Source organism: Rhinopithecus roxellana, chromosome 2, assembly GCF_007565055.1.
Source record: "Rhinopithecus roxellana isolate Shanxi Qingling chromosome 2, ASM756505v1, whole genome shotgun sequence".
NCBI lineage: Eukaryota > Metazoa > Chordata > Mammalia > Primates > Cercopithecidae > Rhinopithecus > Rhinopithecus roxellana.
Window position 1 is genome coordinate 181,926,885 of NC_044550.1, and position 131,955 is coordinate 182,058,839.

Consider the following 131,955-nt stretch of genomic DNA (forward strand, 5'->3'; position numbering starts at 1 on the left):
GGTGTAAAGAAAGGTCAAGTTTCAATCTTCTGGATGTGACTAGCCAGTTATCCCAGCACCATTTATTGAATAGCAGGTCTTTTCCTTATTGCTTGTTTTTGTTGACTTTGGTGATTATCAGGTGGTTGCAGGTGTACCCCTTTATTTCAGGGCTCTGCATTCTGTTCCATTGGTCTATATGTCTGTAAAGTACCAGTACTCTGCTGTTTTGGTTACTGTTGCCTTGTAGTAGGTACTGTTTCTTCAGATTCCTTGGATTAGGTTTTCATTTTCTCTTCCATCTTAATGATTTTCATTTCTATCCATATTTTAAGTCATATGTCTGAGATTGTAGCCATTTCAGCTTGGCTAAGAAGCATAGCTGGGGAACTAGTGCAGTCATTTGGAGATAAGAGGACACTTTGACTTTTTGAGTTGCTAGCATTCTTGTGCTGGTTCTTTCTCATCTGTGTGGGGTGATATTCCACCAGTCTTTGAAGTTGATTTCCTTTTTGCTTTTATCTTCTTTTATGCCCTTAGGGTTTTGATTATGGTATAAAGTGGGTTCTATAGACTGACTTTGATTCCTGGAAGATTTTAGGGTGCCAGGTGCTTGACTCAGCACTCCTGGGCTGCATATTTTAACTCTGGGACTCTGGTACCCAGCCCCCTTGACTTTGTTCTCTGGCTCCTCAATATTTGGAACTTGCTGTGCTGGAGGGGCTGAGACATTCCTGGGCTGCTGGCCACAACACTCTGATGGGAGGTGGTGGCCAAAGTGCTTCTCATGGCAGTGGGATTTGAATCCATGCTCACTCATGTGTGCCAGTAGCCACAGTATCGCAGCAGGGTGCACGTGCATTAGCTGGGATAGGGTGCTGGAGGCAGGTAGCCTTTGCCTTAGTTTTCACAGGTTCTGTATAATGGCAGAATATTTTGATGGTGTATTTTGGGCTGTGATCCAATAGGTGGCGCCTGAGAGTGTTAGCCAGCACTTAGATGGCTAACACTTTCAAGTGCCACCTACTGGATAGGTCTTTTGTATTTTGGCTCAGCTGGCAGTAGTGTTCTGTGATGAGGGGCTGAGATAAGACCCCCTCACCTAATTCACCCCTGGGTCAAAATTTAAATACAACTTTTATGACAACTGATACTGGAACTGTTAAGTGTGTTTTTTAGACTCTGACAACGTTGGGATAAATTAATGATAAAGTATTTCAAAACTTAAGTTTTAGTACATCTACAGCTGATGATTTTTACAGAAAAATTTTTCTAAAAACATATAACTCTTCATATAAATCAGTTTTCTGTTAGTCTGAAATCAATTTTACATATATATTTACACAGTGGTGTTGTAATGTTTCTTCTGACATTTCCTGAAACTTATGGAAATAATATAAGAAATTGAAAGAGGCTTCATGATTTGCATATAATTTAAAGTACCTATACAATAAAAAAATTAAATTTGAAATTATTTCTCCTTAATAATTGGTTCATCTAAAGCCTCATATGAAAATAGTGTTATTTTCCATTAAATGTGATCATGGGGGAGAATGCTAAGATGGCTGACTAGAGATAGTTAGGAAGAACTTCTCCAACCCAGACAGACCAAAATATTGAGTAAATTGGAATATTCTGAAAAGAGCATCTGAGAGAATACACTGAGAGAAGTTAGAGTTGACTAAGATGCCAGACTGAATGAGGAGGAAGCTGAGAACCCTTCATAGGGTTGTTGAGCACTAGGATGTGTTCCAGGCCCTGAACAGTTCCTAAAGAAGGGGTACCTTCTGCCTCTGGTGCTCCCCACCATCCCCTGTGGAGTGCTGTTCTCAGTTGTCTGAGAGCACCTCAGCCCCTCCAGCCCTGCCAAGGCTTGACCTCAAGGGACTAGAGGACAAAGTCACAGATTCAGTCCCAGTCCCCCAGGATTAGAATACATAGCCCATGAGTGCAGAGCTGAGCCTTCCCCTTAAAAGCATCCAGAAAAGAAGATATTCAACTATATCCAACTGGTACCACTATTAAAACCTCAAGGGCAATAAAGATCTTTAAAAACAAAAAGTCCCATCCAGAGGACAACAACTTCAAAGGAAAAAGGAACCTCAGCCTTCACAGATGAGAAAGAAACAGCACAAGAACTCTGGTACCTCTAAAATCCAGAATGTCTTCTTATCTCCAAATGATCACAGTAGCTCCCTAGCAATGGATCCTAATCAGATTGAAATGGTTGAGATATCAGACTTAGAATTCAGAATCAGGATGGCAAGGAAGCTCATTGAGATACAAGAGAAGGCTGAAACACAATCCAAGGAAAAACATTAAAATGATCCAAGAGTTGAAAGACAGCATAATGATTTTAAGAAAGAACCCAAATGAACTTCTGGAAGTGAAAAATTCACTATAGGAATTTCAGAATTTGGAATCACTAACAACAGAATAGACCAAGCTGAGAAAAGATCTCAGAACTTAAAGATCACCACTTTGAAGCAACACGGGGAGACAAAAATAAAGAAAAAAGATTTTTTAGAACTGAACAAAACCTCTGAAAAAAAAGGATTTTGTAAAGAGACCAAATCCACGAATTGTTGACATGCCAGAAAGAGGAGAGAGACATCAAACAACTTAGAAAACATATTTGAGCATACAGTCCATGAAAATTTTCCCAGTCTCACTAGGGAGGTCAACATGAAAATTCAGAAAATTCAGAGAACTCCTGTGAGATACTAATGCAAGATGACCATTCCCACGACACACAGTCGTTATATTCTTCAAAGTCAACATGAAAGAAAAAAATATTAAAGGCAGCTAGAGAGAAGGAGAAGGTCACTTGAAAAGGGAATGTTATTGGGCTTAACAATAGATCTTTCAGCAGAAACCATACAAGCCAGAAGGGATTGGGGACCAAACTTCATTATCCTTTAGTAAAAGAAATTCCAACTGAGCATTTCATACCCTGCTGAACTAAAGTTCAGAAGAGAAGGAGAAATGAAATCCTTTTCAGACAAAAGCTTAGTGAATTTATTACCAGATACGTAAGGCCCGTCTTACAAAGGTGCCTACAGGGAGCACTAAACATGGAAATTCAAGAATGATACCTGCCACCGTAAAAACACACTTAAGCACATACCCCATAGACATTACAAAGCAACTATATAATCAAATCTACATAACAATCAGCTAATAGTACAATGACAATATTGACCCTAATTGTAAATAAGCTAAGTGCCCCACTTAAAAGGCATAGAGTGGCAAGTTAGATTAGACGCAAGACCCAACTATCTTCTGTCTTCAATAGAGCCGTCTTAAGAGTGATGACATCCATAAGCTCAAAACAAAGAACTGGAGAAAGATCTATTCAGGCAAATGGAAAACTAAAAACAGCAGAAGTAGTTATGCTTATACCAGTTCAAAGAGACTTTAAACTAACAATGATCAAAAAGAACAAAAAGGGGTGTTACATGATGATAATGGATCAATATAGCAAGAAGACTTAACTATCTTAAATATGTACATACCCATCACTGGAGCATGTGGATTCATAAAGCAAGTTTTTAGATATCTATGAAGAGATTTAGATAACCACATAATACTGGGGGCCTTCAACTCTCCTCTGATAGTATTAGATCAATCACTGAGGCTGAGAACTAACAGATATCATGGTCTTAAACTCGTCACTTGACCAATTAAACCCCATAAATATGTAGAGAATCCTCCACCCAGTGATAACAGAATATACATTTTTCTCATCTGCACATGGCACATAGTCTAAGATCAACTACATGCTTGGCCATAAAGCTCATCTCAACAAATTAAACAAAAATAGAAATCATACCTACCACACTCTCAGATTGTAGGGCAAAAAATTAGACATGATGCCAAGAAGATCTATCAAAACTATCCAATGGCATGGAAGTTAAACAATGTGCTTTTCAATGACTTTAGAGTAAATAATGAAATTTGGGCAGAAATTTAAAATAATTCTTTGAAACTAATGAAAACAGAGACACAATATACCAAAATCACACAGATAAAGTAGTTTTAAGATGAAAGTTTATAGTGCTGAATGCCTACATCAACAAGTTAGTAAAATCTCAAATTAACATTCTAACGTCACGCCTAGAGGAACTAGAAAAACAAGAGCAAACCAACCCCAAAGCAATCAGAAGAAAAGAAATAACTGAAATTGGAGCTGAATGGAATGAAATTGGGATACAAAAATCCATACAAAAGACAAATGAAGCCAAAAGTTTGTTTTTCAAAAGATTGAACAACATTGATATACTGCTAGCTGTATTAGTTAAAAAAAAAAAAAAAAAAAAAAAAAAAAAAAGAGAGAGAGAGAGAGAGAGAGGATCCAAATAAATACAATTAGAAATGGCAAAGGTGATATGAATGACAACCAACCCCACAGAAATACAAAAAATCCTGAGAGACGATGGTGAACACCTCTATGCACACAAACTAGAAAACTTAGAAGAAATGGATACATTCCTGGAAACACAAGCCTCTGAAGATTAAACCAGGAAGAAATTAAAATCTTGAGCACACCAGTAACAAATTCTGAAATGGACTTGTTAATAAGAAGCCTACCAACTAAAAAAAAGTCCTGGACCAAATGGATTTATAGCCAAATTCTACCAGATGTATAAAGAACTGGTCTCACTCCTATTGGAATTATTTCAAAAATCTAGGAGGAGGGACTCCTCCGTAACTCATTCTACAAAGTCAGTATTATTCTGACACCAAAGCCTGGTAGAGATACAATGAAAAATGGTAACTTTAGGCCAATATCTCTGAGAACATAACAGCAAAAATCATCAACAAAATACCAGCAAACTGAATCCAGCAACACATCAAAAAGTTAATTCACTATATTGAGATGGGCTTTATTTCTGGGATGCAAGGTTGGTTTAACATATGCAAATCAATAAATGTCATTCACTACATAAACAGAATTAACAATAAAATGACATGATCATCCAATAGACACAGAAAAAGTCTCTGACAAAATTCAGTGTCCCTTCCTGTTAAAAATCCTCAGCAAATTAGGCATCAAAGGTACCTAAAATAAGAGCCATTTATGACAAACCAACAGCCAACATCATATTGAATGGGCAAGAACTGGAAGCATTTCTCTTGAGAATTTGAATATGACAGGTAAATTCACTCTTGTCACTCCTATTCATCATAGTACTGAAAGTCCTATGCAGAGCAATTAGGGAAGAGAAGGAAATAAAAGGCATCCAAATCGGAAGTCAAACTATCTCTGTTTGCAGAAAGTATGATTCTGTACCTAGAAAATCCTATAGTCTCTGCCAAAAGGCATCTAGAAGTGAAAAATGACTTCAGTAAAGTTTGAGGATACAAAATCAATGTAGAAAAGTTGTCATTTCTATACACCAATAACGTCCAAGCTCAGAGCCAAATCACAAATGTAATTTCATTTACAATAGCCACAAAAAGTATTAAATACCAAAGAATACAGCTTATCAAGGAGGTAAAAGACCTCTGCAATGGGAATTACAAAACATGGCTGAAAAAAGTCAGAGATAACACAAACAATAAAAAACATTTCATGTTCATGGATAGGCGGAATCAGTATTGTTAAAATGGCCATACTGCTCAAAGCAATTTACAGATTTAATGCTATTCTAATTGTTATAGCAGTTATTAAGAAATTATTTTAGGCAGATAGGATAAGGAGTCTTTGGGAAGTTATTTTATTTATTTATTTATTTATTTATTTATTTATTTATTTATTTATTTTTAAAGCAGTTCCAGAAAATTTTCTTGCATAACAGAAAAGCCCAGGCTGGGCCAGCAAGCTTCCATATGCAAAGGCCTGCCATTAGAAACTGGATCCACCCAAACATGGCGATTCCGGCCAATTCTTCAGGTCCCCACGTGCCTGGCAACATGGCTGCCCCCACATGTCCCCACGTGTGTAGAACATCATGGCGCCCTGTATTTGCATGTTAAAAGGCCAGGGTGGGAGGGCCAGTTTTTTTTGCCGGGCTACTTGAATGACATAGCTGGTCAAACCAATCCCTTGGGTCCTATGCAAATCAGACATTGCCTCCTCATATAACTGACTGTTTTCCGCCACACCTGGGGTTTCCTCTTTTGGGTTGGAGGTCCCCTCCCTCTGTCTCTGTAGGGGGGTTGCCTCTTCCTTCTTTCTTGCCTATTATGTTGCCTCTACTCAAATGCAAGTTCAAATATAAAATTGTTAAGAATTTAAAGATGGCAAGAATAAAACTTCAAATCTAGCAAGGGCCATTCTAGTGGGTGGTGCTCTATAAGACTACACAAGTTGCACTATCCTGAAGCTATCCCTGGGATAAGTATTCTTATTTTCTCTATCAAAAAATTTGCAAATTAAGGTTGAAATATCACCTCCACAATGTTATGTAACTAGTAAACAGCAGAGCTGAAAAATCCAAATATATCTAATTCAGTTGTGATGCTCTGCCATATCAAAAAAATCACTTCTAAAAGTTTTCTTAAACTTCCAATCAGTCACAGGAACTGCTAATGACTTACTCATTCTATTGAAGAAGTAGCTTAATTTTTCTATGGGAAATATCTTGTTCCTAGTTCCAAAGCCAAAAAAAAAAAAAAAAAAAAAGAAAAAAAGAAAAAAAAAAGAGGTCTGTGGTTTTGACATTGTTAGTAGGTTAAATGTTATAATGAATGAATGAATGAGTGAATGGCTCCAAATAAAGTTCAGTCTCTGAATTATAGCCTGGGCATGGTCTTTCAGCTCACACTCCAGAGCACTACTGCTCAGATTTGAATCCCAGCTGGGACACTTATTTACTGAGTAATTTTGGGAATGTTGCTTAATTTCTTTGTGCCTTATTCATTGTTCTCTCATGGGTAAAACAGTAGTGACAAGAATAGGGGATTCTCACTGAGATTATAATGAATTAATCCACGTAAAGCTCTTAATACATTGCCTGGCATATATTAAGTCTGCAATAAATGTTAGCATTTATGTAGCTCTTAACATTTCATAACAGTTTTGTATTTGTGGATATAAGGAGTGAAGAGTTAAGAAAACCCAAAATTTTAACAGTGATTATCTCCAGGTGATGGAATTATGAATGTTATAAAATTTTAACAGTGATTATCTCCAGGTGATGGAATTATGAATGTTATAACTTTATATTCTTATTTGTTTTCTAAATTTTGTATATACTAATACAATAAAAGTATTTTAGTAATGTGAAGAATATATTTGTTATCCCTCATCCAAAGTCATCTAAATTTTTTCTCTCTGTTTGTCTCTCTCTCAGTCTCTCTTCCACCCCCATCACCCCCATACACATGGACACATACGCACACACACACACATGCTGAGACGCATGATAATATAAATTTAGAAAAATATATGCATAGATCAATCATGTACTTTGGAATAAAGTTGTCAGATTTTATAATAAAAGTACAAGGCACCCAGTTAAATTTGAATTTTAGCAAACAACAATAATTTTTAGAATAAATATGTCCTAAATATTGCTTGTCCTAGAAAATAAGTGGCAGCCTTAAGACCTGGGCAGTACAGTTTTGGGGTGTAGGAGTATGTAAAATATTGCACGCACCATACACTACAAAATTTATTTTTATCTGAAATTCAAATTCAGTTGGGCATCTTGTATCTGGTGACTCTACTTTTTATCTCTGTTGGCAGATTAATGCCAATATTCCCTGTCCCTATTTCTAGCCTGATCTATATATAACAAATAAAGGAATTGACATACAAAAAAGCTGTATGTATTTAATGTATGCATCTTGATGAGTTTGAAGATAAGTATACACCCATGAAACCATTACGATAATGCCATAGACTTAGACATTGATATCGCAGTACTCCTCCACAAAACAAAATGCTTAAAACACTCAAGCATGTAATTTTTGCTCCCCTCCCAAGTTCTTGTTCTATTACACACACGCACACACACACACAGCCACACATGCAGGAACATATCTTCTCTTTTCTCTAACACATCCCCCTTCTTGCTGTCATAATGACCCACTGTCTCCATTCCTGTTGTCTATAACATTGTTTTTTAAAGGAGTGAGAGAGCAGAACTAAAAAGTTAAACTAAAGCGGTAAGGTAAAATAGTTTGAATCAGAGTAACACATTCTGTTCTTGTCCCCTCATATCTGGGATGTGTCTTTCCAGTCACTGTGTGAGTCATGAGTCATGGTCTTTCCTTTGCTGTGTTCAATCACAGGTAGTCTTTGTGAAAATGCTCTGGTATTAGTTTTTTTTTTCAGAGATAAATTAGCCTTAGCTGAATCATCCATTCGTCTGCTGCTTTCTTCTTTGCTTACTATTTTCTTTGGTTTCTTTTTAGCTGAGGGCTTAGCTTTTTGGGGGTATCAGGGATTGTGTCTGGCTCCTGCTGTCTATTTATCTTGGTTGTATTTCCTTTTAGGTTGCTTAATAGATATTTGACATTTGGGCTTCTACTCTGACTCTTTCTTAATCCCATCTCTCTGTGATATCACCTCTTTTCAGACAAGAGAGTCATTTGAATTTTTAAAAAATCACCTTTCAGAAAAAGGTAGTGAGGCCAAGAATGAGTTAACTCTGTCAGGAAGTCAGTCATATAGATCCTAAGAGGCCTCATATCTATTGTCTGGGATTCAACAGCCCTTACATTTGTGGAATTAGAGAACGAGGTGAGAGATATTGGCAGTGTCTGTTAATTCACAGCTTTTGCTTAAATTTTGGAGAGGAAGCATGCAGAAAATTTTAGTACAGAGAAGAGACCGACATATATCAACATTTTCCCCTAGATTAATAGCTGACATAGTATAGTAGAAAAAGTCAATCTCTGCAAGCTAAAATCTTGGCCCCACTCCTTACGAGCTGTGTGACTTAGATTTGGTCATTAACCTCTCTGAGTATTGATTTCTTCATATGTTAAAGGGGGATAGTAATACCTCAAGTACTCTAATGTGGATTAAACATGATATGATGAGGCATATGGCACATGATAGAACATCAGTGGTTTTTTATCTCCATTGCTATGCTTTCATAATTGGAAATTTAAGGTTGAAATCATTAAAATACCTTCGTATATAAGTAAAGATACCATTGCATCTATGAATTTCAACTTTCCTCATGATTTGAATGTGTATATCATAGTTGTTCTGTGAGAAAATGAGAGGAACAATGTGCCCTTTAGCTATTTCTGATTGGACTGTAAGTCATAAGCAATTTCAACACAAGAGAACTTAAAAAACACACCCAAGAAACTTGAGATCCTAGTTAGGGAACAACCCAAAGGTATTTTAAATGTCAACCTTGCTTTGTTTTCTTATCCTATTCTTACCTGTAGCCTAACAAAGACACACACTAAACACATTCCTATTATGATGCACATCTCATACTGTAATTGTTTAAAGACACTTTCTATGTACATGATTTTGAATGGGTATATATTTTATAAATCTAATAATGTATTCTATGTTATTGCCTTTAAGAGAGAAAAGCAAAGGAGAGTTAAATGATTTAAGAAAAAATCCTGAGAGTTCCAGAATGCAAGATCTTTATACTGGGATACGCTACTTTCTATAAATTTCTTAACTGGAAGTTCCCTGTAACTATACTGATATGTTAAAGGATAAACCATAGTTAAATATGGAAGCCTAAATTCACGCAAGTCTAAAGGGGAGATGTTCAGCTGAAGTTCCACACGGAGTAGGGAAAATTAAAAAAAAAAGAGAAGAAAATGAGCGACTAGAATATCTAGTGACTTCCATACTTAAGGAAAAATGGGAGATAGTATTACTGTCAGAAGATTCCATTCATTATGTTCTCTATGAAAAGCACAGTATTGTGGGAAATAAAGGATGACAAGTATATGTAATAAGGTAATATTTTAAAAATTACATCATTGTGCTTTTCTCTTTTGCATTTTTTCATGCATGAACAACCCCCCATCATGCCGAGGATATCCATTTGCCTTGGGTTGGGAATTTTACAATGAATATTTTGTAAGAGAAAGATACAACTTTTGAAATCCAAAGTCAAATTTATTCATAGTTGAAGGAAAGCTATAATTTGAAAGCTAAGCTTTGTCATGAAAAAAAAAAAAGTATTTTCTAAATCCTACTAGCTCCAATGATCATTTCTAGAGCCAAGCCAGGACAAGATTGTTAACATTCCTTCCATAGTGTAGAAAGGATATTCCTTCCTTATTTAAAACTAAATTCTGAGGATTACTGCCTCAAGGAAGAAAGTTATGATAAGGTAAGTCCATGCTGGAGAAAAAAAAAAAAGAACTTTTCTTATTGGGTAAATTATGAAGAGAATGAAAAAGACTTGGGGAAGGGAGGTTAGATGCACATTTACTCATGCTCCCACTTGAAGTGGAACTCCCGGGGATGGAGAGGCAAGTTAAAATAGAATCCACTGCTGCCAGTGGATTGGGGAGGGATGGCATCGGTGATTCAGGACTGTCTTTTCTGCCCTCTTCTAGTGCTTCTTTTAGTGATACGAAGTTAAAACCAGGTACTGTGAATAGTCACCTGATTTTTGGTTCTTATAAAGGTGATTTTTTTAGTGTAGATGGTTGTTAAATTGGTGTCCTTGTTGGATGACAATCAGTGGAGCTTCTGTTTGACAATCATGTTCTGCCCCTCTCTTGCTGCTATTTAAACTGCAGCCTGTGCGAGATTAAAGTTAAAAAAATATTTGAAGAACCATGATCACAGAACATTCTAAAATTTATACCTAAAGGAACATTTGAATATTGTAATCCCCAGAATTTCCTATGTTTTCTTCTTTCTTTCTTTTATTTGTTTTACTGTTTGCCACCCATTTTTTTCTCTATCCTGCTGAAAACCTCTACTTGTTCCCTTCTCTACTCTTCCTCTTCCACATCCTGATACCTAATATGAAATTTCATACTTAAAACTGTTACACTTTTTAAACAATTTTATATTGCCAGTGTTTATACATAAAAATCACATTTTGTCTTGTAAAAGTATTTTTCTTTTGTAATATTTTTCTGCATATCTTTGTAGTATCTTTAAAATGCATGCTATTGGGGGAGAGGCCAAGATGGCTGACTAGAAACAACTGTGGTCAGAGGCTCCCACCGAGAAGAATGAAAATGGTGAGTGAATCCTGCACCAACTACTGAGGTATCCAGGTTCTCTCACTGAGACTGTAGGAAGTTGGCATGACCCACAGAGAGCAAGGAAAAGCAGGGTGGTGTGATGGCCCACCATGGGGCAAGGGGAGCTCCCATACCAAGCCAAAGGAGGCAGTGAGTGATCGTGCTACCCTGCCCAGGAAACCATGCTCTTTCCATGGATCTGTCTAGCCTGCAGATCAGGAGATCCCTCTTGTGAGCCCATGCCACTGAGGCCTTGGGTCCCAAGCACAAAACTGTGCAGATTCTCAGTGGCCACTTGACTGGAGACCACCTAAGACTATAGAGTTCCCCAGGGAAAGGGGCAGCCATCTTCACTCTGGTTGCCTGCTGCCTAAGACACCTGAACTCCCAGGGGGAGGGGAGGCCACCATCCCTGCAGCTGCCTGCTGCCTAAGATGACTGAGCTCCCAGTGGTAGGGACAGCTGCCATCACTGCAGCTCCAGTCTGTGGTTTTTCCCCCTGCCAGTACTGGGGATGAAACAGGAGTTAAAAGAAATTAAAGAATGTCTAAACAAAAACTCAGCTGTATGTAAGAAAACCCAGTTATCCCGGAGGAAGAGAAAGAGCCAAAGTCCTTTAAAAATTAACTGCCTGTTTTTCTGTGGCTAATGAGTCTTGTCTCTCCCTTTCCAAGGCATCATGAAGACTGTTTCTCTAGCTGTGCAGCTGCAATGTCACTAGACAGATAATCTCAAGTTGTAAAATATGTTTTTCCTTGGAAAGTAAGAAATGATGTAATGCATGTCTCAGTTGAATAACTGTTGTTTCTTGCTTCTGTAATATGCTTCCCCCTGCACAGATCTCCCCCTTGCCCCACAAAATGCTTAAAAGGTAACCAGACTCTATGTTCGGGACTCAGTCTTTTTGGATGTTAATCTGACTGGGCTGGTGCACCTAAATAATAAATAATAAGTATCCTTCTCAACCCCTCGGTCTCTCTGATTCCTAAATTATCCCACTGCAGGGAGACTGGATGGTTTGGGCCCAGGAGGAATTCTCCACAGCACAGCACAGTGGCTGTGGCAGATGGTGGCCAGACTTTCTCTTTAGGCCAGACCCTGACCTATCCCTCCTTACTGGATGGGGCCTCCCTGCAGGAACTCCCTGCAACTCCAGCTAGGGGTTTAGGGACAGAACTCTGATCTCCCTGGACTGAGCCCCTGGGGAGAGTGGTGTCCATGGTCTCTGTGGATCAGCAGACTTAGTCTTTCTCTCTGCTGGCTCTGGGGAATGTGGGCAGTTCAGACAAGTGGGACCCCCCCCCCCCCCAGCACAGCACACTCCCTCTGCCAAGGGGCAGCCAGAGTGCTTTGTTAAGTGGGTACCAGATCCCATGCCTCCTGACTGGGTAAGAACCCCCTCCAACAGGGGTTGCCAGACACCTTATACAGGAATATTTCTGCTGGCATCAGGCTGGTGCCCCTCTGGGACAGAGATCCCAGAGGAAGGAACATCTTTGCTGTTTTGCAGTCTCCACTGGTGATAATCCAGGTGTGGGAGGGACCCAGGCGAATAGTTTCTGGAGTGGACGCCCAGCAAACTGCAGCAGCCCTACAGAGATAGGCCTCAGGATTAAAAGAAAAACAAACAGAAAGCAAAAACAACAGCAGCATCAACAAAAGTCCCATGTAAACTCCATCCAAAGTTCAGCAGCCTCAAAGATTGAAGCTAGATAAACTCATAAGATAAGAAAGAATCAATGAAAAAAATGCCAAAAACTAAAAAAGCCAGAGTACCTCTTCTCCCCCATTTGATTGCAACACCTCTCCAGCAAAGGCATAGATCTGGGCAGAGCATGAGGTGGATGAATTGACAGAAGTAGACTTCAGAAGGTGGGTAATAACGAACTTCACTGAGCTAAAGGAGCATGTTCTAATCCAATGCAAAGTCGCTAAGAATCATGATAAAACACTACAGGAGCTGTTAACCAGAATAACCAGTTTAGAGAGGAATATAAATGAACTGATGGAGCTGAAAAACACGACATGAGAACTTCACAATGCAACACAAGTATCAATAACCAAATAGATCAAGCAGAGGAAAGAATTTTAGAGCTTGAAGACTATCTTGCTGAAATAAGACAGACAGACAAGATTAGAGAAAAAAGAATGAAAAGAAACAAAACCTTTGAGAACTGTGAGATTGTGTAAAAAGACTGAACCTGTGACTGAACCTATACCTAAAATGGGGATAATGTAACCAAGTTGGAAAACATACTTCAGGATATCATCCATGAGAACTTCTCCAACCTAACAAGACAGGCCAACATTCAAATTCAAGAAATCCAGAGAACCCCAGTAAGGTACATAATCATCAGATTCTCCAAGGTTGAAATGAAAATGTTAAGGGCAACCAGAGACAAAGGCCAGGTAACCCACAAAGGAAAGCCCGTTAGACTAACAGTGGATCTCTCAGCAGAAACCATAGAAGCCAGAAGAGATTGGGGACCATATTCAACATTCTTAAAGAAAATAGTTTCTAATCCAGAGTTTTATATCCAGCCAAACTAAGCTTCATAAGTGAAGGGGAAATAAGATCTTTTTCAGATGCTGAGCAAGTGCTGAGGGAATTTGTCACCACCAGAGCTCCTGAAGGAAGTAATAAATATAGAAAGGAAAAAATGTTACTAGCCACTGCAAAAACACACTTGTATCCTTAATAAGGATACTTATTAAGTACAAAGACCAATGACAAAATGAAATAACGACATCAACAATTCTGCAAAATAATGAGCTAGCATCATAATGACAGGATCAGATTCCCACATAATAATATTAACCTTAAATGTAAATGGGTTAAATGCCCCAATTAAGAGATGCAGAATGGCAAGCTGGATAAAAAGTCAAGACCCATTGATGTGCTCGATTCAAGAGACCCATCTCATGTGCTGAGACATAGGCTCAAAATACAGGGATAGAGGAACATTTTCCAGGCAAACGGAAATCATATAAAGCAGGGGTTGCAATCCTAGTTTCTGACAAAACAGACTTTAAACCAACAAAGATGAAAAAAGACAAAGAAGAGCATTACATAATAGTAAAGAAATCAATTCAGCAAGAAGAGCTAACTATCCTAAACATATGTTCACTTATTACAAGAACACCCACGTTCATAAAACAAACTCTTAGAGATCTACAAAGAGACTTAGATTCTCATAATAGTGGGAGACTATAACACCCCACTGTCAATATTAGACAAATTATTGAGACAGAAAGTTAACAAGAATATTCAGGACTTGAACTCAGCTCGCAATCAAGTGGACCTGACAGATATCTACAGAACTCTCCACCCAGAACAATAGAATGTACTTTTTTGGCACCACGTGGCACTTACTCTAAAACTGATCACATAATTGGAAGTAAAACAATCCTCAGCAAATGCAAAAGACCTGAACTCATAACGAGCAGTCTCTCGGAACACAGCACAATCAAATTAGAACTCAGGATTAAGAAACTCACTCAGAACTACATGACTACATGAAAATTGAACAATCTGCTCCAGAATGACTCCTGGGTAAATAATGAAATTAAAGCAGAAATCAGGAAGTTCTTTGAAACCAGTGAGAACAAAGAGATCACGTACCAGGATCTCTGGGACGCAGTGAAAGCAGTGTTAAAAGGGACATTTATAGCATGAAATACCCACATCACAACGCTAGAAACATCTCAAATCAACACCCTAACATCACAACCAAAAGAACTAGAGAAACTAGAGCTAAAAGCTAGCAGAAGACAGGAAATAACCAAGATCAGAGCAGAACTGAAGGAGACAGAGACACAAAAAATCCTTTAAAAAAATCAATGAATTCAGGAGCTGTTTTTTTTTTTTTTGGGGAAAAATTAGTAAAATAGATAGACCAGTAGCTAGACTAATAAAGAAGAAAAGAGAGAAGAATCAAGTAGATGCAATAAAAAATGGTAAAAGGGATATGACCACTGACCCCACAGATATACAAACAACCATCAGAGAATATTATAAACACCTCTATGCAAATAAACTAGAAAATCTAGAAGAAATGATCGAATTCCGGGAACACATACACCCTCCCACGACTGGACCAGGAAGAAGTTGAATCCCTGAATAGACTTATAATGAGTTCTGAAATTGAGGCAGTAATAAATAACCTACCAACCAAAAAAAAGCCCAGGACCAGACAGATTTACAGCTGAATTCTTCCAGAAGTACAAAGAAGAGCTGGCACCATTTATTCTGAAACTGTTCCAAACAATTGTAAAGGAGACGCTACTCTCTAACTCACTTTATGAGGCCAGCATCATCCCGATATTGAAACCCAGTAGAGATACAGCCAAAAACAAAAATTTCAGGCCAATATCCCTGATGAGCATTGATGCAAAAGTCCTCAATAAAATACTATCAAAACAAATCCAGCAGCCCATCAAAAAGCTTATCTACCATGATTAAGTCAGCTTCATCCCCGGGATACAATGCTGGTCCAACATATGCAAATCAATTTAATTCATCCCATAAACAGAACTAATGACCAAAACCACATGATTATCTCAATAGACACACAAAAGGCCTTTGATAAAATTCAACATCCCTTCATGTTAAAAACTCTCAATAAACTAGGTATTGATGGAACATGCCTCAAAATGACAAGAACCATTTATGACAAACCCACAGCCAATATCATATTGAATGGGCAAAACCCGGAAACAGTCCCCTTGAAAACTGGCACAAAACAAGGATGCTCTCTCTCACCACTTCTATTCAACATAGTGTTGGTAATTCTGGCCAAGGCAATCAGGCAAGAGAAGGAAATAAAGGTTATTCACATAGGGAGAGAGGAAGTCAAATTATCTTGTTTGCAGATGACATGATCCTATGTCTTGAAAACCCCATCATCTCAGCCCAAACGCTCCTTAAGCTGATAAGCAACTTCGGCAAAGTCTCAGGATACAAAATCAATGTGCAAAAATCACAAGCATTCCTGTACACCAGGAGTAGACGAGCAGAGCCAAATCATGCATGAACTACCATTCACAATTGCTACAAAGAGAATAAAATACCTAGGAATACAGCTAACAAGGGAAGTGAAGGACCTCTTCAAGGAGAACTACAAACCACTCTCCAAGGAAATCAGAGAGGACACAAACAAATGGAAAAACATTCCATGCTCATAGATAGGAAGAATCAATATTGTAAAAATGGCCATACCACCCAAAATAATTTATAAATTCAATGTTATTCCCATTAAACTACCATTGATATTCTTCACAGAATTAGAAAAAAATACTGTAAAATTCATATGGAATCAGAAAACAGCCCCATAGCCAAGGCAATCCTAAGCAAAAAGAATAAAACTGGAAACATCATACTACCTGACTCCAAACGATACTAGAAGGCTGCAGTAACCAAAACAGCATGGTACTGGTACAAAGTCAGACACATAGACCAATGGAACAGAATAGAGAACTCAGAAATAAGACCGCACATATGCAACCGTCTGATCTTTGACAGACCTGACAAAAACAAGCAATGGGGAAAGGATTCTGTATTTAATAAATGGTGCTGGGAGAACTGGCTAGCCATATGTGTGGAAAATTGAAACTGGACCCTTTCCTTACACCTTTTACAAAAATTTACTCAAGATAGATTAAACACTTAAATGTAAAACCCAAAACTATAAAAAATGTAGAAGAAAATTTAGGCAATACCATTCAGGACATAGGCACTGGCAAAGATTTCATGATGAAAATGTCAAAGCAATCACAATAAAAGCAAAAATTGACAAACGGGATGTAATTAAGCTAAAGAGCTGCACGGCAAAATAAACTATCATCAGATTTAACAGACAGCCTACAGAATGGGAGAAATTTTTTTCAATCTATCCACCTGAGAAAGGTCTAATATCCAGAGTCTATGAGAAACTGAAACAAATTTGCAAGAAAAATACAAATGATCTCATTAAAAATTGGGCAAAGGACATGAGTAGATACTTCTCAAAAGAAGACATTTACATGCCCAAGAAATACATGAAATAAAGCTCAACATCACTGATCATTAGAGAAATGCAAATCCAAACCACAATGAAATAGCATCTCATGCCAGTCAGATGGCAATTATTAAAAAGTCAAGAAACAACAGATGCTGGCAAGGCTGTGGAGAAATAGGAACACTTTTATACTATTGGTAGTAATGTAAATTAGCTCAACCATTGTGGAACACAGTGTGGTGATTCCTCAAAGACCTAGAACCAGAAATACCATTTGACCCTGCAATCCCATTACTGGGCATATACCCAAAGGGATATAAATCATTCTATTATAAAGATTCATGCATGCATATGTTCGTTGGGGCACTATTCACAATAACAAAGACATGGAGTCAACACCAATGCCCATCGATAGAGTGGTTAAAGAAAATGTGGTACATATGCAACATGGAATACTATGCAAGTATAAAAAGGAATGAGATTATGTCCTTTTTAGGGACGTGGATGGAACTGGAAGCCATTATCCTCAGCAAACTAACACAGGAACAGAAAACCAAATACCACATGTTCTCACTTATAAGTGGGAGCTGAACCATGAGAACATATGGACACGTGGAGGTGAACAACACACACTGGAGCCTGTCAGGGAGCGTGGGGGGAGTGAAAGCATTAGGATAAATAGCTAATGCATGTGAGGCTTAATACCTAGGTGATAGGTTGACAGGTGCAGCAAACCACCATAGCACACGTTTACCTGTGTAACAAACCTGCACATCCTGCTCATGTATCCCAGAATGTAAACTAAATTTAAGTTAAATTTAAAAAATGTATATGACTTTTTTTTACATGAGTTCTCCACATTTTAAAAGGTTATTATTATCTTGTATGATTTTTGGTCTTGTGAATGAAATGATTTTTTAATTATTTACAGTTGGCTGATAGTGTTAAAGTTACTTAATTTGGTATATTTATTTTTTGTATTAAGTTACTGTGAAATTCTTTTATTAGTTCAGTTTTCCTCTTAATTAGCTTGGAATTTCTATGTAGAAAATCACATTTTTGCAAAAAGTGTTTTTACCTGCAAGGCGTTAAATGTTCTTGTATAATTTCCTGCTATATTATTATTATCATGAGCATACAGAGAACTGTTGATAGTATTTATATCCTTAATTTTTAACAATTAGAGAAACCATGGCTTAGAGGGAATAAAAGCCCATATTAACACCAGCTAGTCAATGAAAGTATGCATATTAATCTATAATGAATCCCTACAATCCCTACTGAAACAGATTTATGTCATCTTTTTAGTTGATGTGAAGTAACTGTATGGCCCTTGGTGTAGAACTAAAAATACATCATCCTCTTTTCAATATTTACCGAGGGCTTTTCGATAAAATTTTCATTGTTTAAATAGATTTCTGGAAATTGTATAATAATGATTAAGTCTCTGTTTACAACTGTTCTCTTTCCTAAACCAAAGAGTAGGTAAGAAGGAATAATTTGTAATATTTGAAATGTATCATTAAGCCTAAACTTCCAATCTTACTGTTAATTAGACTTCTAACAATAGCTTTCATGAGGAAATCCTAACCAGCCAATATTGCATCATGACTGGTTTCATTCATGAATTACGGGCATAAAGTAATTTCTCCAGTGACAGGTACTTGATTTACGGATAGATAGTAAGAGAGATAACTAACGAGTTAGTACGCTCACTGGAGATGAATGAAACAGAACACATGGTCTAGAAAGGCATGGACATTGATGAGCTTCAGTGTTCTGTGAATTTGGAATGGAATACAAATTTGGCTAGAATTCAGTAAGAGTAATAAGCATATTTTAGATGAGGAATAGAAATGGAGGAGAAATTGAGAGATGGTTAGGGCCACACTTGGGAATAAAAATTCCAAAGAGCAAAGTTGGGGAGTCCGTCATACTCGCCCCTGAGCCTGAGGATCAGCTTCAGTATACAGTTATCTCTTGTTTATGCCTATTAGTATACAAGGCCCAAGAAAATAAATCAACTCCTTTATTTCTGTTTTCTACCCCTCAGTATCGGAAGTCTAGTTTGTTTCAGTGCTGAAATATATCGAGTTCACAGGACCCCAGGGAAACTACCTAATTCATTTTAGAAAAGATTCTTGGTAGTTCTAATTTGAATTGCTAAGGATCAAATTAAAGCAATGTATTTTTTTCAAAATCAGTGCCATGACCTTTTAGTAGTCACATGACTCCTGTGAAACATGTATGTGTATCTATGTGTGTATTGTGCTGTAATTTAAAATATATTTTTACTGTGGAACATAGTAAAAATTTTGAAAAATAATGCTGCACTCAGAAGTGTCAGAAACCCCAATATTGACCAGGAAAAAATCTAATTCCTGCAAGGGTAATGTTAGAGCAGTGATTTAGGAGGAAGAGAGGGGGTAGGGTGTCAGTGGGTAGTAGTCTACCCCCAGCATGGAGGTATATTTTATCAGTGATGCTTGTTTAAAATTGTTGGTGAGAGGTGATCATCATAATAACCACACCAACTTTGTTTTAAAATTCTTCATAGATAATGTACTCGCTTATTTCCTACTTGAAGAATAGACTGCTTCTGTTAACGCTGGACTCCAGCTTTGGTTTGTCATGGCTTTGTAACAGCCATGGAAGTTCCAATAGCAGACACTGGAAGGCATCTAAGAACAAAAAGATTGAGTTTCTAGAGTGTTTAGGATTTTTAATGTACTTGAAGAGACAAAACTAGAGTAATACATAAGACAATAGCAAATAACACAAACCCACATATAGTTAAGGGCTAAATTATATGTCATGGATTATAAGTGATAGAAATCTATCACTTGTAGAGGAGAGGCTAAGAGTTATGGAATAGTACTGCTACTGTTACTAAACTGTTGTTATTGTTGACGATCATGTAATATTTATTATGTGATTTCTGTTTCTTTTTTTCCTTTATTTTTTTCTTTTTGAGATGGAGTCTCACTCTGTTGCCCAGGCTGGAGTGCAGTGGTGCGATCTTGGTTCACTGCAACCTCCACCTCCCAGGTTCAAGCAGTTCTCTGCCTCAGCCTCCCGAGTAGCTAGGATTACAAGCGCCACCACCATGCCTGGCTAATTTTTGTATTTTCAGTAGAGACAGGGTTTCACCATCTTGACCAGGATGGTCTTGAACTCCTGACCTCGTGATCCACCCGCCTCGGCCTCCTAAAGTGCTGGGAATACAGGAATGAGCCACCGTGCCTGGCTTATTAAGTGATTTCTTACATAGTGTTCCAAGAAATCTATCACATATAGAGTACAGGCTAAGAGTTAATGGAATAGTATGCTACTACTACTAAACTGTTGTCATTGTTGATAATGATGTAATATTTATTTAGTGATTTATTAGCGTTCCAATTCATCTACATTCATTATTTCATTTGCTACTCAGAACTATTCTAAAAGATAAATGCTATTTTCATATTTCTTTTGCAGATGAAGAAATGGAGGCACAGAAAAAGTGATTTAACCAAAGTCAAAAAGTTCATAGCAGAACAAAGAATTGAGTCCAAGCAGTCTATATACAGGAACTGCACTTTAAACTGCTGTCCTAATCTCACGGAGATTTCATTAAGGAGGTGTTAATTAGACTGAGCTTTTTCAAAGTGTCATATTTAAGTGAGAGAAAAGAATGTAGAGAATACTCCAGTGGGAAGGAGGCTGTGATAATAGAAGATAAATTACAAAGTTAGAATGAGAATTACATGTTTTAAAAATGACAAAGCTTAGTTAGATTTAAAGTTCATAATGTGACCTATTATGAGAAATGAAATTGGGATAGATTTAATTCTTAGAAAATTTTGAAGGTCGACTATATTCTTGATGAGGTAGAAAACAGAGAGCCAAAAGATTTTTTAAAAATATGCATATGATGAAAATGCTTTTTATGGGCAATTACAGTCTTTAGTGAGCATAAATGTGTGTTGGAAGGAGAAAGAAACAAATGATGGAGTTCAGCTAGAAATCTATTGGAAAATAGAAACCCCCAAAACTATGAAGAGACCAAAGAATGCTGTGTAAGTCAGTTCCTGCAGTTTCACTGTACTGCTTAAAACTGATAAAATTGTTTTAAGTACTATTACACATACTTATCAGCAAGGACACCATTTCACACTTGACCTTTGAGTGATAATAGAGTATGTATACCTTTGAATATGGTTATAATGAAGTAATTAACTTATATATTGATAATTCAAATGTGACCTTTTTCTCTTAGGTGTAAAATATATGTTTTGCTTAAAAATAAAGTTTTCTAAAAGAAACAATTAAGATCTGACAAAAAATTATTGACTTGAACATTGATGTGTTCCAAGACACACTTTTTGAGTTAAAATGCTTATATATTGTTTCTCTTAGTTCCAGAATTTAATGAGCAAATGGAAGTGATCCATAGAAATGAATAGATTTTATCATGAGTTTCTCCAATTTTTATTGTCTTAGTTTTTTGAGACAAATCATATCAATTCTTTATAATAAAGGCCACCCAATTTGGTCTGCCTTTCCTCAGGCCTGTGATTCATTCATTCTAATTCATGGGACTCTCTGTGTCCGTTATAGGTGGCCTCTTCTTTCCAAGATTGCATCTTCTGGATGCTCATCTTTTGGATCTGATTGCTCATACTTGGAAAGGTGCGATTCTGCACTAAATTCCCTTATGTTCTTTCTTCAGTGGAAGAAATAGTACATTGATTGCATCACAAGCACAAGGCAAAACTTAAGGCCAACCTTTAGGTTATTAGTAGGTATAAATTAAATTATTTGCTAATGACTCATTTATTAAGTTAAACATTTAATTAATGTATTTTAAAGTCAAAAATTACAGGGAAGGGCACAGAATCCTTTAAGAAAGCCTATTCTAAATGTTGAGGTTTTAAAAAAAATTTCTTTGATTTTGAAGAAACATGATCAATTTGGCAGTATCTTAACTCTCCCCTTGACATCCTGGTATAATGTCATTTTATCATTGACTTTTCCTTATCGATGTATTGCATCAAACATGCATTGTCTTTTGACTGATAATAAATCATCCAACAGTGCAGCAATAGAAACCAGTGTGGGCTGGGCGTGGTGGCTCATGACTGTAATCCCAGAACTTTGGGAAGCCGAGGCCGGTGGATCACTTGAGGTCAGGAATTTGTGACCAGTCTGGCCAATAAGGTGAAACCCCATCTCTACTAAAGATACAAAAATTAGCTCGGTGTGGTGGTGCCCACCTGTAATCCCAGCTACTGGAAGGACTGAGGCAGGAGAATTGCTTGAACCCAGAAGGCAGAGGTAGCAGTGAGGCAAGACCATGACACTGCACTCCAGCCTGGGTGACAGAGCGAGAATCTGTCTCGAAAAAAACCCCAAAAACAAAAAACAACAACAATAAAAAAACACAGTGTGGTATTGGCCCACATGTGGCAACACGTGTCTAACTAAGGGTGCTGAATGCTAATGAAAGAAAATTCACGTGTAGTAATTTCACTTTTATAGTATAAATTACTAATGCCTGTCAACCCTCAGAATTTGTTTTATGAAGGCTTGTAAAGCTGTATGAAGATTACTCTTTTTAAAATCCTCACATGCTACATGAACTAGGACCTAATAGTTCAATGTTTTAATCATGTATCACATTTTGGTTTTTAATATACTATATTCTTTCAGAGTAGTTTTAAGTTTATCATGAAATTGAACAGAAGGTTCAAGGAATTCCCATGTACCTTCCTCACCCCTCCCACACACAAACTGTTACCCTGCTTTTTGTAGATAAATAATATTTTACATATTTATGCAATACATATGAGTGCTTTCTACATGCATAGAATGTGTAATGATTACATCAGGGTATTTGGGAATATCCGTAACATTTCAAGTCTTCTAGCTACCTTGAAATATACAATATGTTGTTGAAAACTATAGTTGCCCTAGTCTACTATCAGATATTAGAATTCATTTCTTCTATCTAAGTTTGTACCCATTCACCAACCTCTCTTCATTGGACCTTCCTACACTCACTCCCTTCACAGCCGTGGGTATCTATCACTTTATTCTCTATCTGCATGGGAACATGTGGAATTTGTCTTTCTCCACCTGGCTTATTTAATTTAACACAGTGACCTCCAGTTCCATCCATGTTGCTGCAAATGATATAACTATTCTTTTTTATGACCTAATAGTATTCCATTGCTTATATATGCCACATTTTCTTTATCCATTTGTCTGTTCATGAACACTTAGTTTGACTCAATACCTTTACCATTGTGAATAGTGCTGCAATAAACATGCAAGTGCAGGTGTCCTTTTGATACACTGATTTATTTTCTTCTGTATAGACACCCAGTAGTGGGATTATTGGGTTGTATGGCAGTTCTACTTTTAGTTTTTTGAGAACTCTTCATACTGTATTCCATAGTGGTTATACTAACTTACATTCCCACTCACAGTGTGTAAGAGTTTCATTTTCTCTGTATCCTCTCTAGCATCTGTTATTTATTTACTTTTAAATAACAGCCATTCTAACTGGGGTAAGATGACATCACAGTGTGATTTTGATTTGCATTTCCCTGATGCTTAGCAATGTTGAGGATTTTTAAATATACCTGTTTGCCTTTTATCTTCCTTCCTTCCTTCCTTCCTTCCTTCCTTCCTTCCTTCCTTCCTTCCTTCCTTCCTTCCTTCCTTCCTTCCTTCCTTCCTCCCTCCCTCCCTCTCTCTCTCTCTTTCTCTCTCTCTTTCTCTCTTTCTCTCTCTCTTTCTTTCTTTCTTTCTTTTCTTTCTTTCTTTTCTTTTTTTGATGGAGTTTTGCTTTTGTTGTCCAAGCTGGAGTGTAGTGGCATGATCTTGGCTCACTGCAACCTCCGCCTTCTGGTTTCAAGCGATTCTCCTGCCTCAGCCTCCCGAGTAGCTGGGATTATAGATGCCCACCATTATGCCCGGCTAATTTTTGTGTTTTTAGTAGTGACAGAGCCAGGCTGGTCTCGAACTCCTGACCTCATCATCCACCCGCCTCGGCCTCCCAAAGTACTGGGATTACAGGTGTGAGCCACCACGCCCAGCACATATATCTTCTTTTGAGAATTACCTGTTCATATCCTTTGCTCCATTTTGTTTTTGGTTACTGTTTTTGTTTTTCTTAGAGACAGGGTCTCACTTTGTCACCCAGGCTGGAGTGCAGTGGCACAATCAAAGCTCACTGTAACCTCAAACTCCTGGGCTGAGACAACCCCATTGACTCAGACCCCCAAGTAGCTAGGACTACAGGCATGTGCTACCACACCAAGCTAATTTTTACTTTATTTTATTTTTTGTAGAGATGGGGTATCACTATGCTGCCCAAGCTGGTCTTGAACTCCTGCCTTTGCCCACTTTTTAATGTGCTTATTTGTTGTTGTTCAGTTGCTTGAGTTCCTTGTGAATTCTGCGTATTAGTCTCTTGTCAGATGAATATTTTGCACATATTTTGTCCCATTTAACAGGTTGCCTCCTCACTGTAATGATGGTTTCCTTTGCAGTACAGAGGCTTTTTAATCTAATATATTCCCAGGTGTCTATTTCTGTTTTAGTTCTCAATGCTTTTAAGGTCTTAGCCATAAAGTTTTTTTCCAGATCAATGTCACAAAATGTTTTCCCAATGTTTTCTTTTGGTAGTTTTATAGTTTTGGGTTTTATGTTTAAGTCTTTAATCCATTTTGAGTTAATTTTTGTATATGGTGAAGGATGGCATCCAGTTTTATTCCTTTGCATATGGATATCTAATTTTTCCAGCACCATTTATTGAAGAGGGTGCCCTTTCACCAGTGTATGTTCTTGGCACCATTTTTGAAAATCAGTTGGCTCTAAACATGTGGTTTTATTTCTGTGTGCTCTATTCTGTTCCATTGGCATGTCTGTTTTCATACCAATGTTATGCTATTTTAGTTAATATAGCCTTGTAATATGTTTTCATGTCAGGTTGTGTCATTCCTCCAGTTTGCTCTTTATATTCAGGATTGCTTTGTCTATTCAGGCTCTTATTTGTTCCATAATGTTTTAGGATTCTTTTTTCTATTTCTGTGAAAAATGATGTTAGTATTTTGACAGAGATCATATTGAATCTGTAGCTTGCTTTAGGCAGTATGGTAATTTTAAAGATATTAATTCTTCCAGTCCATGAGAATAGAATGTCTTTCGGTTTGTTTGTGTCCTCTTTGAGTTCTCTCATCGGTATTTTGTAGTTTTTCTTATAAAGATCTTTCCATTCCTCAGTTAAATTTATTTCTATGTATTCTATTTTCTTGTAGTTGCTGTAAATTGGATTGTGTTCTTCTTTTCTTTTTTGGCTCTTTCATTATTGGTGTATAGAAACACTTCTGATTTTGGTATGTTGACTTTGTATCCTGCAACTTCATTGAATTTGCATGTCAGATCTAAGAGCTTTTTGGTAAAGACTTTTGTTTTTTCTAAATATAAGATCATGTCATCTGCAATGAGGGACAATTTGACTTCCTTTTTTCCAATTTGAATATCTTTTCTTTCTTTCTTTTTTCTGATTGCTCTGGCTAGGACTTCCATTACTGTGCTGAATAGGAGCAGTAAAAGTGGACCCTCTTGTCTTGTTTGAGTTCTCAGAGGAAAGACTTTCAACTTTTTTTCCATTCAATATAATGTTAGCTGTCAGCTTGTCATATATGGCCTTTATTATTTTGAGGTATGTTCCTTTTAAGCCTAGTTTGTTGAGAGCTTTTATCATGAAGGGGTGTTGAATTGTATCAAATGCTTTTACTGTGTCTATTGAGACTGATAATATGGTTTTGGTTTTTGTTCTTCTGTTGATGTGATGAATCTGTTTATTTTCTGTTGATGTGATATATTATATTTATTGATTTATGTATTTTAAACCATTCTTGTATCCCTTGGATCAATCCCACTTTATGAATATGGGTGCTCCAGTGTTGGGCACATATATATTTAGAATTGCTAAATCCTCTCCCTGGATTTAGCACTTTATCAGTTTGTCAGAGGTAGAATGTGTTTCTTATAAGCAGCATGTATTTGGGTCATGGGTTTTTATCTGTTGCCTGTATCTTTGAAAATTTAATTTATTTATTTACATTCAAGGCTATCATTGATATGTCTGCTTTTGTTTAAGTCATAGTGTTGTTTTCAGGTTGTTTTGTGTATTTTTTTATTCCTCTCTTTTTCTCCTATTGTCCTTTTAATACCTTTGCAGAGCATTATAATGAAAGTGTTACAATTAGATGCACATTGCATTTTTAGCATTTTAGATGAAGATATTCCATACAGTGAAAATACAAATTTATCATTTTTCTTTAATATCTTTTGACTCTGAGCCTTAGTAGCTCTTAAAATTGTAATTTCTATTTTGCAACTTTTCTAATCTTTATAAGAAGTTCATGTATTTATACTGAATTCTCTACAGATACATGAAAGTATTTAAAGGGATGGTTTGTAAATACTGGGGAATTCATACCACTAAGATGGACAAAGTTATTCCTAATAATAAGAAAGAAGAAAAGAAAATACATTTTTGCTTTTGTTATTAACCTTCCTTTTGGGTAAATGAATTGTTTCAATACATTTTATTATATTTAGAGCTAAAATGGACAATATTAAGAAAAGCTGATACAGTCCCTGCCATTTTCCTCAGGAGGAAAGTAAATGCCAATAAGCTGAATAATGGCTGAGACAGGTGCCCTGGTTTGTAACTTAGGTCTTCTCTGCTCCACTACACCTTGTTATTCCCTCAAAGGGAAGAGACAGAACATTTCTAATGAACAAATTAGTGCTATCAGTGTGCTCTAGTGTGCTTTGTTTTGTCTTTTTTTTTGAAAGCAAACTGGGGCCACACCTCAATGCTTATCATACTTCCCCAACTGGAAAAGTGTGGTCTTCTGAATCATCACAAGTTGCACATTCTGAGCCCTCTACTACTTGGAGCTTCTCTATGCGGATATTGACAATTACTTCCCTGTGTAGAGCCAGTTGGCACAAAATTGATCATGTTCTTGTTCTTATCAGGCTAGAAGACTGCATACCTCACTCAGTAAACCTGTCAAACTTGTTTCCTTTCTTGTTGCCAGTGACTGTCATTATTTTGCAGCCTCCCAGTCCTAACCTGCTGATACAGATCAGTCAGATGGTGACTGAATAGAAGCTGCCCCAGTCCTGGGTTCATGATGTACGCGTAAGTATTCAGCTTTTCTCAGTGAAGGTTATCAGTGGGGGCAGAGGTTTACAATTCCTGAGACAGGTAGTACAAATGTTGGCTGGTGGAGATTGATTTAAACATTAGAGTTTTAATGTGTGTTATTGTATTTCATATTAAAGTTCTATTGTTGTTGTTTTCAAATATCAGAATTTTTTTGAACAACAGAGGCCAGTGTGGTGTTTTTTTGTTTCTAAATAAAAGAAATAGAAGTGATATGAGGTAATAAGTTAATTATATTAATATTTAAAACATTTAGAAAAACCTATACTTCAAAGAATAAAGTGTTTAATATAGCCCATTTAGTTACTTTTCCATGTTCCATAGCATGATATACATTTTTATCATATGTGGCTTATTGAAGTATATTCTGGGAAAATTAAATACAAATTTAAGAGGAAGGTCTATTAAAATTTTTATTTGTTTAACTCTAGTAGAAAGTATGATAGCAGTGAGGTTATTGTATATATCATGAGTGAAATGATTAAAATTAAAATACTCATATGTAAAAAATTATCAAATTAACAAAATCTAGACTCTGTGTCATAATTGAACTCCAAAATAATTGATCAATTATTGAATTTAAGGTGAATAAATTTGTATTATATATTTATGTTACGTAATATTCAGGCTATAGTTTTATAGACTTCAAAAGGAATAATTGATATTTGATGAAGGATTTCATTCAAACTGTGCTAAGTCTAGCCTTGTTTCTTAAAAAGGTTCTTGATCTTTCTACAGACACAAATTTCCTACATGTTCTGCACTGACTGACGTTTCCAACTTAATCATGATTTTGTGATAATTTTAATTGTTCAGTCATTTGATTTTGTCTTCAATTAACCTAAATACTTAAAGCCTGTAGGCTCTGGCACTCTCAAATGATGAGTGTTCCTGCCCTCCCTAATTTACTTTCAAATGACAGCATGAGCCTGAGGAAGATTGTCCATTTCATGCATAAATCTCCCATATAGACCCCGTCATGATAGCATGATATAGCATATTATCTGTACTTCTTACTAAATACAACAAACTATATTTTTTATTTATCAAGATAAAGACAGAATAAGATAAAATGTACAGTAGAAAAACTTTTGGAAATCACTAATTGCTTATGTCACTCTTATCTAGAGTATATTCAATTGATATCATTTTGATATTGATATCAATGATATTGGTTATCATGTTGTATTATGCTTACAGAGTGGGTGAGCTGCTACACGTATTTGTTATTTATTGGCCAAATTAAAAAAAAATGATGGTTTGATAAGCATCTTAGTTCATTTAGAATCTCTTCCCATTTCATATTCTTTTATACATCTTTCCATCCATTTGTTTCACAGATGTTTATTGAGCGTTTGTTATATGTATGGCATAGAGCAGTAAGCAATATAAACATCACACCCTCCTCATACCTGTTTATAATTTTGTGCCAGGTACTGTAAATGATACAAAATCGGAATTATGTGTGGTTTCTGTTCTGAGAAACCTTATAATTTAGTTAAAGTAATTGCCCTGATTGTTACCTGTTGGTCGTAAAATCTTGGGCAAGTAACTCACCGTCTGCTTTTTCTTCTTTAATATGCGGAGGCTAGTTCCTGTGTGTTTGTAGGATTGTTATGAAGCTCTTTCAATACAAATGCAAGATTCTCTATTAAAAAAAAAGAAAAACTTTTATATTTAACTATCATTCATATAAATATGATATGCTCAAAATTTCTGTAAAAAATTAGCAAACATTTTGAAGTTCTCTTATTCTAATTTATTTCAGAATTCTTCAGTATGTGTTTTCTATCAGCCTGGTTCTCCTCTTCCCAACTTATGGCATCATCTCTAAACACTCACTTTTCCACCCTGAAAATATCATTACAACATGAAATTTCTATATTGAAGCCTCATCAGCTTTGATCCAGAGTTTATTAGAGTTCTGAGGATTTTTTTGTTTTATTTTTAAGTTGACATATAATAATTCTACATATTTGTGGGCTACATAGTGCTATTTCAATACCTGTAATACATAGTAATCAGATCAGAGTAATTAGCATATTCATCATCTCAAACATTTATTATTCTGAGGCTTTAAAATATTCTTGCTAAATTAGATTTCAAATCAGATCTGCTTTTAAAACAAATATTCTGTCAAAAAATATAGATTGTGTATAAAGATAAGAAGCTTAGACAGTGGGTTTATTGAATTCATTAGTAAAGGTATTTTGCCCAAGGGATCTAGTCTCAAAGAATGAATTAGTCAGATAGACTATAGCTTCTTAGCAAAAGCCCTGTCTTTCTCATTTTGGTGAAGTAGAAAGAGTACCAGCGTTTAGACGTGTTCAAGATCCACCTTTGGACTCACTTGTCTGGTACTTCTCAAGACTTCACTTTTATCTGTGAAATGTGGGGAAGGTTTATAAGTAAATGAATGAGGGGAGGGGTTGTCACCATTAATGGGATTTGAAGTAATATTTGCGGATAGCTAAAAGCAATTTTTGGTTTATTGGTTTATTCTTTGGTTTATTTTGGTGTTATTCATTTGTTGTTGATATATTTAAACTGTAATAAAATAAGATTTGTATTAATTTTGTTATTTTTTTCTATATCTTAAGTATTAGTGTAAATATTATATTATGGATATGATTCACATTCAGATTCAGATTCAGATATATGAGTATGTGCACCACACCATGATGTTGAAGATTTCTAACTGTGGGTTATCGTCAAAAATATTTTTTAAAACACTGCGTTAGATAGCCCTGAAGTCTTTTTGAATGCTTAATTCCATGATTTCAAAGAGTTAATAGCTAGTTAATATGGAGAACACATTAGCATTCTTAAGGCACTAGAGAACTGTTTAAATTATCCCACATTGTAGGTTATTTAAGTTTTTTTCATGGGTCCCTGTAAGTGAGGCAAAGATAAGAGAGATGCTTATCTTTGTGATGAGGCAAATCAATAAGCCACATTCTGATGGCACATTGTGATCAATGGGAAAAAACAAATACTGACATGCTGCTATAGGGGTGCACTTTCAATTTCATAAAAGCTTCTTTGAATACATAATAACTGTGTTTAGTTTTTAAAAGCAAGCAGAATTAGTAGTAGGAGAAAGACGGTTTTCTGGGTTGAGAGAACATAGCCCTTGCAAGGGTCATGAGACTTGAGATACACTCACAAATAGATGTTGGAAGTTGTCAGATAAAGCTGAAGTGATCATTCTGACTATGAAGGGCCTTTTGCACCAGGTTAAATTTCCATACTACATAATAAAAGTTGATTTAAGCAAGAGGAAAAAATGATAACGCAATTTAGAACCATTGGAGTGTACCAGTGCAGCTTGGTGGTGCTATTGTCACTTTTTGCAGAACTAAATGAAGGGCGTGGCAGAGAGACTGCCTATATATTTGTTGTTTCCTCTGCCTAAAATGAATGTTCCTCCTGACATTTAGTGAGACCCCATGGTCTTCCTTCAAGATATAACAAAGTTACTGTGAAATTTTTCTCCTACCTTCACATCTTAATTGTTCCTGAAGTACAGCTGCCCTCTCTTCAAACATATGTAACACATCGCGTATACTTCTATTGGCACTCCTCTATTTGTATGCTAATTTGTTTTCATTTATATGTCTCTGCTTAAACAGAGAGCTCCATCACTTTATTGCTAGTGCCAAACACATTGCCTGTCACACTGTAGACTCTCAACATTTGTACATTGACTAATGATTACATATGGCTAAAACCAAAGAACAGATGCTGAGGAAAGAAGAAAGGTTAGGAGTAAACGAAAATTTCAAGTTTTACTGTTTTATGTGTCTATGTATGCACATATCTTACATATTTTCTCAAAGAAGGCCTGTGAGATATTTGAGATTCAGTAATTCAGAAAGTAAGTACAAAGCTGAAAATTAGAGAGAGTGTACTTTAAGTAAACTTAAGTTGTGGTGCTGATGGAGATTTATTGTTGAAGAGATAAAAACATCAGATAGATACTTATAGACTAGATTTTAAGGTTTCATTTATTCATTAATACAACAAATACTTAATTTAGCTTATAGTATACTAGTAGCACATTATACACATATGTATATATCTATATATATTATATGTAGACATATGTGTTGTGTGTATATATCCTGTGTGTATATACACATATAAGATGCATTTAAACACACACACATACACACATTAAATACACACATGCACACATATATGAATAAAACAAACAGAATCTACTTTTATGATGTTTATAACACCATAGGAGGAAGAGGAGGAAACATGATAAATAATTAAGCAAATATATATGAATTATGACTTTGATAAGTATGAGGTAAACATTTTGTACTTTTTCCAAAAAATGTTGCTAATTCACTTTATTTCTTTAATGGCTAGCTTTTTAAAAAGTAGATTTCCAGTTTATATAACATTTTACTGCTTATTTTTGTTTATCTGCAGGAGAATGAAAGCTAAATTTCTGAGATCCATTTTGAAAACATTAAATACTGGCATAGCTTCCCATTGCACTTAAAGAAGTCTTGGGAAGATCTAAGTAGGACCTCTTAACACTATAAAACAAATGTAGGAAAACGGCATCAAAACCAGATCTTGACCAAGAAGATAAGTCTGTGTTCCTTTAAGCAGTTGTTTGCAGTAGTCTTTAAAAAAGGATATTGTGTCTTTGGAGTGTGGGACTGGGTGTGTTAGGGTAGTGAATGGATATTTAGGGACAAATAGCAAGAAAGTTTTTATACGCTTGGATCAAACAAGCATTATAAGGGTTCAATATTTACTATGAAGCATTGTCAACTTAGCATTTCAGGAACATTCATATTCAAAATCCAGGTGCAAAACTCGATTCAAAGACCAATCAGAGATATTTGCATGTGCTATTTCAGATTCTGTGTATTATATTTTCTTCCAGTATCATGTATGACTAAACTTTGACTCTTAACTAATTTTCTGTAGTTGGCCATTATTTAAAATGTATTATTGACTTGTCTTTAATTTTTTTGCAAAGTTTAGAAAATTTTATAATTAATTGATTACTGCTTAAAATTTTAATGTAGAGTATTTTGAAGAATTCAACGATTTATATAGCATTATTATCAGGTGATGGGAGCAGCCCACATACTCAGTACTTTATATAAAATAAAAATAAAATATAACTATAAAAATATACAGTATAATCTACAAGTGGGAGCCATATAAAATTGCCCCATTTGTAGGTTAAAAAAAAACATTGAATACAGGCAATTTCATATGGTTCACATTTATGAAGTCTTTTCCTGGTCTTGATTATTTTTTGTAGAATATAATATATGGAATGATCAATGCAGCATTCAGAATGCATGATTTTCAAACTAAGTATCAAGGATTGAAAAGTCTTTTGTACTAGGTTAAAAAAAAAAAAGCTGGTTTAGATACTTAGAATGACAAACTACTTTGAAATACATTCCAACAGGTGAGATAAGATAGAAGCAAGTTGGCAAGCATTCACTTCTGAAAATAGAAAAAAAACAACCCAGTGCAAAACAGAGTGTAGGGTGTGTCTAGATACTATTGTAAGCAAAAAGAAAAAAAACAAAATCTAGTTAATCGTTTGATCTACAAGGTGCCAAACAATTGCCTTAACTCTTATATCTACTACTCTTATGCCCACTGACGGACTGTTGTATTTGCTTTGCACTGCTTCTTTTTATAATTAGGCAAATAAACCTGAACAGGCAGAAGGACCCAAATGAATGAAGCCTTTAGTGTAATACATTGATGTCAAATAACAAGAGAATCAATGAATCAATACAAACTAAAATAACCTACAGCTTCATATTTTTCTTTAAGACTGCAGTTTCCACTCAGTTGCCCGAGTTTTGCTCTGTCATGATCGCTGCTCACTACAACCTCTGCCTCCCAGGCTCAAACGATAATTCTCCCACTTCAGCTTCTGGAGTAGCTGGGACCACAGGCGCACACCACCACGCACAGCTAATTTTTTGTATTTTTGGTAGAGATGGGGTTTTCTTGATCTCCTGAGCTCAGAAGTGCTAGGATTATAGGTGTGAGGCACCATGCCCTTGGCCCCTACAGTTTTATCTTGATAAAGGTTTTTGTTTTTGTTTTTTGTTTTTTTTTGAGACAGAGTCTCACTCTGTCGCCCAGGCTGGAATGCAGTGGTGCAATCTCAGCTCATTGCAACCTCTGCCACTTGGGTTCAAGTGATTCTCCTGCTTTAGACTCTTGAATAGCTGGGATTACAGGCGTGCACCACCACGCCTGGCTAATTTTTGTATTTTTAGTAGAGATGGAGTTTCGACATATTGGCCATGCTGGTCTCGAACTCCTGACCTCAGGTTATCTGCCTGCCTCGGCCTCCCAAAGTGCTAGGATTACAGGGATGAGCCACTATGCCTGACCTTGATAAAGGTTTTAAAAAATAGATTAAATATAAGTTATTTATGATACTCCTATCTTTAACACTGAATTCATTTCAGTCATATGTATAGACTTGAATAGATTGTAGAGGCTTGTTAAGGATTGAGTTTGCCATATTAGCATAGACACCACCTTGAAACCACGTCAACAGTATCATCTATCTCTCCTCTCTAGCAAATCAGTGAGACATTTCCTGTCCTATTGTGGCCCTACTGCCTACCTTCCCCTCCCTTTTATCATTCATTCTTCCATAATCATCTTGCTTTGTGGTGGTTAGTAGGCCCAGATTATGCTTTAATTTCCAATCTCAGACTTCAGTTGCTTTGGATGGTACTTGGCCATGATTTCTGCTGGGTAAAGGAAAGATCAATGTATTTTGTTTCACAGCTTGTATATCATATCACTTTAAAAAATATTAACTCATGGGATGTTGTGGTTGGGCTCTTGGGATATTATCAGGTAAAAATGGTTGATACAAGTACTTTCACTTTTTCACACAATGAGCAGAATCTTTTTCAGTAAAGTTAACTCAAGAAATGTGTCCTCTTTAGATGACATAGACTTAGATTTCTTGACTTTCATGATTTATTCTTTTTGGGCAACTATTTCTTGCTTAGGACTGCTCTTGTGTTCTTTACTTTTTGATCTAATAAGAGCAGCAAGAATTTAGTCAGTGTGTACTACTTCTTAAATATTGCCCAAACCGTTAATTTCTTCTCATTTTAATTCATTTAGCTGCTTAGTTACCATATTTCTCCTACTGACAACACCTTTTAGAAGAACGTGAAACATTACTTACAACGAAACTGTGGCAACACAGAAGATAATGGATTATTAGCTGCTCTCTTCTTTTGTATTGTGGGGATTTATTTACCCTGACTCTCTTAGGGCATTATCTGGAAATCTGAATGGTCTCAGAAAGGCTTGCAGTTCATTATCAAGGAACAGAGTAAAGGCAACTGTGACTATGTTCTTATCTCACTACCCAACTTGAACAAACTGAAGTAGGTATTATTTCTGATAATGGTAAGTCAGAGTTCAGACTAAAGTGTCATTCTAACATTCCCTCAAAAACATTTTTTTAAAGTGGATTAGGAATTCAGGCAGCATTAATGTGCATATGTCTAAACCAATAAAAATAAAGTGTTTTATATCCATGATTGCCTTTCTGGAAGTAATTTAATAAATGTTAAGTAAGATGAAGTTTTTCATTCAACAGGCATGTATTAGGAGTTGTTCTAGATAGATGCCTGGTAGTGGTTTATCTGCTTGAATTATGTGTTATCTGTGCATTAGAATAAATGACATAAACATTATTTAGAATGGAATCTACCTATTAGAATTGCATTTTCTTTGATTCATATGCTAATATTGAGAAAACTATTTTTTCATTTATAATGTTTAACTGCTTAGGAGAAAATACATGAAAGCTAGATTCCAAATCCCTCTGTATACTTAATGAAATATTGGTATTATCATTCATACAGCTATGAAATAAGCTTTTTTTTTCTGGCTGTAATTATTTTTCAGTATTTTATCTGTAGCCAGATACAGTACTATAATAAATTAATGGATTTTCATGCAAATAGAGAAGTAAATTTCTATTGATCTACTTATGGAAATAAAAGTAAGGTCTATCAGAATATGAAATTCAATAATAGAATTTTAGGTATTCTTACACAGACAAAGCTTAATACTTACATTGTTTTAACTATACACACGGTTTGTAAGTTATTTTTCATTTAAAGCTCAACAGTTAAAATATAATTATTCTGTGTTATCCTATACTATATCTTATATCTTTTAAAACATCTTGAGAATTAGGTGACTTTATAATAACAATTAGGTCTTAACGAATCACTTAATATATACTCAAATTTTCAAAAATAAAAAAAGGGGTTATTTAAAAATTATAAATCCTAAGAAATAGCATTTGGGTTGTTTTTTAAGTTAATTGGGCAATGATAAGGCCACTTGGCATTAGAGGGGAACATTCCAAGAATGAGAAGCTCTCAAGGTCTTCGTATGCAGCACTCTAACATACTCATTACCTCTTTCACACATGGCCGTTTAGAAATGTGACAGGCAAATTCTGGGACATGTTAATTTTGTTTATTTAATATGCAGATTATATTAGCTGTGAACATTGCTGATCACATCTCTCTAAGACAATTATATCTTAATCATAGCTCCTCCCCCTGAACTGGATTGCAAAATACCACTGAAATACAAATATCTAAATCAATCATACAGGAAGCTAAGTGAAGAACACTGGCTGCTTATTGAAAACAACTGTGTTTTAAAATGTATTTTTATGTATTTAGTTACTTATTTTGCCAGAAAATGCATAGCCATAGCACATTATGTTTAGCCTCCATAATATATATATATAAGATAAAATAAAACTGGTGTTTATTATAAATTGAAATGTATTATTAATGTAACTTCGAATAGGAAACAAACTATTGAATTATTTCTAGGAATAGCATACCAAAAATATTCAACATCAACAAGTAATATAACATATTTTTCAGAAGAGAGTGTACTGGACAATTTATGAATTCTTTTTTTTGTTTTTTTATTTTTTATTTTTTATTTTTTTGAGACAGAGTCTCGCTCTGTCGCCCAGGCTGGAGTGCAGTGGCGTGATCTCGGCTCACTGCAAGCTCCGCCCGCAGGGTTCACGCCATTCTCCTGCCTCAGTCTCCCATGTAGCTGGGACTACAGGTGCCCACCACCAAGCCCAGCTAATTTTTTTTTGTATTTTTAATAGAGACGGGGTTTCACCATGTTAGCCAGGATGGTCTTGATCTCCTGACCTCGTGATCCACCCGTTCTTTTTCAGTCACAATTTTAATTCTGCTTTTGTCTCCTTAGATGTTTTCTCATACTCAGTCACAAGTAACAGAATTTGATTCCTCAAGAAACATTTTAAGGGCTGTTAGATGTGTGTGGTTAAAATTATCTTGGTTGAAACAATTCAAATTGAGTTTTAAAAAACACAATTAATTGAGAGGCCATTGAAATATCTCATAGAGCTAAAAAAAGAATAGACCTAAGAAGTATGGATCCAGCCAACTGGGTGGAGCATATAGAAGGGGAGGTGAGACTTAATACATGCACACCCTGAAGATATTGCAGTTTCTGTTCCAGACCACTGCAATAAATATGACAATAGTGAGTGCCACAAATTTTTTACATATCCCAGTGCATTTAAAAGTTATGTTTACACTATACTGTGGTCTGTTAAATGTGCAAAAACATTATATCTAAAAGAAGCACATACCTTAATGAAAAATACTTTATTGATGAAAAAAATGCTAACAATCATTGGAGCCTTCAGTGAGTCGTAATCTTTATGCAGGTGAGGATCTTGCCTTAGTATTCATGGCTGCTAACTAGTCATGGTGGTGATTGCTGAAAGTTGATATGCTGTGACAATTTCTTAAAATAAGACAATGAAACTTGTTTCATCAGTTGACTCTTTCTTTCCATAAAAATTTCTCTGTAGCATGTGATGCTGTTTGATAGCATTTTGCTCAGAGTAGAACTTTTTTCAAAGCTGGAGTCAATTCTCTGGAATTCTGCCACTGCTTTATCAACTAAGCATATGTATTATTCTAAATTCTTTCTTTTCATATCAGCAGTGTTCACAACATTTCACCAGGAATAGTTTCTATCTCAAAAAACCACTTTCTTTGTTCATCCATAAGAAGCAACTCTTCGTCTGTTCAAGTTTTATCATGAGATTGCAGCATTTGAGTCATGTCTTCGGGTTCCACTTCTAAATCTAATTATCTTGCTTTATCCATTACATCTGCAGTTACTTCCTCCACTAAAGTTTTGAACCCCTCAAAATTATCCATGAGGGTTGGAATCAATTTCTTCCAAATTCCTGTTAATTTTGATATTTTGACCTTCCCTCCATGAATCACAGATGTTCTTAGTGGCATCTAGAATGGTAAATCCTTTGCAGAAAGGTTTCAGTTACTGCTGTGAGAGCTATAATCAATGTATTTCTTAAATAACAATACTTGAAAGTCATAATTCCTCCTTGATCCATGGGCTGCAGAATAGACTGCTGTTAGCAGGCATGAAAACAACATTGATCTCCTTCAGAGCTCTGGGATGACCAGATATGCATCGTCTATGATCAGTAATATTTTGAAAGGAATCTCTCTTTTTTTGGAGCAATAGGTCTCAACAGTGAGCTTAAAATATTTGGTAAACCATGCTGTAAACAGATGTTCTGTCATCAGGCTTTGTTCTTCCATCTATAGAGCACAGGCAAAGTGGATTTATCATAATTTTTAAGGGCCCTAGAATTTTTGGAATGGAAATGAGTGTCGGCTTCAACCTCAAGTCAACAACTGTATTAGCTCCTAACAAGAGAGTCAGCCTGTATTTGAAGCTAGGCATTGACTTCTCCCCTCTAGCTATGAAGGTTGCCTACATTGAAAATCTATTATTTAGTTTACCCACCTTTATCAGGGATCTTAAGTAATCTTCTGGATAACTTGCTGAAGATACTACATCAACACTTACTGCTTTGCCTTGCACTCTTACGTTATGAAAATGGTTTATTTCCTTAAGTCTCATGAACTAACTTCTGCTTGCTTCAGAATTTTTGTCTGCAGCTTCCTCACCTCTCTCAGCCTTTATAGAATGAAAGAATTAGAGTTAGGGCTTTGCTTTGGATTAGACTTTGGTCTTAACACATGTTATGTGTGGCTGGTTTGATCTTCTCTTTAGCCCACAAAACTTACTCCGTATCAATAATAAGCCTGTTCTACTTTCTTATCATTTGTTTATTCACTGAAATAACCCTTTTCATTTACTCAAAACTGTTTCTTTGCATAACTTGGCTGTTTGGTACAAGAGGCCTAGATTTCAGCCTTTCTTACCTTTCAATGTGACTTTTTCATTAAGCTTAATTATTTTTAGCTTTTGATTTAAAGTGTGAGATGTGCAACTCATCCTTTTACTTTCACCCTAATTAGATGATCCTTCAGGTATTCATTTAATGTTCTCAGAAAAACCTTCCCTGACCCCTCACTCTAGATAATATTTCCTTGTTACAGACATATAAGAGCACCTTTCATTTCTGTTACCATTTTTTATTATGTTAATTGTTTACACATACATTTTTTAATATTTGTATTCCCCCAGCCTATAAACTCCTTGAGTATCTATGATTAACCATTTCACCTTCAGCCAGCAAAAAATTTCAGTAAGTATTTTTTGAATGAATTAAGAAATCTCAGAATTACTTACCAAGCATATGACTAAAGACCTGTTTTCAAAGAATTGCTAGAAATGTATTGTAATTAGTATATCAAGCATATGTAATGGGTGCTTTAAATTGCATAAAATATACAGGAAGTGTCTCTCTTCGGTGGGTTATAGTATTTTTTAAAAAATGTTTTTGTATACGTATAATAGAATTCCTTGTTTGAACTATCAAAAATTGTGTTATAATAGAGTTTGAATTAAAACCTTTCTTGAAGTTTCAGATAAAAAGCCTTCCATATTTTTGGAAGATTCTTGAGGCTATGGGAATTAATGTTTAAGTATGTGTATTCATTTGGGTGTTTTCAATTGCAATTAATTAAAACTTCAGCCCCACGCTGGTTGGTGTTAACAATATGAAAAATTATTATTTAATATACTAGTAATACCAAAAGCTGGGCTGTTCTCAGTGACATTTGATCCAACCCCTCAAATGTGTGATATGAGACCCTGGTTACTTCTGTCTTTCTACTTTGGTATTATTTGTGAGTCCACATTCTCCTCAGGTTAGTTTCTCTTATCGCTTGCTTCTCATAGAGTTATAGCAGTCTCAGATGTCACATCAGGACACAACAATATTCAGAGAAAACAATAAGGAGTTATCTCTCAGTTTGACTTATTTTAGAAGAAAAGAAGTCTTTCTCAACAATTTCCCAACTGTCCCTCACATATCACTGGCTAGAGTTGAATTGCATGTCCATTTTTGAACAGACCTTAGCCACAGAGATGCAATTATCATGATTGAGACTAACTACCTGGGTGTGAAATATATGCAGGAATGTGTTTTAAGGGGATTTTGCCAAAGAATCAGTGGTAATTAATAGTTATTTTTATAATTCAGTGAGTTGACAGTTGAGAACTTGGAGTCAACCCTTGCCCAAAGTGTTTCTCAGTGGAGACACCCAACTTTCTATTCAACCTAACAACCATCCTAACAGATGTGAGGTGATATCTCATTGTTGTTTTGACTTGAATTTTCCTGATGATTAGGAATGTTGTTCACCTTCTCATAAACCTGTTGTCCATTTGCATGTCTTCTTTGATGGAATGTCTATTCAAGTCATTTGTCCATTTTTAAACTAGATTATTTGGTCTTTTGCTATTGAGTTTTTGGAGTTCCTTACAAACTTTGGATATTAACTTTTTATCAGATACATGGTTTGCAAATATTTTCTCCCATTTCGTAGACCACCTTTTAATTTTTTAATTGATTCCTTGACTGTGCAGAAGCTTTTTAGTTTGATGTAATCCCCTTGTCTGTTTTTGCTTTTGATGCCTTTGCTTTTGTTGTTGTGTCATATCCAATAAATCATTGCCAAGTCTAATATTTAGAAGCTTGGTCCCTGTGTTTTCTTCTAAGAGTTTTAATGTTTCAGTTTTATATTTAAGTTTTCAATCCATTTCAAGTTGATTTTTATGAATGGAGTGAAATAGGGCCCAATTTTATTTTTCTGCATGTGGATGTTTAGTTTCCCTAATACTCTTTATTGAGGACACTATCTTTTATCCACTGTGTATTCTTGGTACCCTTGGAAAATATCAGTTGGCATAGATGCATCAGTTTATTTCTGGGTTCTCTCTTCTGTTGCATTGGTCTATATGTGTGATTTTATGCCAATACCATATTGTTTTGCTTACTATACCTTTGTAGTATACTATGAAATCAGGGAGAGTGGTACCTCTAGCATCGTTGTTCTTGTTCAAAATTACATTGCCTATTTGGGGTCTTTCGTGAGTCCAGATGAATTTTAGGACTTTTTTTTTTTTCTGTGAAAAACGCCATTGAGATTTTCACAGGATTGCATCGAATCTGTAGATTCCTTTGGGTAGTATGGGCATTTTAACAATACTCGTTTTTTCAATCTATGAACATGGAATGTCCTTCCATTTATCTGTGCATTTTTTAATGTTTAACTTCATTTCTCCCAAACCAGTTTCTAAAGTGGAGGTACCATTTTGCATTCCCAACACCAACATATGAATATTCTAGTTATTTTCCCTTAGGAAAAAAACAAAAACTTCAGCCATTGTAATAGGTGTGTATTTCCTATCTACAAAATATTTTCTACTTCGAGAACAAAAATATTTTCTTTTCTATTTTCTAAGTTTTATAACTGTAGGATTTTTTCTTTTTTTGAGAAAAAATTCTAAAGTTGATATTTAAGAACAAATGACCTAGAAAAGCCAAAATAATTTTGAGAAACAATAAAAAGCTGAAGGACTCACATTTTGTGATTGATAGTTGATTCTTGCTGAGAATATATAGTTAAACTTGGAAAGAATTGTCAAATTAACAAGATTAACTTTTCTAATTAAGCATAATATATCTTTATCAATTTTTAAGGTTTTATTTGATTTTTCATAAATACTTTAAATTTTTTTTCCATTTAAATATTTTACAAATTTTGTTAGATTCACAGATAATTATTTCATAGTTTTCAGTGCTATTGTATATGTTACTGCTTTTACATTTTCAGTACCTATTTGTTCAGTGCTTATATATGGAAATAGTTTGATTTTTATGTATGACCTTTCACTCTGTGATTTTTGTAAACATACATATTAGTTAGTCTCTTTATGGCAGATTCTCAAGAATTTTCTTTATAGTATGTTAATAAAAGCAATTTATTCCTTGCCATTTTGTGTGTTTTATATTTCTTTTCTTTTTTTTTTTTTTTTTTTTTTTTTTTTTTTTGCTTTATTGCAGTGGCTAGGACTTCCAATACAAATAGGAGTAATGAGAGCAGACATCCTTGCTCTGTTCCGAGCTTTAAAAGAAAGCATTCAGTCTCACCACTGTATATATTAGCTATAGGATTTCCTTAGAAGAGCTTTATATACTTGGGAAACTTTTCTTCTATCCCTAGCTTGTCGAAAGCTTTCCTCCTCCTCCTCCTCCTCCTCCTCCTCCTCCTCCTCCTCCTCCTCCTCCTCTTCTTCTTCTTCTTCTTCTTTCTTCTTCCTCTTCCTCTTCTTCTTATTCTTCTTCCTCCTCCTCTTCCTCCTCTTCTTCTTCTCTTCTTCTCCTTCTTCTCCTCCTTCTCCTCCTCCTCCTCCTTCTCCTCCTTCTTTTTTTTAATAATGAAATAAGGTTAAGTTTTTTTCAGATGCTTTCTCTGAATATATTGAGATGATCATATAGGAGTGTTTTTGTTTCTGTTTTGTTTTTTGGTCTGTAAATACTATGAGTTATACTGATTGGTTTCCAAATTTTGAGCTAACTTTGTAGTTCTAAGATAAACCTCACTTGTTTTTATATAATATCGGTTTTAGGTACTCTTGAATTCCATTTTTTAAAGATTTTTAATTCTTGTTTTGAGGGACTTTTGTCTGATTTTTTTTTTTTTCCAGTTCACTTTAGGAAACTCTAACTTGTCCGATTTTTAAAAATAATGTCTTTGGTTTTGTTATCAGCATATGCTGGATTCATTACAAAAAATTTGGGAACATTTCCTTTTTTTCTATTTTCTGGCAGAATCTGTTATTTTCTGGCAAAATCTGTTTAAATTGATGTTATTATTTTTAGATATGTACTTTTCAGACATTTGTATCTTCTTGAATAAGCTTTGAAAGTTTTTGTATTTCAAAAAGATTTATCCATTTTATCTACATGAGCAAATTTATTGGCATAATGTTATTCATAGCATTTATTTATCTTTTTTTTATGTTTAATAGGTCTGTGGTAATATCTTCCTTCTCATTCCTAGTGTTGCAAATTTGTGCCTTCTTTTTTCTGAATAATTCTATAGGGCTTACCAATTTTTACATATCTTTATAATGAACTGACTTGTTTCTATTGACTTCTCTACTGTTTGCAATTTCATTAGTTTCTTTATTATTTCCTTTTTTCTGCTTTTATTTGGTTTACTTTGCTTAGCTTTTTCCCAATGTCTTAAGGTAGGGCTGATTATCGTTTTCTTGTTTCCTTATTTTCTAATTAAGAATTTAAATCTATAAATTTTTCCCAATTATTGCCTTATGTGCATCTCACCAATTTTTTAATGTTTTCATTTATAACAAAATATTTTTAAGTTTTTTGTACTTCTTTTTAATTCCTAGGTCATTTAGAAGCTTGTTGTTTAATTTCATAATATTTGGGGATTTTCCAGATATCTTTCTGTTATCAACTTGTGGTTCAATTCTTTCAAAATCGAAGAACATACTTTATAAGATTTATTTTTAAAAATTTGTTGAGGTGTGTTTATGAACCAAATTGTGCTCTTTTTTTGATTAATTTTGTATATGCAGTGGCAGATAATGTGTATTATGCTGTTGTTGGGTGGAGTGTTCTATAAATATCAAGTAGGTCAAGATGATTGATAATGTTGCTAATAGATATATTTCCTTATCAATTTTTGTCTACTTTGTCAGTTACTGAGAGAAGAGTGTTGATGTCTTAAACCGTAATGTGGATTTGTGTACTTTTCCTCTTCATTATAACAGTATTTGCTTCAAGTACTTTGCAGCTCTGTGGTTAGTTGCATACACATTTACGGATTGTTTTAACATTTGTTATGTTGATGAATTGACCCCTTTTTAATTACGTATCATCTTTCTTTAGTTCTTGGCAAAACCCTTGATTAAAGTTGATTTTGTGTGATATTAATACAGACATACTTCTTTTTATTGTGATTCACTTTGCTGCACTTCACGGATATTGCATTTTTTTCTTTACATTTTTCATTTTACAGTAGGCAGTCAACAAAAGCTAAGCCATATCTTCAGCAGTTCACACAGATATTTCCTTGGCCAATATCCAATTTCATCACTCAGGTTCTACCTTCCACAAAACACTAGGACACAAAAACAATTCAGCCAAATTCTTTGCCACTTTATTACAAGAATAGACTTTTCTCCATTGTCCAATAACATGTCCCTCATTTCTATCTGAGACTTCACCAGAATCACCTTTTATGGGGCGATTTAATTTTTCTATAATCAAAGAACATACTTTATAAGATTTAGTTTGTTTTAATTTGCTGAGGCATGTTTATGAACCAGATTATGCCCTTTTTTGATGAATTTTGCATATGCAGTGTAAGAGAATGTGTATTATATTGCTGCTGGGTGGAGTGTTCTACAAATGTCACCTAGGTCAATATTTGTATAATATTAGAAAAATAAATATTTTAGAATTTTACTTTCTATGGAGCAAATTTTGCAGAGGAAAGATTTATTAATATTTTTAATCACATATTTAGGAACTCCGGAAAAGATATAGAGAAGAATGCTATATATTCTGCCCTTTAGGAAATTATAAACTAAGAGAAAGTATAATTATTAGCATAAAAGAATATTGAATGAGGTAGATTGTAATGTCTATATTATTAACTCAATAATGTTTATTAAACACTACTAAGGTTCAGGTACTATGCTAGACACTGGAGTTACAGCAACGAACAAAATAAGTACTATTCATACTCTATGGAGTTTACTGTCTAGCTGGGTAAAAAAGATATTAGAATCAATACAAATAATATTTGATTATTGATTGATGTATTATTAGTAGTTTTTTTTAGAGGCAGGAGTCTCACTACATAGGCTGTACCATAACTCCTGGGCTCAATCAAATTATATTTTTATTATTAATTTAAGGTTGGAAAAGTATTGGGCATGATAGGAATATAAGCTTAGCAGAGAGAGCACAACAAATAACAGAAAACTATTAGCCCCAAATAGGTTTGGCATTAGTAAAATGACATCACTTTTAACTAGGGATTCAGAAAGGGTCCATGGAGATGTAACAATTAAGCTGGATCTTGAAGGGTGAATAGGATTTGAGTGTAGGGAAGTAGGAAAAAAACAGTGCCAATGGGGGGCCACTTCTTGAGCAGGATCAGTTAAGTGTGGAGGCATGTTCAAAGGCTCAAGAAAGTTCAGTAGGGAAGCTAGATTCACTGAGCTTGAAACGCCAATGAAAATAATAAATGCTTAACTGAAAAGGTATGAGTTCATGCTATGGAGTGTGGGCTTGATTCAGTAGACAGTAGGTAGAAGAAGACATCTGAGCAGAAGAGACAGTATCAAAGGCTTTCCAAAATATTTGAAATCACAGAGTGTCTGATGGATTGCTGTGGAGAAGTGTGGAAATAGGAAGAAGGGCTAAGACTCCATTGTGATAATTAAGTAAGTACATAATGAGATAGAACTTAGCCAAATTGTTGGTTTTAGCTATCTATGGGTTAAATATCAAAGGAAGATTTATAGAGTACAGAAATAATTGAGAATTGGGAATCATAGTACTGAGTCAAAATCTTGGTTCCATTACTTGCCAAATTTATCTTGCCTAAATTAGTCTCTCTAAGCCTTACTTAACTAATCATTAAATGAGGCTATTAAATAACTACTAAAAAGAATTGGGTAAATTTGAGATAAAATGTATCAACTGCCCACCAGTTTTTCTGCTGGCAGAAAAATATTGAAATAACACAAATTCCATTTCCCCCTCAAGGTGGCATTTGGGGAGTTTCATTGAAATAATTATAGTTTCAAGTTGATGAATAATAATAATTATAATAGTTTCCTTTCATAGCCTATTACCTGTCAGACATAGTGCTAAGCACTTAATTTATATTATCCCTAAACCTCACTACAGTCCAGAAATTTAAGGCCATTATCACCATTTTTCAGATGAAGACACTGAAGGGTATAAAGAGCATATACAGTTAGTAAGTGATAAAATCAGCTGCTGTCTACAAGTATTGGGCCATCTGTTTCATGTTTTTTTTTGTTTGTTTGTTTGTTTGTTTGTTTGTTTTAATACAGCAGGCTAAGATGTCTGAGTTGTCATAGGAGTAGTCAAGTTTTAGAAAGACTGTTTATTAAGAGATTCAGTGCATGAGAAAGAATCATTTTGGAAATATAAAACTGAGATGGGTGAAGATTGTGAAAGTAGATGTATAAGCTCCAACTGGGAATAGTAGACTAGACAAGTCACATAAAAAAGGGAACGGTACTGAAATTTAGTTATGTTACATCATCATGCTTAATGCTATATGGAATTTGTATAAAAACAGCCTTTAATTGGTGGACTTCAGTCCAAATAAGGCATAAAAGAAAATGAGATTGAAATTTATCATGGCCTTGTTTATTTTGAAAGTACTTAGTACCATGGTTCTGAAGAATGGTTAAGAGTTGTACTGTCCATTCCCATCCTTGAAATTTTATTTTTAAAGACTGGAAAGTTAAGAAAGCAGAGAAACATTTCACTAAAGTGAGAACAAAAATAAAGTGGTCATACTGAAGAGGAACGAAGACATTTGGATTTGAGTATTCCTAGGCATTTAGTGTTTTAAAATAAAAATCAGTGAGCAGATAGCATTTTAATAATAGCAATAACATTTATAGCATTTTTGACATGTTAAATATATGATCTCATTTTATTTTCACAAGAAATGTATCAAGTAGATACCATTATACCCATTTTGCAGATGAAAAAACTGAGATACAAAAGGGTTCAGTATCTTGCCTAAAATCATAGAACTCATAAATGTCAGAGTTGGAACTTAAAATAGAGCAGCTGGACTCCAGAATCTGTGCTTCTAACTAGTATGTTATACTATCTCTCAACTTAAATTTCTCAAAACAAACTTTATACCTTTTAACTGCCCATGGAGCAGGCCATAATTAAAGGCAGTCCAGTTTTGGTGATTTAATTTTACTCTGCCACATATCCATGGCTAAACACTGGAGAGGAAGAGGTCTGAGTCTGTGAATTTTGCTGAGGTTCGCAGTTTCCTTTGTGCATCTAAAATAGCATTTAAAATAAATATTGTATTTGTTCTCTATTCCTACTTCTCACCATTGACATGTGAGTCTCATTCTGTGTATCTGTGTGTATATATGTATAGTAAGTAAGGTCATTAACCTTAGTTAACCCATGTCATTAAGGAGATGTTATTAACCACAAGTATTCCCAGAAATGAAGGCTTTTTGGCAAGAAGTAGAGAAGACTGCGCCCAAACAGAATATCTAATATGTATCTATGCTTCAGGTTGAATACAAATATGTTAAGACATGTGTAAGACATAAAAAGAATTTCCCCCCAAGGCTACTGCTGTGAGAATACTTGATCAGCGCATAAATATTTATGCTGCACATAGAAGAGTGTACTGCATTTAATTTAATGTTTTGTTGTTTACATTTCTTTAGTAGCAAGTATAATCAGATTTTTAAATCTTCATCTTGATGTCATCAGTTATCTTATGGATTCACTTCACCAACTTCAAATTAATTGCCCAGTGTTTTCCTGTTTTAATGATGTTAAAAACAATCACAGAAATAAGCCCAATGGAGGGTCATGTAGGATGATCATAAACATTTGAATAATACTGGTCATATGTTATTAAAGAATGTTTATATAGTCCTCACAAATAACTTCTCTTTTGTACTTAAACCCTTGGCCAACTCATCCTTCTTTTCTTTGTGTTACTAAGTTGAATATATAAACTTATTCAACATAAACTATTGGCTCTTTGTTTCAAATTTTGAGACACATTATTTAGGTGGTTGATTTAGAACAAAGCTAAGCATTAAAGTCTGAATGAAAAAAGCAGACTTATAAAATTTTTAGGGAGCTGTACTTTCATCATTATATCCACCTGGTATATAATTCCTATTCATATTTCTTAATTTATAAAAAATATGTGGCAAATGCTTTCTCAGCATGACCCTAATTTTTCACCAAGGCAATAAGGGGATTTAACCCTCTGGTTTGGCCAATAGGTGGGAGGAACTGTAAATGTATAAATGATTTTACTTCTGTTACTGGAGTACTGGACCTTCTTTTGTTCACTAGAGAATACCCAGAGCCTAGAATAGTGTTAGGTTACATAGTAGGTGCTCAATTAGAACTTGTTGACTGAATTAGATGTGACATATGGATTATATCCATTTTGAATGTTCTTAAGAAAATAGTTAGTGTAGGAGATGAAAACTTTGGGAATGCATGCCTAAAAAGCATCTTCAGACTAAGTAAAGGTGAGGGGAGTTTTCTCAGGAAGTTAGAAGGAAAGGTTTTAAGAATAGGCCAGACAACATTATGGTAGGGTTCTGATAAAGTGGATGTTAGTATTGGTGAATCAAGTGGAATAATTGTAAGTTAACTGTAAATTCTGTGATTCTGTCAGGTCCTGGGTAAAATAAAAAAAGAAATCCTTCAAATCCCTACCCCCCTACTTACAAATACATTTGTACTACAGCTAGTCTCAGAGGAAGCAGGTCCCTTTATTGAAGACTAACTTCTCTAGATCACAGCCTTTTGTACCTCTTCTGAAGCAATAATCTCTTCTGAGGACAGAGAGGAAATAAAAGGCATACTGGTTCCTTATTTACAAGTCAAAGCCTACCCAGGAGTTTTATATGTTGCAAAGATTTTATAGAGGTGACATTAGAAAAATGAAGGTGTGCTCATTGGGTACATGGCAGGTAAAGGCTGGAGAACGGAATGCAAGAGACATCAATAGGGACTGGGTGACACCATACTGCCCAGGGCTCCATCGTGGAGGATCTTCAGGATTTTGCTGAAGCGATTGTAGTCAGTGTGAAATTCAGCAATTAATTCTTGCAAATATGTCTCAGGGGTCCCTTCCTGTGGGGAGATTACATACTGGCAGACTTCTGTACACCTTCTCTATCCCAGAACATCTTTGCTTTAAGTCTGTGTTATACACTAGAGTTCCATATAAGCATTAATTTGAGAACGATGCCACTACTTTCAAATGTTTCATATCCACTGGATTATCATTTTTCTCTGCACAGACTAAAGACCTTGACATCCTCTGTAACTCTTCTCTTTCTCTCATGTTCTACAACCAATTCATCAGCAAATTCTGTCAGCTATAACTTCACAATGTATTCTGAATCCAGTTATATGTTCTGATTTCCTTGTTGCTAGCATCCTACTCCAAGCAGCCATCATCTCAGACCAGAACTATTTCAAGGGTTCCCTAATCAGTTTCACTGCTTCCACTTTTCACACCTTCGCTGCTGCCTTCCACCCAGTGTATTCTCCACAGGGTGATCCTTTTAAAAAGATCAGTCCCATCCACAGGGATGAAAACTCCAAAATCATTCTTTTTTTTTTTTTTTTTTTTCTTTGAGATAGAGTCTCACTTTGTCTCCAGACTGGAGTGCAGTGGCACAATCTCAGTTCACTGCAGCCTCTGCCTCTCAGGTTCAAGCAATTCTTCTGCCTCAGCCTCCTAAGTAGTTGGGACTACAGGCAAGTGCTACCACACCCAGCTAATTTTTGTATTTTTAGTAGAGATGGGGCTTCACCATGTTGGCCAGGATGGTCTTGATCTCTTGACCTCATGATCCGCCCGCCTTGGCCTTTTAAAGTGCTGGGACCAAAATGGTTGTTATTGTGGCCTGCTGGGTTATGATGTGGTCTATAATGATCTCTGATCCCATCATCTTTCCTCTTCCACTTGCACACTGCCTACTGGCCACACTGACTTTCTGCTCTTCTGCAAATTCACCAAGTCTGCTCCTACCTCAGGGCCCTTGCAATGACTATTTCTTTTGCTGTAGCATTTTCCCCTCAGATAGTTGCACAGCTCCGTCTTTCACCTTATTCATGTCTCCAGTTAGATATCACCTTTGCAGAGTGATCTCCCCTGATCACATTAATCCTACCACCTCCCTCACTGTACCCTCATTATTCTCTGTCCTCTTACTTGATACCTGACATTTATGTATAGATTTGCTTATTGCACAAACTGGCTTTTCCATTGGGACACATAAAGGCAGTCTATATCCTTAGTACGGCCATAACCATATAACTAAATTAGTGTCTGGAACATAGTAGATATCCAATGAACATGTACTAATTGAACATGAGCTAAATGAATGAATGAAATTTATTTTTATTAATATTATACTTAGCAGTTAAACTATAAAGTCTTCTTGAGGTAGAAAATGTGACCATTCTAATATAAGAAAATTGCATAAATGCTCCTTGTATTTGTATGAATGAAATTAAGTGACTAAGTATTGTTACTTGTGTAGCTGCTATCAGAGGTATATATGACCTTGCTGATACTGTAGCATGAGAGTAGTGCTTCCAAGATGGTAATAATGATTTTGAAAGTCAGCTATAAAGAGAGATAGATCTTTTACTGAATCTAGAACTCAAAGGTCTAAAAAATGTTTTCAAAGAAAATTTCAGAAAACTCATGAAATTATTATAACCAGTTTCTTTAAATGTCTTATATGTTTTACATTATATTCTATTCTGTAAATAAGATTTAATATTTTCCCCCATGTACAGAGCTATTACACAGTCCAATAAAGGAGCAGGGTGCTATGCAATTTCTGCCCACACTCTACAATTTCATTCTTCTTCATTGAGTCTTTTGTCAAACCAGTCATTTCTAGCTGATAGGAAACTAATTTTGATAACTAACTCATAGTTGTAACTGCCCCACCACCCCAGTTTCTCCCCACTTTGCCAGTTCTTGATGCTTCTTAAGTCACTTATCATAATGACATTTATAGAATATGCCCTTGTATGTCTTTTGAGAAAACCAATGACATTTTTTTGCAGTCCTCTGATTAGTGTTTCTTATCTTTGGAATTTTTATTGAGTCCAAAGCAAATTTTGCCTCATCATGAAAATACCAGTGTCATCACGACTTAGATGGCTGTATCATTTTAAGTGCTGCAACAACACAATTAGCTCCTCCTTTTTACTATCTGTCTCCCGTTGCCAGTGTTTCTGACTCATGCTTTCCAGTATTGCCAATAGACCTACCACAGAAAGAGATCTCCCAAAGGGAATCCCACTGCCATCCACAGAACTAAATTGGACTGTTTTGACGTGTACTCCATTCCTGTGACTGTTCAAGTTTTCTTTCTATTTAAATTACCAAAAGGCTTTAGTTACTGTGTTCTGTTTATTTGAATAGATTTTTTAAATGATATGGACAAAGATGCTAGTTATTTTATCTCATTACAACATTAATGTGACGTCACAACAATGTCATTTTATTTGATGTCCACATTGAATTATTAATGGATAAAGCATTATCCCACAAGTTTTTTTTTAACAGATGTATCAGTTTTATTTTAAATATTCTGTGTTTGTTACCTTCAGTCTGTAGATCAAGATTTTATTTAATTCTGCTGAGTGGTTAATATCTTAAAGCAGTTAAAATAGAAAATTTTGGCAGTAAATATTGACAGGTTTATATTCTTTATGTTTATGCTTCTAGACATCATTTTGTTCAGTTTGCAAGAAATTCAGAAACATTTATTTTTATAAATTTTAAAGAAAAAAATATTAATGAGTAACTTTAACAGTAATTATAGAGATTACTCTGGAGAAAATACAGAAATGTTATTAACTATAAACTGTCAGGTCATCTGAAGAATTATATTTAAAGAAAAGACCAAAAACAGAACAAAACAAGGCCCTTTGCTTTAGGGATTGAAAGAAACAGGACTATCCACCAATTATTTACTGGTATTTTTTATTTGTATTATTTTGGATTCTGACAAAGCCATGAAAGACTTTGATTCTTCATTTTACAGATGAGGAGATGGAAGTACAGAATTTAACTAGCTTGCTGATAGTAGCAAAGCCAGAATTAAACCCAGTCAACTTGTATTTATGTCAATCATAAAAACCCATCACTAGTTTAGAGGATATGCAGACATTTCTGCTTAACTTTTAAAAAATTTACTTACATGGAAGATTAGGTTTGAGTTATGTATTTCTCGTTTTTATTCCCATTTTACTTTAACATGAAGAAAGAAAATACAGCAAAACAAACATTTCCACCTTCAAAAGAACTAAAGAACAAACATAATTTTATCTTTTATGATAGAAGCAATACAAAGTATGATAAAGGTTGTCACTTTCCAACAAAGAAAAGCCCAGGACCAGATGGCTTCACAGCTGAATTCTGCCAAATATTTAAAGAATTGATACCAGTACTTCCTAAACTCTTGCAAAAAAAAAAAAAAAAAAAAAAAAAAAAAAAAAACCTAGAGGGAATGATTTCCAACACATTTTACAAGGCCAGCATCACCTTGATACCTAAGAAGACAAAGACATCACAAGAAAAACAAAAAAAGCTACAGGCAACTTTCTTAGATAAACATTGATGCAAAAACGCTCAATAAAATATATTGAATACAGCAACACATCAAAAATATTATACATCATGATCGAGTGGGATTTAACTTTGGCATGCAAGACTGGTTTAACATACATACATCAATCAATGTGATGCATCACATTGGTAGAATGATAGATAAAAGCCTCATGATTATCTTAATATAAAATATCTCTGACAAAGTTCAACATTATTTCTTGATGAAAATTCTCAACAGTTTCGGAATAGAAGGAGTATTAGTCCATTCTCACACTGCTATGAAGAAATACCTGAGACTGAGTAATTTATAAAGGAAAGAGGTGTAATTGACTCACAGTTCTGCAGGGCTGGGGAGCCCTCAGGAAACAAGCTTACAATCATGGCGGAAGCTGAAGCAAACTCGTCCTTCTTCGCATGGCAATGGCAAGGAGAAGTGCAGCGTGAAGGCAGGGAAAAGCCCCTTATAAAACCATTAGATCTTGTAAGAACTCACTCACTTTCATGAGAACAGCACAGGGTAACCACCCCCATGATTCAGTTACCTCCCACCAGGTCCCTCCCATGACATGTAGGGATAATGACAACTACAATTCAAGATGAGATTTGGATGGGGACACAGCCAAACCACATCAGAAGGGAAATTCTTCAACCCAATAAATGCCATTTATGAAAAACCTACAACCAATATTGTAATCAGTGGGGAAAAACTGAATGTATTTCCACCAACATCTGTAAAAAGCAAGAATTCCCACTCTTGCCACTTCTGTTCACCATAGTACTGGAACTACTGGTAAGAGCAGTCAGATAAGGAAAAGAAATAAATGGTATCTGAATCAGAAAGGAAGAAGTAAAATTATTTTGACATGATCTTAAATGTATAAATCCCAAAGATGCCACAAAACACTATTAGAACTAATAAGTGAATTTTATAAAGTTGCAAGATACAAAATCAACATACAAATCAGTATTATTTCAATACACAATAACAACCTAATTGAAAAATAAATGAAGAAAGCAATTATATTTCCAATAGTATCAAAAATTTAAAAAGTAATATACCTAGGACAAATTTAACCAAGGAAGTGAAAGATCTGTATGCCAAAACTATAAAATATGAAAGAAATAAAGACAATACCAATAAATGGAAAGATATCCTATGTTCTGAATCAGAAGAATTACTATTGTTAAAACGTCCATACCAGTCAAAGAAATACATAGATCTAACACAATCCCTATCAAAATCTCAATGGTATTCTTCATAGAAATAGAAACAAAATCTCCCAAAGTTTGTATGGAGCCATAAAAGACCTTGACTAGCCAAAATAATTCTGAGAAAGAAAAAGTTTGAGACATCGCACTTTCTGATTCAAAATTGTATTACAAAGCTATGTTAATCAAAACAGTGTGGTGCTGGCATAAAGACAAACACTTAGGCCGGTGAAACATAGTAGAGAGCTTAGAAATGGATTCAAACACATATGATCAACTAATGTTTTTATTTTGAAACACGGTCTCATTCTGTCACCCAAGCTGAAGTGCAGTGGCATGATCACAGCTCACTGCTCCTTTGACCTCCCAGGGCTCAGGTTATCCTCCCACCTCAGCCTCTTGAGTAGCTGGGACTACAGGCGTGTGCCACCACACCTGACTATTTTTTTAAATATTTTTTTTTGTAGAGAGAGTTTTGCCATGTTGCCCAGGCTGGCCTGAATCTCCTGGACTCAAGTGATCCACCCACCTTGGCCTTTCAAACTGTTGGGATTGTAGGCATGAGTCACTGTGCCTGACCGTGGTCAACTAATTTTTGACAAGGGAACAATAAGGAAAGGATAGTCTCTGAATAAGTGGTACCTGTACCAATAAATGGTACTGGTATGGTAAATTAAACAAGATTTCCACATGCAAAAGAATGCAATTAAAACTTTATCTTACACCTTACAAAAAAAGTCAACCCAAAATTGGATAAAAGACCTAAATAGAAGACCAGGAACCACAAAACTTTCAGAAGAGAACATAGGGTAAAAGCTCCTGGGCATTGGCCTTGGCAATGATTTTTTTGGGTATTACACCAAAAGCTCAACCCACAAAAGCAAAAATAAACAGAACAGCATTAAACTTAAAAAGCTTCTACACAGGGAAGGAAACAATTGATAAAATGAAAAGGCAGCTCACAGACTGGAAAAAGGATTTGCAACCGTATATCTGATAAAGGGTTAATATCTACGACTTATAAACAACTCATACAACCCAAGAGTGGGGAAAAAATAAACTGATTTAAAAATGTGCAGAAGACCTGAATAGACATTTCTCTAAAGAAGACACAAAAATGGTCAACAGTATATGAAAAGGTTCTCGACATCATTAATCACCAAAAAATGTAAATTAAAACTAACATGAGATCCCACCTCACACTCCTTAGGGTGGCCATTACCAAAAAGTCAAAAGGTAACAAATGTTGACCACGGTATGGAGAAAAGGGAACCTAGGACAATGTTGCTGAGAATGTGGATTGGTATAGACATTATAAAAAACAGTATGGAGATTTCTAAAAAATTACAAATATAGCTACCATACGACGCAGCAATCTCTCTTCTGGGCTTATACCCAAAGGAAATGAAATCTTCATCTGGTGAAGATATCTGCACTCCCACGTCCATTGCTGCATTATTCACAATAGCTGAGATACGGAAACAACCTAAGTGCCCATTGACAGATGGATGGATAAGGAAGCTGTGGTAAATACATACAATGGAATTTTCCTGAGCCCAGAAAAAAACAAGATCCTGCCATTTGCCATGCATGGATGAGCCTGGAGGATATTAGCTAAGTGACATAAGCCAGAAACAGAGAGAAAAATATTGCATTTTCTCTCAGATGTGTAATATTTTTTAAAAATACAAAATACAGAGATGCAAACATAATGGTGGTTACAGGGGCAATTAAATGGGGAGATGTCAGCCAGAGGATACAAAGTAGCAGATATGTAGGATGGAAAGCCTGGAGATCTAATGTACAACATGAGGACTATAGGTAATAAAATTGTATTCTATGTAGGATTCATGCTAAATGAGTAGATTTTAGTTGTTGTTGCCCTCAAAACAAACAAAAAACTGTTACTAGGTGAGATAAAGGATAAGTGAATTTGTTTCACTATAATAACCTTTTTACTATCTATATGTATCCCTTAACATCATGTTATATACTTTAAATATACACAATAAAATTTATTTTTCTAAAAAAAATGCTGTTGAAATGTTCCATTTAGCATCCAACTCATTCAGGTTTAAATGAACAAAAAATTGTGATGTACAAATCAGGAGAAACATACAGGAATTCTAAAGGCATTAGGGAATTTAAATGTCATCTAAATAATCTTTTTCAAAGCTTAAACCATTTATACATCTAACAAATATATCTAAACTATAGTCAAAAGCTCAAAGTTTCTTGCATAATTAAGAATGCCCTGAATATATTTTGTTTTATTTATTATGCTTATTACAAGCTTTTCACAACAGCCTAACCTAACACATTTCTTAACAATTTTCTGAACGCTTTGTTATTTTATTATGACCTTATTTTCTGCAATTAGGGTAAACATCACTTCCTTTGCACTTGGCTGGTGTCTGCGTACTGTACCTGCCAGCTACACTTCAAAACACATAAATGGCATTTGGTAAAACTTATTTCAACTTCCACATTAGACAGAAGGCAACATTCCAGTTACAATCAGACTGAAAATAGCTAATCACTAGGCAGAAGAAACTTATTTTAAAATCAAATGTGAGCTATGATTTTTTAAAAAGTCCCTTTACAATGATGCAGTGTTACCATGATGTGATATTTGGCTATCAACCCCTTACATTTTATTAAACTTGATTCTTGTTATTTCATGCTTCTTGAAGGGAACAGAGTACAGTAGTGAAACCCACAAAACTAAGGGGGGAAAAGGAATGGGAATAATAAAATAATTACAGCAGCTATAATATTCACAAGCTACATACTCAAAATATCTATTGCCATAGATTTTGGAAGTGCAGGCTTCGATTATGGGTTAGAAGAATGGTATTTCACATGAGTACACAGTAACTTTTTCATTTTTTCTCTAGGTTATATAATTCTAACCTTAACATTTGCTTTATTAGAATCATATAAACAGATATTAGTGATACAACTAAAATAAAGTGAGTCAAAGAGAAAGACCGTAAAACAGATACTTTTCATTTGATTCAGACCCAGACCCAAGTCTAAGGACAGCAAATTGCTCTTTGTTAACTATATTGATGTCTTTATTGGAAACACTATTCTCCTTTAATATTCCTCATCTTGCCTGGAGTCACAGTCATTTACCTGGACATCCAAACAAGTGGGCCATTAATCCTTTTCTTGCCTCACAGATGAAGTTCAACAACTACAGCTAAATCCATCTCTTCCTCTCCACCCCGTTCCATAGCGTCAGTTCAGGTCCTCACAATCTCCTTCCTGGACCTTCAATATGACCTCTAAACTGGTCTGCCTGTCTGCATTCTTGCCCTAATCCCCATCCTCATTCACATCTGTGTGACTTTTCTAAATCTTCAGAACTCTTCAATCTAATTAAAATTTTTTATTGGCTTTCCACCTCCTTCAAAGTAAATTTCCAGGTGTTTACTTTGGGTTATGAGACTCCCAGCCCACCAGCTCTACCATATCCTCTTCCCAGAATTGCAGTCTTGTGAAAGACTTGCAATCTTGAACATATATTGAGACAATAAATTCTTAGAGGACAAAAGTCATGTTTTATTTATATTTTTATCCCCTATTAGTAATGAATGCTGTTTCACATTTCTACCTTCCCCCCCGCACCACCCACAGTGGTATTTTCTCTGTCCTTTTTTTTGGAACTGGTGAGGTTTAATTCCTCAAAATTGTAATCATGTCACTTTCTTAATAAAATCTCCTGACACAACCCTTTAAAAAGTTTAGTGTTCTCTCTTCTGGTACAAATCTATTTTGGCACAGTTCACACTATATAATAACTACTTGTTTCCATGTCTGTCTCCCCTTTTAAAGTGTGGGCATCCCAAAGACAAATAGTTTGTCTTAAAATCTGTATACATTTAGGGATCTAGAACAGTTTCTGAAACATAATTTTAATGTGGTAGGTACTATTCTAAGGACTTTTTCATGATCTCATTTAACAAAATAAATTCACAATAAATATTGATTAAGTAAAGTTAAAAGCATAAAGACATTTACAGAAAAATTTCACTTGAAAGATATCACAATATTGAATCTTATTTAAGAATTCAGACAGTAAAGTAAATAAACAGCAACTTTCAAGTTGGAAAAAGATAAATGGTGTAAGATATTTTTGAGTAATGGAAGTAATGCACCAGTAGGGTCATGTGAATCAAATGTAAGTGAAGGATGCTCATGGGTGGTGGAATCTTACTAAGTGCAATTCACCGTTTTTGATTTCATTGGGAGGTGCTAGTAAATGAAAAGAGCCACAATCAGGTCTTCAAAAGTAATGTTGCTACTTTTACAATGTGCCATTAAGAAATTGTTAAGGTTACTTAAAAAGTAGTTATATTAAAATCTAAAAGCCAGTCTTTGTGTTTCACTACCAAAGTTTTAAATTGCCAATAAGCCGATAAAACACAGTGGGAAGATATGCTCACTTGAATGTCAACATCAGCAGAACTTCATCTAAAACTCATTCTGTGATTAGGGTTTTAGGGGGATATACAAATTAAAACCTACTGTTCTTTTCAGGGTCTAAGTTGCTCACTGTTATTTAGCAGTATAAACTATTTTTGTAGAGGAACATAGTAAGTAAACATAAAGTTGAACTATAATGAATTTTTATTGTCTCTATTTTCTTTCTATTATCACAGACCTGTTGAATTCTCAGAAGCTGAATTCTCACAACTTGAATATCAAAGAAAACAGCAATTTTGGGACTCAGTACGTCTAGCTCTTTTCACATTGGCAATTGTAGCAATCATAGGAATTGCAATTGGTATTGTTACTCATTTTGTTGTTGAGGGTAAGTATCCAGGTCATAGTTCCATTGCCTAAGTACTCCATGACTTCGTATCTTGAAATTTTCTATTGTATAAAAAGTGACATTTGCATGATATTAACATTTTAATTACCAGTCTTTTACTGATGTTAAATTATAGTTTGCCTCTGTATTGAGCTCTGTGTTACATATTTCCACCCAGTTAACTTTGTAATAAGCATTGCATTGATAGCCATATCTAAAAGAAACACATAAAAAAGAGAAAGAAGAATTAAAAGATCATCTTTAGCATAAAGATAAATTACATAATATGCTGAGAGTTTAGTATACTCTTCTCAGAATCAGTATATTAATGAGTCGCCTCAAGAAAAGCTCAGGATATAAGAAGAGTTATCTGAAAAATACTTTTAAAGGGCTGAAGATCAAGCATTATTTTTGAAAAAAAAAAAAAACCTTTTTATGACTGGGAAGAAGGAAAATCTCAGAATTAATTCCTAATTATATATGCAAAAATGGAGAGTCAGTATCATAGTTGAGCCAAATGACAATCAACTAAGATTCATTTACCTTCCTCTTTGGATTCTGTATTTTCCTCTCTATTTTTTTTTTTTTTTTTTTTTTGAGACAGATTCTTGCGTTATCACCCAGGCTGGAGTACAGTCCCATGATCCTGGCTCATTGCAACCTCCACCTCCCAGGTTCAAGATATTCTCATACCTCAGCCTCCTGAGTAGCTGGGATTATAGGTGCCTGCCACTACACTCGGTTAATTTTTGTATTTTTAGTAGAGTTGGAGTTTCACCATGTTGGCCAGGCTGGTCTTGAACTTGCAACCTCAGGAGATCTGCTTGACTTGGCCTCTGAAAGTGCTGGGATTACAGGCAGCACTTTGGCTGTAATGCAAAAAATTGTATTTTTTGTATTTTTGTAATGCAAAAAATGCAGAAATCGGCTACCATGCCCTGCCAATTTCTGCATTTTTAATCACGGGTGATTGAGACTTAAAATTTTAGGCACTCATATCAGTCATGGCAATAAAACCACATTTGAATGATCCGAAGAAGAAATGAAATATTGTCCAACATGCCCAGTTTACCTTCCTACCCTCATTATTGGGGGATTGATAATATCCATTCCTCAGACTCTCATAAAATGAAAGCATAAGCCAAGTTACCCTATACAGTTTTATCTTTTGTTAGTATTTTCTTTGGGTTAAGAGGTAATGAAATAGTTTTGTTTTTAAAATGCCTTTCACTCCCAATGCTTAAAAGAGAAAAAAATGAAGGGATAGTAAAAATAATGACAAAAAAAGCATTTAGCCATTAAAAAATCTTAGAGGTTGTCATAGGCTGAATAATGCCCCATTCCCATGCAAAGATGTCCATGTCCTAATTGTTAGAATCTGTGAATTTTACCTTATGTAGCAAAAAGGCCTTTCCAGATGTCATTAAACTAATAATTTTGAGATGGGACATTATCCTGGTTATTTTGGATAGGTCCTAAATATAACTGCAAGGGTCCTAATAAAAGGGCGGAAAGAAGGTCAAAGGAGGAAGAATGACAAAAGCAAGAGGAGGATGGGATGATGTAAAATGGGACCATCAGCAAAGGAATGAGGGTAGACTCTAGAAAAAGGCAAAAATTAAATTCTCCCCTTACAGCCTCTAGAAGGAACCAGCTCTGCCAACTTTTTGATTTTAGCTTTGTAAAACTCACATATGATACATGACCTCCAGAACTGTAAGAGTATAATTTTGTGTTGTTTTAAGTCACCAAACCTACAGTAATTTGTTATAGCAGCAGTAGACAACTAATACAGAGGCTAACACCCAAGGATTTGAGTGTTCTATCTCCAAGACTTTCCTGACTGCAGATAATTGAAAAGTTGCCTGACTGCAGATGCACATTTAGGAAAAGAGGGGAGAAGGTAGACCATGACAAAAGTTAAACAAGTAGAATGGGATAAAATAGAAGTACATAAGATGATGCGGTTTTTAAAAGGACCATACCTATTTTTATAACAGAAGGAATTCAGTGAAGGAAATTACATTCTAGTAACCAGGGTAACAACAGAAGACAAATTATTTCTAAAATACTACTTTTATAGATTCTACATTAATAGATCTGAAAGACAGTGGAGTAAAAATTATCAATAATTGTGAAATAATCACAATAGAAATAAGGATTTTAGCAGACATAGTGGTAAAAGTCACATCACCAGGATGGAAGTGTATTTGATGGAGTTATTTTTATTCTAAAGATCTCAGTAATTACGAATGATCGGCTTTCACCGTATTATAATTCTGACCAATTATCCACTGTTTTTAAAAATGGGCAATTTTAAAATAAGAATTAATAAAATCAGTGACTTTTAAATATGGTTGATTTATCAGTGCCCTTCAGCCAGAGATCATAGGAATACATCTTCAGATATATACAGGGGAAAAAGAACGTATGCCATGGAGAACCACAGACTGCATAGTAAAAGATTGTTTAAACAAATGCACTATAAGATTTTGGCTTATCTTAGGTGATTCAGGGGGAGGGTTGAAGGAACTGGATCTTTTCTCTGAACTGGATTTTATCTGATTGCTGTCAGAAACCTGAAATAATGCTATGATTGAGTATCTTACTAACTCCTATTTAGAAGGTTAACAGTGAAGTGAGGCTAAAGCTGTAATTTGGTAGAGAAACAGTAGTCACTCCTATTGGCTAAAATAGGGAGATGTTCCATTTTTGTTTTGTTTTATTGTTTTAGATAGTGTTCTTGTCTTTGTCTGAGTTCAGACATAATATGGAATTTTTTTTTTTTTTTTTTTTTTTTTTTTTTTTTTTTTGGTCTTCATTGATTATGGTCACAGAATGGCTTTGTCTGATGTTGATGTTCAAAGGAAATACTAAAACTCAGCTCATGGATATCAGGAACTACCTTTTCCTTCTCAGGTTTTATATTTACAACTCCATAAAATTTTTCAATGCTACTTGAGTATCATTTTAAAAAACAATTACTGTGTTATTAATTCACTATTAAATGCTTGATAGAATTCATGTCTCTATTTATTACTTGACATGATGAAAAGACTTTTAGATTAATGTGTGCTTATTATCCTCAGGATTTCCATTTGGATTCTTATTGGTTATTTCCTCAGGGAAAGAAAATGTCTTAAAATCAAATCCTATTTGAATATTAAATGAATATAACAGCATTGTACATTTTTTTTGAGACTTGCATCTCCTCAACATTGTTGCAAGCATCATCTGCCTTGTTGAAGGTAGCTTTAGTCTGTTTTCCTTTTTAATTACTGACTGATATTCATTATCTTAAATATTCCATAATTTACTTGTCATTCAAATACTTAGACATTTGGGTTGTTCCAGGTTTTAGTCATTAAAGCAATATTGCTGTAAATCTTTTTATACATAGATCTTGTTACACATCCAAGAGTTTGTCTAGGAACTATGCAGATACAGAATCACTGGGTCATTGGATATATGCTTTTTTTTTTTTTTGAAATGGAATTGTGCTCTGTCACCCAGGCTGTCCTGCAGTGGTGCAGTCTAGGCTTACCGCAACCTCTGCCTCCCAGGTTCAAACAATTCTTCTGCCTCAGTCTCCTGAGTAGCTGGGATTACAGGCACCCTCCACTATGCCCAGATAATTTTTGTGTTTTTAGTACAGACAGGGTTTCACCATGTTCGTGAGGCTGGTCTCAAACTCCTGACCTCGTGATCTGCCCGCCTTGGCCTCCCAAATTGCTGGGATTACAAGAGTGAGCCACCGCTCCTGGCCAGGGCACGTGCTTTTTATCATCATGGATAATACCAAACTGTTTTCTAACAGCACTGCATCTCAGTTCCCATTGCTCCATATCCTCACCAACATTTACTGTTGCCATAGCTTTTTATATTTGCTAATTTGGTGTAGGTTATAGCATTATCATCGTAATCTTAATTTGCATTTGTCTGTTCTACAATGATGTTGAGGATCTGTCTCTGTCTCAGTCGGTCATTTGGATTTTTTGCTATTGTGAAGTGCCTTTTTAAGTCGTTTTCCCATTTTGTATTGAATCATCTGTTTTTTTTTTATTGATTTCAAATAGCTCTCTCTGGATGTATATATTCATTGTCAGTTGTATGTATTAGAAATATCCTTTGCCAGTGAAAAAATTATACACACACATGTATATACACAAATCTTATATATAATACATATTATGTGTTACACATATTATATACACATATTTTTATGTATTATAAAGATGTATATATATAATACTGCCTTCATAACTGTGTAAAGCTCTTTTGAGATTAATGAATAACATTCACTACCATTCACATGAAATATGACACTAACTAAAAAAATTCAAACACTGAATTTGCCAGTTGTCTCAGGATTTTCTGTGTTTGTTGTTATTTTGTTATTTAGTTACTGGAATTATATAGTAAATTATATTTTCAACAAGCATTTTCATGTCCCAGATACATTTTTTCAGGATTTTTTAGAATCAATTATTATACCACTTGTTATGGGGTAAAAACAAATATGCTTTATAGAGGTGCATGAAATATTTTAAAGATTTTAGTATTTAGAATTATGTTTTAACAAAATCCAGAAACCCAATTATCTAAAGCTGTTTTTTAAGTTTGGTTTCTTGAAAACCTAAAGAGTAAAATTTGCATTGAGATAGCATCACTTGTCTTCCTGTTCTGTAGAACTGGATCCACTTCCAGGAATGTAGGGATTTTGTTTTCCCATAAAATGTTATTCTCCCATGAAATCCCAAGAGCCAAGCACACCTTGGTTTTAATCTCAGGTTCACCATAAATTAGTTAGGTGATCTTTAGCAAACTTTTTTTCTACTTCACTAAGCTTCAGTACTCTTATGTAAAGCAGTTTACTATTATTTTTAATTCAGAAAATTGTGATGATTAAACTAGATTTGTGTTGTCACACAGTGCATGGTATATAGTAATTTCTCACAAATATTTGCCATTATTAAATTGGATTTCTACAGTGGCTTCCTAATTGATCTTTTATAAAAACTTATTTAATGTTGAATTTCTTCACTGGTGAAATGAGCTGAGCATATAATATTCAATAAATGGCAAATATCATGTTCTCTGCACTATAATGACAATTCAGTAAAGGAAAGGTATTATTATTTATTGATACAAAAGTTCAACATTAACATAAAAGCTATAGTGTAGTGACTAATATAGTTATGCTTCACATATAACATATTTTTAGCACTTTTAAAAGCACTTAAAGTATATATTAAAATCACTTTTACTTCTACGTGATTCCAGAATATGCTTTTGCCTAACAGGGAAATTCTTAAAGACAATAGAGGGATATGTGTATGATAATGAGTAAAATAGCTCTGTCACTCTGAGATCAATCTTCATTTTAATCTTTTTTTTTGTAATAAAACTTTAATTGTGAAATCTTTTCAAGAAGTGCCTTGAGAGGTAGCTTGAGTTCATTAAATTTAATAAGATAATATATGTGAGAGCTGATTAGACAGAGTTTAGTGTATGTTAGGAACTTGGTAAATATTGATTAATTCATCCACTCATCCATCAGTAAAAATAAAGAAGTAAAAATTGTCAGCAAAATAGATTGTAAACTGTTGTGGTAAAATGTCACCCTGATTCATATTTCTTGACATCTCATTTTGAATGAATAAAATGTACTTTTTTAAAGAAGATAATGCTTAGAATAAATTTTGTAAGTGGAACAAAAAAGATACAAAATTGTGGTGATAAGCTATCTCAGTCAAGTAAAACAATTATTTTAACAGAATAAATAAAAGCCAAAATTATAACATCAATTACTTCTAGATATTACAGTTACAGATTTTTATTCTCTTGTATATAATTTTCTGGTCATTCCAGATTTTCTGATATAGCATTTATGATCTAAAAAATGTTTTTAAATGAATGTTTGTTTTTGACATTTAAAAAACTTTAAATGAATATTTAAATGTTTTAAACATTTAAAAAATGTTTTAAAATGAACGTTTAAAATGCAGTAAGAAATTGGAGATTTGGCCGGGTGTGGTGGCTCACACCTGTATTCCCAGCACTTTGGAAGGCTGAGGCTGGTGGATCACTTGAGGTCAGGAGTTCGAGACCAGCCTGGCCAACATGGTGAAATTGTTCTCTACTAAAAATACAAAAATTAGCTGGGCGTGGTGGCATGCCCCTGTAATCCCAGCTACTCAGGAAACTGAGGCAAGAGAATCACTTGAACCTAGGAGGTGGAGGTTGCAGTGAGCTGGAATTGTGCCACTGCACTCCAGCCTGGGCAACAGAGTGAGACTCCATCTCCAAAAAGAAAAAAAAAAGAGAGAGAGAGAGAGAGATTAGAGATTAAATGGGTTATAGCTACAGGATTTAAAGACTGAAAAATTAATTGGATATTGGAAATCAGGATGAAACCAAGCCTTGGGTAACCATATGGATGTTAGAGCTGTTCACAAAGATATAAAATATAGGAAGTAGAGGAGGTTTAAGTAAACAAGGAAGTAAATGATTATTTCACTTTGGAAATATATTAGAAGTGCCTATTTAATGTGCAGTAAACAGTCTCCTAAAGTCAGTTGATAGCAAACTGAAACTCATGACAAAGATTTGGTCTGAAGATAAAGAATTTGAGTTATCAATAATTAGCTGGTGGGTAAGGCCATCCCAGTTAAGATTACCAAAAAGTACTTAATATGACCAGGTCAAAGATAGAATCTTTGAATGCCAACGAGAAGGGTGGAAATAAAGAGCTCACCAAGATAACTGAGATGTGTGGCCAGGGAGGAAGGAAGAAAACTAGAAGATGGCTTCATAAAACCAAAGATAGGTTTTCAGGGAACATGATGAAGGCTACAAGGAAATGAAGGAGTAAAACAAACAAACAAAACCATGAAAGGCATTACAATGGTTGTCCTTGACAAAGACAGCTTTAGTGATGTGGTAGGAACAGATTGCAGAGAATTAGGGAGTGAATGGGAAAAAAAGAAGGTGAAAACAATAAATATGGACTTCTACTTAAGTAAGCTTAGCAACAGCATAAAAAAGTTTGACAGCTTGTTCAGTGTATCTTCATAATACAGCTTATGTCTGATATACCTGTTAGCAATTCCTTGAGGGAACTGAGGACATTTACATGACTTTCAGCAATTGCTTTCGCTATTATCTTTCCACTGTATGTTGCATGTCCAATTTTATGAATATTTTGATATGCATAAATATCTATAAATGGAGTGTTCTGTATGAGTACTTTGGGATCAGAATTTTTCATTTTAACCAGCGGTAGTTGTGAAATTACAAAATACTTGAGAAGTGTCTGCAAGAATTTTTGCACTAAGTAGAAATAATATATATTATAGTAGCCTATCTATCAGATGTGGGCAAGCCATAGGGGACAAAACAACTTACTACCTTTAACCATGAGACTTTTACTTGTTTTATCTTTTAGATGATAAGTCTTTCTATTACCTTGCCTCTTTTAAAGTCACAAATATCAAATACAAAGAAAATTATGGCATGAGATCTTCAAGAGAGTTTATAGAAAGGAGTCATCAGATTGAAAGGATGGTAAGCTCAGTAGAAATTTTAAATGTTTATTAATGTGTCTTTTGCATCACTTTGAATGTGGGTGTTATATAGGAACTTAGTCCCAATTTCTTCTTTTGTAAAATGGAGATAATATAGTATGTAAGTCATGTAGTTGTAAAGATTAAATTACTTAATATGTGTAAAATATTCAGTATACTGTGTGCACCATCAAATGTATATAGTAGATTAGAGTAGGCAACTAATTAACTCCTGAGAAATTGTTGGTTGAAGCAAATGTTTCCCTGTTTTTAACTCTTGATTTTATATTTTTCGATTTGTTTTCTTTATTCTTTTTTAACATAAGAATATAGAGTTGCCACAATCAGCTTACCAATTTGTTTATTTTGAAAGCACTTAAAAATTATATAATATTTTTTAATTATATAATTTTTGATATTAATCTTAAATCTGGTTATGACTGACATATTTTGTTTTATTATAGCTTATGTATTTATCAAGTTATTTCTAATTTTTTAAGTATATTGGGTGAGCCATCTCCTTAACTGTCATAGCAGAAAGTCAAAGAGAATAGTCTTCCATTTTTTGTCCCATGAAAAGCATGGTTATGGAGACCATAGATTTGTTTAGCAAAATTCAGTATATTAGCTTGGATTGTAGTCTTTTAAACTTATAAGAGTTATTCTAGAACCAAGAATTAATGGCCAAATAGGAAGAGCACTATGTTAATATGATTCTTTATGATTATTAGCTTTAGACACTAATCTCCTTTAATAAAAGATGAGAACTTTGGCATTCCCATTCTTCCCTCACTATACTATCCTCTCTCTGTATTACTCATCATGTGAGAAAATATTTACAGTTTATCCTGTTATTTACATAAGTTGATTCTAAATGTTGAAAAGCAATAAGAGCATTTCCCTTTCCATAGCTTTTTAAATAGCATTTTTGTTTTTTACAATTATTACCACAGTTCTTATGCCATTCAAATAATGTTCCCAGAATTAAGTATGAATATATTTTCTCTCTCTTTCATGTGTGTGTAACCCCTCTACCATTTTACTGTATTATCAGACATTTCCAAGGTCTTGGTATTTCTTTAAATCTTCTTTTCTAAAACTTTGTGTTTCCTCCTCAATTTCAACTAGTTGTGCTGTAGGTCCACTTCACAAAGGTAAACCTAACCAGGACAGGACTGCACTGTTTTGTGAGATCCATTACTTCTTGCATCCCATGTTTTCATTGATATAGTAAGACATGTCCTCAAGTACCTTTTCGAAGAAAAAGTTCATGGGATGTAAAATTTATGAATTATTTTATGCTGAAAAAAATCCTGTATTCTATATTTCACTCAGTTGAAAGTTTGGATGCACAACTTTAAATTGAAAGTCATTTCCCTAAAAGTGCATTCAATGTGATGCCTCTGCCTTTTTTCTTTTTGCTTATGATTACTTTGGTGATTTGGGCCCTTTTTGGTTCTCTATAAGTTTCAGAATCTTTTTTTTTCTAATTCTGTAAAAAGTGATCTTGGTACTTTGATAGAAATAGTGTTAAATCTCTAAATTGCTTTTGGCAGTATGGTCATTTTAATGGGATTGATTCTTCCAATCTATGATCATGTCTATGAGACATTTGTTTTGTCTCTGTTTTCTTTCAGCAGTGTTTTGTATTTCTCCTTGTAGAGATCATATACCTCTTTAATTAGACATATTACGAGGTATTTTATTCTTTTTGTGGCTATTGTAGATGGGATTGCATCTTGATTTTGCTGTCAGCTTGAACATTATTGGTGTTTTCCAATGCTAGTAATTGTTTTATGTTGATTTTTTGTATCCTGAAACTTTAATGAAGTTTATCAATTCTGGGAGCTTTATTTGTGAAGTCTTTGTTTTCTATACATAGAATCATATCATTTGTGAAGAGAGATTGTTTAACTACTTCTTTTTCTATTTGGATGCCTTTTACTTTTTTCTCTTGCCTCATTACTCTGCGTAGGACTTCTAGTACTATGTTGAATAGAAGTGGAGAGGGTGGGCATCCTTGTTGTGTTCCAGTTCTCAAGGGGAATGGTTCCAGCTTTTGCCCATTCAGTGTGATGTTGGCTGTGGGTTTGTCATAGATGGATCTTATTATTTTAACATATGTTCCTTCAATGCCTAGTTTGTTGAGGGTTTTTATCATGAAAGGATGTTGGATTTTATCAAAAGCTTTTTCTGCATCTATTGGGATGATCATTCTGTTTTTAATTCTGTTCATATGGCGAATCACATTATTGATTTGAGTATGTTGAGCCACTTGCATCCCAGGAATAAAGGCTACTTGATTGTGAAAAATTAACTTTTTGTGTAGCTAGATTTGGTTTGCTGGTATTTGGTTGAGGATTTTTGCATCTATGATTATAAGGAGTATTGACCTGATATTTTCTTTTTTCATGTGTCTTGGCAAATTTTGGTATCAGGATGATGCTAGCTTTGTAGAATGAGTTAGGGAGGACTCCTTTCTTCCTGATTTTTTGGGAATAGTTTTAGTAGGGCTGGTACCCATTATTCTGTGTATGTCTGGTAGAATTTGGCTGTGAATTCATCTGGTCCAGGGATTTTGTTGGTTTGTAGGTTTTTTATTACTGATTTAGTTTCAGAACTCGTTATTGGTCTGCTCAGGTTTTCAATTTCTACTTGGTTCAGTCAGGGAGGTTATATGTTACCAATAATTTATCTATTTCCTCTAGGTTTTCTAATTTACATGGATAAGTGTTCATAATAGACTATCTTTTGTATTTCTGTGGGTTTGGTTGTAATGTCAACTTTGTCATTTCTGATTGTACTTATACGGATTGTCTCTCTTTTTTTCTAATTTAGATAGCTATCAGTCTTGTTTATTCTTTCAATAAACCAAAAATTTGGTGTTGTTGATTTTTTTTTGACTTTTTTTTTTAACAGACTTTTGTGTCTCAATTAAGTTTCATTCTGCTCTGATTTTAATTGTCTTTTATTTTGCTAGCTTCAGTGTTGGTTTGTTGTTGTTTTTCTAGTTTCTCTATGTGCATTTAGATCTTTCTAACTTATTGATGTAGGTGTTTAGTGCTATAGTCATTCCTCTTAACACTGCTTTAGCTGCATCCTAAAGATGTTCATGTCTTGTGCCTTTACTGTCCCTAATTTCAAAGAAATGTTTGATTTTTGCCTTAAATTTGTTGTTTACCCAAAGGTAATTCAGGAGCAAGTTGTTTAATTTCCATGTAGTTGTGTGGTTTTGAGATACCTTCTTGGTAATGATTTCTATTCTTATTGCACTGTGGTATGAGAGTGTGCTTGTTGTGGTTTTTTTTAATTTATTGAGGCTTGCTTTATGGGCAAATATTTGATTTATCTTGTAGTATATTCCACATGCAGAGAAGACGAGTATGTATTCTGTGGTTGTTAGGTGTATTATTCTGTAGATGTTTGTTAGGTCAAGTTGGTCAAGTATCAAGTTTATGTCCACAATTTTTTTGTTAGTGTTCTGCCTCAATGATCTGTATAATGCTATAAGTGGGACTGTTGATGTTTCCCACCCTAATTGTGTAGCTGTCCAAGTCTTCATAGGTCTAGAAGAACTTGTTTTATGAATCTGAGTGCTCCAATGTTGGGTGCATATTTATTTTGGATGGCTGAGTCTTCTTGTTGAATTGATCCTTTTATCATTATGTAATGGCCTTCTTTTTCCTTCTTTACCATTCTTGCTCCTTTTCGTTTTCTGTTTGCATGACAGATCTTTCTCCATCCCTTTACTTTGAGCCTATGGGTGTCACTACATGTGAGATGGTTCTTTTGAAGTCAACAGATTGTAGAATCTTGTATTTTTATCCACCTTGCCACTCTATGCCTTTTAAGTGGGACATTGAGACCATTGACATTTAAGTTACTATTGATATGTGATATTTTGTTCCTGTCATGTTGTTAGCTGATTGTTTTGTAGATGATTGTATAGTGGCTTTATGGTGTCTGTGGGCTATGTACTTATATATGTTTCTGTGGTAGCTGGTATTGTTCCTTCATTTTGACATTTAACATACTCTTAAGGACCTCTTGTAAGACTAGTAGTGGCAACGAAATCCCTTAGCTTTTGTTTATCTGAAAATGATTTTATTTCTCCTTTACTTATGAAGCTTAGTTTGGCGGGGAATGAAGTTCTTGGTTAGAATTTCTTTTCTTTAAGCATGCTGAAAATGGGTCCCCAGTCTCTTCTGGCTTATAAAGTTTCTGCTGAGATGGCCTGATGAGGTTCCATTTGTAAGTGACCTGACCTGTGTCTGTAGCTACTTTTACATTTTTTTTTTCTTTTGCAGTGATCTTGGTGAATCTGATGACTGTATGCCTTGAGGATAGTTGTCTTATATTGCCTCTTGTAGGGGTTCTTTGAATTTCTTGAATTTGCATGTCAACTTCTCTAGTGAGATTGGGGAAGTTTTTGTGGATCCTATGCTTAAATATGTTTTCTAAGTTGTTCTTCTCTCTTCTTGTCTATCTCGAATGACAGTGGGTCATAGCTTTAGTCTCTTTACATAATCTCATATTTCTTAGAGGTTTTGTTCTTTTTTAAAAATTCTTTTTTCTTTACTTTTGCCTAAGTTGAGTTAAAGAACTGGTCTTCAAGCTCTGAGAGTCTTTCCTTAGCTTCATCTATTCTGTTGTTAATGCTTCCAACTGTATTATAAAATTCCTGTAGTAAATTTTTTAATTCTAGGAATTTAGTTTGGTCCTTTCTTGGCAAGTGGGTATGTCATCTTTCACCTCTTGGATCATATTACTGGGCTTGTGGGATTGGATTTCAACTTTCTCCTGAATCTCAATGAGTATCCTTGCTATCCAGATTCTAAATTCTATATCTGTAGTTTTAGTCATTTCAATCTGGTTCAGAAACATTGTAGGGGAGGTAAAGTGATTGTTTGCAGGCAAGGAGACAGTCTGACTTTTTGAATTGCCAGAGTTCTTGCACCTATTCTTTTTCATATGAGAGGTCTCATGTTCCTTTATCTTTTTGAATTTGCTGTCATTTGAATGGGGCTTTGTTTTTTTTCATTCTTTATTTCCCTTGAGATTTTGGCTATTGTATAAATTGAGTATACTCTGTCGTCTTCATTTCTTCGTGCTTTCAGAGGGTCAGAGTTCTGTACTGGGTCTTTATTTGTGGCTAGATTCTTGCATGGGTTTCATAGGCATGTGTTCTGGGAGAATTTTGTTGGTGTTATAATTCAGACTGTGATCCAGTAGATGGTGCTTAAGAGTAATGGCTGGCAGATAGGCTCTTGGCTGCCCTGCTCTTGTGTATTTCAGCATGTTTGCAACAGTGCTCTGTGGTTGTGGGACTGAAGAGAGATGATGCTCATACCAGGTCCATCCCTGTGCCCTAGGGGGCTCCCTTTAGTCACTGGCACCATGCCCTCATTTCCTTAGCCTCAAGAGGTGCCCTGGCAGGCTGTGTTTCTGCCTGCAGTAGTGACAGTCCAAGGCAAAGATTAGGTTGCCAAGAGACCTGCGATGTTGTGGAAGCTCACTGGTCCTCTCTGCTTGGTGGAGTCAAAGCAGGTTGGGCGGTATATCTGAAGGTGGTCTGTTGATGCCTTGGCCTACTGGTCAAGGGTGAGGGATCTCTGGGCAGGGTGGTGTTGTCATGGGTATGCAGCTTATGTAGTGCTTGTGGCTCACAGTTTTTTTGCCCAGCAGACAGCTGTGGGGCCTGCCCAGCTTGTTGTCCCTCAACCAAGTCACCTTCTCTTTACTGCCTGAGTATTTGGCCCAACCAGCTGGTTTTGTCCCAAGCCTTCTGTATCCAGATCACTGGGCTGTTAGGTGTCCGGGGCTATGGTGCTTCTTTGGTCAGAGGCAGTGAATGTCAGACAGGGCACACTCTTTCTGGATTATCCCAGTAGAGGGAGGCACACCAGCTTCTGCACCAGCCCATGAATCCATGTCTCAGTCTTCTCAGTGTTCTGAGAGTGGGGGCTCTTCCCCTGCTCAAGCACCAGCCACAGATCTTAGCTTGGCACTCCTGAACTATGTGCTCTAACCCGACGGGGTTGAGATTGAGCCTGCAGCTTTGTCTTCTGGCCTCTTGGGGTTGGAGACTGTCTCTGCTGGGGGAGCGGATATGTTCGCAAACCAGTAAAGCACTCGTACTGGGCAGTGGAGGCTCTGCTGTGTGCGTGTTCTTGTGGGAGCAACCAGGTAGCATCCTTGGGAGGGGCCGGCAGACAGCAGCCCGTGCAGAAGAGACATACCTTAGTCTCATGAGAAATGCAGCCCTGCTCTCTCCTGGCCCTGCAGTCAGCAGACGTCAGAGCTATTTGGAGGAAGGGAGAGAGCCTTGGAGGATGGATTCCTATGGCTGTTTTGCTGCAGCTGCCCCTCATGCAAAACCTTCTGAGCTCCATGTAGGCAGGAGCTCTCTGCCTACTCTCAAGGCACATCCTCCTGCCAATTCAAGTATCTATGGAGGTTGTGGGATCTCTTGTAGGTATGATCCTAGAGATCCCCAGCAAGAGTGAATTGCCCTGCAGTCACTTCATTCACCCCTTCTCTAGGAGCTATTCAGGGCCAGGAGCTAGTCCTAACATCCAGCAAGACCACGTAGAGTTGCCAGCTTCCTCCTCTTCAGCCTCTGTGTCTGCATTGCCTCTCTATCAACTCTGAGTGTTTTCTCTCTCAGAAATCTGTTTGATATATGTTGGCTTACTCAATATTTTGGTCTCTCTCAGTGGGAAGGTTCCTTTCTGGCTGTATCTGGACAGCCATCTTGCCACTCCCCCAACAAGTTCTCAGTTATTTTTCACTGGTGGCAAAGAGAGGAAGTGAGTGAAACATATCCACTTTAATGATAAATTTATACTTTAAATCATAGTTCTTCAGCAAAAATGTTGAAGATTGTCTCTATCATCTTTCTATGCCCAAAAGCCATATGAAAGCCATGCCTATGTAGAGTTTGCATAGAACTGTTTTGTTTAAAAACTGAATTTATATTTTGACAGTACTCCATCGTTTTTTTGCCAAAGTTAAAAAAAATGACTAGTCTGGTAATTAAAACAAGATACTAATTGTTTACACGTTGAGAATTGCTAGTGTGATTAAATTAATATTGATTACTTAAAATTAACATGTGAAGTATCACTACTTAACTAAATGGCATGCAGGAATGATTTATCAAGTACATATCCTAGGACAAGGAATCATTCTAACAGACTGGTTTCCATTTTCCCCTTGGGAGCATCCAGTAATTATTGTACTTACGCTAGGATTCCACACCTCAAAGCCAATGCTGTAAAAAACTGTTTGTGTAGATAAAAACAAAGATAAACATGAGTTCTGGAATTTTTCCATATGCTCTATGACACATTGACTTCACTTTGGAACTGAATGTTCAGGACAATCCAAAAAGATAAGACTATAAATAAAATTATAGTATTATAATTACAGTATATTATAGTTGGATAGGTAAATGATTTCCAAAATAAAGACTGGAAAATTCCCATGACTCCCATCCACTATGCAGAATTTTCAGTATCAAAAGGCTACAGATGTTGACTCCATCACTTTCTGATTTCATTTCTTAATAATAGCTTCTCACTGAAACCATCTTTATTGGGCTCCTTATATTCTAAAACTACAACAACTAGCTTGAGGATCTCTTAAAAGGACATCTTAAAGAGATTTCTTTTTTCATTCTTCGTTCCTTCTATTTTAAGAGATTAACATTTACAATACAAAAACTTCTTTAGAGACAAAAAATATTACCTTTAAAAACACTTTTTCATTTAAGTTTATTGAATCTTTTCCTGGCTGTAAGCTAAAATCTTTATCTAAAATTGGGGATGTGTGATGACAGAACTTCCAAAGAATAGAGACACTGAAATAGATGCACAGCAGAGCATTATCTAGTACTGATTAATTTATTTTTGCATAGGTTATATTCCAAAACACAGAACTTATGACTGGTGATCTTGATTAATTTATTAATCCATTAATTTATTATCAATAAAATATTTATTAATTTATTAATAAATCATTAATAATTTATTTTATAACTAATTTATTTTGATTTTATTTAAATAAAATTTATTTAAATTTTAATTAAATAACTTATTAATCAAGATCTTTCAGAAAAAATTCATAAGGAAGTGAGGACAGCAGGAAAGGGCAAAGGAAGAAGCTAGATAAAGATGTAGTTTCAAAAATGTAGCCTCAGCATGATTTCTCTGGGAGATCTGAAGCCTAGATTAATCACGGAGGTGATTCTTCCCAGAAATTAGAGGGTTGGGTTGTTTGTCTTACACCAGTAGAGCTGCCCAGGGAAGGTGGAGCATAGCCTACCAGACATTACTAAACAAGGTGCTCAGGTCAGACAAGGACAATCCTCTGCAGAAGTGCAGGTGTGAACTGTTATCAGTCAATTCTCGAAGCTGGGGTTTGGGTACACCTCCCCACTCAGTGCAATTTGAATAGAGAACAAATATCTGCTACGATTCTTTTCTCGCAATTCATTATCATTTAAGTAATTTCAGCTTCTTAAATAAATTTCATAAGAAAGAAGAAAAAGTTTATTTGCTTGATAAGTGACTGCAAGCAATAACTCCCCATTGACCTAGGCCTCCAGATAATCCAACTCATGATCCTGGCTTTGCTTCATTTCCTTCTGTGGCTCTGTAAGTGATTTCATCCATTCCCATAATAGGAGTTCAGAAGAAGAAAAATCCCTTTGAGTCAGCAGGAAGCTTTCCTGGAGAGGAAAGAGGAAAAGAATCAGTTTTGTTGGTGTTTTTGCGCTCTGCTGACACATATTCCCTTGACAGTAGCAGGAAATTTGCATAAACTGCCTGAGTATTTTCATGGGTGGACCTCAAAAGGGATTCCCTACCTGGCATGCAGTAACTGCTGATCTTCCTTGAGGACTTAATCTGCATTTAGTTCACAACCAAAGGAAAGATGCAAGCTCAAACTTGTCAAAAACAGTAGCTGGATGGGTATGAAGCTAATTAGTCAGAGCCATAGGTATCATTTCAAATATGTTATTTTGTTTTTGAATACTGGAGTTCAAACCAAAGACTACAATTGGTATCTGATTTTAAGGTGAAGTTTTTTTCCCCCATTTTACCACGAGCACACTATCTTGTTTCAAACAGAATCATCTCTAGTAAAATGATCTATTCTTAGGTTTGCACTATAAAAAGGGACAGGATACAATTAGTTTTTGTAGTTTGGATCATATTACAAGCATCATAGTACTGAGTTCCCAACAGAACAATGTAAATACGAGTTAAACTTTCCAGAAACTAGTTATAACAATGATTAGGTATCCGAGGAGGAATAGTTCCCCTACCCCTGTTAAACTTAGAAGCAGGAAACAACCTCTGAAGAGATTATCTCTTAGGAGATTTATATTCAGGGAATAAAAGATGACTTTGAGGTCTTCTTTAAGGGTTTCTTTCACCATGACCTTTCTACCTGCCTGTCTCCCACCAACTTTAACATCTGTCTTCAAATATGTAATTAATTCAAGGTTGCCAAAGTCACTTAATGCGCTTAACACAAGATCTAAAGATGGCTTCCCTGGGTTCATATTACAGAGCCACCATTTCCTCTGTCACCTCAGTCAAGATTATATATCCTGAGTCTCAGTTTCTTCATCTATCAAATGGAGCTGTTGAGAATGATACTTTTCCTCCTAAGATGGTTTGAATTTTAAACAAAATAATCACTCCAATGCCTGCCATGTAGTATGGAATTAATACTTGTAAGCTTTTAGTAAAGTTCACACCAGTATTGTACTATACCAGCATATGCCATTTTTAAAATAGAGGTTGATGTGTTGGGGGACCATGGTTTGTTAATATCACATTTTAGTTTGAATTGAATCTTGATATTTTCTTATACTCTAATATAATAAGACTCCTAATCCTTCCCCAAAGTGTCATAGGTACAAAGTTCAGAATTTCAGAGGACGTTTATCAGAAGTGCTAGAGACATAAAAGTCATCTTTTCTCCCTGTTTCCTGAATGATGAAAACAAAATGAACTCAGAGAAACTTAGTGAAATCATAAGTGTCATGACTCAGAACTGATCCAAACCTGAGGAATGACCCAAACATGTGAGGTCACCACTGGGGTCTCCTGGGTCCCACCTTTCTGCAGATGACCACAGATTTCTACTTTCACTTGGCAACACGATTTGCAGATAAAACAATGTGTTACCATCTTCTTCCCTTTACCATCTTGTTGATTCTTAATTCATTAATTCATTTATTCATGCACTCATTTATTTATCAAACATGGCTTGTGTGTTCACCATGGGCCAGACAATGTGTGAAGCATTGGATATACAAACATAAATCACACTCCCTGCCTTACACAGTTCACAGTCTAGAGTGAGAGAGACACTACTGTAAACCAGTGTGATAATTGTTATTAATATAATAAAATCATATTCAAGATGACAAGGTGGCCCAAATAAAGGAGTGTTCAACTTTGAGGAGGGCTTGTTAGAGTTAACTTAATTGTCATTGGAGTTTCTCAAGTAAGGTAAAGTTGTAATTGAAGAAATTTGCCAGGGGAAAAAAAAAAAAAAAGTTGTAGGAAGAGGAAAATGAATGTGCACAGTCACAGAGGTGTGAACCAGCCTACTGTGATTAGGAAAGAGAAATTAAATCAGTAGATAAGAGGTTTTGGCCCCTCTCCAGCTGGACTAGGCTCAGGGGAGGGGGGGTACAAAAGAGGTAAGCGGGTGGGAGTAAGGGTGGGATGGGGGCGGCCAGAGGCCAGGGGGCCATCCACCACTTCCCGGGAGGGCTGTGCCTCCATTGGGTTTGTTAGTGGCCAGGACAGGGCAGGGCAGCCCAGCCTCCTGTCTCTGCTTCCATCTTCTATTTCCCAATGCGCTCATCCTGGCTGCCACAGAACCCTCTCCCCTCAATGACATTGAGCCCTGGCTAACATCTAGGATGGTGTGGAGCCTGCCTGCAAACCACCCACTACCTAAGGTGCTAGGCTGCAGGAGCTGGCAGTGCTTGCTCAAAGCCTGGTGTTCCTTGCACAGTTGATGGTCTTTCTTATTTGCATCATCTGTCTCGTATTCTGTGGACATCTGGGCAGTCAAGCTGGGTAGTGTTACACTTGTGAATGATACTGGGATTTCAGTTAAAACTGGATTAGCCTCCCCTTGTGACAAGCTAATGTCTCAATCCTTTGTAGGCAAGAACCTGAAATGTGTGGGGAGCATACTTCAAAGAGGAATCCTTATCTTGATGCTGTGCTGTTTTCCTTGCTGGGCCATCTTTCTCAATACTGACAGCATCTTCCTGCTCTTAAGGGGATCCTGACATCACCAGGATGGCCCAAATTTATGTGATGATTTTCATTCTTGCTCTTCTAGCAGCATTTCTGTTCTGGCTGCAGAGGAGATATTTACAAAAGTCAGGGCATGATCTTGCCTTAAGTTATCACTGGAATCACAGGGAATGCAGTCTGTGTGGGCCTTAATGTACTCTTGCTTGTAGACTGTGGACATTAGAGGGTTAGAATCTCCTTGGGCCAACACCACTTCCTGGTTCTTCCTGTCTGCACTTCTTTTCCTCTACATGAGGAAAAAAAAAAAAAAAAATTATCAATACTTGGGGAGGTTCGACTAGGGACTTTTCCCAGGAGTGGGGCTCCTACATCCAGCCGGCTATCCAATTATGCTCATGGTGTAGACTGAGTGACAAGCTTGAGATTGGAACGCTTCTTGCAGGACTGATTAATGTGACAGAGTTGGAAGCTCAGGGCATCATCTGTGAACTGGCCTTTGTAGTCAAGATGGTTGCCCTCTGGTTTTGGCATGGCAGCCAGTGTACAAGTGGGCAATGCTGTGGCAACAAGGAATCATGAGCAGGCTTGGTGCTCCCACTTTACTGTTCTTCTGTGTGCCAGTGTGTGTACACTTGCAGCAAGTGTTTTTACTTGTAGTTTTGAAGAGTGCAGTTGCCTATATATTTACCATTGACAAAGATATTATTTCCCTTTATGAGCCAAATGATGCCTGTTTTTGCTCCTCTTCATCTACTTGATGCACTTGCAGGTACCTTTGGTAGAGTCGTGAGAGGCACAGGAAAATGGAAGACTGGTGCTATCTTGACTGCCATTGGTTATGGGAAAACCTTTTTTGTTTTCCCATGGGAGTATCTCTGATGTTTGCTGCTAAACGGGATAATAGGACTCTGGTCTGGATTGAGCATGTCTTTCAAACCTCTTCTATTTAGCGTACATTTTGAGAATAAACTAGAATAGAGTTGCAGAGCAGGCACAAGTTTGAGCAAGTTTAATAAGGTGCAGAGAGACCATAGCTACCCCAACAGAGCTACCTATCCCAGAAAGAGAAGTAACCGATGGAGTGATTTTGCCTGATATCGTCAGACCAGAGCACCAGACCATACGACTGATGGAAGAAAACTCCTCATATGCAGTGCCCTCTGTTGGGGATGTTTTGACGAGACAGTTGATGTTTATTGTGGAATGACTTGAGCTGTTGCTATTGCTATCCTTTCAGCAGGAATTTTAATAACAGTTTTCAATGACTATAGTTAAAGTAGAAAAATTATCACCAGCCTTCAGCTAGAAACGATAATTATATGCCTTATATTAAGCATGGAAGGCGACCTTGTTATTTGGACAGTGGTTTTACTCTCGACTCTGGGTGGAAAGGTGATGTCTCCATGGTTATTCTGAGAAACTGTGTTACCCTAATGGAAATCAAGAAAGGAGGTATAACTTTAAGCAACATTTTCTCTGTTAACTGTATCATGATTTTTAAGTATGTAAATTTGGTTTTTCCTTCTGTAAGTGTTCCTTGTTCTTTCTTTTTTCTTTTCTTTACTTTTTTTTTTTTTTTTTCCTGAGATGGAGTCTCACTCTGTTGCCCGCGCTGGAGTGCAGTGGCGCAAGCTCGGCTCACTGCAAGCTCCACCTCCCAGGTTCATGCCATTCTCCTGCCTCAGCCTCCCAAGTAGCTGGGACTACAGGTGCCCGCCACCATGCCTGGCTAATTTTTGTATTTTTAGTACAGACCTAGATTCACCTTGTTAGCCAGGATGATCTCGACCTCCTGACCTCGTGATCCACCCACCTGGGCCTCCCAAAGTGCTGGGATTACAGGGGTGAGCCACCATGCCCGGCCTATTCTTTCTTATGTTGAATATCTTTCTTCTTCCAGGAAAGTGGTTCATTGTCCTATAAACTGTTATTGGTGACCTAGTTTTCTTTTATTTCTCTTAATGTGCTTAGTCTTGCCACTGAATATATATTAAGTACCTGTTCAAATCCTGTCTAGGATATTGCCATATAAGCTTTTACAAAATAAACACCTTAAAATGAGAGAGAGAGAGAGAGAAAGAGAGAGAGAGAGAGAGAGAGAGAAGAGAGAGAAGACTTTGAAGGTAGGGATGGGGCAAAGTAGGGGCCAATGAAGGGGTAAGATTGTGTTGAGGGAAATATTGAGCTTGAGGAAGGGGTCTAATATACTCAGGTTTGCATTTTAAAGATATCATCCTGGTTGCAGCATTCGGAGGGAACAACTGAGGGGACAGAAGATAGGGTAGAACCACATCAACATGCCATGAGGAGGCTGCTGCAAAGGCCCAGATACAAGTTTCTAAGGAGCTGATTTGAGACCATAGCAATGGGATTGAATCAAGGGAAGTGGATTTAACATTTAGGAGGTAAAGTCTACTGGGCATTATTACCACATTAGAAGAGTCAGGGAGAGGAAGGAATCTTGTGGGGAGGGAGACTTTCCTTCTCCTGACAAGATGTAGAAATTGGGGGCAAAATTTACCATGGAAATAGATCTTATGTAAACTTACATCGACCTGTTATTCTGACTTATAACTCTCAGCCCAGTGCTTTTCAAATTTTTTTTTATCTATTTATTATTTATTTTGAGAACAGATTATGACTCTGGCTAATTTCTGTATTTTTAGTAGAGGCGGAGTTTTGCCATGTTGCCCAGGCTCATCTGGAACTCCTGGGTTAAAGCAATCTCTCCACCTTGGCCTTCCAAAGTGCTTGGATTACATGCGTGAGCCACCACACCCAACTAGCCCAGTGTTTTTTTGACAAAAAGGCAGAATCTCAATAGCCAGCTGGAATCAGAACCCTTTAGGAAATCAGTTTCTCGAATATTGAAAAATTTCCAATGGCTTAGACTGGAAAAGCTAAGTAATGAAATCCTGATGATGTAAGAGTAGTGGTGAAACTTACTCCCAAGCATAGTACCAGTTTTGAAATCCTGTCTCTCATAGAGATGACTAACAAGTGAGGGTGTCAGAGTCACATGGCAGAAGTCATTTCAAGTCATGTCAAATGGTCTAGTGATGACATAATCATTTAAGAAATCAACAAATTCTATCAATACTGATGAGATACCATATTTGGGATGAGTGCAGCAAACAAGGTAGGCTTTCTTAGAAATGAGGATGCTGTCTTAAAAAATAGCATGTACTTTTAATTTACTTGATAGTATTTAAAACTATCATCAATAGCTTAACAGATACCAGACAAGGTGTAAAATGTGTGATGTAATTTCACTTAATTCTCAAATCAACTGTATAAGGCAGATATTGTTGTTATTTCTGCCTTTTCTGTAAAATGTTGTTGTTATTTCTGCCTATTTCTGTAAAATGCTCTGTAAGCCATTTTACAGAGGCTTAGCAAAGTTGAACAATTTCGTTGTGGTTATTTGGTTCCACAAAGATTAGGCCCCAGGTTTAGTCTTAAAACTGTCAGCATACCCATTAACATGACTGGGAATAAGCTGAAAACCTTTTTTTTTTTTTTTTTTTTTTTTGCCTAAGTCTCTACCTAAGACAAGGAATAACACTTTTCTTAAGACTAATACTTCTTTTTTAAAATTATTATTATTTTTTATTTTACCTTTAAGTTCTGAAGACTAATACTTATTTTTTTAAAAATCAGATGTCTAGGATATTTCGACATTCTTCTGTAGACGGTCGATTTATCAAATCTCATGTTATCAAATTAAGGTATGTAAACTTGGTTTGTAATTTCAAGTTAATACTGTTAAGATGAGGTATTTGATGAACCTAATTGCTTAGCTGCCCTGAGCAAGTCTTTACAGCAACACACAGATTTCATAAATCCTGAGCAGCCCAAGGTTTCCTACCTATTCCTCAATCACAATAGAAAGTCGTAAGGTGCTTTGTGACAAGAAAATCTCAGCTATTGGATAGAAAAAGAGGAAACAAATACAAGAAACAGAGGAATGACACAGCTGACATTCCCTCTTCCCCCGGCCTCTTAAGTTAGGGGCTAAGTAGAATTTAACGTCTTTTTGATTTTCCTCATTTTAAGCCTACCCCACCATAAGACAATGACTTTCTCCTCAGTAAAGTTTTTCTTTCATGACAGTTCATGTTTATTGTTAAAGTGGCTTTTCATTTTGATGCTTTGGTGAAAACTAATATACAAAAATGAATCATAAAGTTATCAAAAGACTAAAATTACAGAATCCATCCTGAATGTTTTTACATGTTGTCTAAAAAGCTTAGATTCCATAGTGATATATGTCTTCATATATATGTATATATGTATATATACATTTGTATATATGTATACATATTTGTAACATGTATTATATATTTATATATGTGTATATATTTATAACATGTGTGTATATATATTTGTAATATTTGTTTGCTTCGCTTCTTGGTGATAAAGTAAATATAAATATGGTTAAATGATTAAGGAACCCATGTCTTTCCTTTTTCTCTTGCACTTCTATCTTTCATACCTTCTTACCTTTTTTCCTTTCTCCTTTCCACTTTTCTCTCCTTCTTTCCCCTTCTCCTCTTCTTCCTTTCTTCTTTTTCTTTTATCTCTCAAATTAAATTCATTCTCAAAAGATTTCTTGAGGCTTTCTAACCCTGTACATCACAATGTAAATTTATACGTTTGAACTGTTTATCAAATGATTCTGTTTTATAACTGCTCTCTTTAATCATTTATCTGTTCACAGACCACCAGACCCCAACAGGTCAGTGCTTTAATATAGTGAAGGTTTATTTCATTTTTATGGTACAGTCCAAAGAATCAGAAGTTGGGGCAAGGGTGTGGGTGCCAATTAAGATTATGAAATGAAACTGCCCACTGGATCTTCTGCATCTGGTGGCAGACAAGGGAAGAGTGAGAGCAGGAAAATGCTATGAGAGGTTTTATTAGAAGCCAGACCTGGAAGTGGGGGACATTATTTCTTTCCATATCTCATTGACCAGATTCATTAGAAAGTTTCAATAAACCTCAGGAATGTCCAGGAAATGGAATCTACCTCTGTGCTCAGGAGACAAAGGAAACTGGGTTTGGTAAACAAAAGGATCCTCCTTGCCACACCATTTCTAAAGAATAATGACATTAGTTACAGCTTTTGCTAAAATTGCCTTAAAAAGCAAGCCATTTAAGTATGTATAAAGCATGATTTCACAAAAATCTCCTCCCACAAGCCCCTCTAAACTATGAGCTAAGTAAAGACAGTGAACAACTGTTTTCAGGTATGTATTTTATCCAATATTTCTAGCATGTTGTCTTTAGTTCTTCTACAGTGCTTCCAACACTTCCTGGTTGTTACACACTCATTTTTAATCTCTGTGTCTAGAGATAATTTAAAAATCTGGTATGCATATATATCATGCATTATGTTTTTAAAGTTTAATGTGAGTCCTAATAGGTTAAAGTCATTAATGATTAGATAAATGGCATTTTTTATCTGCTTTTTTGTTCTTCAGTCCAGATGAACAAGGTGTGGACATTCTTACAGTGCTCATGTTTCGATACCCATCTACTGATAGTGTTGAACAAATCAAGAAAAAAATTGAAAAGGCTTTATATCAAAGTTTGAAGACCAAACAGTTGTCTTTGACCATAAACAAATCATCATTTAGACTCACACGTAAGTCTTTTACTTTTATTTGCCACTTTTGTGATTCCCTCCTCTTATGATCCTCTTTAATTTTTATAAGCAACATATATATATAGTAAGATATATATATATATAAAATATCAGCACAGAATAAAACTAAAATAAATTTCCACTATGAGGCAAAATGTAGTATTAAAACATGTTTTATTTCATATTTTACTAGGGCTTTTTATAAGGTTTCTAAACTTTTTTCCATATCATATATTATTGGGTCCTTACAAAAGTTCCAAAGGGTAAGTATTACTTTCACCATTTACAGGTAAAGAAGCTGAGACTCAAGGAAGATGTGAGACATGGGAGTAGCAAACCTTGGGGCTAGAATTAGACACAGGTATTGTGACTCACAGAGGTCTTTACAGATCAGTTCTGGGGCTTATTTTTTATAGTATCAAAGAAAGACACACTTATGAAGGTTTACCCCTGTAGGAAGAGCCAGTGACATGAACTGTAAAGAGGTTCGCTAGCTTGTTTCCAACTTAAAACGATTTTTCATCCATTCCTTATTTATTCCTCATGAAACAAAATAGGAAAGTTCTTGTTTTGTTTTCCTCCAAAAGTGGAAGGAAAGGAAGTTCAAATTAGGAAACTGAAATTCAAACTACCTTACAGCTAATTGGAATCCAAGCTCATTTCTATGCCAATATGTAATTGAAGGTAGTAAAATAACGTGTTTTAAATAAAATTTTAAATGTCAAGGGCAGGAACTGTGTCTTTTTATTTTCTTACCCCTCCCTCAAACACTAGCATACATCTCACATGTGATAGGTGTTCCAGCTCTATTCATTGCTTCTTGTTATGTATTTCCAAGTTTAGTTACTTCTAATTTAATACAAAAAAGATGGGAGAGAGGCTTGTGTTTTGGACCCAAAAGCCTTCTCCCTTCCCAATAGCCATATATTTATTTAGGAAACAAGTTATCTAAAGTTAATTATTTTGTTGTTAGAAATCAGGAAAGTTCTTTAAATATATTTTGAGATAGAATCCCCACAAATATTGTTATGTTCTCATAAAGTAATTAGAAATAATGGAGAATATAGTATCCACCTTGATTGCTAATCAATTGTATTCCAAAATATAAGTATTTTCCAGCATTCTATACATGGAAATCTCAATTCCTGATGATATAAATGTCCCTAAGCCACAATCATATATCCTAAAGTAAAATATCCATTATAAAAGTGACATTATGCTATGTTTACTGAGTTGTTACTGTTGTAGACTTTCTTATTTGTACAATTTATTAAAAATTTTGTCATTGTTGGTTACATACAATGATTTTTTATGATACAAGTTGTTTTAATACCAAAATAATTAAATTCTCTGACCCTGCTCAATAATGAATATTTAACTGTATATGTTTTCTTCTGCCACATACATGTATTCTGTTAAATAAAGAGACATATCCATGAAACCTCTAGTAGGAATTAGGGCTTGCATCCCTTTCTGGGGAGAAGTCAATGTTCCTGATAAAATTACTGTAATTCTCATTTTCTCACTGACAAACAGAAAACCAATCACCCAACAAACATCTAATGTAGCTGAGTTATAATGAACATGAATGAATAAATTTGAAGGGATAAAAGATGTCACGGAAGGGAAACATAAAATGAAGTGAAAGTTTGTGTGTGACTGGGGACTCTGGACTGGTTGTATGTGAAAGAACTTCATGATTCTAGTGCCTGCTGCCTGAGCCACAACCATCCAAGCCATTCACAAGAGAGAATCCTCAGGGAGACGAGGTTATCAACCTGCACCGACTAAATTCCTACTCTATTAGATCAGGGCCTTGAAATTGGGCCCTCGGGGATCTGTGATGCATTTAGCTCCATAGAGCTACCATTTCAGACTGGCCATTAGGAATATGCCTAAACCACATAGGTTGGTAAACACCAATTGTGATAGGAATTGGAGGTTTCTCCCTCAGATTATACTGAAGCTCCCAAAGAAAGCAGTCAGAGACATTTATCCTTATTTATTATTTCCTAATTTCTATTTCTTTTTCCTGAGCAAAATCAGGAAATAAAATGCTCTCTGATTTAATTTTAAAGTAAATTATACAATTTGGACCAAAAATAATATCAGAGTAAAGAGTTATTTATATATTACTTGATTATGAAAAATCTCATGCTCTCTTGAAATATGTATGCTTTGGATAATTCACATTTCTATTAATGACCAATTGAATAAGGTAACATGAAAATGGGAATATATTATTCTGCCAGCTAATTCATATTTTGCTTATTCCAGCGATTGACAGCAGAAAGATGAGGAATCTTCTCAACAGTCGTAAGTTCCAAAACCCACAATTAACTGTTTATTTCACAGTGAAAGATCATGAAAAAAAGTTATAGAAAAGTTAGCGGTAAGGTTTACCAAGCTTTTTAAGACTAATTTTATATTTTTGTAAGTCTTTTTATTATTTTTAGTATTTAAATTTATAAATTTATACCAAATACAATTTTAAGTTTATATGACCTATGAGATGTGGTTAAAAACACCTTACATAATATTCTAGATATTATATTAATATTCATTATAAATAGCTCTTTTAATATTATCTGACAATTCAAGAGAGTGTTTTAAACTGGTAGCATTTAGGCTTTAATTTTTTTTTTAATTTGCTTGCATTTTTATTGAAATATCTGTTATGTAAATTATCTTCCTTTTCCTGCCCTGCACCCCACATTCCAGCATTGGTACACAATTAAGGTCTATTGTGGACAAACATGCCCATTAAAAATGTTGTAACACTTTAAGGTCTCTTTTAAGATTGACTTGAAATCTAGTCAATTGAGGGTTTGATATCAGGGAAGAAGAATTTTTTTTTTTAAACTAGTTTTTCAAGTTTTAAAAGACCAAAAAGGTCAATATTGTTTGAATCTGTTAAAATACAGGGATTTGCAAACACAATAAATTGATTCTCCTTAGTCATTAGTTAAGGGAAAATCATGACCCACATTTAGTATTGGGCTGTCTCTCAGTAATAAGGATACTGCTATTAGTTTTGGTGTGGGTCCTCCTAATTTTGTATCCCACTCTGTCACTTACCAGCTGGGTGACCGCCAGCAGTGTTCCCTCTTCAAGGCTTAACTTTCTCATCTGAAAGGTATGTTGCTATAAACACATCTAAAACACATAGCAGAGGATCTATACATTTTTGGTGCTAGATGAATTATCTATATATGCTTTATAAGGAGAGACAGAAGTTAATTCCTGGTCTGAATGCCTTGAAATGTTAGTGAACATTTCTTCTGAATCTCAATAGGATCAGCAAGACCTGTATCAAATAAGCCCAAAGGCTGAGTGCTATGAATGGTTCACAAGGTAGCAGGGACAAAGGATTGTCTATAACCAAAGCAAATCAGAATATACTTTTTTCTTCCTTTTTATGAATACGAACAATCATGTATTTCTGTGGCAGGCTGTGGAATAAGGACGACATCTTCAAACATGCCATTACCAGCATCCTCTTCTACTCAAAGAATTGTCCAAGGAAGGGAAACAGCTATGGAAGGGGAATGGCCGTGGCAGGCCAGCCTCCAGCTCATAGGGTCAGGCCATCAGTGTGGAGCCAGCCTCATCAGTAACACATGGCTGCTCACAGCTGCTCACTGCTTTCGGAGGTAAGTTAACCAAGGCTGCTGTGAACCTTCTTTTCACAGTCCTCATCTGCCATTGATTTAGTGCATCAGAAGAGTCCAGTCTTGCCAGTTTATCTTTTGCTCCATTCAGCGTAGACCCTGCTGTCCCCTAAATGGATTATGCTTCCCCTATGCCCTATATATGATGCTTGGGTTTTGTCACTTATAGTTCTCATATATTTTCCTCTCTCATGACCCTAGTGCTGTCTTTCCTACCATGTATTATATAAAATAATAAGTAGATTATTGTAGTGTAAAGACTATTACACATGTAACAAGTTTAATGTCTTACATACTCAAGAAGAAAGTCAGCTACTTTTGTTTTGTTTTTTCTTTTTTTTCCAATTAATCCCTCTAACTTCCCACTGTCAGCATTGCCATCACTTTACGAATAAGAAAAGAGTCATAGGTATCCCTCTTGAAGTTCTCTCTTCTCATTGCATTCTCTAGGAACCCTGCAGGCCTGTATGGTCCAGAAAGGTGTGTGGAAGGTGGGAGAGACCTGCTACTTTGTCTTACTCCCTTCACAGTATTCAAGACTGGTTAAGTACAGCCCAGCAAAATCTCTCTGGGCTTTCATGGTTGTACCCCTTAAAACTCAGCTGTGTCATTTCATGTACACAGACATACACAGCACCCTAGTGCCCAAGGAGGTCAGGAACACACAGTTTTTCTTCCCTGAAGTTTTACCATCATGGTACAGAAAGTTTTTCCTTTTAAACTCTCAAAGACAAAACTCTAAATAGAGACCCTTTGCCTGGCCGGTGACACTACTTTTGCACTCTACACCTTATTAAAGGAGCCTATCCTTGGTGATTCTGGGAGGCACTTTATCATCCTTCTAAGGGTAACATCCCAGATGGTTCCAAGATACTAAGTTGATTATCTGTTGCTTCCTCACAGAAGAGAAGAGAAAAGGGACTCACTTCTACATCTGTATTGACAGCTCCTGAAATAACTGGCATTATGACTTATGGGTAAATTTGAGTCTCACTCACTTGTGAAGATTTTCTAATTTTTTTGTATTCACACAGTCCTCCAATCTTTGCACTTCTGTTTTTGTGAGAGTGTCTTCCATTTTAGTTTATAATTGATCTCTCTTTATGTAAATTAAAAATAAACAAATCCAGAATTCCAACTTAATATTTAGTGAAGATTATAAGCTGTGGCAATTGAAATACTTGTTTCAGCAGGTCTAGTGCAGGCTCTGGGTACTCACAGACCTACATGGGAATTGGCCATTGAGCTTGATGAAGTAGAGATTACTGGCGACCTTGATAAAAGAAGTTTTTCTAGTGTGATAGGGATGGGAATGGATTCAATAGAGAACGGAAGGAGGATTAGATGCAGTAAGTTTTAAAACCACTTTTAAGAAGTTTTTAAATGAAAGGGATCAGACCAAATTTGACAGTTGATGGCAGTTGTGAAGTTAAAGGAAAGATTTTTAAAAATGTGGGAGACACACAATAGCATATTTTATGCTGATAATAATAATCCAAAAGAGTTGGGTAAAGTGATGATCCTAGAGAAAAAAGAGTGCAATCTAGAAGTGATATATTAATAATTTCATGTAATCACACAATGTGGTATACTGTTGTGAAGGAAAACTACGTGGTACTTTGAAGACGATATTGCATTATTCACATCTTTAAATTTTTATAAATTTATTTTTTTCTGCAGAAATAACGTATTTTCAAAATCATATTTAAGACAAATCTTAGCACCCTTTTATCTATGAAAAATGATTCCAGTCTTTGTGTAACAGTGTGGGTGGGGAAAACACTCTTGAAAAGATGGAAACAGACCTGGATCATCTCCTTTTGGCACTAAACAGTGGAGTGTCACTCACCTGCGCAAGTCACTGAACTTCTGGGCCTTGATTTTCTTATTCATAAAACATGTTGAATTGGCCCATCATGTGAGGCTTCCTCTTTCATTGGCTGTACACAAAGGGATGGTATAATTTTTATTCTCTATCTGATTGATTTGTGAAATCCTTAAGACCTGAAGTCATATTATGTCTTTGTATCTCTGAGAATTCTAGTATCTAGTGCCTAGTTTTTAGTCAGTCCTAAGATTTCTGGTTTGAATAAAATCTTATCTTAATCTGTAAAGAAGTAAAATAGATGAGAGCAGAACCCCTCACATCTCCCTGGGCTCTGCCTGCTTTTTTTTTTTTTTTTTTTTTTTTTTTTTTGAGACAGAGTCTCGCTCTGTCACCCAGGCTGGGGTGCAGTGGCGCGATCTTGGCTCACTGCGACCTCCACCTCCAGGGTTCAACAAGCAATTCTCCTGCCTCAGCCTCCTGAGTAGCTGGTACTACAGGTGTGCACCACCATGCCTGGCTAATTTTTGTATTTTTAGTAGAGATGGGATTTCACCATATTGGTCAGGCTGGTCTTGAACTCCAGACCTCATGATCCACCCACCTCAGCCTCCCAAAGTGCTGAGATTACATGCATGAGCCACCACACCAGGCCTCTGCCTGCTCATTTTTAGAGAAGTGCAGCACTTAGGAAAACACTGATCTTTCAGGTTTTTAAAATTACATTTAAAGGTTGATGATTCACCAACATAGTAATTCTTCTTCACCCATAGAATTTTAAGTTACTCTATATTTCCAGTCACTCAGGATGAGGATAACTTTAAAAAGAAGGAACTGGGCTTTGGAGGACCATAAGGAGGTAAAGAGATGATAGTACTAGGTAGAATTTGCTGGTGATATAAACCTTGTGGGAGAGAAAAGCATCTATGTGAAAGGAGAACTCAAAGTCTAGTAAGAGGGACTGACCAGGCCAGATCCATGGGTGGTGGGAGCTGAATTTGAGTTAGGATTACTTCGTCCTTGTATATCAGGGAGGAATATGGGCGTAGGGTGGAGAAAAAACCCTGTGTATACATGAAGGTTTGCAAAGCAGACAAATCACACTTCACTTCAAAGATCACAGTAAAACCCAGTAAAATAAGAACCAACAAGCGAGTCATAAAATAAGAATGAGTGGAAGATGTGACATGGAGAGAAAATGCCTCTTAGTATGTATATTATCCAAAACAAATCAAAATTAATTTCTACACAGTTTGTTGAAATTAGGGAAAAAAGAGAACCTGAAGAGTTCCTAGCAAGAACTTTAAAAATTGGAAATTAATCATACTTATTAATTATTTGTACATAATTAATTGTAGTAATTTTAAGAACTATTTTTTTCCTATTATGTTATCAACTACAAATTTTCTCACCAAGAGGATGTTTCAGGAGCATAATACTGATAGTTGGGAAGTAATACAGTCTCATTCTTTTTTACAGAATTAAGACAAGCATCACAAGTATTACTTTTTAATATTTTGCAGAAATAAAGACCCAACTCAATGGATTGCTACTTTTGGTACAACTATAACACCACCCGCAGTGAAACGAAATTTGAGGAAAATTATTCTTCATGAGAATTACCATAGAGAAACAAATGAAAATGACATTGCTTTGGCTCAGCTCACTACTGGAGTTGAGTTTTCAAATACAGTCCAGAGAGTTTGCCTCCCAGATTCGTCTATAAAGTTGCCACCTAAAACAAGCGTGTTTGTCACAGGATTTGGATCCATTGTAGATGATGGTGAGTAGTTTCAAAGTAATTTTCTTATCACAAAAATGTCTTAAGATCAAACGAGCTATCTAAAGGAATCCTTCTTAAGCTTTTAATAAAAGTAGTGGTCTTTTCAATGTGTGTGGGCTTGGGCAGAACAGGGGACTGGGGGTTAAAAAGTAAAAATCAGGTCCTGTCTTTGAGTTTACAGTTGGAGCAGTGGTGGCCAGGTATGGTGGCTCACACCTGTAATCCCAGCACTTTGGGAGGCCGAGGCAGGTGGATCACCTGAGGTCTGGAGTTCCAGACACGCCTGGCCAACATGGTGAAAACCGCATCTCTACTAAAACACACAAAAAATTAACTGGGCATGGTGGTGTGTGCCTGTAATCCCAGCTACTTGGGAGGCTGAGTTAGGAGAACTGCTTGAGCCTGGGAGGCGGAGGTTGCAATGAGCCAAGATTGGACCACTGCACTCCTACCTGGGTGACAGAGCTAAACTCTGTCTCCAAAAAAAAAAGAAGAAAGAAATCTCCACAATTGGAGCAGTGGAAAAAAAAAAAGTCAGGGAAAGAGACTAATATAGAAGGAAAAAAACAATTACATCAGGTAATATAAGAAGCGACAGAACACTACGGGAGTTCAAGGCAGTAAGTAATCACAAATTTTGTCTTTCCTGGATATAAATATGTTACATATACTTTAAGTCACATGTATTTTATTTTAATCAGCATGTACTTTAAATCACAAATGTAATGATAGCTTTTTCCTTTATTTTAATTATTTCTCATTATATGAGAATTTATGATGGTCAAAAACATTAAAATGGGTTGTAAATATTTTGAGCATTTTTTTTGGTTAGTTAATAAAATCTGTGTCTTTTTCCTGTGTCCAACCTGCTAGAGGTGTTAAAAGACATCAAGTCTAGTAATTGTATAAATTAAATACCAGAACTTAAGATTTCTAGGTACTAGTTCACTCTATTTTAAAGAGAAAGATTAGGCCAGATGTGATAGCTCAACACTTTAGGAGGCTGAGTCAGGGATCACGAGGTCAAGAGATCAAGACCATCCTGGCCAAGATGGTGAAACTCCTTCTCTACTAAAAATACAAAAAAAAAAAAAAAAAAAAAAAAAATTAGCCAGGCATGGTGGTGGATGCCTGTAGTCCTAGCTACTTGGGAGGCTGAGGCAGGAAAATTGCTTGAACCTGGGAGGTGGAGGTTGCAGTAAGCCGAGACTGTGCCATTGCACTCCAGCCTGGTGACAGAGCAAGACTCCGTCTCAAAACAAAACAAAGAAAGAAAGAAAGAAAGAAAGAAAAAAAAAAGAGATTAACTGAATGTTTTAATGAGAAATAAGAAATACTTAAGTTTCACCATCAATTGGTGCGTTCCATGGCGAGCACATCATGGCAATTGAAGGTGGAGAAAGAACATGTAGAGTTCATGAACTTACCTGTTTTAGAAAAGTATCTCCAGGGGCAATTGGATTTTTGTCAGCTGTTGGGGTATTATCTTGATGCTGCTTCTTTTTCTCTATATTAATAAGCAATTCTATTTTGAAAATGTTGGAGGGCTTCCAGATCTTGGTTCAGAATAGAGTACAAGGAATAATTCACAAGATAAAATTTGGCCATGACTCCCAAATGAGAATGTCAGAAATGTCATGTAGTGAAAGTACATCCTCATGTCAGTCTCTTGAACACGGCTCAGTTCCAGAAATTCTCATTAGCCTGCTTTGTAATGCCACAACTGGAAGACTATCAGCAGAAGTGATAAAAGGCAGCCACTTCAAAAATTTGGCAGCAAATAGACCTCCCAATGCATATATTAAGTTAACTCTGCTGAAATCCATGGATCAAGAGATGCCCAAATGCAAGATACCCATCTGCAAAGGGCAGCCAAATCCAGTGTACAAGGAAATTTTTGTTTTTCAAGAGGCCCTATTTCAGCTTTCTGATGTGACACTCATACTGTCTGTGTATAACAAATGCAGCATGAGAAGTAAAGAGATGATAGGCTGGATTTCTTTAGGTCTCAACAGCTCTGGAGAAGAAGAACTCAATCACTGGACTGAAATGAAAGAGTCAAAAGGACAGCAAGTACGTAGATGGCATGCGTTGCTAGAGTCATGATGAATAGAATAAGCAAACAATTATCATCCAAGGCAACATATTTCCAATTACAACATTACTGTTTCTACCAAGTCGCCATTAGAAGAGCTGTTCTTTGAAGAATCATATTCAACCTTTTCGAAAAATGCTTTAAATTCTATGGAAAGAACATCTCATACTGACATAAATGAAGAAAATATGTGTATCTGGTAGAGCTTGTTTGGGAAACTGAGAAATGTACATTATCATTGCTAAACTAACAGTCCTCCAGAAATTTAATAAGATGTTATTGATTTGAAGTTAATTTTAACTTAGCAAAAGAGCCAGTACTTTTATGAAAAATCAAAATTATAAGTGATTTTTAAAACCAGAATTTTAGTTGCAATATAATTTTAATATCACCCTACATATTATTTATAAAACACAGCTTGGCCAGTCTCTGATGTTTGTAATGTTCTTTAATATGAAAAAGTAGCTCTCCAACCCTATCATAAGTCATATCTAATGGCAAAGAGTTTCAGTCACATTGAAAATTGTTTTATTTCAGACATGTTCCCTTTGTGCACTTAGTTTCATTGTGCCTCAGTTCCTCTCTATAGCACTAAATCTAAGTGCAAACAAATATTCATTTTCATACAGGAATGTTTTCAATATGTTATTTTTTTTAAAGATCATTTTTCATTTGCCTCTGCTTCTGCCTGATCTGAAGAGATAAAGTCACTGTATTGGTCCCTTGCAAGTCTTTTAGACAGGTTGTACTGTAGAACTATGTAACTTCCTGTTGAAAGCACTTCCTATATTCTTGTATTCCAATGTAGGAAGCTAGTAGAGCAGGACTTTACTTTAAAATTTCTTTCAGTGATTGACTCTTCAAAAATTGCAGTAACGTGAAAAGACGTTTTTTTTTACAAACTGAAAATACAGCAGATAAGCTGTAGAAAATGAAAAATAATTCAATTTTAATTTTCTGCTCTGAGTAACCAACACTGCGTAAAGCGGGTAGCATCCACAATAAGAAACTGTCCTCTCTCTAAATCTTCACTCTTACTTCAATTTATATTTCTGATATAAAGAGTATGCAGTTCTCAGTATGAATCGGAATATCGTGTTAAAAACAGTTCTGTGATTCCTTGTAAAGTTTCCAGTAACTTGTGACTAGACTTTAAGAAATTTACAGATAAAGTTCTTCAACGTGATGTTATCTTGTGCCTTTCATGTAAGTTAAATTTGCTCATACAGCTTGAAAGTTGTATTTGCAAAATTAAGCCTTCGATTTTTGTAAAGGTAACGATTCCTCAGAACAGTGTCGCAAGATCTTTATTTCCTCTGAGATATGTAAAAGTTGTATAATGTGCTGATTTTTTAAATGACAAGGTACTTTCATTTGTTTTTATATTTAGGAACTCTAATTAATCAGGAATATTCTAAGCTGTTTTCTTTTTAATTTTTCTTCTTACCTAATATATCATTTTATGCATATACTTTGTTAGAGTATGTTTTATATACATTAAAAATAGTTTCTTTTTTCTCCTCACTTCTAGTTAAAATATACAAAAACATACTATTTATCAGTTACTAAAAAGCAGTATATCATTGCTCCTAGTCCCAACTAAGTGCTATATATTATTATAAACTAGAACTTGTTATTACCATAATAACAAAGCAATGCATAGGCATTACTTCAGCTTGGCTATACCCAAAGGCCTTAAAAGAAATCCAAAAAGACCGTGATACTCCGTATTTTTTCGTTTAAAAAATGGCAGCTCTATGCATTCATACACATGAATTATAAGAAAAAATACAAAAGCTTTATTAGATGGCATGAGGTTTGAGAATGTGTGTTACAGGGCTGCACTAAAAGGAAAAATTCACCTTTTATTGTTACATCCAAGAGCTTTTTCCAGGATATTTTTCAAATAAACTAGTAAGAGTTAGAACCTGGAAAAAAAAAAAAAAAAGAGAGAGAGAGAGACAAGTTTCTTTCAAGGATATCCTGAAAACAAACAAACAAAAAAACAAAAACTAGTGTTAATATATCTTTTAAATATCTTTTTTTTTTTTTTTTTTTTTTTGAGACAAAGTCTCGCTCTGTCGCCCAGGCCGGAGGGCAGTGGCCTGATCTAGGCTCACTGCAAGCTCCGCCTCCCAGCTTCACGCCATTCTCCTGCCTCAGCCTCCTGAGTAGCTGGGACTACAGGCGCCCGCCACCACGCTCAGCTAATTTTTTTTAATGTGTGTGTTTTTAGTAGAGAAGGGTTTCACCATATTAGCCAGGATAGTCTCGATCTCCCGACCTCGTGATCCGCCCGCCTCGGCCTCCCAAAGTGCTGGGATTACAGGCGTGGGCCACCGCGCCCAGTCAACTAGTGCTAATATATCTTAATCTAGTTTTTTTTTTTTTTGACAAATTTTATTATATGAAAAGTTTTCCAAATGCTCCATGCATATCCAACTTGGCTTTGTGTGAGGTTCTTAAAAGTCTCTTACAGCTAGCACAGGGCTACTCACCAATAGCTTCAACCCGGAGCCCTAAACTACTTATTTTCTGTATTCAACTAGGCAGTATCCTCTCCTCCTAACATCCAGCCCCGTTCTGTGTTGTCATCAGATCAGTGAGACACCCCTAAATAATACATGACAGAGTAGAGTAGGGTGAAGAGATCTGTGCAGCTGTGTCCTGGTTTCTACTTGAATAGCTTTAGGAATGTCAATGAACTTCCAGGGGCCATGGTTTCCTTATACGGAAAATGTGGCAGCTGGGCAAGACCAATGTTATGAACCTCTATGAGAATCTAATGAGGACTACGGACCCTTTCCTCATGAAAAAAATGCATGCATATGTAATATTTCACATGTAGTTTTAAGGCTTCTAAATCCTTGAGAGATCTACAAATGTGATGTAATACTGGGACATGTATATTTATGGCTCCTTGCATGTAGACATTTATGGCATAGAAAATAAGATGATACCTAATGTTAATAAAATAATATTTGGTTTTTGCTACTGAGAACATAAAATGTACAATTTATGTGTCTTTTATGTCTTAGATACAATTGTATTTGAGGAATATCGTTTATTTGTTTGTCCATTTGTGCAATAGGACCGATACAAAATAAACTTCGGCAAGCCAGAGTGGAAACCATAAGTACTGATTTGTGTAACAGAAAGGATGTGTATGATGGCCTGATAACTCCAGGAATGTTATGTGCTGGATTCATGGAAGGAAAAATAGATGCATGTAAGGTATGTTTAAAGTAAAGCCAAAAGTTTGTGGGGAAAATTTCCATTAGCTATTTCTGAGTTTGGCATATATTTTACCTAGGAGAAAAAAAAAAAAATGGCATCTCTTACACCAAGAACTGAGTTTATTTAATAATCATAACAATAATAATAATTGTATTAAGTGTTTAATATATGCTAAGCCAAAAATTAAGCACTTTGTATACATTATTTCATTTAATGTAATGAGATAAAAGCAATATCATAATTATACTTATTCATCCCCCAGCCTCCCAGTCATTTCCCTTCGCCCCTTGCATTTTTTTTTTTTTTTTTTTTTTTTTTTTGAGACGGAGTCTTGCTCCGTCGCCCGGTCTGGAGTGTAGTGGCCGGATCTCAGCTCACTGCAAGCTCCGCCTCCCAGGTTTACGCCATTCTGCTGCCTCAGCCTCCGAAGTAGCTGGGACTACAGGCGCCCGCCACCTCGCCCGGCTAGTTTTTTGTATTTTTAGTAGAGACAGGGTTTCACCGTGTTAGCCAGGATGGTCTCGATCTCCTGACCTCGTGATCCGCCCGTCTCAGCCTCCCAAAGTGCTGGGATTACAGGCTTGAGCCACCGCGCCCGGCTACCCCTTGCATTTTTTAATGACAGCGACACCTGAAACAGGTTTTCTTTTCAGTAGATCTTGAGATCTACTGCAAAGGCCTGCAGTAGCCCTGCATTAGCAACATTGACCTGTTTAAATGCTGGACTTTTAGTTCCTAGACCTCCTCTCCTCCAGTGATCTTCTAAACTCTTCAGCCACCTCACACCTTCCTCTTAGAGTCACACTATGGGCCTTGTTATCAAAAACTGCTCCATCTCCAAAAATGCTTATTTACATCTTCCTTTTTGACTCCTATCCCCCAGTGTTTCCCCCTTGCTTTTTAACTACTGCTTGCCTAGATACACTTACTATGTTATACTCTAGTCTACCAACTCTCATTCCCAACATGCACAGCCTACGCGGACATTCCTTGTGCCCTTTCTTTGTTCTATTTTTCTCCTTAGGCTTTGTCACCATGCAGTACGCAGTATTTTTATTTATCTAGCTTATTGCCTATTTCTGCATTAACTAAAATGTAAGCTTCATGAAGGAAGACATATTTTAATCTATTTTATTTACTGCACCTGAAGTAGACTGGTGAAAATATGTGTTGACTGACTAAATGAAAAACAGTCTTTTTTCAACTTCATAGACACCTATTGTCCATTGATTCCTCTGTTTTCTCACAGTTCATTAATCCTTTCCTTTCTTCCATCTTCTACTTTTCCAGCTCAGATTTCACTATTATTTTTTATTGATAAATCATAATTGTATTACATCGATGGAGTACAATGTGACATTTGATACATGTATACAATGTGGAATGGTTAAGTAAAACTAACATATTCATCACCTCACTTAACTTTTTTTGTGATAGACATCTAAATTTTACTCTCTTAGTTATTTTGAGGTCTATAATAGAGTATTATTGATCATAGTCACCCTGCTTTGCAGTAGATCTCAAAACTTATTCCTCCTTGCAGAAACTTTGCACCCTCTGACTAGCAACTCCCCCTTCCCTCACTCTCCACCCCGCTAGGCCCACCCAGACTCTGATAATCATCAGTCTACTCTCTACTGCTATGAATCCAACATTTTTAGATTGCACATATAGGTGAAATGATGTATATGTCTTTCTGTGCCTGGCCTATTTCACTTAGCATAATGTTCTCTAGATTCATTTATGTTGTCCCAAAGGACAGAATCTATTCTTTTTATGTCTGCATAATATTTATTTTGTAAATATACCATATTTTCTTTATTTCTTCACACATTGATGAACACTTGGGTTGATTCCAAATCTTGGCTATTGTGAATAATGCTGCAGTGAACATGGGAGCACAGATATTCCTTTGACATACTGATTTTAATTTTTTGAATATATTCCCAGAGGTGGGGTTGCTAGATCATATGATAGTTCTGTTTTAGTTTTATAAGGAGCCTCCATAGTGTTTTCAATAATATCTGTACTAATTTACATTTCCACCAAGAGTGTATAAGGGTTCCCTTTTCTCTTCATCCTCATCAATACTTGACTTTCATCTTTTTTATAAAAACCATTCTAGCAGGAGTAAAGATGTATCTCCTTGTGGTTTAAATTCATTTCCCTAATGATTTTGTAATGTTGAGCTTTTTTTCATGAATGTGATGGCCATTTGTATGTCTTCTTTTGAGAGGTATCTAAGTCCTTTGCCAATTTTTTAAAATTAAGTTTTGTTTTGTTTTATTTTTTGCTATTGTGTTAATTAACTTCTTTATATATTTTAGATATAAGCCCTTATCAAATATATGGTTTGCAAACATGTTTTCACATTCTGTGAGTTGTCTCTTCACTTTATTTTGTTTTGTTTTGTTTTGTTTTGTTTGCTGTGCAAAAGCTTTTCAGTTTGATGAAATCTCATTTGCCTATTTTTGCTCTTGTTGCCTGAGTTTTTGAGGTAATATTTAAAAATCCTTGCTCAAACCAATGTCATGGAGTATTTCCTCTGTTTTCTTCTAGTAGTTTTATAGTTTCAGGTCTTAAGTTTAGGTTTTTAATCCATTTTGAGTTTTTTTTTTTTTTTTTTTTTTTTTTTTTTTTTTTTTTTTTTTTTTGAGACAGAGTCTCGCTTTGTCACCCAGGCTGGAGTGCAGTGGTACTATCTCGATCTCAAATCACTACAACCTCTGCCTTCCAGGTTCAAGCTATTCTCCTGTCTCAGCTTCCTGAGTAGCTGGGACTGCAGGCACATGCCACCACACCTGGCTAACTTTTATATTTTCAGTAAAGATGAGGTTTCACCATGTTGACCAGGCTGGTCTTGAACTCCTGACCTTAAGTGATCCACCTGCCTCAGCCTCCCAAAGTGCTGGGATTACAGGCATGAGCCACCACACCCAGCCTAATTTTATTATTCTGATATAGATAACCAATTTTCCCAGCACCATTTATTGTATAGACTATCTTTTCCTCGGTGTGTATTCTTGGCATCTTTGTCAAAAAATCAATTGACCATAAATATGTGGGTTTTTTTTTTTTTTTTTCCTGGCTTTCTTTTCTATGCCATTAGTTGATGAGTCTTTTATTATGCCAGTAATATGCTATGTTGACTACAATTGCTTTATAAGACATTATGAAAACCAAGTAGTCTAATGCCTCTAGGTCTGTTCTTTTTGCTCAAAATTATTTTGACTATTCAAGGTTTTTTTTGCTTCTATATGGATTTAAGGATGGTTTTCTCTCTTTGTGAAAAATGGCATTGGAATTTTGGTAGGGATTGCATTTTAACAATGATAATTTTAACATTTTAATGAACATTTTAACAATGATAATTCTTCCAATCCATAAACATGGAATGTTTTCATTTTTGTGTGTTTTCTTCCACTTCTTTCTTCAATATTTTATAGTTTTCAGTATACAAAGTGTTCACCTCCTCAGTTAAATTTACACCCAAGTATTTTATATTTTGTTGCTGTTGTAAATGGATTGTTTTCTTCATTTCCTTTTCAGATAGCTCACTGTTAGTATATGGAAACACTAGTGAGTTTGGTATATTGATTTTGTATTCTGCAAACTTACTGAATTTGTTTATCTCTTCTAACAACTTTTTGTTGGTTTTAGAGTTTTCTATCTATAAGATCATGTTGTCAACACACAAAGACAATTTCATCTCTTCCTTTTCTATTAGAATGTCTTCTATTTCTTTCTCTTGCCCAATTTCTCTAGTGACAACTTCCAGAACTGCTTTGAAAAGAAATCAGAGTAGACATCCTTTTGATGTCCCTGGTCTTACAGGAAACACTTTAAACATTTTACTATGGTTTTAATAATAAAAGACAGCATTTGGAAGAGATCCTTGAAATTGTATACCTAGGCTTACAAATGCTAATCTCACATTTAACATTTTATATACGTAGTTACTAAACCGTGCTAAACAGGTCTGGTCAAACTAGGAAAACAAACAAACAAAAAAAAAAAACAACACCTAAGGATACTGAAACAGAAATAATGTAACCATTTCCTGTGAATGAGCATTAGCCTTCCTAAGAAAAACAATACCCTTTAAAGTCTAGCAAAAATTTTTATTCAATTGAGAGACCCATTACATAATCTGTAGTCTGTGTAACAATTTCCTTTTTTTTTTCTGTGAACATCAGATTACAATACCTTCCCACTGAATTAAAGTAGAGTTAACAACTTAAAATATGTTTTTATTTCAGGGTGATTCTGGTGGACCTCTGGTTTATGATAATCATGACATCTGGTACATTGTAGGTATAGTAAGTTGGGGACAATCATGTGCTCTTCCCAAAAAACCTGGGGTCTACACCAGAGTAACTAAGTATCGAGATTGGATTGCCTCAAAGACTGGTATGTAGTGTGGATTGTCCGTGAGTTATACACATGGCACACGGAGCTGATACTCCTGAATATTTTCTATTGTTTAAATTAATGTAGTTTGGATTGGTGCTTTTGCTAGATGTCAAGAAACCCTTCAGATCCAGACAAATCTAATATCGTGAGGTGGTCTTTATGTACATAAGATCAAAACTTCTCTACCATGAGGGAAGAAGACACAGCAAATGACAGATAGCACCTATTCCTTACTCACAAGGGAAACTGCTTGTGATACCTCCTAATAAGATAAATAAGTGGTTTCCCTCAATCGAAGACAGGAACATCGTTTTCCACAAGATATGAAGAGCTGCCAGTAATGCCAAAATCGTACCTCATATAATATCTGGAGCACCTGAGATTCTTCTAGTGAAAAAGAGCGAGCCATCTTCCCTGAAGACTCAGGGCTTCAACATTTTAGAATTGATAAGTGGACCTTCAGTGTGCAAGAACAGAGAAGCAAGGGATTTGCAATATGACTTGAACTCTAACCTGGGCTTATATCTAATAATACAGAGCACTATCACTAACTTCAACAGTTGACAATTTAAAAGTTTTAAATGTATGTGAACTTGCTGTTAACACAGTGTTACACACTCAAACACTAGCTTCAGGAAGCATGTTGTGTTGTTAAGAAGCATTTCTGGTTTATTCTTTAACAGCATCTTGCCATTTATATGTTAGTTGTAGCTGGCCCAGAAAGGAAAAAACAAAACAAAACAAAGACTCTTGGGAGCATTTTTCCATGAGCACAAGAGGATAAAAAGAAGCAGATGAAGGCTAGGAGAGTTGGTTTCAAATAACTAGTAACAGGACAAGCACACTAATTTTTGATGGAATGAACTATCCAATTATTTACTTAGAAATATTTATATCAGTGTATGGCAACTGGTACTTTTGTAAGTCTTCAGCTCTCTGATAAGTCAGATGTCCATCAGAGTATCAGGTCAGATGTCTATCAGAATATCAGAGCTGATTTGTGTAAAGCTTTGTGTAAAGCACTTAGGACAGTGCCTGGCATATACTATGAACTAAATAAATCTTTGTTATATGGAAGTGAATGCCTTGGCAAGCTTTAAGATAAATGAACTCAATGTTTTCAAATAAGTGTTACATACGGCCCAAATCCTAATGATGGCAATAGTGATAGCATGGACTTTGAACCAGGCTCCTCAAGCTGAAACATTGTCTCTGCCTCACAGGAGCTGTGTGTCCTTGCTCAAGTTACTTAATATCTCTCTTCATTAACTCTTTCACCTCTACAATGGTAATAAAAGTAGTACTACCTCATATAGTTGTTTTGAGAATTAAATGAATTAAAACAAATGCAACACTTGCAATAGTGTCTGCACACAGTAGTCTCTCAATATGAATTAGCTTCTATTTATCGTTATTAATGTATTTTAGACTCCTCAAGAAAACTTACTATACTTTTAAAAAATTGATCTTTGCTTCTTTAAAGCCATGTAATTGATTTCAAAGTACTTTGAATTACATTGTAAAACAAATTCAGTGAACTACTAGAATTTTTTCAAAATCACTTTTATGCCTCATTAATATATTTTGAACTATGTCTGCTTATAGACAAGTAGTCATAAGATGTGACAATCATTTGTCACCATGGTTCTGACTACAGAGATGCATCTGTATTCATCTATAGACTTCAAATGTGAGATTAGATTTGCTGCTCTGATTTATTAGAGAAAAATCTAGACTATTAATTTCCCTAGTGTTAGAAAATTTTGTTAGTTTACATGTACATGTGTTTATATGTAATATATGCAAATGAGAGAAATACAACTAAGATATCTCCCAGTTATTATTCACATGTCAATATGATATAAACACAAAAAGCTTATTATACACATTTCCTCTTTAAAAACGAAATGTCATCGAATTTTTGAGTCAATGACTAGGTGTAACTAAATACCACCAGAGAAAGCAGAGTAGAAACTTAAATTCTTACACGTCCTTCACTTAAACTTCTACAGTTTGCATATAGCACAGAAACATTTGAAGTTTTTGAGAATGTTTAGCATATTAAAGATGGGCTTGATTGATGATGAACATATTTTATATTAAGGCTAAACACTTCCTTTAGTAGATACGGGACAGCAAGTCTGTCTACCAAAAAATCACTTTCCTCTGTGTAATTTCTATAACAATGAATATGTGTTTTGTGTAATCTTATTTATATTTAATAAGACTGTGATACCTTTTTGTGTATAAATATCTGTGAAACTGTGTATACTGATTTAAATATTTCTGTGCTTGATTCAATTGAGTTCAATGATATTTGAGCACAAATGAGAGAAATAAATACACAAGGTTATAAGAAAATCCAAGAATGGAAAAGTGGATTTTTTTAAACAGAATCTTTATGTCCTATTTCTAGTTAGGTGTCTGACTTATTGAATGGTTTTGTAGAAATCATGTAATGTGTTTTACCTCATGTTTTCTGTCTTCCAAATGGGACCTTAAGCTGTCTACCTTCTGGCATTGTTGTGAGACTTTTGAGATGAATAATAAAGTTGAAAATTCTATGAATGTTCGAAACTTGCTCAAACGTGCAAAGTATATCATTATAAACTGATATCATTTCCGATGATGCTGAAAATCCATCAGGATTGTAAAGAAGTTTGGATTTTTCTACAGTATTGGCATTTTTATGCTCTGTGAGTTTTGAAAATATATTTGTGTTCAAAAACAAACAAAAAAAAAAACACCCTAAAACATAAAGAAAAACAGACTTTGCCTCCTGTGTGGTGATCCTATAGTAATATTCATATCTTTTCATAGAAAAAAACTTATAATTTGTCTGACTCTTTTGAAAATACAGGTCAAATTCATTAAGCTGACAATAAATAAGGCAGCTCATAATCTCCGTGCAGTCCTGATGGAATTTTGGGTGGCATGAGAACTCTAGTTAGTTTATAATGCTAGAACAATATTAGACCAAAACTGTTGCCAATAGCTAACCATCTCTCAGTGAAATCTATATGATTCAACAACAATATGGAGAACAAAAATATTTTAATAGGAATCTACTCTTTCCACTGAATAAACTTATTTCTTTGTTAATGTATTTATTTGACAGGCAAAGGAGGTATGCAAGGAATCTCTTCATGCAATCATGAAAATGAAAAACAAACCTGAAAGCTAGAATCACAGGTATTAGAGCTGGGAGAGACCTAAGAGATTATCCACATCAGCCTCCTCTTTTGACTGATGTGAAGTCAAGGCCAAGAGAATTTCTGCAAGGTTCTACAGTGGATTTTAGACTGTAGGAAGAGAATCTAGGAGCTCTAGTATCCAGTCCAGTCTTTTCTCCTCTATTCTAACCTGAGTTATGCAGGTTCAGTAGGCAGGATCATTGCAGACCTACAAGTCATTAAAGTTAAATGACTACTGTCAAACTAATTTCTCCTAGTAGTTATAAATATGCTAAACCAAGCAGCATCTCCAATAATTATTGTAACTTTGGCAATGAAACTGGGAATTCCCCCTTTCACTTCTGAGTTTCAGAAGTAACACAGGGGATTTCCCCAACATCAGTTGTGATTCTTTTTATGTGACAAAAACGAGCCCCAATTTCTATTATGTTCTAAATCTTTTCCTCACTAGACCAAAATATACTGTTAACAATTGCAGTACTATTCATTCTACTAGGAAGTTCAGGAGGACTCAAACACAATAAAAAATTCTAGCCTGTTCATCAGTTACCCACATAGGTTGAGTAATTGCAATTTTAATTTACATCCCCACTGTCATTCTCAAATCTACTAGTTTACCTAATATCAACAGTAACCATATTTATACTATTCAATGCAAATATAAGTAACACAACATTATCACTATTCTATGTGTGAAATAAATGACCATTACTAACATCTATAATCCTTGTTACTCTACTATCCCTAGGAGAACTGCCCCTGCTAACAGGATTTTTACCCAAATGAGCTATCATTCAAGAAATAACAAAAAACAGTAGCCTCATTATACCTACATTCATGGCTATCATAGCTCTTCTCAACCTGTACTTTTATATACATCTAATTTATTCCACATCACTAATGATGTTCCCAACTAATAACATTAAAATTGCAATTTCAAAACATAAAACAAATCCTCCTCCTACCACCATTCATTATTACTACAGCCCTATTCCTGCCAATCTCATCAATATTTTAAATATTAAACTAGAAACTTAGGTTAAATCAGACCAAGAATCCTCAAAGCCCTAAGTAAGTAAATTATACTTAATTTCTGTAATTCAATAATAAGAATTGCAAGATCTTATCTCACATCAATTGGATACAAAAAAAAGTGAAGTAAGCTAAACTTACATGGCGTTCTGCAAAGTATATTGCTGGACCAAACCAGTTTTGTGATTAAGACAACAAGCCACTTACAACTATATTCAACCATACCTAAGGAAACAGAAGATGAATCGAGTGTAGGCAAAGCTACAAAGCTAGTTAAATAGGAAGATCATAATACTTTGAGGGAAGTTTACTCCCAAATTCATACCTAATTCCATCCTTTTCTCACTCTCCACACAGTTATAATTTTAAAAATTTTGAAGTAATTTAAAGCCTTAATATGATAGAAAAAAAATCCATACCATATTTTAAAATAAGGCAGCGAAAGATTTCAAGCCTTATTAAAACAACAAATATCTGTTTTACTCTTTACTTTTTTAGAATATTCTGTTTTATTAAAAAGCTATAGAAGCCCACTAAAATGCAAATAATAAACAAGTTTTGATTAAGTCACTTTTGTAAATGCTTACAGTTAACCTTCTTTTACAGGTTTCAATATATTCCTTGCCTTAATGTTTTAACTATGACTAATGAGAAATGAGGAAGATGGCCTGTAATGCTAGCACTTTGGGAGGCTGAGGTGGCTGTATCATTTGAGGTCAGGAGTTCGAGACCAGCCTGGCCAACAGGGCAAAACCCCGTCTCTGCAAAAATATAAAAATTAGCCAGGCATGGTGGTGTGCACCTGTAGGCCCAGCTACTCAGGCGACTGAGGTAGGAGAATCACTGGAACCCAGAAGGCGGAGGTTGCAGTGAGCTGAGATCGTGCCACTGCACTCCAGCGTGGGTGACAGAGCGAGACTCCATCTCAAAAAAAAAAAAAAAAAAAGTGTAAAGCATATTATTGTAGACTGATTTCAGCACAGACAATGCCACACATTTGTTAAGATTGTAAAGAAGTTTTTATATAATGTTAACATTTTTATCTATAGTGTTGTTTTGTTATTTGGCAAATACTGCTGTTCCTTTAAATTATATTTAGCATTTTCTGATGAGAAACATACCATACAACTTGTGCATTTAATATTAATTTATTGGAAAAAGAAATAACTAGCTGAATCAAATTAATTATTGTTCACGTGATAGCTTTAAGAATAAATATAATCCAATTTTATTTTATTTAACTAATATTTTAGTATAGCATGCTTGAGAACTCTACATCAATCTACTTGGAACATTTTTAATGCTATTATGTAGCTGACAATGGAAAATACAAAAATAAAAATGCTCCTTAGGGTCAGCATTTTACAAAGTAATGTTTTAGTCTATACCCTAGTCCATTTTATGTTGCTTTAACAGAATACTTGAGAGTGGGTAATTTACGAAGAAGATAGGTTATTTAGCTCACAATTCTGCATGCTGAAACGTTTAAGGGCATGACTTCAGCATCTGCTTCACTTCTGGTGAGGGTTTTTGTCCTCAGTCAAAACATGGTAGATAGTCAAAGGGGAAGCTGACATGTACAAAGAGATACCAGACAGGAGGAGGAACCTCACATTCTAACAACCTGCTCTCATGGGAACTAGTCCATTCCTGCAAGAGCTAATCTAGTTTCTCAAGAGTGAGAACTCCTTTGTTACTGAGAGAACACCACCAAGCCACTCCTGAGGAATCAGCCTCCATGACCCAAATATCTCCCACTAGGACCAATCTCCCAACATTGCTTCATTGGGGATCAAATTTCAACATGAGTTTTGGTGGGGATAAAACATCTGAGCCATAGCAGTTTGTATTCTGAATTATTAAGCTTTCTTTAGGTCACATAATGCCTGTGGAGTTATGTTTTTATATATTTTCTTCCTCTGTCAGAACCTGTGTCCCTAACTGTTATTTTAAAATGTAGCGTTGGAGATAAGGAGATCATCTTATTTGATCTGCCTTCTCTTTTGACTCCCAAACTTCGGTACTCTCCACAAAAGATGCTCATATGCCCCTCTTTTAATTATCTCCAGAAGGAGAAATTTCATATACACATAAGATTGCCATCTTAGTGGTTTTAATTACTACCCTTGGTCTGTATTCAAAGCAAATACCTTCTGCTGAACCTCAAAAATGTATCTTTCTATTTAGATCCATGTGGTGACTCCTAAATTCTTGGGATAATTTTTAAACCCATTAGTGTTTGTCCTACATTGATAATCTTTAGGAAAAGTGGATTCAAAAGTTAAACGAACAGGCTAGAATTCACTACGAGAAAAGGGGAAATTTAAAAGTGGACAGGAAAAATAAACAGAATCTAAGAATAAAGAAGAAACTATTGGAAAGACAAATACTAAACCACAGTTACTTGACGAAAAGGTTCATAGAAGAAAAAATAACTGGAATTCAGAACAAAGGTTACTTTTTAAGAAGTAAAGAAAAAATGGATTATGCACCACTTTTGAAAAAAAATTAAAGGAACATTATGACACATACTGATGGGGGAGAGCACACAATTGCACCAACTTAACACAATTATTTTTACTTTTTATTTTCTAATTCTTGTATATATGAATGCATATATTTCACAAATTGACACAATAGCATTATAAAATTATGTATTTCTCCACCTTAAATTATATATTTTATGACCATATTTTTATATAATCAGTTTTGATGTCTACGATACATCAAATAGTTAAGCCACAGAGACCTAGCCCAGAACATTAGGCTAGTCTGTTGTCAATTAAATTTAATACCAGTATCAGGAATCATAAGTATGGCATCCTGCCCTTCCCCGTTCTATGCACCAATAAACACCCTGTGACCACTTGTCATTTCCCCTATTTTGTTCCTTGCCAATAATGTGTGTGATTTTTCCCCCTTTACCCCATACCATTCTCTCCTCGACTGGTTTAACATCTCTTTAGCACCTTCTTTCCCAGCTGGTTTCCCTGAGTCCTCCTTGCTCCCTTTCATTAAAATGCTCCTATACCTTCAGCCTCTCCAGAGAAAGCTTCCACATCATCTTACTAAAGTCTGGATGTCACTATCTAAAACATCACTTTGTTTTAGCCATCTCGAGTGATTGTTTCTTCTCCCTGGCTTTAATACTAAGTCAGAATTCTTCCAACTCCCAACTACAAGCTTTCAAGTACTTGTATAGTCTTCCAACAAATTTTGCTGCACACTAGTATAAAAATGTATTTCTCTGATATTCGTGCCTCTGGCTACACCACACATTGCCGCTCCTAATTACGGTCAGCCTCTTGCTCACTCCCCGCATTTACTGAGGGACTAGGCACCTGACTCAACACAAACCTCTCCACCCAACTCATCTCTTCATTGTGGTCAATTTCAAAATCCAGGTAGATGATCTACACCTATCCTTAATTCTTTGAGCTCATAAATTCAAATGACTTTAACTTCTTTTTCACTTTAGGTATCTGATGTTCTGATTTATTAAATGTCTCAGAGTCTCCGTAGTATCATAGTATGTCTAATTCTTAAAAACCACACTTTCATACAAGCCTGTGGAACTTCATTTTAGATGTCATAAACTGGTTTTCTATCACTATAATAGTCAAGTTTCCTAGTCCTTAGCTTGCAGGCTACTAATCCAACAAACTCTCAGCCCTAGGTCAATCTCAAAATTCAGTGGCTCTTCTTCTGTGCCTGGTAGAAGTGAGCAAAGTTAGAGAAAAATAATTCAACCATACGTATTAACACCATTAGTAATTGGGGCTATCTCATTTCAGTTTTACTATTGATGACACCAAATAACTCTTTTTCTTCTTTTTTCCTTTTTTTTTTTTTTTTTTTTTTGAGATAGGTTCTTGCTCTGTCACCCAGGCTGCAGTGCAATGGTACAATCTCAGCTCACTGCAACTTCCACCTCCTAGATTCAAGCGATTCTCCTGCCTCAGCCTCCTGAGTAGCTGGCATTACAGGAATGTGCCACCACGCCCAGGTAATTTTTGTATTTTTAGTAGAGATGGGGTTTCATCCTGTTGATCAGGCTGGTCTTGAACTCCTGACCTCAGGCGACCTGCCCGCCTCGGCCTCCCAAAGTGCTGGGATTACAGGCGTGAGCCACCGCGCCTGGCCAATTCTTTTTCTTTTAAAAACATTTTTCTGACATGTTGTTCCAACAAGACAACACTCACCCCAGCACTAGTACTTAGCCCACACTCTCTCCACTCACTTTGGTGCTAACCATGCTAAGAACAGAAGAGATTATCCAACATTCTGCAACTCAATAACTCACTTCCACACTAGTGTTTGTATTATTGTTTGCCTCCTTTTGTTCTGTCTTACCAAAGTGTTTTCCTCTCAGTGAAAGACCAGAAACTGCGTTCTGTTGTTATTGCCTCCTGTTCTGCCCCAGATCTTGGTTCATCACTTACCCTCTCTCTAGTATTTAAATGTCTCTCTCCCTCCTTCTCTGTCTCCATCTCTCTTGTTCTGTCACTCTTCCTGTTGTTTCCTTCCAATTAAGCTATAAACATTTTCTACATTCTTCTATCAAGAAAGAAAAAGAAGTAAGAAAAGAAGGAAAGTAGGAAAGATGGACTGTCCATTTTCAGAACCTGTGCCCTTGACCCACAACACTAAGAACCTAGAAATTAGCTTTGATTCTGTCCTATTTCTCACCTCTATCAGTATTTTCTGTCATTATCTTCCATTTGAATCTTTTCTTTCTATTCCTGCCGGCTTGTGCTCTGTTCAGATTCCCACCATCTCATGTTGGAAGAACATTAAATTGATCTTCCTTCTGCATTCTTGCATTGTTGATCCGCTCTAGTTCATTCTCCTGCACCTCTTTTCAAATTCCTTTCATTTTCTCACCTCCTAAAGCAGAGTTACTTAATCTAGCGCCCCAAAATTTAGATAGAAAAATTTTATCTTTATTTCCATTAACTTTTAACAGAAATTTGGGGTGTCTTTCAATTATAGGTGTGTGTGTGTGTGTGTGTGAGTGTGTGTGTGTGTAAGCACGTGTGCATGCTTTAAATGTATAGTTTAAAACATAAAAAATAATATTTTGTTTGGCGTTATGGTAGACAGAATTCTGAAACGGTCCCCCAAAGTCTTCTGTCCTAATATGATGAGATACCATGCCCATGATTATGTTATGCTCCATAGCAAAAGAGATTGTGTAGATGTGATTAAAGTTACTATCTTAGTCTGTTCTGGCTGCTATAATAAAAACACCTACCATAAACTGAATATCTTATATACAACATTTTTTCTTACAGTTTTAGAGACTGAAGAGTTCAAGATCAAGATGCCAGACAGATTCAACGTCTGGTGAATAGACATAGGCAGCACCTTCATTTAAAAAATTTTGTATTTTAGGTTTGGGGGTACATGTGAAGGTTTATTACATAGATAGATATAGGATGGTCACGGTGGTCAGGTGGTCAGGGTGGTGGGGGGAGAAATTATGGGAAGAAGATGCAAACCTTCTTGGAAGGCCGGGAGGTTTTAGCAAAAGCTTCAAAAGAGGATTTGGCTAAAGGCAGCTGAATTCTTTCAGGGTAGATAACAAGAAAGTGTAAGGAATTGATCTAGATAAGTTAGTTTACTTAGGCCTTGGAACCTGGCCTTTAATAATCCGTGTGCAGGACTGCTCTCTCCGGGGTTGGTGGGGGCGACCATGTTAATTATCCACAAGTTGTGTTAACTCAAAGGCTTTGTCATTAAATCTGTACTAAATACATGCCCGCAGTGCCAGCTTGTCGGGGCTGCGGCTTCTGTGACTATTTACAGCACCCTCCTTGGTGTCTGTGAACCTGGTCCCCTAGCTGCGGACCCAGGCAAAAAAACTGTGTCTGTGTACATTTTATCATCCGTCACTTTGCCAGGGTCTGCGGGTCAGACCCGGCAGATAAACACGTGTCACAGGGGTTTGATGTACATACTATTACATCACCCAGGTATTAAACTCAGTACCCATAGTTATCTTTTCTGCTCCTCTCCCTCCTCCCACCTGCTCCCTTCAAGTCGACCCCAGTGTCTGTTGTTTCCTTCTTTGTGTTCATAAGTTCTTGTCATTTACCTCCCACTTATAAGTGAGAACATGTGCTATTTGGTTATCTGTTCCTGAATGAGTTTGCTAAGGGTGATGGCCTCTAGCTCCATCCATGTTCCCACAAAAAACATGATCTCACTTTTCTATGGCTATGTAATATTCCATGGTGCCTATACACATTTTCTTTATCCAGTCTGTCATCGATAGGAATTTAGGTTAATTCTATGCCTTTGCTATTGTGAACAGTGCTGCAGTGAACATTCGTGTGCATGTGTCTTTATGGTAGAATGCTCTCTCATCCTCTAGGTATATACCCAGTAATGGGATTGCCAGCACCTTCTTACTGTATCCTCACATGGTGGATGTGGTAAGACAGATTTCTAAGGCCTCTTTTATGACGGGCTCCACCCTCATGATCTATTCACCTCCCAAAGCCCATCTCCCAGGAACATCACTTTTGTTATTTGATTTCCAACATGAATTTGGGAGCAGGGGAAGACAAACAATCAGACTATAGCAGTTATTAATCAGTTAACCTTGAGTTAATCAAAAAGAATATTACCCAGATGAGCCTAATCTAATACATTAGCATGAAAGCCATTAGAAGTAGATAATTTTCTCTTCCTAGTAGCAGAAAAGTCAGAGATTCCGAGTTTCAAAATATGCACTATTGCTGACTTGAAGATGGAAGGAGCCATTTGTCAAAGAGTGTGGCCAGCCTCCAGAAGCTGAGAGCAGTCCTAACTCACAGTGACCAAGCAAAAAGGGACCTTAGTCCATTTTGCAAGGAATTGAATTCTGTCAACAGCCTGAATGAGCTAGGAAGTAAAATTCTTCACCATAGCCTCCAGATTAAAGCGTAGCTGGACATGTATCTTACTTTTATCATTTCTGACCCTGAACAGAGAGCAAAGTTGAGTTTGCCTGGACTTCTGATCTATAGAATAGAAATGGAAAATAAGAGGCAGTTGTTTTTAAGTGGTTAAGTTTATGGTAATTTGTTACATAGTAAAGAAAATTGATAAAGGTTTAGAATTATGTACTTAATCATTGGAACATTTTTCTATATGCTCATTTATTAATTGTAATTAAGATATGTTTCTGTTTTACCAAAAGCTTTTTTTCAAAATCAAAGAGAGGCTGAAAAATAAATGAGAATATCAATTGTCACACTGATGAAAAGAAAGCCTCAGTAAATATTGAATGCCACAGTGTTTGCAGAGGTGCTGGTAAGTGCATATGAAGACATCACAGTTTTGAACGTCAAATCATTCATACCAAACAGGAGAAATGGGTCTATAAATCCGAAAATAAGCAAAACTAAAACTAGAAGCCTATGTGAGGGGAGAGTGTGGGTAAAGGGTTGTTCAGATAGTGTGGCAACTGGGGCAATTAGTGGAAATAATCCTGCGAAATTAACCTTTGAGTGTAGGCTTTCAGAGTCCATGGACCCTGTGTAGACAGGTTCTAACTCAATGACTTGAACCTTGTAGTGAGGGAGATTTTGAACTGAAAACTAACACAGAAGAGGGAAAAACATTATAGGAACAAGGGACAAAGTCTCAGTGGGAGTGAAAAAGCCTAGATTGAGAACAAAAGCAACAAAAACTCGGGTGAGTCAAAGAATGCGATGGTAGTGTAGCCATTAGGTTGTTTCAAAAGTAATTACGGTTTTCACCATCAAAATGGTGAATAAACTGTATGCATACAGACAGACGATGATCAGCTGGTGAAGCCCTTTGAAAAAGTAGTTGGTTCAAAATATATTTTAATTTTTCTACCTTGAAGCCAGCTCCTCTTAAGAATAGATGCAAATGAATTGCTGGGCCAGAGATCTTAAGCACAAGTATCATTCCCTGAAGAAAAGTGAATCAAGGGCAGTAGAATGTTTTATGAAAACCTCTGGTGGGTTAAAAGCTTGCCTCTGAAAGAGATGAATGTCAGGGCCTGAGACCAGACTTGTACTGACTCAGAATGAAGAGCGCCACCTCTTGAAAGACAAACACAAAATTTCTCAAAGTACCCGAGGGTGTTGCTTAGGTTTGAAACTTCGATATTGTTTCTCACTTAATTTTAATTAGCTAGAACGAGGCAATTCTTACTTCCTGCAGCAAAGACTTAATCAAGTGATTCTTCACCTCAATATTGGTTAAAGGTTACTCATCCCAACCTGTTAAACTAGTTTCTTTTAAATCCTTAAGCATTCTTACTTTAGTCAGCTTACAAGTCAGAAAGAATGCCTAAGATACTATTCATTTGACCATACGTCACAAAGCAGCACGACATAGAAGAGTTTGCCCTCTCAAAACTGTATGATGAATTGGTAAGTTGTTTTATTTCATGTTTGAAAGATTTGTTTCATATTTGTGGTTTCCCCAATGCAAATTGGAAGTTATTCAAATTGGGAATCTATATTTTTTCCCCTTTACTTTTCCTTGGAAAACATAAAAGTAATGTTACTCTTTATTTTGAGAAACCAGGCTAATAATTGTATATATAGGCTTTGAAAAGCAACATTGCATTTTAGTTGCAAAGTTTATTGTAAGGATGAGATGATCACAAAGAGAGGGAGGAAAAATAGAGAGCCTGAGTTGACTGGTATAAATTAGTAGGAACAGAATGGAGCAAGGAATAGGAAGTATTGTATTTTAACCCTCATTCTGCAATTGATAAATATAACTAAAACTTCAAAGAAATACCAATTTTAATACTCTGAGAAATTATTTGCCTTTAAAATAAAAAAATTAAAGAGTAATATAAGAATAATTTGTACATAAGAATATAAAGAGTGAAAAGCAAACCAAGGATCTTAAGATTTTTTGTATTTTAATAGATTTGGAAGGAAGTTTATAGAAAATAAATCTTTTATTTATGTGTTTACTTATTTGAGGCACGGTCTTGCTCTCTTCCCAGAGTGCAGCACTCGAGTGTAGTGGCATGATCGTGGCTCACTGCAGCCTTGACCTCCCAGGCTCCAGCAATGCTATCACCTCAGCCTCCAAGTAACTGGGACTATGGGCATGCGCCACCACACCAGGCTAATTTTTTAATTTTTTGTAGAGGCGGGCCTCTCCCTATTTTGCCCAGAACTCCTGGGCTCAAGAGATCCTCCTTCCTCAACCTTCCAAAGTGTTTGGATTACACATTATTGAACATTAATTTTTCATCTACAAATATGAGGTTAATTAATACAAACTGCTTAAGATAATGAGGGAATTACCAATATCTTTTCTAGTGGTGTTTAACGAGAGTTGCACTTTTTTTTCCATTGTTAATAATATTTCTACATATAAAATTCAATTAAATGTATGAATCTCTAGATCACAGTCCTCCTAACAGATTTAACTCTGTACTATCATTAAAAATGTTCCTCTTTTCACCTGCTCATCTTAAAGCCACAAATTAAGATTTAGGTTATTAAAAACAAATAACCAAAAAACACACTTTCCACATGTAACACATTAAGATTTTCTTTTAAAATGGACAGTAATAGGAACAATTATTTTTATTTATTTATTATTATTTTTATTTTTACTTAAAATGATCTCTAATCTGTAAGGAAAAAGCTGATTATATCATATCGATAAAATAATTTAATCCCTTTTAACTCTTTAATATCTTTAATAGACAAGCCTTTATTCAAGTTCTATTATGTGCCAGGCACCATTCTTGCCACTGTGGTGATGGGCAGGGTGGGGGAGCATAGGAGTGAAAAACATACAGCTCTTTGAGGGTTATGTGAATGTCAATTCTGTAGTATAGCTAGTTAAAGGAGCAAGAGACATACTGGAAACGTAAAGAAACAAATGAAAATTACATAAATAGAGACAGGAAAAGTCAAGTGAAATAAAAATCTGGGAAAAGCAAAAGATCTACATCTGGTCAATAGTCCAAGGACCCATTTAAGCTTCTACATTTCTGTTACCTCTCCAGATTTTTAAAGTTATCTTCTCCTGGTCCTAAATCTTCTTGAAAACTCCACACTCCCGTTCTCCATTCAGATAAATCAGTATGACTATATCTTTTCTGAAACACTGAGTTTGGTTTTCTTTGGTTTTGTGGCTCAGAGGAATGTGAGGGGTAAGACTGGTGGTATGGGTAGAGGAAGCATTTGTTGAAAAGCCATCTCTACTCTTACCATTGATAATCAGTGCTTCAGTGTAATAGCTCTCAGAGGGTTTTCCTCATTTGGAATCCATAAACATCTTTATTTATGAGTTTTGTCATTTCTAAGTAATGTGAAAAAGACAATTTTATTCTTTCTTGTACATTTCAGCACTTAATAGAATGCTTGGCCTATATATATTAATTGAAGCATTTAATTGTTCTTCAAATTTATTTGGTATCATTTAATTTTCAACCAACAACTTATCTGCTCCTGGTTGTTTGCGTCTTCTCCACTTGACTCAAATGGATTTCAAGAGCATCTTGAAAGACTCTTTTTTACACAGAAATATTTTGTTTACTTTTCTAGTTAGCACTCTGTATTTAAATATAGTGATGTATATACATGTAAATACATTTATAGTGTTTAATCTTTAGTCCTTATTTATATTCCACTTAATAGATAGTATTTAGTCATTACATTTTTCTACAAATGAGTAATTATGGAATAGATTCCTCAGATTAAGTTCTATAATGAGGTCCTGAGTAATTTCACATTTCTCTTTGCCTTACACAGAAATATATTAGAGTCTCTTTTCATGTAGTAACATCTATCAATAAATTTTAGGTTATTTCCCACATTGACTATTAAAGTCAAGTTTTGATTTCATGGTAGTGGGAATAAAATAACTCTGCCAATTGAAAACATGTAAATGTAGAAAACAGAGTCTATTGATTGTAATTTAGCAACCAGATTTGTCATTTAAATGAGAGACTACCTTCATCTTCTGTAATAGTATTTTGAACTCTAGAAGTTTAGCACTGTTAGTGTAGGACTAGGACTATATACCAAAAAAAAAAGGAGAGAAAAGACAGACATTCCCAAAACTGAATAAGAATAATTAGTATCTCTGAAGTAGCACAATTCCAAGTTTAAAAATGCAATGAAAGTTTTATCAGAACATATACGTAAGTACATATATACACACACATAATTTAGATTGTCTTTTTTCTTCATATATATTATTGAATAAGACTTAACAAGACATAAACCGGTCTGTATTAATCTAATGTTAAGTGTCTTAACAGGAAAATGTTATGATAATCTTTAAATATGTTATTTTTAAATTTTTGCATCTTGGTAAAATTGACACACATAGAAGTCAGTATTGCACTTATGAATGTTCTGCAAACATTATTATCTGTAATAATGGCCATTCCTCTGGCTAATTTCTGTACATATTCAAAATTGATCCCTTAGGATAAATTCTTTTTGACACAAATACTTTTACCATTCTTGAAATGTCATTCCTGGTTAATAAACTGTATTCTAAATGTATTTCTTCACTGACTATTCTCTATACCACTGGATAATTGGAGTAAGGGTTTCTCACTCTCCCATACTTCAAGATGCCTCAGAATTGAAGACTTAGTGTTTCTCCTCCATGCCATCTTGGACCATTACTCTTCACACCCTTGTAAAACTGCCTTGTTTTGTTGAGGTTCATACAATTCTCCTATCCACTCTCTTTCTTTACTCATTGCTGTCCTTATGAACCCCAAAGTTATGCTTTCCATTTATTGGAGACTCTGACACTTGCTTCTCTATTTCCTTTTCTACTTCTACACTTACCCTAGATAGCATCAGTGCTTTTGTGGTTGATGTTCAACATCTTAGTCGTTTATTTCCTTGAACTTCTTATCTCTATAATTTTCTCTTCCAGTAATACTCTTCAGTGCACATCCTGGACTTTGTGATGATTTGGAATTACTCTATCTGAATCACAACTTTGGACTTTATCCCTATTCTAACATTCTTTTGTAGCAATCTTAGTTACTTACAGTGCATCAAGGTTTTTAATTTTTATTTTTTTACTAATTCGCTCTTCTAATCTTTGAATTCTTTATATCCATCAGCAGCCACTCTCAGTGTGTGTGTGCGCGCACACACACATACACACACACTCATCTTTGCTTTACTTGCGATCCTTAGGTTAATGATTTAAACAAAAATTTTAACTATGACTTGAACTCCACTAAATTCTCTCTCCCTATATCTCTTTTATTGTTCATACTGGCTAAAACATAGGGAAGATATAACTATCCGAAAAATGGCTAACCTCTGCTCAGACCACTGAGAAATGCTACAGAAATGTAGCACGTGTGTAGCATTGTGTAGCATATGCTACACAAATGTTGAGGAGGTGCCTCTTCATCTAAGTCCTCAATTCTGCCCACCATTCCTACTACATTCCCTTAAACTATTTTCCACATTGACCCAGTTTATTCAGCTTCCTCAAATTTCCAGTTCTCATCACCTGTCATCTCATCTTCCTACTACTTCAAAGAGATCAGGTGATTGATGAATTAGATGATATTTCCTTCAACTTCCTAATATTGAACCAACGAACCTACCTGCATCCATTCATGTTCTCAAGTGGATGCCTATAGTATGTCCAAGTTTCCCAGTCTGTTATATTAAACCATATGAAAATGTCAGTATATGACAACTTTTGACCCTATGTGGAAGGTAATTTCATGTGGGTGAACCTAATAGTTTAGAATCCACGATTATTCAAATATTATGTGAGTCCAATTCCCCTCCCAACCTCAGACAATCTACTGGTTAGTTACAACATTTTAAGTATACTGAAAACTGTCGCATCCACAAGAAAACAAAAATCCTGTATCAACTCCATAAACCTTGATGATTTGTTTCTCTCTTCCCATACATAAACTCATGAAAAAATTGTTGAAACTCACTTGTCCCATTTACTCACTTCCAATATTTTCTCCAACCCACAGATAGATGATTTATGACTCCATTACTCTGTTCCTTTTCCTATTATAATCACCAGTGAATCTCTATTGCTTAATTCAGTGTGTATTCTACATTTTTATCATATTACTCTTTATCCTTTGTTATTGTATCACACTTATTCTTCTTATCTCCTCTAATTTTCTCATTTTCTCTGTTTTTTTCAGCCATTCCTAAACAACCAATAGGTCAAAAAGACTTTTTTTTCTTTTAAAGCGGGTTGACCAAAAGGGAACTGATACACATGGTGGGAATGTAAATATCTACAGCCATTATGGAAAAGAGTATGAAGATTTCTCAAAAAAAATTTTTAAATAGAACTACCATATGATCCATCAATTCCACTATTGGCTATATATGCAAAGGAGAGCATCATGTGTGTAAACAATAAAAAACATACAATGTAATCTATCAATTTAAAAATAAGTAAATGAAGAAATAAGAAAGAGAAATTAATTCTAAACAGGACAGAAAATGAGCACTTCAAATATAGCACTTGGTGCAGTCTTAAAGGTATGTTTCTCATAAGTAGAGAAGTACAGGGGGGCAATTTTAGATGGGTTATCAGACTAACAACATCTAAAATCAGGGGCCCACTTTCATTAATATAACAGGTGTTTTGTTTATTTTGTTTTGTACCAGATTGACATCCTCAAGAAAAATGCAAATTATAAGGTTTTCATTTTAAAATAAATGCTCATTTCAGAAATTTGTTATAGAATATATTATATGCCTCAGCAAGCATAAAAATATATCACAGATAAGGCAGAAAAAATTATATGAATGACTTGATTTTTAAGTTATGTTGTTTTTGTAATTATTACAATTAAACACTACTTTGAGAGAGTAGCTGCCTGAATTTGTTAACCCTTTCCAGTTTATACAAATGAAATCCACTATAATTCTTGTAATTCAGATTCTCTATTTGATGATAAACTAATAAATTAGAATCCTGATTTATTACAACTAATAAATTACAATCCTGATTATTGAAATGCTCCCATTAGGAAATAAATAGCAGTTTTGAGCAGACAATATGGAAGAACACACTGGGTGTGGGGTCAGAACACCTGATTTTAAATCAAAACTTCTCTAGTCAATAGCTATGTGTCATTAGACCAGACCGAAGACTTCTGTGAACCTGTTTCTATCTCTGTATTAGTACCCAGGTTAAATACAATGAGAACTACAAAACAAAAAAAGGTTTTCATTGCTAATGGACCCAATGGAGGTGCCATTGAAAAGAGAGTTTCATATATTAATGTAGGGTTTGATCATAACCCTTGTGCGAGAGGCACCTGTGGAACAAATGGCCCATTTACTTTTTAGGGGTTTACTGTCCTTTTTTTCCCTTGAATTTCTATTCAGGTAACGGAGAACAGATCCAATAGAATAGTTTATTGTCTCCTATTTGTAAGCAAATGATTATTTTCACCAAAGAGTTTTAGGTCTCTCCAAGAGGAATAATTATTTTCTGGTCTGCACCTTGAGTCACAGCCCAGGTACTTGGTGGCCTCACTATCTTGAGACATGTGTCATGTAACTCAGGCATGTATCTCCCTTGTGGTCTGCTGGGTGACTCCACTGCAAGTGGCGTTTCTCCATAGCTATTCTCCATAGTACTAGAAGTTCCTATTTGCCCTGCTACACACTACTTTTATGAGTTTGGGGGCTCTTTCAGATTCCTGGATCTTGGATGAAAATAATAAAATTATTTCTTAATATTTTCTGCTCTCTATTTTCAAGCTTCTATTTTTCTCACATGCCACATTGGTCATTGTGATGTGAATTCTGTATTAGAACCTATAATGACTGTACAGAGGAAAATGTTATTTTATAGAAGACAAGAAAGTTAGGTGGGCAAAACTAATTACTACTTTTATATTTTGGGGCAAATTGCTTTAGCCTCAGTTGCCTCAACTGAAAAGTGAGCGTAATTATATTTACCATATACACTTTATATAGATGTTGGGTGGATCAACTATTATAGGATATGTTAAAGATCTTTATAACTGTAAAGTGATATACAAAACTTATTATCATCATTATAATTAGAGTGACATGTACTTCATCCTTATACCTCACCCTTTGTTCTCCCAAATGTGTTTGGAATAAGGTGGGACAACCATAAGTAAAGGACCATGCCCTACATTTTCAGGGGCCCTACAACTTTCTAACACCACCCTCATAAGACTGCTTACACTATGCAAATGTATCAGACACAGGCAGAAATAACTCCAACAATTAAGATAGCTTATCAGACATAGGCAAATTCTATTTATATTTATATATATATATTTAGCTGAAGACACCCAGTGGCAGGTATTTTGTCATTAAAATGTGAGGGTGAGTAAAAGAAAAGTGGAAATGAGAACTATCTGGTTAGAAATTCCTTCATTACAGTATTGTCAGGAACCTCCACAATAAGCATGACTTCTATGTGGTGGCTAAACTGCTGTGGTCAGAGCAGCTATCAACTGTTTACACTTTCCAAACCATCTAGTTTTGTTCAGCCAGATCAATCACTCACAGCCACTTCTTTAATCAAGTTTGATAAGAGCTAGCATTGAATGAGTACTTCCAATCCTTTCTTTCTCATAGTACCACTGTAGATATCATATCTATTTTACAGATTAATACACTCAGGCTCCAGTAGGTGATGCCAGGCCATATAACTTGTGAGTGCCAAGGAATTCTGTCTGAAACAGTCCAGGCTTTTTCTACCTCACATGCAACCTCTATTCAGAGAGTTGGTGAGGGTGCTGTGACCAAACTCTTAAAAGGTAAATATGGGAGAAATATTGTTTATTTTCTGTTCAATAATGTGAGATGTGCAGAATTGGCTGGAAGAGGTGAAATAACATGTAAAACTGCATTTCTTGTTCCCAAATCCTATTGATGCATAAAAGAGAATATCACTGCATTTTCTTCAAGCATCTTTCTTATACGCCTGACTCATGACAGTGTTCAACGTACACATGAAGATGCAACCCAGTAAATATTTTATTTTTATTATTTTTATTTATTATTATTTTTTTTTTGAGATAGAGTTTTGCTCTTGTCGCCCAGGCTGGAGTACAATGGCGTGATCTCCGCTCACTGTAACTTCTGCCTCCTGTGTTCAAGTCATTCTCCTGCCTCAGCCTCCCGAGTAGCTGGGATTACAGGCACACACCACCATGCCCAGCTAATTTTTGTAATTTTAGTAGAGTCAGGGTTTCACCATGTTGACCAGGCTGGTCTCGAACTCGTGACCTCAGGTGATCCACATGCCTCAGCGTCCCAAAGTGCTAGGATTATAGGCGTGAGCCACCGCACCCATCCCGCAACCGAGTAAATCTAATGTACAGCATGGTAACTATAGTTAATAATACTTTATTGTATATTTGAAATTTGCTAAGAATGTAGCTATTAAACATTCTCACCATACACACACAAAAATGGTACATATGTGAAGTGATAGATATGTTAGTTTGGTTGTAGTAGTAATTTCACAATGCATACATATATCAATTATCATGTTAAAACACCTTAAATATATACATTTTTTGTGAGTCAGGGTCTTGTTCTGACACCCAGGCTGGAGTGCAGTTGGGTTATCATGGCTCACTACAGCCTCAAACTCCCAAGCTCAAGGGATGTAGCTCAGCTTCCCAAGTAGCTAGAACCACAGGCACACACCACCAGGCCTGTAGACTGGTAGTGTGTGTGTGTGTGTGTGTGTGTGTGTGTGTGAGAGAGAGAGAGAGAGAGAGAGAGAGAGAGAGAGAGAGAGAGAGACAGGGTCTCCCTGTGTTGCCCAGCTGGTCTCAAACTCCTGGACTCAAGAGATCCCCCTGACTCGGCCTCCCAAAGGGTTGTGATTACAGGAATGGGCCACCACTACTAGCTGACATTTTTTTTTATTTGTCAATTATATCTAAATAAAGCTCAGGGGGAAAAAGATGCAAACTAGTAAATAGACAACTGTCAACCTCATTCTTGCTTATTAGCCAACAGTAACCTAAAGATGTGATAGGTCACATACAGACAAGATTGTACAGATCAGTGGAATATCGAGACAACCATCTTGGATATTAAGAGAACCTGAGAGTTTTTCCTACTAATTATCTAGATAGTTATCTTAATTTTTGTTTTCCCCTTTTCAAAGTGATTCTGACCAATGGTAGGAGGAGAAAACTAGAACCCAGTCCCTATCTCTCTTTTCACTCCCTATCTCTTATCCCCTCCACTGACATCGCATGGTCTCTGGAGAAAACAGAATGTATTACCCACTTTGAGCCAAGCATTGTGCTAAACATTAGTGTAGTGATAAGAGGAAACTGAGAGAACACTGGCCCAGAAATGAGATGTAAGTAAAGCATAGCACTGTGGCAGATTTGTTAGTGAGAGCTTGTGTGTGTTCTGTTCTGGTTATTTATATTTTCTCTATGCAATGAAATCAATGTCATCGGCTGAGAATGATGATTACAGAGAAGGTATTGCAGCTTTGAAAAGAGAAGATATAAAATAATTGACTATTTCTCACATTAGGAGAAAGAGTAACTAAATAGTATGATGGTCAGGAATCACTGAGGGCAAACTTCAGGATAGTGGTCCTGGATTTAAAATGATTTTATTTTTTTCCCAGCCACATTTGTGTAACACAAAATAGGCCAAAAGTTGTATTTAATCAGGGATTGGGTTTTCCTAAATGAGTAGGACGAAGTGAGGTAGAGTTACAGGTCTGAGGGTGTATGCCAGGGAACGAATATGATGAGGGATCATGGGATGTAGGCTAAGTAAGGAGAGGAGTGCAAGCTGAGGGTGATGGGAGTCAGTGAGGAAGTGTGAGGATCAGCAGGTTATAGGGCCCAGTGGGATGGAAGTCAGGGTACCAAGGAAGTGAGCTGGGAAACTGGGTGGTAGTAGTTAAACAGTTGGGACATCAAAATTTAGATTACAAAGAAACTGCAGCTATTGGTAATGACAAGCTATAGAGCATGAATTATGGGAGAGGGCAGCAAAAGTAGGGAGAAGGGCAAGGTGATTGGTGCAAAGAGATAGAACAGAAGATAGAATATGGCCAGTGCAATAAAGTAGTTAGCAACAAAACTGGATAGGAAATTTCAAGAGAGCTGCTAACTCGGTGGAGGATAGCTGTGTAAGGAACTTGTTCTTAAAGGAGGGAAAAGGTATGGAGCAGCACACTGAAAGATTTCCAGAAATGGAAATGCTAGTGGCTGGGAAAAGGGATATAGAGAGGACGTTTTAGGTAGAGGAGGTGTTATTAGCAAAACAAAGGAGTGGGTGAATGTAAGGAACAGAACAGCACATGTGAAGAAAAGTACTATACCTTCAGAGTGCAAAAGTAAGATTGACTCAATATATGGAAGGCTATTTTTTTTTTAATGTATATCGTATCAGCCAAGCGCAGTGGCTTGCACCTGTAATCCCAGCATTTTGGGAGGGTGAGGCAGGTGGATCACTTGAGCTCAGGAGTTCCAGACTAGTGTGGGCAACATGGCAAAACTCCATTTCTACAAAAACTGCAAAAATTAGCCAGGTGTGGTGGTGCAGGCTGGTAGTCCCAGCTACTGGAGAGGCTGAGGTGGGAGGATGGCTTGAGCATGGGAGGTTGAGGCTGCAGTGAGCTGAGATCATGACCCTGCACTGCAGCCTGGGTGACAGAACAAGACACTGTCTCAATGAAGAAAAAGTAAATTATATCATGCTTTTCACACTTTTAAAATTGTCCAGTGGATTCCTATAACCCTTAGATTTAGTGACACCTCACCATGGCCTGCAGAGACCCCATGATGTGATCCTTGTCTGCCTCTCCAGCTAACCTTCCCCATCCTTCCTGGGACTCACCGCAATCCAATCACAGTGGTCTCAGTTCCTCCAGGGACTCAACAAGTTCACTCTTGTTCCAGTTCTTAGAACTTGCTGCCACCTCATTGCTCTCTCCCCACATCCTGAAATTGTTTCCTTGTGATTCACCTCTCAGCCCAAATAGCTTTTCTTCAGTGACAAATCCCTGCTGCTTAATTAAGTAATTGTCACCACTGTCCCACAACCTGCAATCACTCTCTAATGTGTTTAACAACCAAAACTTATTCTTTGATTTGTTCATTTTCAGAGTTCTATTTGGGATGATAGAATGTTAGAAAATAGGATGATCACACTTTATGAATATACTGAAAAGCACTGAGTTGCACACTTTAAATTGGTGACCAGTATGATATGTGAATTATATCTCCATAAAGCTGTTAGAAAAAAAAAGAAATAAAAGGGAGGAAAGGAAAGAAAAATAAAGACAGGAAAGAAGAAATCAAAAGGCTCTGGAAACTCAAAAGTGTGTCTTCATTCAATATATAAGCTCCCACAGCTATTATTCACTAAAGTGCCAAAGTCATACTCTGTCATTATCCCTCCTCTTTAGCACTTATGTGACTTTAGCTGTGACTTACATGACTTCTCAAATAGTTCTTTAAATTGTTCTTTCTGACTCGAGGAAGACCTTAGTTGATTTTCTTTCAAACTTCATCCCTTTTTTTTTTTTGTTTCCTGAGATGGAGTCTCACTGTGGTGCCCAGGCTAGAGTACAATGACATGATCTCAGCTCACTGTAACCTCTGCCTCCCAGGTTCAAGCGATTCTCCTGCCTCAACCTCCTAAGTAGCCGGGACTACAGGCATGTGCCACTGTGCCCAGCCTCATCTTTTATTTTTTAAAGAAAAACTATTTCCCAATGGTCAGATACAGTGACAGTAAGACTTGTTCATTAGCAAAGATTTGCAAATAATGTCTTTGTGCACATTACAACTTTCAAAACAAGACCTGATCTTTCCTGTGGAGGTCAAAATTTTATCAAGTGACAGTAGGAAGAGAGATGACTAAGGATGAATGATGCTTAATTGAAGACATTAGTGAGAAAGCAGAAAAATGTACCCCCTCCAGATCTGAAGCAATATTGACAAAAATGGTTGGAAAGTACTACTCTGGCCAGTCACATTGTTTTCGATAGCACAGGTCAATGGCCTATGCATTCTTTTTTATTCTTACCAGGTTTTAATTATCTCAATTCCTTCAAGGAATAATTTCTCATGGAACTTCCCCATGTAAATTTATATTTATGAACAGAACTTTGAAGGGCAGCACTCTTGACATTGATTATCCCCTATTGAACTTTTATCTACTAAAGCATCAGTTATTTTAATAATTTTAATTATGATATCAATCAACTTTCCAGTTATGAAACATTATGATTTTCTTATTTGTGTAATGTGGGATTATGGAAACAAGACACACAGCTTGTCAGAACATGAAATGTAAAAGAAAGCACAAACCTCATTTAATCTTTTACACAACTTTCAGTATTTCTGTCCACATTACCGATTTTATGACAGTCTCATTGCATCTGGTGGGATAATTAGAATGATCATCATCATTATTATTAAGCCATCATGATTATGAATAGTAACACCACCACTTGCTGGCATTTGAATGACAACAACTTTATTCCAGAGTTACTGTGTTTTACTTAGGAAATGAAGTAAAATTCTAATTGATGATTCACCCATCTTGTTCTAAAATTTCCCATATTCATTATCTTCATCCAGTAATTCTTTCCCTGTGGACACTTCAAAATGTGCTCACCATATAATGCCTACTTTTGAACCTGTGGCTTCTCCTGTAGGTTCCCACCGTCCCCCAGGCTTAGAATCTCTTACCTGCTGGAACATTCTCGGGGGATAAACCATGATTTGCTAGGCTACTCAGCTGCTCCCCAATCAGTGAGTAGTTAGTGTCCAGTGTTGTCACTCGAATTCTGAAATCCTGGGCACCAGCTCTGCTTCTTTCATGAGCAGCACATTCATCATCTACCAGCTCATTTCACTCCATCTATTCACAGACTCCTCGGTATCCTTTTCTAGCTGCTTTTGAAAAACTTGATGTTATTTTTAGTATGGCCTGGATAATAATAGCAGTAAAATAACGCAACCTCCTAAATCCTTACCATGTTTCAACTACTGTTTGAAGTACTCTTACATATATATTAACTCAGGCATTGCTATGATCCCACATAATGTGGGTGCTAGGGTTTGGATATTTGACCCAACAAACCTCATCCTGCAATTTGACACCAATGTTGGAGGTGGGGCCTCATGGGAGGTGTTTGGGTCATCAGGGCAGATACCTCAAGAATAGATTAATGCCCTTCCTAAGATGAGTGAGTTTTCACTTTATTAGTTCCCACAAGAGCTAATTGTTAAACAAACAAACAAACAAACAAACAAACAAACAAAAAACAAAGCAAAATCTGGCACCCCATCTTCCTCCTCTCTGGTTGTGTGCTGTGTGCAAACTCTGGCTCCAATTTGCCTTCTTCCCTGACTGGAAGCAGCCTTTAGCCCTCATCAGAAGCCCAGCAGATTCCAGCACCATGTTTTTTATATAGCCTGCAGAACAATGAGTCAAACAAACATTTTTTTCTTTAAAAAACAACACTGCCTCAGGTATTCCTCAAGGGTGAAGTCACTTATATTTTTCTTTGATTTGCTGGTCAGAGATTTCTCCAAAGCTGGATTTTCCTGTGCAGTAGTGAACTTGTTTAGTAGTCTCTCTGGGATAGTCTTACTAAAGCTAAGCTCCTTGAATTGGAAGTATTAGGGATAGGGAGAAGCCAAGAAAGAAAGATGAAGACAGAATTATCCTTTAGTGATTATTAAGTACAAATTTTGTACAAAATTTTAAATTGTATCTTGATTCCAAGTAAATGCTCAAACTAATTTCCATTCCTGCCATGGAAAAAGCAATGCACATATAGCAATACATTTTGCTAAAAATAGTTGTTTGTTTTGCAAATGGTTTAGAGCTGTCTACTACTTTATGACACATTATTTCATTCAGTAGACAAATAATTACCAAGTACTTCCATGAAGCAAGCTCCCCAGCAGTCTAGAATAGCCATGGAAATTCTTCAATGTTTAAGCTAAAATTAGGTTAGTGCTTAAAGAAATAGAAAAATGTTATTTTTTAAACAACATTGAGGAATAAATACTTCAGGGAATGTCTGGAAGGAAAAAAACTGAAACAACTTCTCACTTTGACATACAAGACTTTAATTCAGTCACAATAATGGTTCTGGTGTTAGAAGTAGAATAATTCAACAGGTAACCACATTTTTTGAAGATGAGAATTCTGTTGCAAAAGAAACTCCCCTTTATGAATTGTTTTCTGTAGCTGGCTCAGAGAGGAAAATAGTGAGAAGATATGTCCACCCTTTTTAAGTTTAAAAAAAACTGTATCCTTATTTCAGCCATTATTTCCTCCAAGGAGGAATCGTTAGCCCCTCTTTGAAATTCTCATTTAAATTTTCTGCAATTCTGATAGCAATTTGTGTCCATTGTGTTCCTCCTTTATCAGACTATAAGTTCCTCAAAAGAAAGATCTGTTGAAGAGTCTTTACATTCCCCTGTTTTGTACATAGTAATCCTGAATAAAATAAAATTAACTAATGCATAAACACATTAATTAAGTTTACCTCTACTCTCATTAATGTACGGTTTTCTCAAGTATGTCCTTGGTTCTCATGTTTTCTTGTCTTTGCTTATGGTGTTCCCTGCCTGATGCACACATGACCCTTGCCAATTCCTTCTCAATGTTTAGGACCTAGTTCTCAGAACATTTTCTCTAAGGCAAAACCATTCGTATCCACTCATCTCTAATAGAATTTTGAGACTTGTATTATGCTAGTTATTTCATGTGTCTCTAGATTACACATCTTTTAAGAGAAGAGACTATATCTTAATCATTTTGAATCTTTAGAAGTGTCTCACCGACACACAGAAGAAACTCAGTGAATGTTGACAACAGGCTTGTGATTCTCCATGGTCTTCTATTAGGAAAGGTGACGGATATGTTCATCAGCTCTTGCTTGTGTTCCAGCTCCAACTCAGTGATTCTAGAGACACTTCAGATATTTCCAGATTGTAATGCTTTTCTTTTGCTACCCACCTAAGAGTAACAGGACAGAGTCATGTAAGATCCTTCTAGAATACCAGCTGAACTCAGAATTAGTGCTACTTGAATGCTTAGCAGAGCTCAGGTTGATGATTCTGGGATGGAGAAATTGCCTCTATATACTCCTTTCCCAGACCCAGGAATATCAGGGGAAGCCTGACTCCTTCCAGTTCAGTGATGCCCAAAGAGGAGACTCAACTGATGTCTTCAGTTATAACCTGAGACCTACTATCCACTTCACCAGGTATCAATCTCAGGAAAGGTAATTCCCTCTTTTTCCTTTCCATGTGTGATTTTAACAGACAGGACAAGAACTAGCACCTTTCTCAGAATCATATTCTTGTACAGTCTCCTTATGGATTAAATCTCTTTAAACAATCCATGTTGATGTTATCTTAGCCTGCCTCAACTCTGTAACTGTTCAGATTTTGTCTTTAGACTGTGGGCTCTGGCACTGGGATGAGGAGAGAGTTTGTCACCTTTTCCTGCTTGCACTAGGGATTCCCAAATGTCAGTCATTTGCATACCACTTTTATGCTTTTGCCCTATTTGCATACTGGCACTATCACTGCCTTGATATTTTCTTAAAATTTACTTTTAATTTATTCAAGTAAATTTGGCTTTATGATGAACAATATCATCTATTGAAATCACAGGTTTGACTTCTTATGACCCTATGAAATAGATATTTATCACAACACAGGGTTCCCGGGTCTAAAGTCTTGAGGTATCACAATTGATTTGCTTGTTCATCATATGAATGATTTCTTCTTGTTTGGCTAATTATTTTTTCCTTATAGTTCTCTTCTATTTTATTTTTTTCAATCAGCCTTATTATAGATGCTCTTCATACGCACTATGAGTTGCATGAACTGTAAATGGTGTAGTAGGATTTTTTATGTATAAAGGTGTCAAAGGAGCCCAAACAACCCAAGTCCTATTTCTGGCTCCCCTAATATCCAACTTTGAGGTTTTGGTAATCTCTGAACCTCTGTCTCTTCATGTTAGAATGAGAAGAGTGACCCAAATACTCTTGTTTTCTTAGGTTCATTGTGATTTGAAACACATGAATCAAATATATATTATTAGTTCATTTACAAATAAAAAATTAGAACATATAGTATAATGGACCAGGAAGTATATGAAAAGGTAGTGAATGGCAAAATATTGCTGATTTTAAAAAAAAGAAAATATAATGTTAAATGTCCATCATATTTTTATAGCATTTAAGAAATTTTCATGGAAAATATATTTAAGTGTTACCAAATGCAATATGAGCTAAATATGAATTCCAGAAAAAAAATTCTACAGAAAAAGGAATGTTTAGTCTTAAAATTCTATTCATTTTTAACATACTATTCTTTCTCAAAAGGCCATTGACACTGGGTAGAAGAGTGAGTTCACTGAAACCATGGTTGATTGCCCTTATTGTCATAGCTGTGTGTTGATTCTGGTGATACCGATTGGTCTCCTTGTTTATTTTTTGGCATATGGTAAGTATCTATTCATTGTTTTATTTTGAATATTTGAAAACCCACTTTACTTATTTTAAAACTTTAATGTTTTCTAATATTTTAGAATGCAATTTCCATTTGAATACATTTATATACAGTTGGGGAAATAATCTTTTATGTATAAAAATTATGTCTAGAGTTTAAATTTTGATGTGGTTTGTATAATATTATTTCTTGAACAGTGCAATAAATATATCCTATGTAATTTTGTGATATAATATTAGTTAATATGCTAAGAGTAAATTATTTTAGTAGAAATTCTAAATTTGAGGTCAATTTCTGAGAATATGTTACATTCTACCGTTACTTAATTTACAGCTTAAATTTATGAATGATCACTAACAGGTGATAATTGTGTTATGACATAACTGACAAGCATGGTGACTATGAAAATGTGTGATCCTAAAACAGAGTTAGAGGGAGGTATAGACTACCGCTGTAGAATTTTTAACTCTCGGGAGTTCACCAATTGTATCATTTTTTGTTCTCAACCCCTCTACTTCTCATAATTATACAACTCAAATTTACTAAACAGAAACCATCCCTGTCTGATTTCCCTCTCAGGCCAGAAGTTTTACTATTACCAGATCTCCTTCCAGATGCCCAGTATTGAATATAATCCTGATTTTTCAGTAGAACATTCAAAACTTAGCACTGACCTGAAACAAAAGGTCAGTAATGAGGTAAGCTACATCTTTGCTGGCATCATTCCTCTCGTGACAATACTATTGTGAAAATTAAGGCAAAAGGTGAGTTGAAAGTGCTGCTTTTTGCATGTACATTATAATTTCCCGGAAAAAAAAAAACAGAATGCCCAGTTAAATTTTAATTTCAGATCGTCCTGAAAATATCTTCATGCAGTATTTGAAACATGCTTGTACTAAAAAATAATTCATTGTTTATCTGAAATTCAAGTTTAACTGTGTTTTTATTGGTTAATTCTGGAAACTGTAACCACTGTATTAGTCTGTTCTCACACTGGTAATAAAGACATACCTGAGACTGGGTAATTTATAAAGGAAAGATTGTTAAGGATTATTAAAGATTATAAAGGGAAGATAATTGGCTCACAGTTCCACATAGCTGGAGAGGCCTCACAATCATGGTGGAAGATCAAGGGGTGTCTTACATGGCTGCAGACAAAAGAGAGCTTGTGTAGGGGAATTCCCTTTTATAAAACCATCAGATCTCCTGAGACTTATTCACTATCACGAGAACAGCATGGGAAACACCTGCCCCCATGATTCAAGTGCCTCCCACTGGGTTCTTCCCATGACACACGGGAATTGTGGGAGCTACAATTCAAGATGAGATTTGGGTGGGGACACAGCTAAAACCAATCACCAACATCATCTCAGGACACCTAGAAAAATATACTAGACAAACAATAATGGCATCAGAGACTAAACAACATAAGCCCAACAGATTTTTTTTTTTTTTTTTTTTTTTTTGAGACCAAGCCTTGCCTTTGTTTCCCAGTCTGGAGTGCGGTGGTGTGATCTTGGCTCACTGCAACCTCCACCTCCCAGGTTCAAGCGAATCTCCTGCTTCAGCCTCCTGAGTAGCTGGGATTACAGGTGCCTGCCACCTCACCTAGCTAATTTTTGTATTTTTAGTAGAGACAGGGTTTCACCATGCTGGCCAGGCTGGTCTCGAACTCCTGACCTCAGGTGATCTACCCACCTTGGGCTCCCAAAGTGCTGGGATTACAGGTGTGAACCACTGCACCTGGCCACAACGGAAAAATTAAAAGGCAAATACAAAACCAATGATTAGAGTTATCTAAAATCTTAACTCGATCATTCAGGCACAAATAACATTACCACATACCATTTATTAAGTACCTACTCTATGGATGACCCTGATATATGTCCCATTAGGTTGCTCTTGAAAATATACCACAGAAACACACAGACTAGCTCTTCCTCTGAAGACTTCAATTGTGTTCGCAGCCACTACTGAACCCAGCATTCACCAATCAAAGAAGGCAGATCACTCTTACCATGCGTTCAGACTTATTTCTTCAGCCATTTCACAACTCAAACCAGAAGCTGATGAAATGGTTTGAAGAATGCTACTGAGAGGAGTGGATATGCCTTTTCAAAAATACATCTTAAGGAAATTTTCATTGATGGGGGAAAAAAGCAGGCCAGTGTAAAGAATATTTTGTTACAGGAGTTAAGATACTGAATTAGAGACAGCCCAAACTTCGAAGTCATAGACATCTAGATGCCACAAAGGATATCCCAGTTTTATCCTTTGTCATCCTAATAACTTTCAAAAAGTTGCTTGACCCCTAAAAATTTGCACTACAAAATGGGGATAATTTCACTCAACTCCCAGTGTTATTTTAAGGATCACCAAATGTAGTGAATACAAAGCATGAAAGGTAATATCCTAATAAACGTTAGCATCTGTTTCTAGTGCTCTCACAGAACTTTTTATATACCTTTTCTAAAGCACTGATCATAAGTTATGAAAACATTGTATGTCTATGTCCCCTTTTAACTTGTGAATTCATTTGTGCTGGAGCTGACTCCATTTCTTCTTATATTTCTTGTGCCTTTCACAGTGTTTGTACATGGTAGGCCCATATAAATACTCATCAAGGAGATGACTAGTAAATAAATGATCAACTTACTAATATTGGTCCTGTCCCTTAATGCATAAATGGAGATAACATCAAGAAAGGCAATGCAGTAATTTCGACCAGAGGTAAATGCAAACTTTTTCCATAAAATGCAAGATAGTAAATATTTTCAACTTTGCAGGACACACAGTGTCTGTGCAAGTACTCACAGCTGTTATTGTAGTGTTACAGGAGCCACAGACAACACATAAACAAGTAGGTATGACAATGTTTCAATAAAAATTTATTATGAACACTGAAACTTGAATTTTGTAAAATTTTTGGATATCAAAAATACCCTTCTCATTCTTTTTTTCAACTATTAAAAAGATATGAAGACCATCCTTAGACTGTGAGCAATATAAACACAGGTAGCAGGTTTGATTTTGTGTATAGGCTATAGTTTGCCAATCCTTGTAGAGTTGAGTTACAGTTATAGCAAACACATTCTTAAAAGAAAAGATTAAAACCAGTACCTAAAATGAATTTTATGCTTTCCTGAGGAGTTCAATAATCCAGACTGTTTATGTGTGACTCATGAAGCTGAGATTTACTTAGAAAAAAAATTATTAAATTGGAAAGAGAATGGAAGGAGGCAGGCAGAAAACATACAGATATTATATAAACATCTATATTTGTACATATAGAGAGAATATATTTTATGTATATATAAATATGTAAATATAAAATGTGGAAGTATATATACCAAAATGTAAATAAAAAGTTCTCTAGACAGTGATTTAAAAATGACTTTAATGCTTTCCAATATATTTTCTATATTGCTTACTTTAAAATTTTTTAACAATAAATATGCATTAGTTTTGTCATATAAATGTGCATGTGTATATAAAAATACATTCTTCAAAAACAAATT

At 35.7% G+C, this 131,955-nt stretch overlaps 3 protein-coding genes across 3 annotated transcripts in view; all 3 read left to right on the plus strand.

Moving 5' to 3' along the window:
• The first annotated feature begins 27,260 nt into the window (after positions 1-27,260).
• TMPRSS11F (transmembrane serine protease 11F) lies at positions 27,261-102,231 on the plus strand. Its single transcript, XM_010365550.2, has 10 exons — positions 27,261-27,324; positions 58,031-58,182; positions 65,630-65,748; positions 80,702-80,769; positions 82,525-82,688; positions 84,966-85,004; positions 86,140-86,341; positions 89,708-89,967; positions 95,154-95,296; positions 99,559-102,231. Exons 1-10 carry the CDS (start codon positions 27,314-27,316, stop codon positions 99,715-99,717), a joined length of 1,317 nt encoding a protein of 438 aa, XP_010363852.2. The 5' UTR covers positions 27,261-27,313; the 3' UTR covers positions 99,718-102,231.
• On the plus strand, positions 91,504-92,073 carry LOC104664120 (putative synaptotagmin-14-like protein). The gene has a single exon (XM_010365549.1). It carries the CDS (start codon positions 91,504-91,506, stop codon positions 92,071-92,073), a length of 570 nt encoding a protein of 189 aa, XP_010363851.1.
• A 24,796-nt stretch (positions 102,232-127,027) lies between the features above and the next one.
• The window catches only part of LOC104664130 (transmembrane protease serine 11G-like), a 29,370-nt gene continuing 24,442 nt past the window's right edge, over positions 127,028-131,955 (plus strand). Inside the window, 4 exon segments of the mRNA XM_010365562.1 lie at positions 127,028-127,200; positions 128,311-128,375; positions 128,378-128,431; positions 129,017-129,135. Coding sequence (XP_010363864.1) covers positions 127,028-127,200; positions 128,311-128,375; positions 128,378-128,431; positions 129,017-129,135 — 411 coding nt within the window.

Coding starts and splice junctions, on each gene's coding strand:
- TMPRSS11F (XM_010365550.2), top strand. Junction 65,749..80,701: donor GTCATCAGATTGAAAGGATG/GTAAGCTCAGTA, acceptor TTTAAAAATCAG/ATGTCTAGGATATTTCGACA. Junction 85,005..86,139: donor GAGGAATCTTCTCAACAGTC/GTAAGTTCCAAA, acceptor TTTCTGTGGCAG/GCTGTGGAATAAGGACGACA.
- LOC104664120 (XM_010365549.1), top strand. CDS start 91,504: ATGTTGGAGGGCTTCCAGATCTTGGTTCAGAATAGAGTACAAGGAATA.